Below are 144,179 nucleotides of genomic sequence, written 5' to 3' on the forward strand. Positions count from 1 at the left end.
CAAGTGGTAACAGAACACAGAGGAAACCCAGATCATGTTCTATTCACACTCCAATATAAAGTGTGATTACACCCTGATCTGCGTTTCTTCTGTGTTCTATTACCACTTCGACATGAAATACCATTTCCCTACGTAATGTAAGAGTAAGAAGTATCCTGTAGCCAGGGGCGCCGGAACCGGGGGGGCAAGGGGGGCAGTTGCCCCTCCTGAAATTTTCAAAGGGGGCAAAATACCCTTTTTGCCCCCTCACTTTCAGACTGTAGAAACATCACACAACACTGATTATATGAACTAAATTTTGCTTTTTATAGTAATGTGAGAAATATTATCTATTCCAGATTCATCTTTCTCTTTGAAACAAGAGACCGGGCGCTTTTTCTGCCCCCATGTTAGACAGAAAGAGTTAGGAAAAAGAATTGAAAATTCTCTTTATTTCCATTGGTGTACATTCTCAAAACGCTGTAAATTCTTTTAAAATTTTTGTTTAAGTAATCGTAAGTCTGCAATATGAAACGAGTCGTCGAGCGAGATTTTAAAGTTTGAAAAATATAACAGTTTAAATACGTAACAGGACATTTAGGAACTAAATACATTTTCCATAAAGTTAAATTAATGTTCTTACAAACAATATGCAGAGTGCAGTAAGATTTATAGTGAGAAGGAAAAATGTATAAGGTAGGATTAATAATTCAGAGCATATGAAAAATGCGAACTCTATTGTCGTTCCGTTCGTTTGATCCTTTCACTACCATTATTTTCGGAGTGTAAAACATTAATATATGGCTATTTTAAGTTGTTTTCAAACTTATAAATACATATAAAACACATTTTCCACCGTTTCGTTTTTCGATGTGGGAAGAGTGGGACATTATGTATCCCTCTGATATTTTTACGTGGGACCTATATGTCCCAGTGGTATTGACATGAATGATCATCTTGTATTTTCAATTATGAAATTATATTGTCAGAAAAACAATTGGGTCATATTTATGATTACAAATATTTTACATTTCGGAATCCTTTTCCAAATTACAGTACATGCAACCACTGCTTTATCACTAGTACATTGTTCCTCACTTTCATCTGTTCCATTATCACTTTCATTGTTCAAGTTCACTTCCACTACTGTCTATTGAATAATATTAATAAGAATTCTGTGAACCATTAGCGGGCTTCTCTTTACCAGTGGAACATCGATTCATAGCAATAAAATGTGGTAAATTACAAGGGTTCTCTGAGAATGTATCGTGGGACACACATATCCCAGTGGTAGTGAAAGGGTTCAGGTATGAGTGCAGAAACAGAACCTCTATTTCAGCTCTCCTTTCAGACCAAGTTTGTAAACAAGAATAAGAAAGACAGTCACTACTTATAATAACTAGTAGTGTTAGATATTTAGCTCTCAGTGGTCAAGCAATCAGTGGACATTTGCATAGTACGGGTAATTTGATGTCACTCCTGGATGAAAGAAAAATGGATGTGCCTGTTCTCAACCAATGGATTAATCGACAGGATAACTGGCTTAGTGCTGATTGAAAGAATTTTAAAGATTATGTGACATGCAATATAGAGAGACTTGGTAGCAGAAGTTAAAGTCTCCATTTTATGCAATCATAGCCGATTCCACGACTGATATTTCAAAGAAAGAACAGTTGTATCTGTGTGCGCTGTATTGACTCTGATTCATGAAACCCAACAAAATATTTATGGAAATGATCACCCCACATGGCACAAAATCGGAAACAGAATTCACGATCCAAGATATTCTAACGAAACCTAACCTGAATGCAGAAAATATACGCGAACAGTGTCATGATGGTGCAGCTATCATGTCAGGACGAGTGAGTGGTGTGCAGAAGATAACTTCGACTCAACATCCGAAAGCTGTATACATTCATTGCAGTAATCATGCATTAAAACTTCCATTGCAAGAAGTAGCACGAAAATGCGAACCTTTGTGTGACGGTGACGTATGGCCATAGTGAAAGACGTTTGAAACATCAACCTGGATTCTGCAAAACGATAGACAATATACGCACGCCGACATTGTTCTTGAACCCTGTAAAACTATCAACTAAAGTAATCCTAAACATTTATTACCTGTTTGTTCTACTCGCTGGTGTGTTAGGCGAAAATCTCTAATCAGATTTCAATCTACTACAAACGAATTCAAATCACGTTCGAAAAGAATCATCAATAATACAAGTGGTCCAAACGATGATCAAAAAGTAATTCTAAAAGGACATTTGAAAAGAATGAACAAATTCGGAATGATATTTTTTCTAATAGTCAGTACACGTGCTTTTGTACCTTGCGGACAACTGGCGAAAATGCTTCAAAATTCTGAAGCTTCTGCTTCTGGAGCTAAAAGAGCAGCAACACTCTGAGCAACGAACGGACAGTGCATTTGAATACATCTATAAGGAAGCAAAGGAAAATGCAGACATACTACACTTAAAATTGCCAATTTCATCAAGATCAAAGAGAACACCAATTAGGTAGGAGGAGACTGATAATCCTTCTATAGCAGCTACCCTAGAACCTGTATCAGATCTTCGAAAAATGTACGTCGAAATCATTGACTCTTTGTTGAATGAAGTGCAGTGTCGTTTCAATCAGCCAGGCCTCAAACAACTCATAAAACTCTAGAAGATACTTTCTGGAGGAGCTATGTGCTGGTGAGCCTCTCTCAAGAGAATATTTGAAGCAGGAATTGGGAGTTCACTTGTCGGATTTTAACCTGGATAGATTATGAGCTCAGCTCAGGCTGCTTCCACCCACTTTGATGACGACTGAGTCGCTGATGACGATCAGAATATTAAAAACTATTAGAGCTGAAACCCCAACTGCTCACAGTCTTCTCGACCAAGTTGTTCGTCTAGGGACTTTCGTTCTCATTATGCCAACTTCTTTAGCATTTGCGAAAGATCATTCAGCTATTTGCGTACAGGGGCGTCATTTAGGGGAGGCAGGGAGGGGCATTTGCCCCCCCTGAGTGAGATTTATGTAGATTTTATCAATAGAATAGTAGTGAGTCAGTGAAAAACGTGAAATTTTACATATATCAAGGGGTCTTGCCCCCCAAGCCAAATCTGAAATGATGTTACTGTTTGCGTAGTCTAAAGATATACTGTATTTGAGGACGTCCATGACGCAGGAAAGATTGGCTCATCTGCTGTTGTTGCATATGTGTAGCGACCAGATTTAAACACCATTGCAAGAGAATTCATATCAAAGACAAGCGAAAGAAAAGATACTATTGGTCAATTTTGAAAAGAAATAAATGTAGAATTACGTAAGTGAAAATATTATGCGTATTATAACCAATTATTTAAATTACAAAATAGCACTTAAAATTCAATATAAACTTGAATTATTTCTTATTAATTTTGTCGTACTTTATTAGTGTGAAGTGAAGTGAATTTAATGAGATTAGGAAGAGAGGTGAATGTAATAACAAACTGGATATACTGAAGTAAGTGTAGTAAAAAATACAAATATAACTGGATAATTAGAGTAATTGAATTTTTTATATAAATTTTATGAAGTCTTTAGTGAAAATTCCATTTTTCCATTTCTGGTACGAAGTCAAGTAGGTAGAAAAAATATTTTTTCTTATTTTTTACTTAATCATGTAGCCTGTTTTATAATGTACAAGTTACTTTCTACTACAAGGTGCTACAAAGTTTGTAGTTCTAACTGTAATATTGCAGTGTACTGCAACACCAGAACTGGATTTTTAAAAATATAATTTTAATTTCCTCGTTTCCAAGTGATTTAAGTAGCTTTAAGATTCTTTAATAGTGTCCGTATGACCATGTCCAATACAGTTAAAAATATGTACGAGTACCAGTATATAAAATAGTAAAATTTGTACTTACAAACAGTCATTGTGAGCAGTACAAATTTTACAATTTTATGTGTTTTTAATTTTTATTTCAGTGGTTGAAAATTTCTGCACCAGGCCAAAATCCAGCACAAAACTGACACGGGATTAATTAATCTAAAGATGTAAACTAAGATGCCTCTAATAGATGGAAATTTCACTCTCACGAAACTGTTTACAGCTTCATTATATTATTATTATTATTATTATTATTAACAAATCAAATCAAATTATTGTTATATTACAAACATATATTCGTATTATCTTACCTATGTTACATTCCCGTGTCTATTTTCTAGACAGCAGTTTGCCCCCCAGCTGAAAAATACTTCCGACGCCACTGCCTGTAGCACAAGACATGCGATATGCATTAAATCCCCCACACACACATACATAAAGTACAAGGGCACTAAACATGCAGATATAAAGTACAAGGGCAAATGTGAGGAATGAAAGTAAAAAGACAATAAGGAGCAGAAGGAGCACAAGACATGCGTTAAATCCGCCCCCACACAGTCATAGATAAAGTACAAGGGCACTAAACATGCAGATATAAAGTACAAGGGCAAATGTGAGGAATGAAAGTAAAAAGACAATAAGGAGCAGAAACCATTCATATCGAATCACAATCAAATAGTAGGAGGATATATTCGAGCTACTTCCAAGAGAAACTTATGAAACCGCGTTTGTAGGGGACACTTTTTCTTCAAAAGAAAGGAGGCCACGTGTGCTACGACATTATGACGCATCCCTACCACATACCTAACAGAAATTACCAAATGCATGTTACTCCATCGTCCTCCTTTTTCGGGAACTCATCCAGCTTCATGTATTAGTTATAATTACTCATGCTTCTTCAATAAAATATAATATTTTGCACATCAAAGTACGTCTTCACCACTTCAGCTTCCATTCTTCTCCTATTTTCGATCGGCATTTTTATAAATGTTGCCAGGTTCATGTAAAAATGCCATCGCACGTAGGCGGAACCTCTGCCTACAGCTGCACGACGTTATACGGCCCGCAAGAAAATTCCCGAAAATACAAATTAGCAGTAAGTGAAAGTAAACAAGAAAAAAACAAAAGAACAAACTTCCCGTTGCGTTCAGCTCACAAAAACCTCTACACAATAACGCAAACCTGTACGGGAAAAACCTCAACCTAATACGGAAAGAACGGATTTTTTGCACAAAATCCGCAAAGCAATCACGCTAGACCTGCTACTACTGCATACATCTCTCAAACATTTGCACATCACTAAACGCCTAATGTAAATAAAGGGAGAAGAACAACAAACAGGTATGTTCTTTTTAATTTTCGTATCACTCGCGAAGTAAATGAAAGTGGGTTTGTTACCCCTTTTTTAAGTTCGTACATACGAAATGAATACTCCGTAAAAGTATGAGCGTCCAGCTCCTTCTGGAACTGATGCGGTCTTACGTCTCCTATTTCCATATTTAATTTTAAATATGAGACTTTCCTCAAGAACCGCCACTATATGGTTAATTTTACCCTTATAATGGCTGACAGAGAGATTCATTTTATATGATTAAAAAAAAGAAAGAAAATCTATAGAACAGCACTTTCACTCTTTTAAACCCACAGCTAGCATAACTTTTATTATTTCCAAAATGTTCAATAGATGGCAGCACAATTACGACTGTAACTAAGACTATTTATTTTCGCTAATAACACAGATTATTAGTAACATCTCAACATAAGCATTGAGAAAAATATATTCTGTGCTGTAATAAGTAATACATTTTATGATGGAATCAAATAAATAATTAATACGTATCATTTACTGCAAAGAAAACCCAAAGATATTCTTAACCAATCAGGAGAAAACAAAATATAGCGCAAAGTACAATTGTACGTACGCCATTTTAACCTTGATATTTTCTAAAAAAGAAATTTTTTTAGGGGCCATTAATGGGCATCTTAAGTCCTTGGCTCTAGTTTTTCAAGCCGAATGTGGTGTATGAATGGTATTCCTTGGAAAAAAATAGGAAAGGAAATATTGGTATACTTTTTATGATATGATGAATTTGCTGTTTAGGAAAGTATAAGATAGCATCTAGGGCCTGCAAATAAATGCTATTCAAGTTGTAGCCAGCAGCATAGCGAGCATTGGGGGGAAGGGGATTAAACTTGAAATTGCCAAGTCTTGATTTAAAAAAAAAAGCCTAGTGTTTCGATCCAACCCTGTGGAAAACTGTTACAGCAAACCTATTTTCATATTCGTCCTATTCCATGCCCCGTCTCAGATACGAATACAAGCAGTCCATGTTCTCCTTTCGAGTCCAATTTCACACCTCAACTTGGGATCATTTTTTTTCTTCATTCGCTCAGCCGCGTTACTGTCAGCCGGTGCCTTAAGCATTCAAAACCGGTGAAGTATCATCATTGCGAATGATTTCTCTTTTGGGTTTATTTATTTCATAATTTTGAAGAAGGAAAGGGAAGGGGAAAAGGACGTAAAACCAAAACAAAGGATTGGACAAAAAATAAAGATAAAACGAACAAAACAACAACAACAACAACAACAAAAAACTAAACTTAATAATTGCTTAACTCTACTCTCATTTCTAGTCTTGTGAGATTTTGTGTGTTTTTTGTTTTATTGAGTTTGAGTTTGTTACGTGTGTGTTGTTTTGTGTCGTATGTTTTGTATTTTCGTGTTTACCTATTGGTCATCTTCTTCTTTCTTCTTTTCTTCAGGTTTTCACTCTGTATGTTTCGTTTCTCTGGTTTCTGCCTGCATTTCTCTCCTGTGTGTTCTATTTCACATTTGCACTATTTACACTGGCTTTTCATCTGTATATTTTACCTCTTTTCACTATCCTGCATCAACACTACACTACAATCACTACATATATTGACATTGACTGCTTTTGATGAAATCACTAACCTTCACCAACTAGTACTTACACTATGAAACACACACACTACACTTACTTTTATCTAAATTTTCACATTTTCAAAACTTTTAATTTTCTGATGCTTCTATATAAGCGTTTCCTGTTACTTTTGCTTTGATGCTTTAGTGTTCTCAGTTGCGTATCAATACCAGTTTCCACCCATTCGTGCTGGCTTGAGGTCCAGGGCCCACTCAGAGCACTTAGTGCAGGCCCTGGTCCGTTTTATCCTTCGGCCGGCACGCCCGGGATGGGCCGTCCTATTGGCGAGAGTTGCTCTGTTTTCTCCCTGAGACACTATCCTCGCTTCACCTCTACTCATGCACTCACGCAACATTCACTCTTGCACCGGAGTTCCTTTCCAAACCGAGAGGCTGGAGGTGCAGCACGCATTCTGGTCCTCGGCGAAAGCACGGTAATCCACCAGTGCTTGGATTCCAAGAGTCTTTTCTCCGGTCCGAGGACTTCTTCACACATTCTTCCACTTGCACTCATCCTTCTATTCTTCTTCTTTAAGTTTTTCGTCTTAGTTCGGAGTATTCATTTGTCAAATTTTCCTATTTTTTGCAGTCTTTTTCTACTTCTATTATTTCTTTCAGCGGTTTTTCTCTTATTTGAGTTCTTAGTTCTAAAATTTCTTCTAATAATGGACACCACATGACATGGTGCTCAGGAGTTCCTTCTTCCCCGCATTCACACGTTGGGCTGGGTCTTAACTTGATTCTGTGGAGGTGTTGTTCGTATGGTCCATGGCCTGATAGATAAGGAAACCAATCCATATGTTGGATTTAAGTGATTTATTTTTAGTCTATCGACGATGCTAGGAAAAATTCTATGTAATTGTTGCGCTCCACTGTATTCCTGCCATTCTTTATCCCATAGTTGTATTATGTTGTCGTTAATTTCTTTCTCATCTTTTAGATCCCTGTTAAAAATTTCTCTAATTTTCCTTTTCTCTTCTTTCCTTAAACAGTAATTAGTTGCCCTTTGCAATAACACATAATTCAGTGGTTGGATACCAAGGATTATACAGAGTGCGCTATGCGAAGTCAGATATTCTGATTAATAGGTTTCTTTGTGGTCTATTTATTTGATTTTTGTAGGTCTTATTTCTTAATAGTCTATCAATCCAAACGCTGGATGCGTACACCATGGTAGCTGACAAAATAGTTTCTTGGTATAGTCTTAGTATTTTTAATGGTAACCTGTATCTGTTTCTTGCAATAGTGATCAATTTATTCGCTACACTGTTTCCCCTTTTTACTATATATTTCAAATGTTCATCAAATTTTAGTCTATCGTCTAGCATTATGCCAAGGTATTTTATGCTTTGCACTCGTTCTACTCCTACTCCATTTAGTTTTATAGTCGGATTTCTTTGTAGTTTTGTGCCGAAAATTAGATATTTGGTTTTCTTTGATTATATCCTTAATTTACTCTCCATACTCCATTCTTCAAGTGTTTCTGTTATTTTTAACTTTTTCTTCTAATTCCCTTCGGCTGTTTCCTGATGTTGTTATTACGACGTCATCGGCGAATGCCACTATTTTATCGACTTCTTGTTTTTTGTTTATTTTTTCCAAGCATGGTTGTAATTTTATATCCCATAGTAGGGGTCCTAATATTGATCCTTGCGGACATCCTTTCTCTGTTTTAATTACTATGTCACCCTCTTCATTGGGTATTATTATATTTCTGTTTTCTAGTTAGTTTCTTATCAAATTCAGTAAGTATTCTGGCATTTCCAGTTTTTTTTTCTTTTTCTTTTTTTTTTTTTGCATTTTCAATCAAGGATGGAAACCATAAATTATCAAATGCTCCTTCGATGTCAATGAAGAGCGCTAATACATATTTCTTTTCGTATATCTTTTCTTTGATATCATCTATAAGAGTATTTATGGCGTCTTCTGTTGATTTTCCTACTCTGAATCCAAATTGTAGTTTGTCTTCAGTTACGTTTCTATATTTTTGAATTCTGTTTAATATTACTCTTTCAAAAATTTTTGATATATTCTTTAATAAGCATATAGGTCTATATGAGTTTACTTCTGATGGATACCTTTCTGATCCTTTTGAGAGAATAATTAATTTTGATGCTTTCCACGGCTCTGGAATATCTTGTTTCTTTATTAGTAAATTGAAGAGCTTGGTTAGGTAGGGGACCCATAAATCTTTAGTCTTCTTGTATATTTCGTTTTTGATGCCATCTATACCCGGAGATTTCTTGTTTTTAAGTTTTCTAAAGATCTTTTCTATTTCTTCATTAATGACTTTGTCCGATTCTAGTACAGTTCCTGTATGTTGTTCACCCATTTTGTTTCTTAGTACTGTGTTTCTTTCTGTGTCGTTATTGTTTTCATCTCTGAAAAAAAAATTGTTCGCTAAAACTTTTAGAGTTTCTTCTCTGTTTGAGGTGTATGATCCATCTGTGCCGGTGCTTTGCCATCAGCTGTAGCTCAGAATAATCTCTGAAAATACTCATAGAATAAAGTAACAATTGGGGATGGGACTGATGCACAACACGGTACTTAGTTATGATTGAATTTAAATAAAATTCAAATGTTTTCTTAATTTTGAAAAATAACTAGTAGGGAAAAGGTGTGAGAGAGAGAAAGGTTATGATTAAAAGATAAAGGATGAGCATTAGCCTGATAGGTCCAACGAGGCTGGCGTCGTCCTGCTCATCTGGAATGATGAATATCTTTCTTCGGAGAAGTCTGGGTTAACTGGAGACAGTCAACATCTGGATCTTAATCCTGTTGAACTTCAAGGGGCGTCGATAATGCCTCTTTACGATAATGTTCTTCTACATCTTCATTCTACTAGACTGGAGCTTGATGAGTCTGCGGTGATAAACGAACAGAATGGTACTCTTTGACTTGTGGAGTCGGTGGTCCTCCAATGGTGGGATCTGCTGGTTCCCGATGATCCTGCACCTATCTTGATCGTGTGTCGAATACCCCTTGTAGTTCTGTTCCTCGTAGTTTTGTTCAGCTCAAGAATGATGACCTAAGATTCCAATGAATCGGGAAGTTTCAGGCTGTGCTTGAAGGTATGCGGAAAGGAAAGAAGGAAGCTAGTCGAGTTTTATTTAACAAATATGCATTTACAACAGGTGTCTGAGAATGTACAGTTGTAGTCAAAGTTTTCTTTCAATGAGTTTTCAAAAGTTCATGTTTCTTTATATCAAATACACAGTTACTCCACACCCCCTCCTCGAAACTGAAAATACACGAAAATTTCAATTTTCCGTAGTATAAAAAAATAATAATATTGAAGAGATTCCAGAAAAAAAATGTTTGTTGAAAATAAAAGAGTTCTTTGTATAACATATTGTTTGTTTTGAATTAATTCTCGACTGCAAACTGCTGAGTGTATATTTCTAAGATTGTCCATGTAGTTCATTAGGTGACCTTGTGATATATAACGACATCGTCTCTGGGAAGATGGAAAGTAAGAAAAAGAAAAAGAAACATTAGTGCTTGCATAATATCATTGTGAGTGACACGTGTTTTAAGGTGTTAGTGTGGAATTCCGTTAGTGCTCAGGGAAGGGAAATGAAAGGTAGGAATAATACTAAATTTAATTATCACTAACACAGCTTATCAAAACTTAGATACCGTACGTATAATAAAATTATAATCAAATAAATAAATATTTCATAAATATAGTATAATCTAATGTAGACCTCTCTATATATATATATGTGTGTGTTCCTCTAATGCAGAAAATAACTTCAATATCAAACAGTAGTAATCGCATGACTTGAGGCCATTTTCCGCCCCCTGGACCGTGGCGCCCGCCGCCGCCGCCAAAATTTTGCACCCCGGGCGCCCGGCGCCCATTCTTTTGGGTTACATGTTATGACGTCATAGGGTCACGTGATGTTAGGCCATGCTTTTTTTGGGTTACGTGATGTTAGGCCACGCCTTTATGGGTTACGTGGTGTTAGGCCACGTCTTTATGGGGTAGTTTTACCGAGGGGGGGTTGATTTTGTTTTCTTTTACGGCATAAAATTTTGGAGATCGTTACTTTTTAATGGAATACAGGTGTATGTATAGTTTACTTTGCGGTATATAATTTCAATTTTTGCGCCCCTAGGCCACACCCCGTCAGCCTTTATGGGGTAGGTTGTTGATTTTGTTCCCTTTTACGGTATAAAATTTGGAGAATGTTACCTTATGATGGAGTACAGGTGTATGTATAGCTTATTTTGTGTTACTTGATTTTAACTTTTGCGCCCCTGGAGTGTGACGCCGCTGAAATTTTGCGCCCCGCACCCTTTAGTTTACATAGTTTACGATTTGCCTTTATGGGGTAGTTTCACGTATAAGTTTATTTGTTTCCTTTTATGGTTATAAATTTGAAGAATGTTATTTCCTTTTTACCTTATAGGATGTATATATATATATATATATATATATATATATATATATATATACATATATATATATATATATATATATATATATATATATATATATATATATATATATATATATATAGCTTACCTTATTTTTGTTCCCTTTGATACGCCCCTGCGCACACCTTAGCATTACGTTATGGGGTCACGTGGTGTTAGGCTTTATGTAGACCTACCGAAGGTAGACCCTATACATGACCACATTCCTTAAATTTTGGAAATTGCCAAATCTAAAAAATTTGGTATGGTAGCCTAGGATCATAGTATGTACTTCTACTAGTATTGGGGGTCCACCTCGTTTCCTTTCAGGGGTAAAAAAATGCCAAAAATTCAAATTTCGGACGATTTTGACCTAATTTATCCCCTTTGATGAGGTGTTATTACCCTATATGGATATTATAACAAAATACTTTGGTTTGTGTAATATTTACCTGTACCTTGGGCAGAAAGTACTCATACATATGCACTATACTTAGTAGAATGTTCATTTCATATTAACAAAAGAAGAATGTTTTTAATATATGTAAGTGATTATTATGGGATAGTTGTTGATATGGACATGTTTTATGGTTACCTAGTCAGTGAGTTTGTGCACTTAACAGTTTTAAGAAAAGGATATTATAAGTTATATCAAATAATAAACCAGTTTAACATCGTTTATAGACGTTGTCAGTTTTATTAAAAAGGTGAGATTAATGGTATTTAAAATATCGAAGCTAATATTTTCGTGCTAAAGAATTACTACCACTTCGGATTTTTACCTCAACAAACGAACCAGGTTTACGACTATCTTTTTGATAAGTCGTTATAAAAATTTGGTTTACCTCACCCGGGATTATGTAAATTCAATTCCCGAAGAATAGTAAGATTGAATTTACTTTTATACTACATTTAATGAATACGAACTTAACCATATTGCGAAGTGGTAAAGTAATCATAAGAAAAATGGTCAACGAAACAATGCAGCAGGAATCAAATACTAGTGACAGCGATGAGACTAGTGTAACACCAGGATTGACATCGGAAGATATCTTGTTAGCTTTACAGCGACAAATGATGCAGATGTCTACCGAGATAAAGCAGACCATAGAGCAGAAGTCTGACGAAGCTAACAAGCGATACGAAGAATTAAAGCAGACCATGGAACAGAAGTTCAACGAATCTAACACGACCATGGAACAGAAGATAGAACTGAAGTTTGACGAAGCTAACAAGCAAAATGAAGAATTAAGTAAACGAATGGAACAGAAGTTTGACGAAGCTAACCAGACCATGGAACAGAAGATAGAACTGAAGTTTGACGAAGCTAACAAGCAATATGAAGAATTAAGTAGACGGATAGAACGGATAGAACAGAAATCAGATGAAACGAAACAAACAATTGTCCAGGTGGTGAACGACATATCCTCACAGTTCGAGGAAAAGTTAAAAAGGATATCCGATGAGTGTCAAGAAAAGCACAATCACCAAAATCAAGAAATTAGTGCTGTAAAAAAAGATTTATAAGTAATAGAATCTTCCATTAAACAGCAAAAGATCCAGGTCAGCAACAACTCTAATAACATACGTGTAAATACACAGTTGTTAGCTACTATTCAGGAAGAGATTAGAACGTTACAGGCTAAAGACAACATTTACCGTAATAACCTGGGTAGTGATCGCTTTGAATTTCCCCACTCACCAGAGATGAACTCGCCTTCGCCGGGGTCTGATGAGGATATTATACTAGAAGAAAGTTGTCCGAAGAGTACTGATGAGCAAACATAGATGGTGCCACGACACAGCACGTCACGGATACGGACTATCACTCAACAAGAACAAGGAATGAGAAAAGGAAGGTAAAATTAAGTGTTAAAATGAGTGAAATTCGAGCTATGAGCAAATTCAGTGGTAAGTGTAATGAGAATGCTACTTCTTTCTTAGAGAAATTCCAAGACGAATGCAATATAATGTGTATCGAACGATCACAATATATGAAATTAATACCCCATGTATTACTCCCACCTTGTTCCTTATGGTTTAAAGCAATACGTGATCACATTAGTTCATATGAAGAATTCAAAGCGGCATTGATCGCAAATTATGAAAATGACTTTTTGCTGGCAAATAGAGATGCCACCCTTAGAAATCAACACTTCAATCCTCGATTGCACAAATCTGTTGTGGAGTTTGTTGTAAATGTCTACAACGAATTAAAAGTCGTTAATCCTTTGCAATCGGAATCGAGAATAATAGCATCGATTCGAAATTTGCTTCCATTTAAATTGCAACAGATCTAATTTTCCACACAGTGTATGAGTTTCAGCCATTTATTGATGCTTGTCCAATGCTACGAAACTCAATACCATGCCATGAATCCACAATCAGGAATGGGTAAAAATAAGAATAATTCAGATCATTTGGTGCCTGTTCGGAATTTAGATATCCGAAGTGTGAATAATACGAAACCTAACCTAAGCCGAATATACTCTAGCAATCCGAATGAGCAAAATAGACAAAGTTATGTAGGAACTCCGCCTAACCTAACTAATCATGGTAATTATGATGTCAGATCACTCAACCGCAATAGATATAAAAATAATCGAAGTACTGAGCGAAACTCCAGAAATACAGCGAACTACGTGGATAGACGTAATTGGAGATCAAGAGATGGGACTTCATATCAAAATCAAAATCACGATGAAAGACATGTACAACATCATGTAGAACCTAATCATGATAGCGCAGTACAGTGTACATTATTAGAACCGTATGCAAGTTCGAATGTAACCTGATTACCGTTACTGAAATTAGGTTAAATTCATGTTAGTTGTAGATTCTTGTAAATTTTCATTTTTAAGTTTATGTGTTAATATCAATAATGAAAACGATTCTTAAAAATACTTGAAATGCTTAAATAGAGTTTTAGGCAGATTGGAAAATTAATTTTCAAATGATTTTTATTCTTTCTTGTTAATGTGAAGAATTATAATTCGATTTATAATTAATTAAAAGCAAAGATTATTTATATTAGATTGATTTGTGTTAAAAACTTAATTGTCAAAGATTATGTTAAAAAAGAAGCTCTATTCTATAAAACTAATTATTCAACGACTAACTTGAACGAAATTCTTCTTTATTATAACATCTTAGTGCTACTATGTATACCTTTAAATGCAACATTTAACTTGTTTGTTATCTAATGCGCCCGCAAAGATTAATATTATTTGTAACCCACGTTTGTCCTTTACATTTTTTGAAATCGCACTCTCCGTCGACGATTAATTAAATAAGCGACGATATTTTAATAAGGAAATATATTAATAATATAGTAGATAATAATGAAATAAATATAATTAATGTAATTAAAGATAAATATTGATGAAATGAAAGATTTGTTATGAATGCATTTATATATATATATATATGTATATATGAAATATAATGAATAGATATACAAGGTGCGATTAAAATATGATGGGCATATGTAATGTAAACAACACTAATGTAAACGGACCAGTGGTTCTTGAAGATAAAAGCCAAGCCTACTCATGACTTTTATATTCAGTCCCTTTGTCGAGCGACATTTTTATATAACAAAATACTTTGGTTTGTGTAATATTTACCTGTACCTTGGGCAGAAAGTACTCATACATATGCACTATACTTAGTAGAATGTTCATTTCATATTAACAAAAGAAGAATGTTTTTAATATATGTAAGTGATTATTATGGGATAGTTGTTGATATGGACATGTTTTATGGTTACCTAGTCAGTGAGTTTGTGCACTTAACAGTTTTAAGAAAAGGATATTATAAGTTATATCAAATAATAAACCAGTTTAACATCGTTTATAGACGTTGTCAGTTTTATTAAAAAGGTGAGATTAATGGTATTTAAAATATCGAAGCTAATATTTTCGTGCTAAAGAATTACTACCACTTCGGATTTTTACCTCAACAAACGAACCAGGTTTACGACTATCTTTTTGATAAGTCGTTATAATATATATGCATATACAGGGTCAATTACCTTTCATAAGACATGGGTATATTTGTGCACCCCTTTAAAAATTTGGGAGGAGTTATTTGGCCCACCCCTTAAATTTTGGAAATCGCCCAATTTAAACATTTGGTATAATAGTATAAAACCCTAATATAGATCTTTATAAATTTGGGTGATCTACCTCGTTCCCTTTTTAGGGGTATAAAATTGCCAAATTTTAGTACAACCACGTGTTTGGTTTTTGACCTAATTTATTCCAATGGATGAGATCCTATTACCTTATATGGTTATATGGTCATGTATAGGGATTCATCCCCTATTATAAGACATAGGTACATTCGTGCACCCCTTGAAAAATTTTTTGGGAATGATACCTTGGCCCACCCCTTAAGTTTTAGAAATTGCCAAATTTAAACATTTGGTATCATAGTACTGGACCCTAATATATATTACTATAAATTTGGGTGGTCCACCTCGTTCCCTTTTAGGGGCATTTTGTTCCGCTTTAGGGGTGAACATGGATACAGTGGTCGACCTCCTTCCCTTTTAGGGGGCATTTTGTTCCGCCTTAGGGATGAACATGGATACCTTGGAATCGTCCCGAGTTTGATTCTTGGAAATGTTGAATTTAACGTCCCCGCGAAACGATGAGAAATGATAGGACGAAACATGACTTTACTTGACTGAGGATTGAAGCAGGGACCTCATACATTAGAGACAAGCGCTAAGCGACCGTACACGTGTGTTGATTACTATGCAATGGTCCCGAGTTTGATTCTTGGTGTTAGTTTCAGGAAATGTTAACGTCCCCTTGAAACGATGATGAGAAATGATGAAATGAGAAAACATCATAAACTTACTTGCTTGCGGATTGAAACAGAGACCTCACACATCAGTCATAAGAGCTGAGTCACCATACTCCATTGAGAAGTCCAGTTTGTTGATTACTATGTAATGGTCCCGAGTTCGATTTTTGTGTTAGTTTCAAGAAATGTTGAGTTTAACGTCCCCTTGAAACGATGATGAAAAATGATAGGAGGAAACATGAACTCACTTCGTTGTGGATTGAAGCAGGAACCTCACACGTTAGAGACAAGCGCTGAGTTACCGTACTCCATTCAGTGCGAACAGTTTCGCGTATGAAAAGAAGACGAGCAGATTATGTTACATTACACATTTCAGTGCGAGCAATTTACACTAGGTTTATGTTTCATATAGAAAGATAGAAGATTTGTGTTGTTATCTTTTTACTTCGTGTGCGACTTTGACCTTGAAGAAAACCTTCTGACTCAGTGCAAAGCATTGACGTATACACATAATCTTATTGTTTAGTTGGCTGTATTTAGAGATGAATCAGACATTTAAGGTTGCTGGTTCGAATCTAGTTGTGTTCGCTGTAACTCAGTGCCTGAGCGATACTTACCGAAATTTTCCAGTGTTGCCAACACTATCAGAATGAATCGATTCATTTAGCCGGAGCAGTTTCGTGACGAAAACTGATTTTTGTTTTGCACACAAAATTTTTTCTGAAACAGAATTTTGTTTGTACATAAATTTTTTTTCTGAAACAGAATTTTGTTTGTACATAAAAATGTTTTCTGAAACTGTTTTTGTTTTGTACACAAAAAAATTCTGAAACAGAATTTTGTTTTCGTACACAAAAAATTTTTCTGAAAACATTTTTTTTTCGTACACAAAAATTTTCTGAATCAGTTTTTTTTCGTACACAAAAAATTTTCTGAAACAGAATTTTATTTTGTACACAATTTTTTTTATTTCGTACATGAAAAAAAGTTCTGAAACAAAAATTTAGTTTGATTTTTTCCGTAAAACATTGATTTATTTTACCGGTAAACTGATTCCGAAAAAAGAAATTGAAATCGCAGTACAGGAAAAAGAATTTGATTTTAGGATGTGAAATAAAACACAGAATCATGTTTCTGTACATTTATTTTAGCATGTGAAATAGAATACAGAATTTCTTTTTCTTCAAAGGAAGACGTGTCCGTGACGGGTACAAATTCTGTAAAGAGAAAATGAAACATATGAATATACATGGTAATATTTATTTTTTTCCTGTGAAAGAAGAAAAAACAGATTATTAACATAAACTAACTGATCAAGAGAGTAATGTGAGAAAAAGAAAAGCAAATGTGACGTACATGAATTCCTTCTTTTTTCTCCACTGGTTTCTGCAAGGTGATGTCATCTGAGTTTGTCTCCGCTGTGGCCTCGTTGAAGCATGTCCCGTGATGCGGTTGATTTTTTGCCCCGTCTTTGGGACGTGATGTTGGTGGAATTAGGGAAAGATATGGCTGTTATTCTGTTCTGGCTTTTTTATACCCATAGGACAATGTCTCGTATGTGTCTGGTATTAATCGGCGTTTTTTATAGTTGAAACTGTACTTCTTTTCTTCAGGTTTTGTGACAAGATTATGATCGTGGGTTCTGTAAATTTTGTGCGGCGTGCTAATGGAGATTTTTTCACTCGTTTGATTTATGATCATTTGCTCCAGACTATTGAAATTTAACTTTTGACTTGTAGTATAATTGAGTGTGAATCCACGAATTTTGCATACATAACTGGTTGATTTCGTGTCGGGGTCGTAGATTTCCAAGGCGTATTGTTTTGGGCCACCAGACACGAATTTTTCAATGTATGCTTTTGGTCCAATTGATTCCAGTTCATTTGACATTGAACCAAGAAATACTTCTGGTTCTATTGTGGGCTGTGATGGTCGCTGCGTGAATATCACGGAATCTGTATCGAAATATAGTACTCTTTCTTGTAGCAATTCTAAATATTTGTAGAATTCCAGACGAGCTTGACACGTTGTAAATGCTCCAAGGACAACATTAGCATTGTTATTTTGTACTGGAACATCGTCTTCATACTGCCAATAAAGGTATAACAACGAATCATTAACAGGTAAAATTTGGTTAACTTTTATATCTGGAGCAGTTAATTTCTGATACAGTTCTTTGGGGTCGTTAATGATGGTCGTTTGGCTGAAATTGTCTCTTATAGCGAGTCGTCCCCAGAAGGCATTCAAACAGAGTTTTGCAAGACTACGACGTGCTGAATTTGAAATTATATTTGCTGCATCCAAAGTTATGCCTTCACGTTGTTGTACCACTTGAATATACTGCTGCTTTTCTTCTTCGGTGACGCAATTGGCAGGCCAACCAGAAGCTTCCAGCTTAGATTTCAAAAATGTGTTAATGTATTCGCTGAATAATCCGCCAGTCTTGGTTTCTGGATCATATACGGTGATGTCGTAATCCCAAATTTCGTAAATTTCAATGACTTGATACCCAAGTTCAATGGCTTTTTGAATTTCATAGGACACCCACGTTCCTGTTAGACTTCGTTCACTGTCCGAATGTGTACATTCAGAATCTTGATTTAATGCTGTGGCACAGGCAGCACAAAGTGGAAACAACAACTTCTTATTTGAGCGAAATGGCAGCACTGGATGAAACACATTTCTGCTAGGCAAAATCTTCAACTTGACTAATCCGTTGACATCTTGAATGTCGGGCATTTCTGGATCTCCCTGTAGATATATTCGTGGATGTCCTATTGCATACCGTCCACATTTATTCACATAAGGATACAGGGAAACGATATCCAAGAATTTTATTTCTTCGCCTTCAATTTCATTTGCAACGTGATACAATTTAATGGCATTAACACGGCCACCATAGAAACTGTCTCTTGGATTTAATGGTCTTATTAGTATAAGGATGTGTGCTTAAAGAAGAGGCCAATGCTGGATTGGATTTTAACACTTGACGAAATTCACATTCCCACATTTCATGTACTTTATTAGGGATGCGCTCGAGTCGAGTCGAGTCGAGATTTAAGCCTGTCTCGACTCGTCTCGAGAAAATGTTGTCTCGACTGTTGTCTCGACTCGAAAATATGGTGCTGTCTCGACTCGACAGTGTCTCTCTCGACTCGAGTCGAGACGTCTCGAAATTCGAGTCGAGACAAAATATACGAGTTAAAATATACACACACATCAGCCAGACCGTTATGACTACCTACCTAATTGTTAGTATGTCCAACTTTTGGCACGAATAACAACGGCAACGCGTCTTGGCATGGTCGCAATGTTCCTCCGTGGGTCGCTGGAGAGAGTTGGCACTACATATGCACACACAGGTCATCTAATTTCTGTAAATTCCGGGGAGGGGGTGATGCACCCTCACGTTACGTTCAATCACATGCCAGATGTGATCGATTGGGTTCAGATCCGGAGAGTTTGGGGGCCAGCACATCACTTGGAACTCGCTCCTGTGTTCCTCGAACCACTCCATCACACTCCTGGCCTTGTGACATGGTGCCTTATTTTGTCGAAAAATTCCACTGCCGATGGAAAACATGGCCGTCATGAAGGGGGTGTACGTAGTCTGCAAGCAGCGTGCGACACCTCGGCCGTCATGGTTCTTTGCTCGAGCTCCACTGGACTGGACACATGGATGCTCACCTGAATGTTCCCTAGATGATAATTAAGCCGCAGCCAGTTTGTCTCCGTCCCGCAGTACAGATGTCAAGGAGCTGTTCCCTTTGAACACGACGCATTCACACCCTCACATCGTCATGATGAAGAAGATATCGGGACTCATCAGACAATGCAATGCTCTGCCATTGTGCCAAGGTCTAGTGGTGATGGTCACGTGTTCATTTCAGTTATAGTTGCCCATGTCGTGGTGTTAACATTCGCCATCGTTTGGAGTGTTCGGTGCACTATGTGTTCAGACTAGTGTTGTGAAGGCCTGTGATAAAAACGGAAATTTTGGGTAAAAAACAGTTTTTTTTACTGTTTTCCCGAGCTGGGGAAAAAACGGAAAATTTGGGTATGATCAGAATCATCATTCTTGTTAATCACAGAATCATTTTAGTTAATATGTTAAATCAAACATATATTTCATAGAGATATCTTCATTGTTCTATGTAAAATTCCGAAAATTTTGAAACCATTAGAAAAAATCATTTGTTCGGAAATATTGGCAAAAACAGAAAAATATAGTTTAAAAACTATTTGGTGGCCTGATGCTAGTGATCTTACTTGCTGTAACATGTCTGCAACATATACAGTGGGAAGTGGAAAATCCGAACTAATTGGGACCACAGGTATTCGGATTTTCAAATTGTTCGGATTTTCGAAAATGACCAAGAAAATGTCTTTTAGGCTTACATATACTGTACGGTATGTTCTTCTATCGATATAGTGGTTATTCAGTACATACAGTAATTACAATACCGTACGTAAGGCTACTTACATTTAATGTTTCTGAAGAACTTGCTTGTACTCTAAGTCACACTTAAAACTTATAGGCCTAAGAAAACAAAAAAATAAAAATACATGACAAGCAATTACATATAAATGAACTTTTGTAAAAACACTGACTTCACATAACGTCGATGGACACGCTATTGTTTGTTTATCGCTAGCGTTAAGACAAAATATAAAAACCTTCTAGGGACCGCGTTCGGATTTTTGACGTTAGGATTATCGACGTCCTAGTGTATATACAATGTATTTCGCTAACGGAAAAAAACTTAGAGCAACAGGTTTTAATTCTACTTTACACACATATACCGCACAAGTGAGTAAATTTGAGCAGCGAGAAATATATTAAATGAAACTTCCGTTAGTTATTACAGACTAGCAGAATATCCGTTCTTCGCACGGGGAGAATACGTTTCATTTTTGGACACAAAGGGCACCAAAACTGTTACCAATGAACTTGTGGAGCCCCAAAACTATGACTTTGACATTCATATCGATAATTTTCAATTATCTTTACATGTCACCATCCTCCTTAGAGTACTAATGGGGCTGAATTTGTGGATTTAAACGGCATCTTCTGTTCATCTCAGCGAGTATGGATTCGAGGCCATTTTCGATCATGTATATATATATATATATATATATATATATATATATATATATATATATATATATATATATATATATATATATATACAGAGGCGGATCCAAGGGAGCTATAGCCTCCCCCTTCATACTCAAGTATACACTGCATAAAATGGGCTTCAATCCTGCTTTACACTGGATAAAACTGCAAACTATGGTTTAGCCCCTTCCTTGATCATATCCTGGATCCGCCACTATATATATATATATACTGTATATAATGCTAAAAAAAAATAGGGGTTCAGCTGAAATATCACACAAGACCTTAAGATAGTGTATGAATAAGCTTGTGTTTGACTCATATTATCATACAAGAAGGAATGCTTTAAGATACACTAGAAAAATGGGGCACATACTGGTGTTGGGGCACGGTAAACCTTGTTCACATGGCTCATGACACAAGACGGTTATGTGTGCACCTCTCGAACTGCTCATAAACAGGCAAGGCAACAACACTGATTGTTCCTTAATATGTCATATGATCACTTCGAATAGCCAACAGGGCCTCGCACCTGCGTGGCATGGATTCAATCAGATTATCGATGAGTTCTTGGGGGATGTTGTGCCGCTCATCCAGAAGAGCGACTTCCAGTTCTGGAATGGTTGTTGGATTTACTGGCCTAGCAGCAATTCGTCTGCCAAGCATTATCCAGACATGCTCAATTGGAACAAGATCCGGAGAGCATGCTGGCCACTTCATCCGAGCGATACCCTCAGCATCCAGCATCTCATCCATTAACCGAGCTATGTGAGGACGAGTATTGTCATCCATAAAAAGGAACGAATCACCAATGGCACCAGCATTAGGAAGAACAAGAGTTTTCGTGATCTCATCCCTATATCTGAGAGCCGTCAAATAGCCATTTCGGATGATGTGGAGCTCAGTACGCCCACCAATGCTGATTCCTGCCTACACCATCAGTACACCACCATGATACTGGGATATTTCTCGCACAAACCTGGGATTGTGTCGTGTTCCACACTCTCTCCAGATGAAAACACGTCGCTTATCAGGCTCTACACTGAATCGAGACTCGTCAGAGAACAAAACATTGCCCCATTCATTGCGTCCCCACCCACGAGGTTCCTCCGCCTACGCTCTTCGATCAACACGGTGTCATGCAGTTAATGGGACACACACCATAGGCCTATGTGCGTAGAGACCACCTTCTCGAAGGCGATTGCGGACCGTTTGAGTAGATACTGTTGTTGTTCGAAAGGCTCGCGGCAGCAGAGTTGTATTCTGACGCCGGTTTCGACGGGCTGTTAACAAGAGATAACGATCGTCTCTGGCTTTGGTTGCTAGTGGACGGCCCTGTCCTTGTCTTCTTTGAACACTTCCAGTTGTTTGAAATCGATTCCACAATCGGGAAATCACACTCTGTGCCACTCCTATGGCATGTGCCACCTCCCGCCATGACTGACCAGCTTCCAACCTCATTGAGGGCCGCGGTGGCTCAGTGGTAGAGCGTTCACCTCTGGTGCTTGGGGTCCCGGGTTCGATCCCAGCCCCTGCCAAGTGAACTTTGTGGTGTACAAACACCGTGTGCGTGGGTTTTCTCGGGTTTCACCCGTTTCCTCCCACTTTCTTCATTCCACCCTTTCACTCATCTCTCATCATCACCGTCTCCTTTAGCCTAACCGGCATAACCGTGGGACGCAAAACTTAAAGATTTTTTCCCGGCCCGCATACAATTATAGCTGAATTTGCAAATCATCGCAAATGGAAGTGTCACCATCGATATTAGTGACCGCGAAAACTATGGATTTGACACTAATATCGGTCATTTTGGATTACTTTTACATGTCTCGGTATCCGACCCCCCCCCCCCGGTGACCACCGGCCCGAATAGGGTGAATTTGAAGTTAATGTGATCAGAGTTTCACCATTGATTTCAGCGACCGCGAAAACTGAATTCGACAGTTATATCGGCCATTTTCTACCACTTTTACATGTCCCTGTAATCGCACCCTGAGACCCCCTGGTTCGAATTAAAAAAAAAAGATTCGTCTTGCCCTGGGGCCTGGGCCAGGGTACCCCTGACTAAAATTTGGTAACTCTTGGTCCACTCGTCTGGTCCCCAGGCTGCATACAGACAGACAAACACAAACAAACTATTTATTTTATTTATATTAGACTAGATAGATTCTTGCAAATTATGCCAGATTTTCATATTATCTTTCCGATCAAATTTTAAAGACCCGCTCCTACTTATCTTTATATGCACAGTATATCTATATTTATATCTATCTCCATCTATATATGTATATAACAAACGCAGGAATTACACCCTAAATAATGCTCCTGGAGGACCCCTTTCTCAAAAAAATTGCTGGGGAAACACTTGTACAAACTTCAGTTTTCGTGCCAGACGATTACCGAGACGTGGTGAAAAAAAAACTCCTTTAGCGATCGAATTAAAAAATAGTTCTCCTCAGGTTAGTATTCACTGAGAATATTGTTATAAAATTTAAATTTTATGGGTAAATCAGTAGACTTTGAATACATCCACATCGTATCCACTGAGTTGCGAAATTGTGTACCTCCAGATATGGGCGGTCGAAGAAAATTTTCTAGGGGCCATCTTCAATGTTTGCTATATTAGTCTTGCATTTAATGTGCATGGTTTGTTATATTACGTATACGTGAGCCAAGGAGGTTCATTCTTATCAAACACGGAGATTATGAAGGAGCAGATCTACTGTACAAAATATAATAAAAACATCTCTTTCGGATTTCTATCATCCCGCAGTCCAACCCCGAGACGGAAACATAAGAGATAGGCTTTTTGTTTTTAAACAAGATAACGTGCCTAGCGAATGCTTTACATTGTGAAGATTATATTAGTGAAAATTAAACGAATATAATTTTACAACTTAATATACATATCACTAAATGTTGAGCTCCCCGTTGCTATGTGGTTAGCGTATGCGCCTTTCTTAATCGAGGTTTGATTCATGGTAGGAGCTCATGTGTTTCAAATCCGACGTTAAACTGTACGTTCACGTCTTGTAGAGCTTTGCTCCTGAAAACGACGCTAAACTATAATCTAATTTAATATTACTAAATATTAAAAACTGATGACTTGCCAAGGTGACGTCAATTTGGCAGTCATCAAATCCATTTTATACTTTCACTTAATCCAGTGGATACTAATATAATAATTACAAGATACACGCGCATATAAATACTCAGAAACAAGTACATACACACGTACACATACACAAATATGAACCCTTCAAATCTATTTACATGTGGTGGACTGCGCTGCAGATTTGTTATTTGTACGCATCATTCACTTTGCATTTTCGGGAGGGTTCAGGGTTCTTTCTTCATTTAAAGAGTCGGTTCTCTGTATTGGAAAGAGAATCAGGGGAGGAAGGGGGAATTTATACTTTAAGAATGGTTAACATTTTAAGAAATATATACAAAACATGCCGCTTCCGACGCAGCACTGAAGCATTTCTTTTAGCGGTCATACCCCCTCCCCTCTCAAGTTGTAAAGTGAGAAGGGACTGAAACATCCCAGACACTCAGGGTTCAGTTGACAATAATAAAACTATTGGTAAGTAAACATCTTGTACAGAGTCACGTTTTGCTTATTTTTGAACATTTATGTGAATTCAACAATACAACAGCGGAAATACTAACTGGTTTTATTACTCCAACCATCGCTTCAACTAAGGGATAATTCCCAACGGTCAGTGAGCCATCTAAATTTTCGTTCTCTTTCTGTTCTCCAGAGGAAAGAATGAGATTTTGCCACGATGCTAAAGTCAAGATGTTATATGCTAAATGGGAGTGAATTATGCTAGATCTAGCACCATGATGTTAGATATGGCTTCACTGGCGGGCTTCGATATCTACAGAACTTTCTGCCAAAGCATAAAAAAAAAAAAAACAATAGCACAATAGTTTCGATAACATATGTGTGGTCCTTCGGTAGGCTACACATCTGGTAAGTAGCTCATCCCAAAGAGTAGTTTGGACAAAAGACTTGTAGCCGGCTTGTATAGATAATTGAATTCAAATATTCAAGTATCCATTTACTGAATGCCCATATCGTGTATGCATGCATTTGCATGCATTATTTAATAAGTAAATAAAGTACACACACACAATTAATTATGTCAGTGATAAACGGTGTTTATTAAAAAAAAAACTCTCTCCAAACAATGAAGATTAATCTTAGACTGGAGAAATGGTTATCCTTTTTTTTTCATTATCATTTGGCCATGAAACAAACGTCTGACAGATACACAACCCCTATATACAACTATGTGATGTTGGAATATATAACTCATAGGGTATGATGCTTTACTTTTTCAGAAATTTCAGTACTTCTAGTGAAATGAAATCTTTAGTTTTACGTCCCACGGTTATGGCGGTTAGGCTAAAGGAGACGGTGATGATGAAAAATGAATGAAATGGTGGAATGAAGAAAGTGGAAGGAAACGGGAGAACCCCGACAAAACCCACGAGCATGGTGTTTGTCCACCACAAAGTCCACACGGCGCGATCTGGGATCGAACCAGGGACCCCATGCACCGAAAATGAACGCCCTACCACTGAGTCACCGCGCCCCCACAGTACTTCTTGTGTACCCCTATAAATGTAATAAAGAACTAATGGCCATGTTTTTTTAATATAAAAATATTCAATTAGAACTGGACAATTTACATAAAATTTGGAATCGACAAATGAAAACGGCACGTTTCTAGCACTTGTGGGTTCGAGATCTCATTGTTGAAAGGATTGGAGACAAACATATAAACTTTTCTGTGAGGAGAAAAAAATACGCGTAAATCTAGTTTTTTAATATATAGATAATAATTGGAATGGTTTTATTTTTGAGTGCTATTTTTTAATATTCGCAATATTGAAATTTTGGAACTTAAAGTTTTTGCGTGTTTAAAAAAAAAGAGATATCATTACTAGTAAAATTAACCTAATACAAACATATTTATTTTTTCACTTTTTCCGGAAAATCGAAAAAAACGTTTTTTTTTAAAAAAAAAAAACAGGTTCAAAATTTCCGGAAATTTGAGAACACTAGTTCAGACACACTTGTACTTTGCCTAGCATTAAACTCTGATTTTAGTTCCGACGCAGTTCGCCGCCTGTTCTGTTTTACCAGTCTGCCCAGCCTACGACGTTCGACATCTGTAATGAGGTGGGGCACCCAACCCCTCGACATTTGGACGTCTTTTCCCTTTGGTTTCGCCACTTGCTGAAGACAATCACCATAGCACTTCTCGAACACCTGACAAGTCCTGCAGTTTTCGAAATTCTCGTGCCGAGTGTTTCTGATCGAGCACTTTCTTCAAAATAATATTAAAAATTATAGAAAAATTTTTGAGACATTCGAGTCGAGTCGAGATTTTTACCAGCTGTCTCGACTCGACTCGAGTCTCGACTCGAAAATTCGAGTCGAGAAATGCGTTTGTCTCGACTCGTCTCGAATTTTACAAAGTGTGTCTCGACTCGAGCGCATCCCTATACTTTATATCCCATGGATCGTAATAATTTGATTTTACGCTGTGTTCTCTCGTAGCGATAGTTCATCGTTTCTTCGGAGTTCTCATAAATGGGCTGATCACGGCCTGTAGGGACACATAGAGTACAGCCATGAATTCTGCAACCTTGAAACTCATACAGGTGTTCCTCTTTAGTGTCAGGATCTTTGTAGTAGCCGTCCAGATGAAAACCAGTAACATAAACTTCTTTTCCTCTCGCAGCATGCAGAATTTGATGACCCTCTTTTTCCTCCATGTAGGCAAGCCACTGCAAAGCAATCCGTGACTGATTGTTTCTGTGACGGTATCCTCGTGCAGGAAGAATGCTAATAGTATTGGGTTTTAAGAAATTTCGTCGAAATACTAAATTGCAAGCACTCGCCAAAGTAATAGTCTCCAGAAAAGGATTGACGTGAGTTTCTTGTTCAAAAGTGGTCATGAAAGATATACAAGCCATTCGAAGTACGTTGACGTCCTGGACACAATAGTTCACCAATTCTTCTAAGAAAATAAACGTATCGTCCTGGTGTTCGCTGTACCATGTCATGAATTTTTCTCGTTCATCCACTTTCATTTCATCTGCACCATAATAATGGATGTCCGGTAATTTTCCCACATACGTTTGATTTGCAGCAGTATTAAAAAAGTGTGGAAAATATCCTTTGGTCGCTGGTAAATGAAATGCCTTGGATAATTTACTTAAAGCCATTGGCATGAAATTTAAGAAATCAATAAACGATAAGTGATTCACTTTCATGATTAAAATTTTTTCTCCGTTCAAGATCAAAGTAGGTTTCAAATCATGTTCTTCCACTAAAGATTTAAGAATAAAATGACCATCATATCCCTTAGAGTTATGTGCCAAAGATACAACAAGTTTGATGTTGGGTCGTGGTTGACGTAAATACGCAAGAAAGGCATTGATCGGATCATCTTGAAAAACATGTTCCCGCTGTCCACAAACTTCACACGGATGATGTATATCTTCATCTTGAACACAGTTGTAACATACTTGTTGGGCCACCAGTAAATTGGGCTTATGAATGAATGTGTCTTCATCAAAGAAAGTATCCTGTGTGGCTTCGATATCATAGAAGACAATCATAGCCTTCTTGACATGTAACACTGATGGAACTCCAGGTTTTAATTGAGTCGTATCAGGCTTCATGTAGCATTGGTGAGTAGACGTAACGTGTTTATGGCACACATTACAAAAATAATCTGTACAATCATGTTTTCTTTCCCCTGTATGGACAAACGAATAAATGCGTAGACATTTGGCACACTGTTTTACCATCTTGCATATTGGTTGGCCCTTATGATATGGTACAGTCAGATGATTTATATAGCATGTTTCACCATAAAATTCACGATTGCATTCTGGGCACTGCTTCTCTGTATTGGTCTTACTGCATGGTGGTTTTTGCAAACATTTCTCACACATGGCCGAACAGTTCTTGACGTGTGCAATACGATGATCATATTTTTTGTGGCATGCAGCACAGTAATAGTTGGTAGAAAAAACAGACGTTAATGACGTGATGATATCATAATGAGAATTGATGCACATTAAATTGATTGGAATCTTGTCTTCGCCACCCGGCCCTTCATACAGAATATCTTCTCCTGAAAAGCTGGTGTATACGGTAAGTTTATAATTTGTCAAGTAGCGTTGCAATTGTCGCAATTCTTACACGGATCCCCCATGATCTAAATTCACTGAGGATCGAGACAAAAGTTCATGTACGTCTGGAATAACAACAAACTTGCGCTGTTTGCGATATTGATTGTACAGTTTCTGATTTGTATCTTTATATTTCTTTAGGCCAATAGCAATCACAATTGCATAAGCCAAACATTTCTTGTCGGTGTTTTTCACTCGTAAAATGCCTTTCTTGCACTTTAATAATTCGTCGTTTGATAAAAGACCTCGACGCACCAATCCAAATCCACGGGGCACATCCACATGATGAAAATGTACAATGAACGGTTCGTTCATGAGAAAACTATCGTTACTTTGAAGGATGCGATCAAAGGAAGCCCATAAAGTCTCCAGTGTCAAATTACTTGCACGCCGAAAAGATAAATAAAACGGTTTGTTCTTCTCATCATGAGATAAAATCGATAATCCAACCATCGATAATTCGTCAACATTTTCCAATAAGTAATCTAACATCTGTTGAAAGGAGGCCTGAATTCACTCAACAATATCGGTGTCACTGGTCGGAGTATTAATTTGAATTTCCAGCATTCGTCCTTCAAGATTAAAACGCCGATAATGTCTATTGATTTCTCGCAAGACAGTAAAGCCAGAAGTAGCCATATTCAAATAGGAAAAAGGTAAGGTAAGCAAAAAAGGAATAGGCAAAGAAAACAAATATCTAAAATGAGAAAAAAAAACACGAATTAAAATTGAATTCAGAAAATCGCTAACATGTTTAAATGTATCAAAATGACTACACGATCAATCCTAAAAGAATTATCATATCTCAAACAGTTCTACTGTTAAAAATTTATATTGTCGTCATACTGGAAATCAAACCTGGGACAAATATGTAACTGACCTAACTTTCTGTAGTGATAAAAAGAATGAATAAAATTGTTTTCCAACTCAGCTGAGAGAATCATTGTAGTAAGCATTTTCCCCTGACACTGAACTTTAAAACGTATAACGAACATGAAACGAAAACAAAATCTCATGCGTTTGCTTTTCTCGAGCTAAGGCAAGAAAGACTCGAATTCGTTTCTCGGCGGGAAATCAGATCCCACATTAAACTGTAGGTCCACGTCTCACGTTGTAGGGAACAAATTCGTGCGTAGTTTCTTTGTTTACGTTAATGATAACTTTCAGAAACTGAGCTAAGTGGTTAGCGTTACGCACCTCTGGCCCGGGTTCAACACCCAGTATGCGCTCAGATTCAACATTAAGCTGTATTCCTAGCCCCCCACTACTGAAGGGACGCTAAACCAAAATCAACAAATTTCTCGTGCTTACTTCTAATGTGTGGATGTGGCCCGGGTTCAATACCCAGTATGCGCTCAAATTCAACATTAAGCTGTATTCCTAGCCTCACTACTGAAGGGACGCTAAACCAAAATCAATAAATCATAAAATTTCTCGTGCTTACTTCTAATGTGTGGGATTCCTAATTCGATCCCCGGTCAAGTAAGTGAGGGTTATTCTTAAATTTGCTAAATATTTCATGCTAAAATAAAAACAGTGATAACAATGTTATCCTCATGCAAAAGCACTCCATTGATATTAAGAAACGCGGTTGATACTTACCTCAAATTCAAGGAACGGAGTAAAGTCACACTGTCACTAGAGGTACACCTACGTTCATTCAAGATCTTCGTGGAAGTAGGGTTTGAAAATGAAATTAAGAATTTTATTTAGGTCTGAAACGGGTTCAACTATAAAGTGACAACACTATCAGCCAATCAGAAACGATGAAAATAATAAATGACATCACGGAGAACCAATGAAAACACAGCTTTCATCATGTATCATGAAAAAAACGTGATGTAAGAAACAATCTGATTGGTTGTGACATTATTCACGTTTTTTCTCCTTACACATCAATCGTTACGACATCTAGTATCGCAATTTTGATCATGACATCATACCGTTGACTCATTAGTTTAATACGACATTTCAAATTACCACATCTAAAATGTGATTCATTTTCCTTAAACTTGATTGAAAAATGTAACACTCATCGATATGTTATGAACCTGTCTGACATAAATGTAAAGTTGAGCGTTAAAAGTCCGTCACCTGAGAAAAATGCTGATGTAGTACTCTTCGTAAAAGAACATGCTGCAATTTCACAATAACAAACTTCTATGCTTAACAACGAGCAGAAATGTGTAATGTAACATAATCTGATCATGTTCTTTTTCATACGCAAAACTGCTCGCACTGAAGTTGGCATGGTGGCTCAGCGTTTTTTTTTTTCTGATGTGTGAGGTTTATGATGTTTTCTCATTTCATCATTTCTCATCATCGTTTCAAGTGGGACATTAAATTTTTCTAACACTAGCACCAAGAATCAAACTCGGGACCATTGCATAGTAATCAACACACCTGTACGGTCGTTTAGCGCTTGTCTCTAATGTATGAGGTCCCTGCTTCAATCCTCAGTCAAGTAAGTTCATGTTTCGTCCTATCATTTCTCACCGTTTCGCGGGGACGTTAAATTCAACATTTCCAAGAATCAAACTCGGGACGATTCCAAGGTATCCATGTTCACCCCTAAAGCGGAACAAAATGGATCACAAAGTACCTATCAAATTTAAGGGTATAATTTTAAGTACACCTTCATATAACGTAATAAGGCTCCAAAATCAATCATTAATACTCATCAAAGAAAACGGACTATTACATACAACCTATAAGGTAAAAATAAAGATAACAATCTCCAAAATTTTATACCCATAAAAGAAAAGAAAATCGACCCCTTCGGTAGGTCTACCCATAAAGCCTAACACCACGTGACCCCATAACGTAATGCTAAGGTGTGCGCAGGGGCGTATCAAAGGGAACAAAAATAAGGTAAGCTATATATATATCTATATATATATATATATATATATATATATATATATATATATATATACATCCTATAAGGTAAAAAAGGAAATAACATTCTTCAAATTTATAACCATAAAAGGAAACAAATAAACTTATACGTGAAACTACCCCATAAAGGCGAATCGTAAACTATGTAAACTAAAGGGTGCGGGGCGCAAAATTTCAGCGGCGTCACACTCCAGGGGCGCAAAAGTTAAAATCAAGTAACACAAAATAAGCTATACATACACCTGTACTCCATCATAAGGTAACATTCTCCAAATTTTATACCGTAAAAGGGAACAAAATCAACAACCTACCCCATAAAGGCTGGCGGGGTGTGGCCTAGGGGCGCAAAAATTGAAATTATATACCGCAAAGTAAACTATACATACACCTGTATTCCATTAAAAAGCAACGATCTCCAAAATTTTATGCTTTAAAAGAAAACAAAATCAACCCCCCCTTCGGTAAAACTACCCCATAAAGACGTGGCCTAACATCACGTAACCCAAAAAAAGCATGGCCTAACATCACGTGACCCTATGACGTCATAACATGTAACCCCCAAAAATGGGCGCCGAGCGCCAGGGGCGCAAAATTTGGCGGCGGCGGCGGGCGCCACGGTCCAGGGGGCGGAAAAATGGCCTGAAGTCATGCGATTACTACTCAAACGTGACTAATACGCGAGAAGAAAAAAAAGATGTAATACTATCTAGCTAACCAAAGATAGTAAAGTTAGACTGCACAAGAAGGGTACTGATTTCAGTTTGAGAAAAAAGAGCTTTAAGTTATTTAGGCTTAAAGCGTCCGTAGACTGGAAAAGAATTCTAAAATATGGTTATAGCCCCATATACTGCCTGTAATCAAACTATATGAAGTCAGCACGACAGAACTATTCACCACATATAACCTACAACTCTAACTAACATATAAATTCTTCTTATCTTCATTTTCTTTCTTCTTAAATCTTGTCTTCCTCGGGCATCGAATGCTGGACATCAATCATGGCATCGAATCCTAGACATCTAAAAGGATGGAGCATGGTTCTTGCAATCTTGACTTCAATCTTCTTACATCTTCTTAATATATACATCGAAATATCTATCCATATGCGTGTCGTTGATTTTCTTCATTCTTCACATACTCACATTTCAGAAAAAATAAAAGTAAGAAACTTCTGTAGTGATACGCTGTCCAATCAAACGAAATGGTACAATTCTTGAAGATACTAACGTGTTCCAAATTTCGAAGTATTCCAAGTTTCATAGTGTTCTGAGTTTTCGAAGTGTTCCACCGGTGGATTTGGATGCACTATTCAAAACCAAGATAAACTAAATTCTAAGCGTGGCCAGTGCAAAAAGAAAGTTCATCATCCATCTACAAGGTGTTCCTATCCACAAACCAATCTTCAAGAAAAGTAATCCACATACAAGTTACGTGCGGACAGACGGACTAACAGATTCTTCATCAATGGGAAAATATATGGGGAGTAATCGCTGATAAATGTCCCAATTCTCTCTATCATAAACACAAAATACTACACGGTTTACGTCATCAAGATGTTCCTCTAAAAATATTCTTGTTGTAGCCAAGGCAATTTTGGCAGCTTCTAACTTCGGAAATTTAAATGCTCCAGTCGAAATGTTGGGTAGTACAATTGTGGAGAGATCATTCTCCAACATCACTTTAAAACAATTTTTATATGTCTCTCGTAAAATCTTCTTGTCTGAATTCTGTGGTCCACATGTATTAATCACATAATAAACAGGTAAACGATAACCATTGGCAATCTTCGCTTCTCCTGGCTTCTATGATGATATGGTCAAACATTCTTCTAAAAATTCAGATCCAGCTGCGTTTTGAATGGCTTTATCTGCACCACCTACAGGAGTTAAGGTTTCATTCGTCGGATTTACTAAAGCATCTGCTTTTATGTCCACTTGTTACTTTTATAAATACTAATCTTCTGATTGATGGCAGTATTACAGGCAAATTTCGGTTTTTCTTTTGCAGAATTCTTCCCTATAGTTGCCCACGTTGGTAGATTTTCGGCAATCACAATACTCTTAATATGAAGAGAAGGGATGAAAACTTCTTCTTCCAAACATTGTTTCCTGGGATTGAAAATCTCTTCAGTTGGAGGTTCTTGATGGTCTTCGCGTCTCGTCTTCTTCTTTTTCATCGTATGGTCTTCCGTGGAGACGTTGATAGGCATCTCTTCGTCAGAGTCTTCAAGGTGGTCTTCCTCTTCCGGGTTTTCCTTCTCATAAAACTTCTTCAATCTCTGAACTGCTATGCTGTCTACCTTGTAAGATCCTCGGGCGGTCTTATACTTAACAAAATATGAATTTGGAATTTCTACGCGTTCAATTATGCCTGGACCAATAAACTTTCCGCTAAATGGTTTGGCGTGACCTTTTTTCCTTGTGGTGTCTAAAATCCAAACTTTTTCTTCTTCTTTAAAAGCAGGTTTCGTATGTCTCTTGTCAAAAAATTTTGTCGCCGTTTTATGACGTTTGTAAAGATTTTCTTGCGCTTTGTTTCTAATCTCTTGTAATTGCTGTAAACGAATGGCATTGTCTTCGTATTGACATGGGGTATTTAAAATTGCCTGATGAAGTAACCTAGGTTTGAAGCCAAAAAGACATTCAAATGGTGAAATTTGAGACGATAAGTTCTTGGTGACGTTAAGCGAAAAAACTATAGGTTGTAATAAGTCTATCCATTCTCCTAAATCTTTGTCACATAAAGCTGATTTTAATCGTTGTTCTTGTTGTTACTCATGTGAAGTAACTGTGTATTTGATATAAAGACACATGAACTTTTGAAAACTCATTGAAAGAAAACTTTGACTACAACTGTACATTCTCAGACACCTGTTGCAAATGCATATTTGTTAAATAAAACTCGACTAGCTTCCTTCTTTCCTTTCCGCATACCTTCAAGCACAGCCTGAAACTTCCCGATTCATTGGACTCTTAGGTCATCATTCTTGAGCTGAACAAAACTACGAGGAACAGAACTACAAGGGGTATTCGACACACGATCAAGATAGGTGCAGGATCATCGGAGACAAGCAGATCCCACCATTGGAGGATCACCGACTCCAAGTTTAAAGAATACCATTCTGCCGGTTCATCGCCGCAGATACATTTGTCAGTTACGATTAGTGGAATGGGAATGTAAAAGGACATCCTAGAGACGCATCACGGAGAGAGTTCGACACCCCTAACAGTCCAGCAGGATTGAATTCCAGATGTTGGCTGTTACCAGAAGATCCAGGTTCCTTCACGGCAAACCTTTCATCGTGCCAGATGACCAGGACGGCGCCAGTCTCGATGGATCTATCAGGCTAGTGCTCATCCTTTATCTTTCAATCATACCCTACTTCTCTCTCTCACCTTTTCCCTATTAGTCATTTTCAAAATTAGTAATATTTGAATTTTATTTAAATTCAATCATAATTTAATTGTTAAGTACCGTATTGTGCATCAGTTCCATCCCCAATAGTCACATTATTCTATGAGTATTTTTAAAGATTATTCTGAGCTATAACTGATGACACAACACCGGCAAACATCTAATTTCTTGAATGTATTTAATACTAATGGGTTTATTTTTTGTGTTATGAGTTTGTATGGATCTATTTCAATATTTTTCTTGGGGTAAAGATCCCAACTTCTTTTCTTAGCCTCTAATATCGCTTCCTTATATTTATTCTTTGCGTTTCTATATTTTTCTAACCTTCTTTCCTTTAGTATTGGGTTATAAATTGCTTGATAACTTTTCCGGGCTGACGTTCCAAGTCTTTTTAATCTTTGTAGTTTAAGTGTCCAAAAGTCTTCATATACTCTTCTTTCTTGACTTTCCGGAGTACCCTCTTTTAAAGCTTTTTTTGTTGCTTGTTCAATTTCGTTGATTATTTCGGTCAAGTTATCATCTTCATTTATTTGGGGTAGATTTAATTTGTTCTTGAAAGTAATCCAATTTGTCTTAGCTATATTATTTTTTTTTTTTGTTCTTTTCCATTTTTTTTTCAATTTTCATATCCAATAGTATTCTTTCGTGGTCGCTGAGGGTGAGTTTATCTCCAATCTGCCAATTTTCAATCCTACTTGTTATTTCAAATGTTCCGCATGTCAAATCAATATGAGAACTGCTTCTATTCCCTACAAAAGTTGGTCTGTTTCCTATGTTTGAGATTACAAGTCCATTTTGCATTACAAAATCTTCAATAATTTATCCTCTATCATCTGTTTCCGGGGCATCCTATATGATTGATTTTGCATTTGTATCGGCGAGGATTAATATTTCCGTATTATTCCTCTGCCATATTACCTCTTGAATTTTGTCTATGAAGTCTCGTGTTTCTAAGCTGTATTGCAAATACGCATTTATTGGCCAAAATTTCATGTTTCCACACTTAACTTCAGCTGTTGTTATCCAATTGTTACTATATGGGTTAGTTTAAGTACTTCAATTTCTCTATTCATGAAAACTATAACTGTTCTAGATTCCTGTCCTCCGTACATTATTTTTGAGCTTGCTGGAAAGGTTGTTAATTTCCTTTCTAGTAAATATGGTTCTTGTATTGCTACGATATCAATCTTTTGGATTTCTATTAGTCTTTTAAGTTCCATTGTGGCTATTTTACTTCCTTGTGCGTTATTCTGCATAATTTTCAAATACTTCTGAATTTTATCCATATCTCGTATTATAGGGAGCTAGCTTGTTTACCAGCGGTGTCTGAGGTAGAGGGGGAACATTTTCAACATTTTTTCTGCCTGACTCTTGCGACACTCTCTTACTCTCCTTCTATATGTCAGCGTTGCCAGTCGTAAAAAAAATGTCACATGAATGTCACTCTGAGGAGTTAGTTATTATTTGTTGGGTGTTGTTGTGGTCGCGGTTTTGTTGCTTATTATTCATTTGACAATAGCTTTACAGCGTAAGAGAGAGCAAACTATACACAGCGGAGCAAGAGAAGTAATAAATGAAAGTCATAGTGCAGTGCGACGAAGAAGCGAGGGAGAAAAAACTGAAGCATCTCTTATCACAGTCTAATTTGCCTGTGTCCACGTATACACGTTTCTATATTCTTTGAACATTATTTATGACATTTTTTTTAAATGTATTGAGTATTTATCTTCATTGTTTTCTGTTACATTTTAGTGCCTATTTTGTAAATTTTAAGTGTCTATTTGCCAACCTATTTTCCAGGTTTTTAATGCCTAAACATCTGGTCTCTAGTGATAATGATTAATCGCACTTAAACATAACACGTACCGGTATATTCTTCATTGCACTTCTAAACTGTTAATATTAAATTATGTTTATAATTTATATATTTCAAGTGTTATGTATAAGCTCTGTAATTAGATTGTAAATAAATGTATTATACGAAGACAATGCTATTTTTAGAGCTAACAAAATTTCTTCGAAAGAGTGGAATATTCTTAGATATAATTATTATTAATAAGAATTAATATTTACTATTATTATTATTATTATTATTATTATTATTATTATTATTATTATTTACTATTATTATTGTTATTATATTAATATGCTTTAACGCTCTAAACAAGCTTAGAAGCTTCTAAATGTAGGACCTACATTTTTCTTGCATAAAGCGGGGTTTGAACCATCGCATTCAACTATCCCCAGCGGAATTGACCCTTTTGTTACAATCGAAGACTAAAATGCTAGACCGCTCCGCCACGCGGGTGGTTATGAAATATAGAAGGTGACAAAATGTATTCAAATACGGTAACTGCTTATGGAATTTTTTTTAAAAAAAAATCTTTCGATAGGGATTGCACAGTTTGCATAAACTGTTTGAATTAAGTGAGTATTAGGTGATTTTTTTACAGCGCACTGGCAACCCTGCCCAGGATCATCGAGTGGCCGTTTCTTGATTACGGGGGTGGGGCACCTTTCAACCAACTCTGAATTCCTCAGCCTCGCATTAAAGCCAGTTCCCAGTAATATATATGTAGGCATCCGTTCCTGATTTCGTTGGGTCGAAGTATATTCCACCGTGCGCACGCACCAGTTGTTTGTAATCATTTTCTAGCGTCCAGTATATCCCACGTCTCTCAAAAACCTCATCCACTAGATCAAGTAATTCCCATCCGTTTGCTGGGAGATCATAAATTAGCAGTTCAATTCAATCGGCTTCCTCCAAGGCTGAAAATGTTATAGTTCTTCCTTTTATATGAATATCTCTTACTATCTGCTTTAGTGCAGTCATTAAGATTTGTTTTTCTTCCAATTTTGTTAGCCTATACATATGGTTTATGTTTTCGTATAATTGTATATTATTTACTAAAATTTCTTCATTTCTTCATGGTTTTATTCGAGTATTTTCTGTACTTGAAACTTCCGGATCTTGGGTTTCTTGTATTTGTTCTTGAATTGTTAAAAGATATTTTTCTTCACGTGGACATATGATTCATTAATGTTCGAGGTTTGTTGCATATATTTATATGGCGTGGACTCTATTACATATCGACATATTAAAGAAAGTCCGTACGTAGTCATATATTTCCTTTGTCTCATCTATACCTTTATTCTTCGCACTGGCTTTATACCTGCTGATTGGAAAACTTCAAAAACTTTAATGTTCCTAAACCCACATAAATCTGTTGCCTCTGTCAGCTCGTACCGCCCTATTCAACTAACGTCAATCTTTAGTAAAATACGGGGACGCATCATTGTTAAACGTCTTCATTCGTACCTGGCACTACACAACTTCATTCCACTCAAACAAGCTGGATTCAGACCTTCTTTCAGCATAAATGATCAGTTGCTTCGCCTTTCCAATTCCATCTATAATCACTTCAACACAGGCAATCCATCATGTTTGGTCCTGTTTGATCTCGAAAAGGCATTCGACAAGGTCTGACATCCCGCTCTCATTTATAAACTCAAACAGCTCCGCTTGCCTATTGCTTACATCAGATTCATTTATAATATTCTCTCTTGTCGACTGGCATACGTCTGTATCAACTCCAGTTTTTCATTTACCATTTTCCTATATTCCGGAGTTCCCCAAGGATCGGCTTTTTCGCCGTTATAATATATTCTCTTTGTTTCCGAATTTCTTGCTGTCCCAGCTACAGTTAAACTCTTCCAGTATGGCGATGACACTGCTTTCTTTGCGACAGGAAAAATAATCCACCAACTCAATCTCGGTCTACAGGATTCTATCAATGCATTTGTTGACTGGTGCTCTCACTGGAGACTAAAAATAAACGCTACAAAAACTCAAGCAATTCTCTTTTTTGCTCCGAAGCATTGTTCCCGTGTCCACAGAAATCCAAGACTTTTGCATCTCACAGTGCAAGATGTATTGCTTCACCCTACTCGCAGTGTCAAATATCTTGGGGTCACTTTCGATCAACTTCTAACCTTGACAGCACATCTAAACGATAGCTCCAAGAAAGCTTACTCTCCCCTCAATCTCCTGAAACGTCTTGCTGGAACTACCTGGGGACTCAATGCTCATACAATTCTCAACACATACAAGGTCTTTCTCCGTCCTATTCTCACGTACGGATTTACGGCTTGGATATCTGCTCCGATCCTCTACTATGAGAAATTACGCATCCTGGAACGTCATGCTTTGCGAATCGCTTTCCGTATCAAATTACCAAGTCCCACTCAAGATCTTTATGACAGACTTACGTTTCCACACATCTTGTATCATTTAGAAACACTCCGAACCAAAAGCATCACCCTGCGCCTGCACAACAATCTTCCACTTCTCCAGAAAACTTTTGAAGATCAGGCCCGAAGCATCTTCCCTACTGCTGCTCTTTTCCCTCCGCTCTCATTTCTCTTTACTTTATACCGTTACACTCTACCTCCAGACCACCCTGACACCGCCTATTACGAACCATACTCTACAGACGCTCATCTACCTCATATATGGCCGTCATATGCACAGTAATACCATCTGTTCTAACAGGGCTCCTCTGTTTTCATTGATGCCTAGCGCCGCCCCTAGGCGAGAAGATAACCTGCATTTGTTCAACTAACAGAACCTGTGTTGTAGTGAGTTTCGCACTTCATTTCATCTTCTCATCCCATATTTTACAGTTATGCTTTTCCTTCACTGAAGCTTATGTACTTCCTTTACCTCATGATTATGGTTAAAGGCCATAATGACCATCACAATTAGAACAATAAAGTTTATGTATCAACCCATATCCCAACCACTGCTTCCTGAACAGCACAATGTATTAAACATCTATTCCCCTACAGAGGGCGTAACTCTCTTCGGGTAGTAACTAGCGTCGGCTAGCTGGCCAAAAAATCTAATCCATATTAACATAGAACTACCAGACACAGTCCATGGCAGTGTTGCCACAGTCGTAGTTCTGACGTGGGCTGAAAAATAGTACCAAATTGAAACAAAAAGGGCTGAATTCATTATTTGATATCGGTGTAATTCATAGCACTATAACACGAAACTAAAACAGGTAAAGTTCTAGAACACTCCCCCTCTTCGAAGAGTATGAATCAAGAAAGTGCTCTTCTTAAAAATTATTTTTTAAAAAACATCAAAATAGGAGAACCCCGAACAACCGTGGAAGTAAACGAGTTTTCTCGCACGTAGGAAGTATAACAGAGGCCACAGATTAAAAGGGAAAACCTTCGGTATATATTGTAAGAAAACCAAACGTGCCTCTATTTCAAAGTGACCAATAAACCAAAACGGTATTATGGCAATCTATGTAAAGAAATTTCTCATGCACTTTTCGAATAATAGATTATCCATTAGAGAAATACATGAGAGCCTTGAACTAAATAACAATCTTCCAGTTAATTATTTCATTTCATAGATGCGCTTAAGCAGTCTTAGATTCGAATACCAGTTCATTTCTTCTTGTAGATTGTTATTATTGGGACCTTTGGGTTCGTTCTGTTGAAAACTAAACTTAGGTTCAGTGGCGAAGCCTACTATGAGGCTCTGAGGCCTGGCCTAACCTCTTTACTACCGTATAATTTCTTTGTCTTCGATTTCTTGTAAAATAAAGTCAATACTTTAATATTTTGCTTTTTCCGGTAAAAAAAATAGTAAGTTGGAAACGCTTGGAAACCCTTCCATCTGAGCTTCACCAGCTCCCTAGGCAGGCTTATGGGCTATGCTGCTCATTGATAGTGATGGGCAGTGGGAAAGACAATAAAAAATGGGAATATTCCCGGGCTTTTCCCCTGGCATATACATTCCCGGAAAAGGAATTTATTTCCATTTCTTTACTTTATCTTCTAAATTAAAAGAACCGTATGACTAATTACTTTATTTTTATTTGTTATGATTTACGTATAAGTTTTAAATAATTTGGAGGTTAATAAATTTAAAATACGTTGACTGTATTTTATATAACTAATAATATGATTTTCTAACTTCCATTTACATTTGCACCAAAAAGTAGCAAAGTACTAATTTACAAATGATGAAAAGAAACCATTTTGTAAAGTAATGTAGAAACTATGTAGAAATAGAGATGAAGTAGTACTAATAAACCCCGAACCACCGTTAGTAATAAACGTAGGTCTGTCTCCTCTCTCTGATTCGAATTTCTGAAGAGGTACTCGGACATCTCTTACATGTGAATTAACGCAACAGAATTTCGAGAAATGGGTAAGAAGTAAGATCCTGTGCGGCAATGTTACCTGAAAAATTATAAAGTCAGTATCTTGCAAATGTTATGAACTTAAATATTTATGCGCAAATGTTGATAAAATTGTAGGACATGTGTCCTCTTACAGTTACCAAACTAGTTTGTTTATAACATTTAAAAATTTAAAATGTTTATAATATCAGTAGTAGAGTCAAGTTTAGAAAATCCACTTCTATATAACTTTAAACTGTTTAGCGGTATGTGGATTTACGATACCATTTTTTTCACACACATTTACTTGCATAGAACATATTGTAAATAAATATACATTATTCATTCTCTTTACATATAATGAACTATTAATAAAATAACACAATACCGTTCAGAGTATACATTTTAAAAACTCCCCTTGGGACAACAGTAATAATATACTGTGATATAAAAACACACTTAACTTTGAAATCATAATATAGTAATAGAATGCCATTTTCTTTGTGATTGTACATAAATATCCCGAAAATTCCCACTTTTGGGAATCTTCCCAGGGAACATTCCCGAAAAATATCTTCCCGGGAATTTGCCTACCACTACTCAGGGAGAGAAGCTGTCATTGCTGGGAAAGTGCGAAGGTTCGCCTCTGGGAGTTCAGTTTTAGCGTTGAAGGCATCTTTCAATGCTAAAATGTTATTAAATGATTTCCTTAACACAGAGTAAGAAGTTTCTGTGTAGAGTTATGTATTTCTATTAGCGATAACTTGCTTAATTTAGGTATAAGAACTAATAATCTCAGCAGTTATTCAGAGTAGCTGTTTTTTTTTTTTTAACATGGGCCCTGGTCTATAATAATTTGTAAAATATAAGTATGATACATCAAGCATATGTATAAATTTACCAAACGCTACCGTACAGGATAAAATAATAATGTTTGTATGTAATTTTAGTTGATTTTTCCATTTTATAGAATCAGTGAAGAATTTACGATTTTCTTTCGAAGGGCTTTTCTTGTTTCGGGAGGGGCTTTGCTAACTTTATTCCTGGAAATGTGAAAATTCTGTAATATATATAAAAGAAAAAAACATGATAAAATTTCGGTGAGTGCTTAAGTCCTGAAGCCACCCCCTTAAATATGACACTGCATAGAATACAATATTAAATATCCTGCGTAGATTTAAATAAAGTTTCTCCTGAGCATAACATCTCAATTAAGTTATTATCACGTGGTGCATTAATTAAATAAAGTATTGTACTTACTTTAAAGTAGAAAATGCAAAGAACAAGCACTTATTCAAGAAATTGACTACTAACAGTAAGCATGTACTTTCTTTTTCTCTGTCTCCATTTTCAAATATGCAGGAAATGAAAACAGCATGTAAGGAGGAAATTCACCTAATCAACCCTGCAAACCTCAGACAGAAGAAAATATGAATTCCACTTCAAAAATATTTGTAGTCTAGCTAAATGGGGCCTACCTTACTTGTGGGATTACGCTTCGGCACTGCTTAGGTTATGCTTTTAACTAGAATTCTAGAAGTATAAAAAAAAGAAGCGAAAGGAAGAATGACGAATATCAGTGTGCTGCCTAATGGGAACGCACTGGAGGATAGTATCAAAAAGTGTGGGCGACGGGAGTGAAAGCGTTTAGAAATGAATCGGAGACGCAACGTTTCTGAGTGATAGAGGATGTGTGGAAACGGTGTGCTGTTGTAGAGGTTGCGTATAGGGCTAGGAAGGAAAATGCAAGAAACAAGTCGTAAAGCATGTTGTTTCAGGATTTACAGTCTACTATAAAACGATGTGATGGCAGAGATCAAGGCAAAAAAGCCATAGATAAGAAGATATTACATAAGAAGCCATATGTAATAATGTTTTACATATAATTCTTTATTGAGGAGTGTATAAAGATGCAGACCTCAAGTGATATTGATAAAATTTTGGGACGTGTCGCCTTTTGCCTTAACAAGAGATACAATTAAAGATCAACTATAGTGTTATATTATTTTTTTTAAGTTTATTAAGTCTACTCATAAAAAAGTAATACTTTTTTATATTCATTTTAGATTAACAACAAATAATTTAATTTTTAAGATTCCTTATAATTAGAGAACAAATACATGTTTTTCTTTTTTATTATTACATGGTCTATGTCTTAAATTACCTGTGTGTTGAAGGGGTTCCTACACCTCGATCCAACCAAGTATCCAGTCAAAAGATTTCTGATTTCGTTCTTGTTTTACCGAGCCTTCATATTCAGCCACTGCAGTGGCGCAACTGCTTGTGAAGCATTGCTTTAAATTGCTGCGTTCGTACGAGGTAACTGCAGTTGCTGCCACTAAAACGGTAGCCGTCACCGACCGCTCTCGCGCAACTCTTAGTGTCCGTCACTCGAGGAAAAGCATTGCTTTAAATTGTAGCCTTCGTACGGGAACACTGCAGTGACGGTCACCGCACAAGGTTGCCAGTGTATCTCGATGCCAATGTATGTATATGTTATAAAAAAAAAAAGAAAAAAAGAAAGAAAGAAAGAAAGAAAAGAAAAAAGGTGCTGATCAGACGAAACATGCACACTTGATCTTTACGTGCCTGCCCTAGTCGCGGGTTTACTATCCCTCCCCGATGGGGGAAATTTTTAACACAATAGAGAATAATAATAAAAAACTTATTTTATGCATACCTTTATTTCGTTTTAGTATAAATTTTAATGAATTTTTATTTTACATATATAGTGAAGAAAAACTTTCATTACTATAAATTCTCGATCTTTTCTTGTTTGAAATAGTTACAGAGAATGATGAGTTTTACTATATGGGTTTACAATGAAATAAATTAATTTTGAATTTTCGCCCGTAATAGTTTGAATATTCCAACACTAAGAATTTCATTAAAGGGAATAAAATAATCGGATTGTTGAACTTCATCTAGATTTATATTGTGACAAGGTGTTGAGGAGCACATGCGCAGAGGATTGCGAGGGAAGTGTAGTACACCATAATTACCCGCATCTTCGTTACTGTCTACTGCAAGTAGAACGTAAAAATTCTATTTAGCTTCGACGACCAATGATTAATGCCAATAGACTTGCTAAATCAATTATTATTTGGAGACTGTTACTTCTGTTATTATTATTATTATTATTATTATTATTATTATTATTATTATTAATAATAATAATAATAATAATAATAATAATAATAATAATAATAATAATAATAATAATAATAATAATAATAACTTTTGCACTTTTCTTCGTCTTGCTAATTAAATTTTTATTCAAAGTGCTCCCCTCAAAACGTTGCGCCCCTAGACTCGGGCCTACTGGTAAATCCAACTCTGCCTAGTCGTCTATTGTTTTGTTCTTTGGGTATTAGTCATTTATATTAATCACCAGATTAGCAGCCACCCCTTATGCCAAATGAATCATTTCCGAATACGTTTATAACTATTATTATTATCACGTAACGGGACTTGTATTCTTAGTCCGTCCGTCCGTTACTCCTACGATAACTCTTAGACAAATGCCAAATTGTTATATTCTGTTTTTGCAATAGATATGTGGAGCGATTATGGTATCTCGTCCGAGTTCGTTAATGGAGAGGATTAATCAACCGGACGTGGTAAAAATCAACCATTTCCGGTTTTAACGTTGCCATTATAGAGCTAAAGCCATAATAGATAGCGAGAAGGGGTTTCCTCAAATCGATTAAGTATTCTAAGAATATCTTCTATGTACATCCTTAATACTGTATTAAAACCGGAAGTGGTAGAAATCCAGTACGACTTCCGGTTTCAATATTAATCTATATAAAGAAAACCGATAAGAGAGCAAGTTCGATTCCCTTGGAATCGACTTAGCGTTCTAAGAATAGTTCCCATTTTCTCTTTTAACACTTTATTCAAATCGGTAGTGGCAGAAATCAACCATTTCCGCTTTCAGTGTTGATCGCCATAGAATAAAAACGATAATAGATAGCGAAAAGTGTTTTTGTAATCAATTTAGCATTTCAAATATATGTACTATCTCCTCTCTTAACCTTCTATTTAAACCAGAAATGGCATAAATCAACTACTTCCGGTTTAAACGTTGATTACTATAAGGTAAAAATGGTAATAGGTAGGGAGAAGCGGTTTTCTGTAATCAATTGTGTCCCAAGAATAATATTCCATCTCGACTCTAATCTGTTTACTAAAACCAAAACTGGTGCACATGTACCATTTTTGGTTTCCAGACTAATTTGAAAAAAATATTGGCGCGCTCCTCTTTATTGTCTTAACAGAATTATGTATTATTATTATTATTATTATTATTATTATTATTATTATTATTATTATTATTATTATTATTATTATTATTATTATTATTATTATTATTATTATTATTATTATTAAATCATTAAGGAAAGAAGTAAAGGACGGAAATATGTTGTTGACAAAACCAAATATATATTGATGGGATTCCTTGTGGCTAAGTGCTTAGGCTGCCTTTGCAGGAGTCGGGTTCGATTTCCGATGGCAGGTACTGTGGTTTGTACATCTACGTCCGATGTAGCCTAGTAGCGTAGGTGTTGAAATGAAGTCGAACTCTAAGTAATAAAAATGAAATGAAATCTTTAAGTTTTACGTCCCATGGTTATGCCGGTTAGGCTAAAGGAGACGGTGTTGATGAGAAATGTATGAAATGGTGGAATGAAGAAAGTGGGAGGAAACGGGAAAACCCCTAAAAACCCACGAGCACGGTGTTTGTCCACCACAAAGTCCACACAACGCGAGCTGGGATCGAACTAGGGACCACAAGCACCGGAGTAAGTAATAAAAATATATAAACAAAAATATTGGTAAGTGGAGAGTATTACCTGCGTTTAAGAAAAGAATATAAATTGAGAAATTAATTACAAAGTTTATGTTGACTTTGGAGCTGCAACACCTCAAAAAACAAAACAAAAAAAGTATGGAAATAATATGCATATGTATATAGTTCTAATGACAGGATTGCTCTCATGCAACTCCTCCTCTAAGGCAAATCTCTTAGCAGAAAGAGCAGCAAAGTAAGAAGAAGTGCTTGCTTACTATTAACAGCCATTTCTCAAATTGGAATAACTTGAGACTGTGCAAATGCTTCTACGAACTATATGAACAGGATAGTCGCCAAATGGACACTGAAATCTCTAACCATGAAAGGCTGTATGCGTGTTTCTGCGTGTTCCATGTATTTTTGTGTGTCCTGGCAACACCACTCATAACTTGGGCAATAAAAGGGGGGGGGGGACAGAAAATAACAAGAAGCCTTTGTACCTGCTGTCGGTTGCTTGTCTTTTCACAAGGAGTGGCGCAACTCAGTGACGCCACTCAGTGACCGCGAACGAAGGGGACCTTAGGAGTCGTTGTCAGTGGAGGTTAGAGAGGAAGAGGGGCAGTTGTCGCCACTTTTTTGAAGTGACCTATTAATGTATGTAGTTTTATTTGGAAATATAAAGATTTTGCATGTGTTATGGTTTATGGAAAGAAAGGTGCCATATAATATTTGCCGTTGCATGAGTACGTATTGGTTATTTGTCTTAATGTGGAGTTAAGGAAGTTACAGGAATTCCGTTTTAATTGAAACCGAAATTACTTGTTGGAGTTCAACAATTCCAGCGTACATTCATTTCTTCTTACAAGGGCTCGATATGTTAGTCAGCCGCTTTGCAACTAATTGAGGGAACATTTCGCAAATTAAGTAAAGTCTGTCACAAGTTATTCTTTAATTGCACTAAAATCGACAACTCCTAAAATGTCATTACTCATTAGTATGATTAATATTATCCTTTCTATATATTAGCTTTCCAAATTTGTTCTTAAATAATCTGATCACAATTTTCTAGACAGAATTTTAAGATGTTCATTAGTAAGGAATGAAATCTGTTCTTACAACTTCGTTGTTTAAGAGTACAAAGGGCTAGTACCTAGACCCTACTTGCGTTGCTCATGCCAATTCACTTATTAAAATATGAAATACGATGTACAGTATTTTAATTGAAAAATATAATATCCTATTATTTATACTTCGTCAGTTTTAAAAACAACCAGGAAAACGAACATTAATATACAAATATTCAGATCATGTATTGCCCCTACTTTTAACATCCAATCGCCTCCACTGGTCGTTGTGCTCGATTTTGGTCAGTTTACCTCTACTCCTATATTTTTTATTTTATCAGTGACGACTGTTGAGGGAAGTAATATCAGTTGTCGCTACCAGAGATAGATTTGGATTTGGCGGGGCCCTTAATTACAGAAGATAGTGCGGACCTTTATGTGTCCAGGTGAGGTAGGACCCTATATACAGAAATGAAGAAACATGCGATATTTTAGGAAACTGGCTAGCAGAAGGGTCCCCATTACTTACATCATAGGGGCCTACATAAACGAAGTACTGTTGCTATATTAAGATTCTACTTTATTGTTTTTCTTATATTTCTGAAATGTGTATTCAATATTTTTCCTTTAATTTTTGGGGCCCCCAAGAGGGTGGGCCGTAAGCTATAGCTTCTTTAGCTTATACGTAAATCCGCCGCCACTGGTCACTACAATGTACGAGAGGAAATCTTCATACAGGTTCAGAAAGTTGAATAACTTTATACGATCCAGAACACCAAATAAACTTTTTACACATAGCATGTAACTATTATAATTAATTTATTTTCTTTAAATTTTGTGTATGTGACATTCTTCAAGACCCGCCACCAATTGTTTGTTTCTCCAATTATATTTGCTGAGATAGATTCATTAAGAGATTCATTAAGAAATCATTCTTTACATTACTGACGGACAAATTTAAGTACTTATAAATTGCTCACGAGATGGCAGTATAAAAGTGTAGTTATAAAGGAAAGGTATTCTCGCTTATAACACAAACTATTAACAGCTTCTGAAGAAAGGAGGTTAAGGGAAATATATTTTTAATTGCATTAAATAATGAACTTTAAGATAGCGTGATGTGGGTAATTAATGTACGTCATTTATATCAAAAAAATCCCGGTGATATACTAAAAAGGAAGAAATAAAATAAAATATGGGTTGCTTCAAAACTATTGCCAAAACTGGGTTAGTAGTGCAGAGACACCATTTTCTTAGAACACTTTTTTGAGGAGCCATTAGTGGGCAATTTAAGTCCTCGGCTCTAAATTTCTCGATGGTAGTTTAAGGGAAACTTCCCGCGGTGAACGGAGATGTAGCCACAGACAGAGGATATCCTTTGTCTGTGGATGTAGCAAAGAATTTTTTAAGGAGGGAAAAAGGGAGATTTTCTGTATATGGAATAAAATGTATGGAAATTTAACTTTTCAACAAATTTTGTTACTATGTACTGCGGCAATATGACGAAAGACGGTGGCATTCTTTTCAGAATCACAGTCATAAAGTAACAAAAAGTTTTTGAGCATTCATGAGGGAAATTTTAACTTGAGGACCTAGCATCACTGGTGGTAAGTTGAATTGTTCAGCGAAATTTAATAATCGTAGTGTTGGACTAAGTTTTGTACATGTAGTAAGATAACCCTATGACAATAATGTTGTTTACAGAAGTTTACATAGCCAAATAAATGCTGTAAGGGAAACCAAAGATAGTAACCAGCTCCTATAGCGGAATCGTATTCAACAGCTTTCAGCGTATACAGATGATTTTAGTGTGATAAGAGGTGACTCTTTAAGGTCAATAAAAAGAAATACAGAGGATTTGTTGTAAGCTTGCAGGGAGATAAATTTAGAAGTAAATACAGATAAACCTGATTGTAATGCAGCAAATTATGAATGCATCATAATATCAAATACTACTTTCGACAAAGTGAATACTTTCAAATATCAAAAGTCAATTTTAACAATCCAAAACATACGCACAAATAAATAAATAAATAAATAAATAAATAAAGGTGGTTCAAAAAAATCAACTTATCAATTTTAATCTGGGACAGTCATCCCTTTATTCCTATGACGTCAACAAACTAAACTGCAAAATATTAAGACTCTTCCATGTGTTTAAGTACTCGCTCAAAGTTGATAGTTTTTAATGTACCTAGGTACTATTCGTTACAACGTAATAAAATTATTTCGTTATTATATCACATCTAAAATGTTTTTGTTCATAATTTAATATTTTTTCGTGTAGCCTTCTTAAAGTCTTTGATTTTCTTACGGTGTAGAGCAACAACACGAACCAAATATTGTTTCTGGGTCTCATCTTTCGTTATAGAACTGTTGTAAGCTTGAATAAGGGAAACAGCTCTTTCAGCAGAGTCATTTACAACAGCCATGTTTCCAACACTTGTATACATTTTTTGGTATACTTCATTTGTTATCCAAGACGAAGGATCTTCTTGAAGGAAAGATTTTGCCTGTTCTTCATCATCGTTCAGAAGTACATTGAAGAATATGGTGGAGCGCCTTGTAGCATAGGATTTCAGCTGAGCTGCCGTCGTGAAATTGTTCCTATCTGCTCTTCTCATATCTTTCTTCTTTTCAGGTTTGACTGCCATATTGATGGCTATCGCTTGCTTTGTTGAATCTGACATATGGGGATGAAAAAGTGAAAGAGGAATTAGGTATTCAGACAGATACCATAAATGCCTTTTCATAGACGCAAATGCTGCATTCTTAAATTTTTCGTTATGATATTATTCCAGCTGACGCAAGAAGTTGAGGTCATTGAGCGGTGCTCTCTGCGCCATATTTGCCTCATTCCAGTAGCGTCCATAGATGAGGGCAATGAACAGACTTAATTCCTGAATCCCTTTTATCTCACTCTGAGAAAGAGTAATTTGACTGCGAAAGAGGAAGATCTTTATTGTATATATGGTTTTGGATATCCATCATGCATGGTGCATACCTCCATCACTGCGGAATTTGACAGTTGTTTCTGCTTTTCCTCCAAGGAATAAAAAGCAGAGAAGCATGAGTTCGTTATAATAATCTCTTTGTTGCTTTTTCTCGATTGCCTTCTTGTAGTACTCAACCATCTCACTCCTAAGGTCAGCTGTACCTTCAGGGAAAATACAGTCAGGTTCGCTTTCAAATGTATTATGATTTAATGAACCCCAATTCTGCTGGAATCGTTCGAATAAAAAAATTCAGGCCCACTGCTGGTCCCAAAGCCAGTGCAGGTTTGAATACTGCAGACAAGAAAACTTCTAGCACGTAGTGTCTACAAGCAATCCAGATCAGAGTCCTATCCAAAGCTTTTTCTATCAAAGCACACGCTCCAGACTGCAATACTGTATTTGAGGCAGTTGTGTCGAATACTAGACCTCTAATTTTGTTCTTCAGATACCAATCATCAACAAGCTTTAAGCATGCATTGGGCCTGGACAACTCTGGTTCCAGAAATAACCACGGGAACCCCTAGAACCCTTTCCTCTCCTTTCGAGGGATCTGTAGTAAGAATAGCTAGCCTATCAACTTTCTTAGCTCCTTGGACAATGTTTGGCTCTTTTTCCGTCCCAGTGAAGAATCAAAGGATCATCAGATGAAAAACTAGCCTGTTCTTTGGTGCACATAGCTTATCTTGTTGAGCTCCTTTTGCGGCGGATAGTACTTCGAAAAAGAGCGACTTCGTCGAGTGAGTGACCGAGAGATTGAACCATAGTTGCCATCACCAATGTTGCACTTCTGTCACTGATATTGGCACGGTCGAGAAAGATTGATACATCATGACTGATCACAGTTTTTCGTCGTTTAGAGGGAAGTGACACTTTTTGGCTATTTGATGCCTCACTGTACTTACTGAACACTACATCCTCATCCGACGATTCTGACGTGCCTGATGAGCTCGAACTGAGTTCTAACAGCTCGTTTGTGTTGATGTTTTCTACAATCTGATATTTTACTTTCTCCTGACGTGCTTTTTTTTGCGTCGGAACGCATTTTCCTTTTCTGCTGGTAAGCCATTTTCCTGTCGACCGGCCCGAAACTCGATGAACGTGGATCTTGCACTGTTGCACCAAGAAGCTTTTGTCCTCTTCGTTCTTCATAAGCTGCAGGGCATCTTTCCGTGAAATATCAAAGACATCATCCAGTTCTCCACGAAAAATGTCCTCTTTCATCCTATAAGAAGGATAATCATTCGTTCGATTCTTCTTCAAAGCCCTATATTCCTCATAAAATTTTTTTCGTTTCTTTACGGCATAGCGCTTATCTGTCATCGGCGCATTTGCTTTGAGCCAGAATGGAACCGGAGCCTCCATTGCAAGTTCGGCACTTCGGTATTGAACAAGCTTCTCTTCCATGTGATGGTACATGGATTTTCTGAGCACCTGAAGTTTCGTTGGTAGACCAGCTCCTGCAATTGTTGGCTCTGGTTTTCCCAAAAGCCAGACATCACTGGAAGATCTTGTCGATGGTTTCTTTAAAGACATTGCAGAACTAATAATTACAAAAACATAATGCAGGTATTAGTTAAATGAAAATATTTTTTAACTGTTAAACCGCAGACAATAACGTCGTCTCTTCGAGATGAAAATATTTTTTTGCTAGCCGAAGGCTTGCTCCCTTGCGATGGTTACGCCCTCTATCCGGGGTGAAAGATGCAGAGACTGGAGAAGGAAGGATATTGGAGGTGGTCTATGGGAAGTAAGGTTAAGCGGGAAAAATCATTTACTTTATCTTTAGATCATAATAACAGTTTATGACTTTTATTACATTTTATTCAAGTGCAACGGACATTATGAACTTTGTTCATAATCATGAGGACAGGATAAAATACAGTATGACAGTGAAGTGCATGAATTGCATATCACAGGACAACACAAGGAAATGTTAGTTAGACAAATGCAGATTATCTTCTGGTCCAGGGGCTGCTCTGGACAGTGATGTAGACAAGTAGAGCCCTGTTAGCACAATAGATTACAATGCAGCGTATGTAGGTGATAGATGAAGTGGAAGATTATCAGAAGAATAAGCTGAAGCGACAAAATGATCTGGATGGTCTGGTGGAATGGTTTTGAGATATAAAGAGAAGAGTAGGGATAGAGGGCAAGTAGATAATTTATATTCTAAATCATAGTGGTGGTCGGCTTCCATTGTATCTAGAAGTAATGGATGACGTTGCTGCAACCGGTTAGTAATGAACTTTACTCGTAACTGTTCAAGATGACAGAGAATGGTAGGAAAAGTGATACGGTCATAAAGCTCCTGCGTCGGACTGGGAAGCTTGATTCTATAAGCCAAACGAAATGCATGTCTTTCAAGAATTTGTAATTTCTGATAGAAAAATGGTAGTGCAGCAATCCAAGCGGGATGGCTATATGTTAGAACTGGGCGTAAGAATACCTTATATGTATTAAGGATTGTCGTGGGTTGCAATCCCCAGGTGGTACCAACTAGACGTTTAGTAAATTGAGATGAACATACGCTTTGGGAATGATCGCTTGAAGATGTGGCCGCCAAGTTAAGTGATGATCGATGATGATACCAAGATAGGTGACCTATTTTGTAGGTGATATTCGTGTGCCGTAAACCTTGAGATTGAGTAGATTGTTTTTTTCTGAACTCGAGAACGTTTTCGAGGTGGTATGAAGACGATAGCTTGAGTCTTAGTCGAATTTATATGAAGGCGCCACTTAGTGCACCACCGGAGAAAAGTATATTGCTAGGCGGAGAGCAGAATTGATTTGTTGAATAGTTCTGGCCGTACAAAGAAAGGCAGTGTTATCTGCATATTGAAAAATGTGAACATTGGGAGGAAAGGTTGGCATATCAGCTACAAACAGAAGGTAGAAGAGAGGCGAGAAAGTGGTGCCTTGCGGTACACCAGAATGTATAAAAATCGGATGAGATGAGGTGTTATTGATAGTAACATAAGACATGCGGTTCGAAAGAAAATGGAAGATGAAGCGAAGGTAGGAGAGTGGTAGCCTAAAACGGTAAAGTTTGAACATGAGAGCTAAATACCACACTTTATCAAAAGCCTTCTCTAGGTCAAAAAGAATGAGGCATGAAGGCCGAGTCGTGTTATAATGATTCGTGATGAGATTGAGAAGTCTGAGCAATTGATCATTGATACTAAAATTAGGTCTGCAACCAGCTTGGTGTACAGGCAAGAGCTTATGTTGAGGAAGATGGTGATGCAGTCTGATGACAATGTTGCGCTCAAGAATTTGCTAAATACTTAGGTTAATTGCATCGGACGGTAAGAAGCAATAGAATCTGGAGGTTTGTTGGGCTTAAGAAACATAATAATGGAAGAAGTCTTCCAGTCACAAGGGATGTAGCCGGTGCGGAGAATAAAAGGCTAGATATATGAAAGAAGCAGAAGAAGACAATAAGTAGCCTCTTTGATATGACGATAAGTTATGCGGTCATGCCAGGAGCTGTGTTGCGCTTGCGATTTACGACGGTGACGATATCAGATGTAGAAATTGGAGCTGTGAGAGTATTGTCGTCTGGAAGAATGTGTGGTGCACTGGGTTGTAAATATGGAGATGATAAATTCAGGCGATCAGTAGGGTAGTCTTTGAACAAAATCAGATAAAAACGGGGTGAAGGTGGTCTGCAGGTGGTCTGCAAAGGCGTTTGCTTTTTCCTTATCTGTGTGTAATGGTTGGTTATTAACTAACAGCGATTTGGTGTGTGAGTAAGCTTCCCAGTTAACATATGAGATCGCTTTCAATACTTGGTGGGGTGTGAAGTTGCGGCTAAGTTGTTACACGTCTTCACCCAGTTGCGAAGCTTATGTGCCTTGACGTAGTTACACACAGTGCGCTGGAGTTGGCGATGATGACGAAGAGCTTCTAGATATTCGCGAAAGAATTCGCGAGAACGATGGACGAGAGGCAGGTAGTGTGGTGGTATACGTGGTTGGTACCTGCAGATTTAAGTTCTGGGTATATGAAGATCAGAAGCGTGATGGATGGAGTGAGTAATTTCAGAGACCCGTGCATAGAGGTGATATTCGGTAGTAGGAGGCTCGATGGTAACCAAATCTTCAGCAATAGTAGTGCGATAGTCATTTCACTTTGCTTTATCAAATCGTGGAACACGACGAGGTTCAGGTAACAAACAAAGAGTAGGAGCCTGTGGTTGATCGATATGAAGTTTTATGAGAAGGTGATCACTACCTATGGAATCGAGCACTTCGAGAGTGCAGTGCTGGAAGAGATTGCCAGAAGAAATAACTACGTCAGGTGTGGTATTCGTGATGGGTCTGGTTGCTTAAGGCATATCAAAAATATGACCGGTGATATGAGTAATAATGATGTCAAGGAAGTTTTTTCTGATTATCCGGACGACTGTGAATATTGATGTCAGCCATGATGATATAGTATTTAAAGTTTTTGGAGATGTGGAGAAAGAATGAGCGTGAGTTGGTGTGTTCTTGGCGTACATATATGGAAGCTATGGTAACGTAAAGGGAGTGGAAGTACAACGTACTAATGAGATACTCTGGAACATTAATCAATGTGGGATGATATTGGCGGTGACTAATCGAAGTATGGAAGCCAATAGCCATTCCCCCATTTGATCGGCGTGCTGCGATGGTAGAATCAGAACGGAGTAGTATAAACCGAAATATCCTGAACGTCATAGACGGAGTAAGGAGAGTTTCGTTCAGAAGGAAGGCCTGAATAGTTTCTTCTAGAAGTAGCTTTTCGAAGAGAGTGTGCTGGGAATTAAGTGATAGAATATTAAGAAACGGTAATGAAATACCCATGATGAAGGTGCAGCAGTAGTTTTGGAAGTGGCCGAGGAGACATGTAATTCCTCAACAGGGGTGGCGTGAGAGTAAACATGGGGTCCAGAGTAAGTAGCTTGGAAAGAATATTTAAAGATAATGCGGGCTGCATGATTGACCACCTAGAAAATATGCTGACGTAGAAAGGGGTGAAGGTTTTGCAAAGCGATGTTAAAGAATGAAAGGAGTGGCTGTACGGAAATTGCTTCATAGGTTGTGGTGCTACATTTTGTTTAACTTCTGGTAGGATGGGTCGCAGAGGAACAGTGAGCACCGGATTCAAAGGTTTGGACGTTGGCCTTGTTTTGCAACGATAACTATATGTGGCGTGTTGTTCCGGGCACGTAGAGCATTGAGGTGGCTTTGTTAGGTTAGTGCAAGCTTTCGTTTCGTGGTTTCCGCTGCAGTACCCACACATGCTGGGCTGGGTGCATTTTGATGTTGGATGCGAGTTATATGCTTGGCAGCGCTCACACCTCAATGGTAAAGGTGGCGGCGACTTTGATGACTCAACTCGATGTTTCTTTTTATAGATAAAGACACCATGAGCGAGAAGATCATCAATAGTGGTTTCTGGATTGGCTAAGACTCGTACCATATAGGTAGCTCCTTGGTCGTTTTTAATACGAAGGCACTTTAGAATAAAGTGTCCCTCAAGAGTGAGCTCTTCCATGACTTCGTCTTCTGTTAGAGATGGGTCAACCCTTCTAATGACAACCGAGAGAACCGGTGTTTTACGTGGTGGCGTTGCTTGTCGAAATGCCTTAGGTTCGAGTCGCTTCATACTTGCGTGCTCGCCAAAGATTTCAAAACTGCACTTATTGCGCACAGTAGTTAAGAAGGTAGAATCATAAGATTTGAAAATGATTCCGTTGCGAGTGCGAACTATCTGTGCTACAGAAGCGCGTGGCAGCTATTCTACAAGCTGTTGGAAAGCCAGTTTTGCATTTTCAAACCTGGTGTCAATATTGGTGAGTAGAAATGAATACAGACACGGTTTGGCGGTATTCTGAACAGATGGAAATTCTTTGTCGTCGTCTAGATTCATTGAACTGACAGGTTGTTCAGAACCACTTACAGTATGATGTTTAGATGGTGGTTGATGAGAAGTGCTGTTACATTTATCCGGAGCACGAGAGTGGGATCTACCAGTATTCTTGCCTCGAGATGTAGTTTTTTTTTTTTGTCTGCGGTCGGCCTCCTTACATACCGAGGTAGGTTCGATAGACGGACCCGGAGGTAACGGCGGTAGTCCCGGATGGCCACCTGATGCCATCCCTTGAGATGTTAAACGACTCTGAGAATGAAGATGAAATGAGATGATAATAGATGAGATGAAGAGCGAAAAGGTACAAAAGACGTCCTCGATCGGGTAAAACCTTCTGAATCCTCACCATAACACTTCGCCCTAAATTCAGATCTGCCTCCACAGAACAGTAATAATCTGAATGTAGACTTGGCACCTAGATGCCTCACTGGAAAAGGCAAGGACGGATGAGTATATGATGAAAATAAAAGTTAAATTTACTATATAAGTAAATATTCCATGGAATCAATTGCGAATTATTGTATTCTTTTGCAAAAAAATACCACTATTTCACAGAGAAAAAACAGACAAATAAATTCTTGGCACAAGGTAGATATGCTATTTTAGTTCCATCACTTTTTAAATAAGTAATGGCCTCAACACAAAATACTAGCCAAAACTAGTTAAATGAACGTTACCCACACCCAGCGGACACCCATGTATCCAGATGCATTGAGCGCAACGTGAGGAATCGTTGTTTCAATTTATAATCACATTCAGATCTTTTTTCCTTCCACGAATATATTCGTGATTTTAAGTTAAGCGGTTAAATATTGTGAGAGATTGAGCTACCTCTAAATATAGTCTTACATTGGTGATTTTTTCCTCATGAATGCATGTGACTGGTAGGAATAAAATAACAAGTGACCCATTAGTGAATTCAAACTTTTAGTTTTTTCATATGTTTTTGGACCATCCTAATGTGGACTGAAACCAGGGAATTCATATTAATATTCAGTTGAAAAATCTTTCGCTATCCCGAGGAATTTTAAGCTTATAATATATAAAATGATAATAAATGTCTTTTGCGCTGTATAGTTACGAAACATTCTCGCTTACTCTGGGAGAAGAATACAGGCTGAGTTGTAAATAAAATCCTGAAACGAATATTCGAACCCATGAAGAACGGGAATAGGAAATTGCGGAACCTTCGTAATTTATACCTTTTCCCAAACATTTTAGGGTCATCAACTTTGAAGGTGATGTAGCCAGAATGAAAGAAAGTAGGCATGTTTTTGGAATCGAAATTTGGAGCTCACGAAAAAAAAAAAAGTTTATGGAATCTTTACTAAAGGCATTTTCTCTAAAACTGCATTTCTTCGCGATTTGTATTTGAAGCTTTAGCGTTCTAGAACTTTCAATGTCTCCTCGTTGGTGATTCGATTTGGATAATTTTTGGAATCTCCGCACTGAAGAAAAAAATATTCTCCTTAAATTACTGAAAACTTTATTCCCAGTTGATGTCTCGTGGTAACGGACTACGGTCATTGGTCAATTTCCTAGTAAAGCGTCATGCTTTCTTTGGACAACAAATAACAAAATGACTCTGTGAGCCAAGCAGGCTTTAAGGTTTTCGTCTCCTCAGTGCTTTACGTGGTGTCACGTCAGAAGGGTCCGGACAAAAAGGGAGGGGAAAGACAAGAACGAATCAAAACGGCGCCTATCATGAGCGCCCCGCATCAAAAGGGCCCCGAGTCAATAGCGCACGATGTTAAAGAAGTCTGAGAAATATAAAAAATGCTCATTAGTTGAAAAATGTTTTGTGGACAGTATCTAATTTACTTGCGTTGAAAGAGCATAAATGTGGGGAAAATTTAGGGTTAGTAAAAACTATTACGAAAGACCAGTAATAACAATACGCCTGGACGAAAAAAGAGTAAATATTGCAAGTAGTTATTGATGGGAGATATACATTGAATGGGAGGGTCGGGAGGGCTTACTGTTAGAGCGTTTACCTCTGGTGCATGGGGTCCTGGTTCGATCCCAGCTCGCGGCAAGTGAACATTGTGGTGGGCAAACACCGTATATGTGAGTTCTCTTGGGGTTCCGTTTTCTCCCACTTTCTTCATTCCACCATTCATTCATTTCTCGTTACTACCGTCTCTTCTAGCTTAGCCGGCATAAATGTGGGACGTAAAACTTAGAGATTTCCTTTCACTTTTTGTATTGAATGGGGTTCGACCTCATGGCAAATACCTTGGATTCAGCGATATTTGCTATAGTAGTAGGTACAGCACTTCGCCCGCCTCGTCAGAAAAAAAAACTTCCCGCCTTTTTAGGCACACCTCTAGTTACGTGGTACCATGGCAACACCTCCTTAACAGCGCCCTCGCTACGCCCCCTCCTCTCCCCAGCAGAGCCCCCATAAACCCTCCCCTTTCCCCTCCCCTTCTGAGCTCAACCGTCTACGTAGTGATGAGCACAAGAGTCTTGGTCTTGCAGTTTTTGCAAAAGTCTTGCATGCAAGACCAAGACCAAGACCAAGGGGTGCAAGACCAAGACCATACATGCAAGACCAATATCAATACCAAGACTCTTGCGCAAGAGACTTGCACTAGTACCGGCACTACTTGATTTTTTTATATAATGTAAAAAAAAAAAAAAAGATGGATTTCTTGGCTTCAGTAAAAACGCTGCTGCAGTGAATGTGTTTCCAGTAGTTTATGCAATCCGTGTGAGTCGATCAGCACCTTGTAGCTAATAGCAACAGTATGTCGTTTTCTGAATATTACTCGTTTTCAAGCCACACAGGTGTCATCTCGCATCATGTGAACTTTTTTCATGGAAAAACACCGTGTGCGTGGGTTTTCTCGGTATTTTTTCGTGTCCTCCTACTTTCTTCCTTCCACCATTTCAGTCACATCTCATCATCACTGTCTCCCTTAGCCTTGGTGGACAATAGTGGGACGTTAAACTAGATACTTCATTACATTTTCTTGTAAAATTTCTTGCAGTTAATTTTGAGAGGATTTTTATCTATTTCAAGCAAAATTTTAAGGAAAAGAGAAGAAACGTTCACCTCGAAATTAGCGTGGTTTGTCTTACATATAAAAAACAACTTTATAGAAGTGTAGTAATATGATTTTTGGAAGCAAACCAGAGTGTCGAACTTGTGTGTATTTTCAAAACCGTCGCTGTATTTGCAGATTATCCACATTACACTAGTCAACAAATTTTAACTTTTTTTTTGTCACAGAGAGAAAACACCTTATCTTAAAGGAACTTTGGCCGCTGAATTCGAATCTGCAATCCGTTTTTCTCTATCACGCACAGTTTTCCCATTACAGAGCGATTTTCGGGAAATTTCCCCCAAAATTCCCTTTTTCTTCATTTTTGTACCTCTAGCTCGGGTACCCTTAGGCATATAAACATACAAATTATATTTTAGGTTAGCTTGATTTATACTTAGTAAACCCTGTAGGTTTCATTTGAGTTGCATCATTCTTCATTGAGAAATAAATATATTTCTATAAATATATGCTATGTGTACTGTCCATTTTACCATATACAATAGGTGCAAAAAAATCACATGTAACTTCCACGGGAATTACAATATAAGCAAGGTTTATACTTCATTGGATTTGTAATGAAACATACTTTACAATGATGTATACACCATGTCCGCCATTTTTATAAGAGGGAAATTCTAGAGGGATTTTTCGGGAAAATCCCTAAAAAAGTAGATTTTTTGTCTCATGTCACTGTTCATATAGTGATACAGAAGCGGGAATTGCGCCAGAATATAGATTTATATCAATTCAATAAATCAATAGCTCACTAGTAAACAAGGTTTTTGCCACATGAAAGAAAACATCTGATCCTAAAGGAACTTTGGTCGCTGAATTCGAAAGTGCAATCCGTTTTTCTCCATCACCCACAGATTTTTTGCGTGACAAGGGGAGGGGGCTGAGAAATTCCCTCAAAATATATCTTTTTTTCCAAATTTTCGCACACTGGCCCTTGAAATATAAATACAAAAATGACACCATATAAAACTTTGATTTATACTTAAGAAACCTCGCAAGTTTCAGAACAATCGCATTATTATTTGTAGAGAAATAAATATAGCTGCATGTATGTTGTTTGTACTATTTATTTTAAGACGTGATGTTGCGTTCTTTGCACCGAAAGAAAAAAACACAATTTCATTTACCCATACAGGTACAAATACGAAAAATGAGAGTATACGATATGGAGTAAGAGGTCTGTGGTTTTCTACCACCTGGCATGTGATTACATTGATACAGCTGTACAACAACACGTGTTTAGCTGATGCAATAAAGCTACGCAAAATCGGACTCTACTGATAAATTGTCAGGTCCATGGCAAATAGATAAGGAAGTGTTGTATAACTGCATGCATATTGTAGGTTTAGTTTTAATTTGGATTTACCTGTGACAAGTGGTCGTAAGTGCGTGTGCGTGTTTGTTTTCTTTCTCTGCTATGAAGAGATCGCGTGATAAACTCACCGAACACTTTCTGTTACGTGTGTGGAAAATATACTGTGAAACGTCAGCGCCGTGCATTAACAGAAACGTTCAAACAAGCTTACTTTAGCTATTTTAGGTGTCATGTGGGTGATCAAGACAAAGTGTGGGCTCCCCATGTGTGTTGTGTAACATGCTATTCTACTCTTATTAAGTGGAAAAGTGGAGATAAAACTCGTGCTATGCCTTTTGCGGTGCCAATGGTCTGGCGAGTACCAACCAGTCATGCTGAAGACTGTTATTTCTGTCTAACAAAAATTTGGGGTCATTCTAAACGAACAAAATCCAATATTGAGTACCCAAATGTTCCATCCGCTCTAAAACCCATACCACATGGACCTGAACTCACAATCCCTGATCCATACGCACAGTCAGAAGAATTTTCTCCAGCAGAAGAGCAAGTAGATGAGTTGCCCGAACCATCAACTTCCTTTGATCCAAACTATAGCCCAACCAAAAACACACCTCTTCTTGTTAACCAGTCCAGACTGAATGACTTAGTGAGGGATCTAAATCTGAGTAAGCAACAAGCTGAGTTGCTCGGATCGAGACTTCAAGAATGGAATTTACTGGCTCCTACACCAGAATTTCAATTTTCAGAAACCGACATGAACAATTTTCAGGTTACTAAATAATGCAAAATTCCCTCTGTGCATGTACAAATATAGATGGTTTAATGGATGCACTAGGTTTTCAACACATCCCTGAAGAATGGAGGTTGTTTATCGACTCCTCTAAAACAAGCCTTAAGGCTGTTTTGCTACATAATGGGAATACTAAACCATCAATTCCAATGGCATATTCCGTAGAGATGAAGGAAACTTATGAAAGTTTGTCTGTGTTGTTAGCTGTGATACATTATAACAAGTACTGTTGGCAAATTTGTGGTAATTTAAAGGTCATTGCTATATTACTGGCGCTTCAGGGAGGATTTACAAAATACTGTTGTTTTCTTTGCTTGTGGGACAGTAGGGCAACTGAATCACACTACATTCGAAAAGAATGGTCCCCAAGAGAAACATATATGCCAGGGAAACACAATGTTAAGTATTCTCCCTTAGTTAACTCAGAAAAAATTCTGCTGCCGCCTTTACATATAAAATTAGGCTTAATGAAAAACTTTGTTAAGGCCATGGACAAGAATGGAGAAGGTTTTGCGTACCTTAGAAGTCAGTTTCCAAAACTTAGTGACGCAAAAGTATAAGAGCGGATATTCGTCGGGCCCCAAATTCGGAAACTATTAAAGGACAACATCTTTGAGACAAAGTTAAATAATGATGAACTATCCGCCTGAAGAGCTTTCAGTAAAGTGATGTATGGATTTTTGGGAAATCATAAGGCAGAAAATTACCGTCAATTGGTTCAAGAGCTTTTGGATAGCTATCAAAGGTTAGGAAGTAGAATTTCCTTGAAAATCCACTTTCTTCATTCCCACTTGGAATTTTTCCCCGACAATTTAGGAACTGTAAGTGACGAACAAGGGGAACGATTCCATCAGGACATTCAAAAAATGGAGCAACGTTATCAAGGTAAATGGGAACCTCATATGATGGGCGACTACTGCTGGTTTTTAGTTAGAGAAAGTGACTGGCATTACAAAAGGAAGAATTAATTGTAAGTACAAATGTTTTATTTTCATACTTTGTAAAGCAGTTGTGCATTTGATCCATTGTGAGTTATTGATATTTGGTTTTGTAGGTCAATATTAATTTTTTGTTTACTATCTTGAATAACGTATAAAAGGCGTGGAAACTAAGAATTTTGTTGTATAATTTTGGAGGTAAAGATCAGTTGTTCAATAGGATAAATCTGGCGCAATTCCCGTTTCTGTATCACTATATGAACACTGACATGAGACAAAAATCTACTTTTTTAGGGAATTTCGCGAAAAATCCCTCTAGAATTTCCCTCTTATAAAAATGGCGGACATGGTGTATACATCATTGTAAAGTATGTTTCATTACAAATCCAATGAAGTATAAACCTTGCTTATATTGTAATTCCCGTGGAAGTTACATGTGATTTTTCTGCACCTATTGTATATGGTAAAATGGACAGTACACATAGCAAATATTTATAGAAATATATTTATTTCTCAATGAAGAATGATGCGACGCAGATGAAACTTACAGGGTTTACTAAGTATAAATCAAGCTAACCTAAAATATAATTTGTATGTTTATATGCCTAAGGGTACCCGAGCTAGAGGTACAAAAATGAAGAAAAAGGGAAATTTTGGAGAAAATTTCCCGAAAATCGCTCTGTAATGGGAAAACTGTGCGTGATAGAGAAAAACGGATTTCAGATTCCAATTCAGCGGCCAAAGTTCCTTAAAGATCAGCATTCTTCTTTCATATGGCAAAAACCTTGTTGACTAGTGTTATTTAAAGTGGAAGCTACTGTTTTCCTTAATCATACACAGTGTATACATATGGAATTAAAACTTTCCTTTTTAAATGATTAAATGTTAATAATCATTTTAGTAACACAAGATTTAATTTATATTATTATTATTATTATTATTGAGAAAATGTTCGACAAATGTTCGACAAATGATTTAATTATTGAGACGAATTTCCGAGACCGACTATCTATATGCACAAGAGATTTGGCATACGTTTGTCAAAATTTAGGGGACTACCATGATCTGTACTTAAAATGTGATGTACTTCTCACAGCAGATGTATTGGAAAATTTTCGAAAGACGTGTTTAAATGCTTTTAGTATTGACCCAATTAATTGTTTTACTGCGCCTGGTTTGGCATGGCAAGCCATGTCATATAAAACAAAAGTTGAACTTGAACTCTTATCAGATATTAATATGTATATGTTTGTAGAAAAATCGATTCATGGAGGCATCACACAAGCTGTATTAAGGTATGCCATAGCTAATAATCCCTACGTACATGATTTTGAAGCGGAAAAAGAAAAATCCTACTTACTGTATATTGACATGTACAACCTATACGGACTATCAATGATTGATTATTTACCATATGGTGGTTTTCGGTGGGAAGACAAAATTTACGATTGGCAAGACAAGAATAAAATTATTAATTGGCCCACTGATAGTGTATGGTTTTTTTTCTAGAAGTGGACTTAGAATATCCAAATTATTTACACGAATATCCTTCTGATTTTCCGTGTGCTTCCACGAATGAAATTCCACCGAATGGTAAATACTCAAAATTACTATTAACACTTGAATCGAAATCGAATTATATCTTGCATTATAGAGTATTACAATTTTATCTAAAGCAAGGTTTGATATTGGTAAAAGTACATAAAATATTATGGTTTCGTCAATCTAGATGGCTTGCATCTTATATAGAAGAAAATACTAAGCGTCGTGCAAATTCTACAATTGAATTTGAAAAAGATTTTTATAAATTACTAAAGAATTCCGTATACGGAAAGACAATGGAGAATGTAAGAAAACGCATTGATATAAAATTAATTAATAATGAAAAAAGTGTAAAAAAATTAGCAGCGCAAGATCAGTTTCAAAATTGAGTAAAATTAGGAGACAATCTTGCATTATTCCATATGCTAAAAAAATCTGTAACTCTAAATAAACCGATCTACGTAGGAGCCACAGTTTTAGAATTATCAAAATTAGGAATGTATGGATTTCATTATAATGTAATGAAACCTCGATATGGAGATAAGATTAGTATTACTTACATGGGTACTGACTCTTTCATTTACTACATTAAAACCGACGATATTTATAAAGATATAAAAGACATAATTGAGTATTTTGATACCTCGAATTTTTCTCAACCTAATCCGTATGATATTCCATGGAAAAATAAAAAAGCTTTAGGTAAAATGAAAGATGAATTAGGTGGACTTCCCATTATTGAATATGTTGGTTTACGAGCAAAAACTTATGCAATAAAAACTGTTCAAAAAAAAGAATTGAAAAAATGTAAAGGGATCAAGTAAAATATAGTTAAAGAACAAATTACGTTTGACGATTATAAATCATGTCTATTTCAAAACGAAACGATTCATAAAACTCAATTTGAATTTAAAATAAACATTACAATTTAACAACAAATCAGGTAACAAAATTAGCCTTAGATCCGCATGACGATAAAAAAAATTTTAAATTGTAACATACACACTGTACCTTGGGGGTATCATAATCAAGATTTAACATGTAGGATTTGTATATTGTAAATATGATATTTTAGTTTTTGTATATATTAGTGTAATAGCATTGGTAAACAAAAATTAGCCACAATGAGTTCGAGAACAAATAGTTGCAGAATTACATAAAGGTGCAAGACGAAACTATCCTCGAATACCCGTTATAACGAAAGGAATTCATGATCTATGGCAGGCTGATTTAGTTGAAATGAATAGTGGAAAATTGAAAGGTGTAGCAAACATTAATCGAAATTTCAAATATTGATAACTGTGATAGACACATTCTCTAAATATGCTTGGGCTATTCCTGTGAAAAATGAAATTGGGAAAGAAATTACACAAGGATTTATAACAGTACTGAGAAAAGCAAACAAAAGCTCAAAATTTTTACAAATTGACAGGGGTCGAAGATTTTATAATTCAGAGCTTCAGAGGGCGATGAACCAAAATAACATTAAACATTATTCCACGTACAGTGATGTGAAAGCAAGTATTATTGAAAGATTTAATAGGACATTACGTATTTTAATGTGGAGACAATTTACACTGCAGGGAAATTATAAATGGATTGGCATTCTGCCGGAATTACTAAATAAATATAATAATACTATTCATTCCACTACTAAAATGAAACCTCTCGACGCTATTAAAGGAGAAAATGAAAAACATCTATTGACAAACATCTATTGCAAAAAGTTTTTTGTCCTAAAAATAAACCTATTGAGGGAAGATTTTACGGACCGAATTACAATTAACGAAATTTCTAAAAACATATTTAATTGAAAAAGTTTTGCGAAAGAAAAATAATAAGGCCTATGTTAAATGGTTAGGTTTGTCAAAAAGTGAAAATTGTTGGTTTGGTTTAAAGCATACTCTATTGTAAAAAAGAAAAGTCAACAATTTATAGGTGAAGCATGTCATCACGAGTATTTCTTGTAGATTTTATAACTTCAAAAGGTGAATTTTATATTTTAAATTGTAGCAACACTGTAAATTTTCGTTGCTTAGTTAAATTGTCATCATCATCACGAGGTCTATCAGTATCACAAGTAAAAATATATTAAATCAAATTTGTTCTTCAAACGCAGTGTTTTTATGTAAAGGAGAAAATAAAGCAAAATGGTTAAAAACGTTATTTAAAATAAATGTGATATATCTGTAATAGAGAGAAAGAAATATGGAGTGGAAAATTCCTTTTACATGCATGGTAGCATGGCCTACAGGCTGTGGAAAATATTTTGTTAAAACATTTCTTGACCATTATAGTAAGTTATCTAGAAATATTGTATGGTGTTATGGTGAATGACAGCCGTTGTATGATACTCTTTCAGGCTGCACGTTTAAAGAAGGTTTACCTCAAAATAATGAATTTCAAGCACACGAGGGTCCACATCTTGTAATTATTGATGATTTAATGCTTGAGTGTGACCATCGGATTGTAGATATTTTTACTAAGGGTAGGCATCATAGAAATATAAGTGTAATATTTATAACACAGATATTTCGTTAAATTGTCATTATATTGTTTGTTTTAAAAATCCTAGAGACCAAGCTCAAATTAATTATCTGGCACGACAATTGTATCCAGGTAATACAAAATTTATTCAAGAAGCATATCAAGATGCAACTCGAATTGCACATGGTTATTTACTTTTTGATTTAAAACAAAATACTCCTGATGAGCAGCGAGTTCGAACAAATATCTTTCCAACAGATTCTTTTAATTATGTTTATGTGCCTGTAAAAAAATAATTGCAATATGGTTTATATTCTAACAACTATTTGTGCTATAATAGCCGTAAAAATGATTAGTAAGGAAAATGCACATTTGTTAAAACTTTTAGCAAAGTCAAAACCGAAAGCACGTAAGGCAATTTTACAAAATGCAGATCCTGATTTAATTCGCTCTATTTGCGAATGTTTTTATAACGTATCACAGGGAAATGTTCCATTAAATTAAACAGAGATAAATAAATTTAAAAAAAAATATAAAAAGGAACTGAGATATTTGGTGAAAAAGGTCCGCCATTAAAAGAAAAGAAAAAACGAATAATACAAAAAGGTGGTTTTCTTACTGCATTGCTTGCACCTATTTTAGGAGGTATATTATCAAGTTTAATTAAGTAATTATGCAAAACACACAAAAACTTATTTTAATCTCACCGGAAAAATTACATCATTATCAAACGATATCTTATCTTGATGATGAAACGAAAGAAATTTTAAATAATAAAAGTTTAAATGCAGAAGAAAAATGGGTACGCTATAGAGAGGTCTTACAAAAATATTTAAATATAATTGAAAAACCGGCAGCAACAACAACTACTACTACTACTACTGATAAAGAGGAGGAGAAAAAGAAGAAGAAGACAACGAGGAGGAGGATGAAATAATATTTTCTCTCCCCGAAATTAGTAAACGTAAAGCAAGACCTTTATTACGTAAATTGAAGCAAAATCCTAATATTCAATGGCATGATAATGCAAATGTGAATATTAATAATAAATTAATTCCAGGTGCAAATATAGTGGATTTGGTATTCGATTTTATTAGATGTCGTAAGAAAAATATTTCAGTTGCCGGTTGGAAACCTTTTGCTACATTAATAACAAAAGCCAATATACCCTTAGTGTACATCGGTAATCCTCAACGAATAGAATATATTAGAAAACTCACACAAGTAGAAGGTGGGGAAGTGAACAATGATAATGATGAGAACGAAAAGGATGATCCTCCACCACGTAAACGTAAAGCTATCAATAAATGGCGTACTTATAAGCAATAATACTAATATTCTATTCTAATCTATTGATATATTTGAGTATATAGAAAGAAATATGAACGACCCGTGTTTTCGTTATTACAGCAACCAAGCAAGAGGTGGTTACAAAGTATATAAAGGTACAGCATATCAAGAAGGTTATGGCATTGGTAGTTTTCTAGGAGGTTTATTCCGCACTGTATTTCCTTTATTAAAACACGGTTAGTGGTGTGATAAATAAACTGTGCTATGATGGGAAGAGATGAGAAATATCATGATGAATGAGTTGTCGTTGGAGAAATGTAAATTCCTTCTCTAAGGGCTTGAAAGCTTTCACTTTTTTATTTTCTAAGAAAGCCGACTTTTAAGATGAGGAAACTTAGAGAGTATATTTTTTTTTAACCATTAGTTAAAACGAAACTTGAGCTGCTTTGATTGAAAGAAAAAGGCATGAGCCCGGTTAACTTTCTTGTTGTTGTTGTTGTATCCGAATACAATTATGCGGAAGCCCGAAGGGTACCGACCTTTATGTCGCGAATAGGTTTAAGTAGTTGAAAATAGGGTATTTGGAAGTGAATACTATGGATTTGTGAAAATCACGCTTTTGGTAAGAAGTGACTATGTAATCCGAGATCTTAAAAGTAATACAGTTCCGTTTTCTAATATATTAAAATGGTAGGTTGTCCTCTTAAGAAAATATTTCATGCTTTCTGCTTGCGATATAATTCTTTGGATTTTTTTATAAGGACCATTTCTAATATCCTATAGGGATAGTGCCATGGGCAATCAAACACCAGTCTTCGTTATTCAGAAACTGGCAGTGTGCTATTGAAGTTCTGATATGTCGATCATTCAACGATTGAATACTAGAGATGGCCAGAACCGGTTCCTGGTGAAACCGGTTTGCGGGTCTGAACGGATCCGGTTCTAGAAGATCCGAATCCCAAACCGGTTTTTCGGATCCAGGTCTGTAACCAGATTTTGGGATCCAGGTTTGGAACGAGTTCTTCGGATTCAGGTCTGGAACCGCTTCCCAAGATCCGGTTCTGGAACCGGGTTTTCGGATCCAGGTCTGGAACCGGTTCTGGAAACTGGATCTTCGAGGACCGGTTCTTCGTGGAACCGGTTCCGCCGGAACCGGACTTTTGTGGCCATCCCTATTGAATAGTACGCTTGTATTATCTTATCTTTGGAATGTTTTTTTAACACATAAACGTATATTTTTTTCGTTGTAAATAAGTTTTTCTTATACTTTTCGAATAATAGATTATCCATTATAGAAATACATGAAAGCCTTGAACTAAATAGCAAACTTTCAATTAATTATTTCATTTTATAGATGCCCTTAAGCAGTCTTAGATTCGAATACCAGTTAATTTCTTCTTCTAAATTGTTATTTTTGGGACCTTGGATTCGTTCTGTTGAAAACTAAACTTAGATTCAGTGGTGAAGCCTAATATGAGGCTCTGAGACCAGGCCTAAGGTGCTGTCTACCGTATATCTTCTTTATGTTTGATTTCTTATAAAATAAAATCAATACTTTAACATTTTGTTTTTTTCGGTAAAAAATATAGTAGGTTGGAAACACTTGGAAACCCTTCCCTCTGAGCCTCACCAACTCGCTAATCACGGTTATGTGCTATGCTGCTCAGGGAGCGAAGCTATGATTGTTGGGGATTGCACACATTGTTGGGAAAGTGCGAAGGTTCACCTCTGGGAACTCAGTTTAGTGTTGAAGGCATCTTTCAATGATAATATGTTATAAAATAATTTTCTAAACAGAGTAAGAAGTTTCTGTGTAGATTTATGTATTTCTATGAGTTATAACTTGTCTAATTTAGATATAAGAACTTATAGTCTCAGGAGTTATTCAGAGTATTTTTTTTTTTTTTTGCTACGTTGGACCTGGTCTATAATAGTTTGTAAAATATCAGTATGATACATTACGCATACATACAAATTGAATAAACACTACCGTACGCGATACAATAATAATGTTTATGTGTAATTTTAGTTGTTTCCATTTTATAGGATCACTGGAGAATTTACAATTTTCTTTTGAGGGGATTTGCTTGATTCGGGAGGGGCTTTGTTAACTTTATTCCTGGAAATATGAGAATTCTGTAACATATATGAAACAATAAAAAAAATGCGATAAAATTACGGTGAGTGCTTAAGTCCTGAAGACATCCCTTTAAATATGCTACTGCATAGAATACAATATTAAATATCTTGCGTTGATTCAAATAAAGTTCCTTCTGAGTTATAACATCTCTAATGAAGTTATTATCATGTGATGCATTAATTAAATAATGTATTGTACTTACTTTAAAGTGGGAGATGCAAATAACAAACGCTAATTAAAGAAATTTCACAGCTAACAGTAAGTATGTACTTTCCTTTTCTATGTCTCCATTTTCAAATATGCAGGAAATGAAAACAGTACGTGAGGAGGAAATTCACCTAATCCCCTCTGCAAATCCCAGACAGAAAAACTATGATTTGCACTTCAAAATACTAGTAGTCTAGCTAAATGGGGAATACCTTAGGTCTACTTGTGGGATTACGCTTCGTCTCTGCTTAGGTTATACTTGTTTAATTTAAGTACAATTTAGGTTAACTACAATCCTAGTGGTATGAAAAGAAGCAAAAGGAAGAATGATGAATTTTAGCGTAGTATCTAATAAAAACGCACTGGTAGATAGTATCAAACGTGTGAGACGGGAGTGAAAGCGTTTAGAGAAGAATCGAAGACACAACATTTCTAAGTAATAGAGGATATGTGGAAGGGTGTGCTGTTGTAGAGGTCGTGTATACTGCTAGGAAGGAAAATGCAAAAAAAAAAAAAAGTCGTAGAGAATGTTGTTCCAGGATTTGCAGTCCACTATAAAACGATATGATGGCAGAGATCCAGGGAAGGAAGCCGTAGATTACAAGATATTACATAGGAAGCCGTATGTAATAATTAGATTCCGGAATTTTATGTAATATCAACCCTCTAAATATGTACATAAAAGTGTAACAAAAATCGCTTAAAATGTAAAAAATATATAATATTATATAAGAATATGTAATATTACATATATTACATATTTATGAAAACATAATATTAACACGCGTATGAGTATCGAATATTTAAACGAATTATGAAAATAAAATGGAAAATCTACTATATTTATCCTGCTTAATGCAAGTCCCCCAATGAAGTGAAATGCTTGAACAGCTGAGACAGCCATACTTCATTGACGGGACTGATTACAGGAAAATAAAATCAGACGCGAATGAAGGAAGATGTGAATCGGCTAGAGAGAAACAGGAAAGCCCCCAAAAAAGAAATGCATATGGCATTTGTACGTCAGAAATCTCATGTGGTGTGGTGTGGTCCCGTTTCAAATCTAGATCCTTTTACACTAAATGCGCATCCGTCACCACGGCCTAATCTTGAAATGAATTATACGCAATATAAAAAATTAAATACTAAAAGCAACTTATGACGAAATGTATTGTTTTATATATATTTATTTCATGCAGGGAAAAGCAGTCCTATATCTTTTAAACAATACCAGCTGAACTAGGAGTGAAGAATATTTTCACTAATGAACATTTTTAATTTGAATTAAATTACTTGCCTGCAGTTCAACTGTGTGTTGTTGCGCAATGGGTTACAAGGTACATTTCCAAATGATCAGAAGTAAAGTTTTGTCGGCGATCGGATAAAATATTCTTGTATGCAGAGAATGATCTCTCCACATCACATGAGGTAACAGGAGCGTATTTCAACAGGGGGATGTAGTTGGGGGAAATATCTTCAGGTGGTTCTTGTGTCACCACTGAGAACCTCACACACTGCCAATAGGCTGTCTTAACCCGGGTTTCTTTTCAGCACCTTGGTCTTTCAACATGCCAGATGTAGCATGTGTTAACGCTTTCCTGGTGTATGACTCACATGTACATCTCTTTCCCAACAATTCATCCAAGAGAAGAAATTTCCTTTAAAAAAAAGCTGACAAAAGAATTAATGTTACTCCACACGCAAGAAGAATATAAAAATGCTCATATTCCAGAAACAACAAGAACTGCAGTGGAACACTGACGACTCAATTCCAATGAAGACAGATTCGGAACTATTCCAGGAAAACGAAAGAGATGGTATAAGTATCCAGCAAATAGAGATTGAAAAAGTAAAATGGTGCGTGTCGACTGCAAACGAAGTGTATGTGGTGAGCACAGTGTAGTTTTGTGCAGTGAATGCAAGCACTAATAGCGTAGCTTCAAAAGTAAATATATACTAGAGATATCCGGAGATATCAGAACAAAAATTAAACAAGTTTTATTGAATAAGTTAAGTTATTCAGAGTAACTTTTTTTTTTGCTGCGTTAAACCTGGTCTATAATAGTTTGTAAAATATAAGTATGATACATTACGCATATATATACAAATTGACTAAAAACTACCGTACGGGATAAAATAATAATGTTTATGTGTAATTTTAGTTGAGTTTTCCATTTTATAGAATCAATGGGGTATTTACAATTTTCTTTCGAGAGGCTTTGCTTGTTTAGGGAGGGACTTTGTTAGCTTTATTCCTGGAAATATGAGAATTCTGTAACACATACAAAACAATAAAAAAATGTGATAAAATTTCGGTGAGTGCTTAAGTCCTGAAGCCACCCCTTTAAATATGCCACTGCATAGAATACAATATTAAATATCTTGCGTTGATTCAAGTAAAGTTCCGTCTGAGTATTAACATCTCTAATGAAGTTATTATCATGTGATGCATTAATTAAATAAAGTGTTGCATTTACTTTAAAGTGGGAGATGCAAGTAACAAACGCTAATTAAAGAAATTTGACAGCTAACAGTAAGTATGTACTTTCCTTTTCTATGTCTCCATTTTCAAATATGCAGGAAATGAAAACAGTACGTGAGGAGGAAATTCACCTCATCCCCTCTGCAAATCCCAGACAGAAAAACTATGATTTGCACTTCAAAATACTAGTAGTCTAGCTAAATGGGGAATACCTTAGGCCTACTTGTGGGATTACGCTTCGTCTCTGCTTAGGTTATACTTGTTTAATTTAAGTACAATTTAGGTTAACCAAAATCCTAGTGGTATGAAAAGAAGCAAAAGGAAGAATGACGAATTTTAGCGTAGTATCTAATAAAAACGCACTGGTAGATAGTATTAAGGATGCATTCGAGTCGAGTCGAGTCGAGATTTAAGCCTGTCGCGACTCGTCTCGAGAAAATGTTGTCTCGACTCGTGTCTCGACTCGAAAATATGTTTCTGTCTCGACTCGAGTCTCGACTCGACAGTCTCTGTCTCGACTCGAGTCTCGACTCGACAGTCTCTGTCTCGACTCGACTCGAATTCGAGTCGAGACGTCTCGAAATTCGTGTCGAGACGTCTCGAAATTCGTGTCGAGACAAAATGTACAAGTTAAAATATACGAACACATCAGCCAGACCATCATGACTACCTACCTAATTGTCAGTATGTCGACTTTTGGCATGGATAAAAACGGCGACATGTCTTGGCATACACGCAATGATCCTTGATAGGTCGCTGGAGAGAGCTGGCACCACATGTGCTCACTCAGGTCACCTAATTCCCGTAAATTCCGGGAAGGGGGGCGATGTGCTTTGACGTCACGTTCAATCACATCCCACAAGGGACATCACTCAAATGTCCGGCTCCAATTTCAATGAAACTTTTTTTGCTGATAGAAGGCATGTATGCATCATTACTTGTGATGACAAATTTTTGCCATGGTGCATGTTTTCTATTTTTTTTTAATAACTTTTAAGAGTTGTGATGTGGTTATTAGAGATTACTACAGAAGTCCCTTACTACCCTTTGTAAACGGAGCGTTAATGAAGAAAAGTGAAGAAAAACCATGTGGATACATATAAGTCCTGGGGGAAGTCGTATGGTAGATATGACCTTGATGGCAGCCATCTTGAAATCCACCATTTTGAATTAAGGTCAAGTTTTCAAAATGGGAATAGGGTAATATGATACATAATTTCGGGCTAGAATTTAATTAGAAAAATAATGGTGAGGTTAGTTTTAAGATACACCCATTTGGGGGAAAGTTACAGGCATATTAATTGTTTTTACTTACTGTGTGCGTAAGTCCCTTCTTACTTTCGTCTCAAGACCTGTAAATCAATCGCAACGGCAGAGCCCGGTTTCGCACTAATGTTTAGAAATCTTTAAACTCACTTGAGGCAATATTTGTGGATTATTGTATTGTATTTTGCCTTTAATTAAATTTGAACCCACTTCATGATCTTGTGTAAAGTATCACTAAAAGAGAATTTCTGTTTTTATGGAGAACGTATAAGCATGGCAATTATAAAAGGTGAGTAAGGTGCGTATGTATTTATAAGAAAGTCTTTTGTGGTTCCGCCAACCTATTCTTTAGTTATTTTTTTTTCAAAATACTCATATCTCATAAATAAAAGAGCTATTATAAAATCTCTTACCACTATTCTTTAATACTTATAAAATTTTATTTATTGTAAAAGCACTGGCGAGATATTTCTTAACGCCCACTAAAAATATGGTGGAGCTCCTTCGTGGCTAACGGTTAGCATACTTGCCTTTGGCGTGGGAAACTTGGGCTTGATTCCTGGTGGGAGTTCATGTGGTTCGGATTCCACGTTAATCAGTAGGTCCACGTCTCACATAGCCTCGCTGCTGAACGGGACGTTAAACTCAGAATCAATTCAACTCAAAATTATGGTTTTGACTTTATTATGATGTCATTAGTTTAAACGCCCAACTGCCCAGTAATTATAAACATTGACTACATTATAAAATTGTAATTTGTGACGACTAAAGTATCAGAAATTAAAGATTATTCTTTGGGTTTTGGAACATTTCGAAAAACGTCAAAAACTGGTACTGCACCGATACAACACACCTTTTGGATTTGTCATAACATGTCTTACATAGCTTTGGTTCGATTCTCAACACGGACTGCAACTACACGTTAAATTGTGCATCCGAAAGGCACTCTTTGTTAAACCTTGCTTATCACCGCTCATCTTAATAATATATATAACTTCACCGCGAAGCAAACGTTGCAGTTCTCTCTTTCATCCTAACACAAAACAAAACTAACCACAGCTGTGACACGAAGGAGCTATTTCGAAAAGAAACAAGCTGTGCTTCATAGAGATGTGTACCAAATGATAGAAGTATAAAGTATTGTTTTCTTTCCTGTTTATTGATATCAGTTGGTGTTCTTAATGAGTTTACTCATTAGTTTAGAAAGAGTATATATAGAATTTGGACATATGTTGTACGTATTCTCCTGAGAAATTGATGAGACCAGAAAAGTTATAAGGACAGATGGAATAGGTTTAAGCGCATCTACGTGACTTTATCAAATATTTATTCTCCGTAATGGTACCACGCGGAAAACTTGGTATAGGCCTACTTTTATCTTTGCCTCCCTCTGTTAGCTGTTTCGTATCATATATATAGGATGGTTTTGATATTTCTTCTGATCATTAAAACAACAATGGTACCTGTGTGCGTGCAGAAATGCAAAAGCACAAGGTAACTTTCTATTTGTTTTGGAAACAACAAACCCATTTCACGTGTGCGAGAGAAATTGAGCACAGCGAGATCGGGTGTTTACTCACGGTCAGTTCGCAGCAGGAGTCCATGGTAAAAGATTTGGCTATCTCGAAAACACTCGCAAAACCTTACAAATACAAAAGACTGCGCTTCAAAGAAAGTTTAGACACAGATGTTTTCATTTTCTTTTACCATCTTTCTTCAGCAAAAGAGTCGGTCCATGTATTCGAAAAAGGGAAGGGAGAAAGGGTCAATTTATATTTTATGTGGGGGTAACGTTGTAAGTAGTATAAACAATACATACCGCTTCCGACTCTGTACTGAAGCACTTCCATTAGCGGTATATCACTAGATCTATCCTGACCCTCATCCCACCTCAAGTTGTAAAGTAGAAAGTGACAGAAGTATTCAACATGACTGCGCACTTGAGTTTCAGTTCACAATACGAAAACCAGTGAGCAAGTAAAGTCTTTTGTAGGATCGTGTTTTACTTCTTGAATTTATTTTAGAACATTTCTTTGAATTCAACAACAGAACGCAGTAGAAATACGGACTAGTTTTTACTCCAACCATTACTTTCGCTCCAACCCAGGGATGCCACATTTATGATTTCGTACTAGATTTAGCGATTTTACTATTGAACTAGTGATCTAGTACGTACTTGGGGTAAATAGGCACATTCTAGTGATTTTTTTGCATTTTTTTCTGATGCAGACGAATGAGAAGGAAATGGTTCTTAAAATAAAAGGAAGAAGTATATTGCATTTCAAAACAAATGTAGAAACCTTAAATTATTTTTTCTTTTCCCTCTGACTGAATGAAACCCCTGCTGTGTAACGACCTTAAATAAACAACGGCTATCTTTGGTCCGCTACCTCCTTTTGTTAGCCGACATGAGATGGGTTACTTTTTTTTCTGGAAGAAAGTAAAGAAATAATTATCCAGTACATTTACGTTTTGTCAGGCACACAGGCGCAGTCTGTACTTGTTTCCTAACGAATTTTAGCAACATAACATAAATGAAATATATGTACCAGAAAATAGAGGCAGTACAAACGGAAATTTTCATCTGTGACACATTTGATGAGAAATATAGGTAAATGTCACGTGCAAGCAATCTAAACATGTCCTATCCTGTAATTCTATTCGTATGTTTATGTAGGTGAGACTGAGAAATCAAGAAACAATAATAACTGGTTTTTGTCACCGTCCTACAGCTTATTTTTTGCAATTTAAGAGAAACATTGAGAAAATAGATTTATTCTGAACTTTATTAACCAACCCTCGAATAAACCCAAATGTTCTAGAAACTCGTTGTCATCGCTTTGGAATGCTTGTTCATCTGTGTTAGTAGACTTCCGTCAGATTTCGTAACCATATATGGGCATCCGTTGCAGAGACAGTGATTTCCTTTGTGAACGCTCTCAGTCCCGAGAGCAACGGGAAAGTCGCAGAAATACTATACTCCTTGTCATTGCTTAACGCTGATTTGACTAGTTAAAATGCCCGCACTTCTGCAGCCAAAGAGCGCGAACTTAGTAGTATACGTCATCATCTGAGCGCTCTAACACCGAGAACATATACGCAATAGCTAACTGAACAAGAGGGGCAGTCGCCGTGGACCAGCTCAAGAGGAACGTGTTGACGTTCGCTCGCCCGAATTACATTTATCTAAAAGCAGCATTCAGGCTGCCTAGTTTTCTATATACGAAGTGATAGTTAATATTTTTCATAGTGATTTTTCTATAAGTGCACTTGTTTGACAATACAGCGATAACGAACTTTTGGAGCAAAACCTACATTTGTAGATCCTATGGGGAACCATCACTGAAGAAGCAGTAAATTAATTTTGGGACCTTAACGCCAAAACCAGTACACATCATCGAACACAGGACAGCGGAGGAGTGACATCGACAGGCTAGCCGAAGAGACACGTGAGTTAATTACCCTTTAATGCCACCTCTTCGTCTATTATTAAAACAAAGCCACTAGCGTAAAAACTGTGTTAGATTGTTCATGGTGAATATATTGTAAATACAAACGTATGTAATATTTGTGCTTTTATAGTAACATTATACTTGTTTTATCAAAAAGTAATTTTATCATTCGCATAGTTAATATCAAATCCTATTGTACTCGTAGCCTAACAAATTTATTTAAGTTGTCTACACTTTCGTTTATTGCGTTTCCGGCTACCGCATAACGAAACTGTAGGCATGGGTGAGTGATCGTATACGTCGTAAAGTAGCTGGAAAATAAGAGAAGAAAGGGGGGCAGTATGAGACTGAGAAATTAATCCGAACCACGACGCAAAATAACGATTACACCCGAAATGGCTCAACCGTGACAAGACATACTTTAATCTTCGGATAGAACTGCATTTAATTATTTCAGAGTTCATTTATTAAAATACGAAAATAGTAAACATTTGAACCATGTAGTCACAGATAGCTACTCAGTACAGAATCATGCGTAGATTGTTTTAACTCGTGAAAAGAAAAGAGCAAGAGGAAAGAAAATAAAAAGTAGTGTTTGAAAACAGAAAGTAAATTCAATTACCACAGAAATATTAGTAGCATAATTTGTTTTGTGCGAGATTAAAACGTTTTGTCCATTCGCGAACTTTTATTCCGCTAACTTTTCACAGTACGGAAGCACAGAACAGCTGACTACACATACACATACACATACACAGTTGTAGTCACATATGCACCTTTCATGAGTAAAGAATGAAAAAACGTATCTTGTGTAAGATATTTGGTTATGTTTATGTCATTTGCTAGTGAAACATCTCATTTAGTGGAAATTTAAAGTAAGTGTTGTGTAATTGAAATTATACGGGTTTAGAAAAGTGTTTGTTTACATTGTTACTTACTTCAAGTGTTTGTTTTTGCATGTTTTGTATTGTGATTTAGTTACTTGTAATTTAGTAAACATGAATTTTAGTATTTTAGAACAATTTCAAACATGGTCAAAGGACCAGTTAGCACAGATTAGATCAAACTTAGAAAACAATACTTAGAAAGCGGAAATTAATGTCAAACACTTAGAATATTCCAGAGTTTAGTTTCGAGTTCTTGTTAAAAAAAAAATCATGAGGCCCATTAACGTAACTATAGACGGAAATTTTTTCGATATATATTTAGATAAGAATGAAGAAACCAATTATATCACTTGGCGTAGAGTTAATCAATTCGAATGTTTTGGTTCACCAGACAGAAATAAAAATTCGAATATTCCGAAAGAAGTTATTTTCACCGTACAAAGGCGGCCGTTTACATTTGGCGTTACGGCAGAAGTGCGCACAGATGACAGACGACGAATTATAGTCATAGGTAGACGTATAATGCAAGAGTTGCAATTTATTTTAGAAAAGTATCAGAAAACAGGAGACTCAAGGTATGATGAATACTTGCATGAACAAATTGTAAGAGAACTCGGAAGTGAACCCGGTAAGCGTAGGAGACACAAAGCTAAAAATAAGAAATCAGCTGATACATCCGAAGTAGATTCAGGCAAACAGCTGTTGTGCAGGTCGGCATCACCTACTCGTTACATAGCGTTAAGTAAATTGAAAACCTGGAATAAACACGCGTTTCGTGATTTTGAATATGTAGATTTTGAAAAATGCGTGGAATTAAAATCATCGTCGAAAGTTGAACCACAGTATGCACGCATCGTTACAGTAGACAATTTATGTCAGGAAACACACAAAATTTTACCTTCTGTTGAAATTCAATTACCACCGTTGAGTATCAAGCAGCCAAATAGTTGTGAAATTAGGCCAATTGAATTTGAATGTTTAGAAAGTCAAAATGATTTAGTGGAAAATCAGGTAGAGCAGGCACGAGCTAACGTTACCCTCGTAGAAAATGAATGTATAGAACGATGTCAGATTTCTACACCTGTAGTTATTGAACCACCACCATTAGTTTTACATCAGTCTAGTGTAAGTGAGATCAAAGTAGACTTTCAAGAAGTAAACATAGTCGACATCAATCAGGAACCGTTTGAAATGGTAACACCATTAATTAGCTATGAAACGAAGGAAATTTCCGTCAATAACATCCGTTCTGAATGTGTTAGTTGCGAATTACCACCTTTAATAGTACATCAGGCTAGTGTTAGCGCAGTTCCAAGTGTAGCACACGAAGTGCAAGGCTCATTAGAAATCGAAAAAACCCTTGAGTACGTACAAGCGCAGGTTACGGAGGAAAATTTTGAGTTATTTGATAATCATGTCGTATTTGAAGAAATTTGTTTGTTTTCACCGGAAATAGTGGTTAGGAAAAACAATGTTAGTGAGACTATTGACTATGATTTTGGTAAACAACTTTGCGCAGTGGCGGATGAATTGTTTTGTAAGTTCGAACAAGAACTCAATGTGTCGTGTAAAATGCTTGAACGAAAGTCGATGACAAATACGTGTAGAGCAAAACAAGAGAATGTTAGTGTCCAGAGAAAAGAAATAGGCAATACAGAGACCGTAATTAAACACGGCTTGATGCGAGTATCCGTAGACAGACAGGTTTTAAATGTAGTTGCAGTGCCGGCGAGAGATGCCGATGAATTGTACGAAATGAATGGTAGCGCAGTGGTAGCGCGTACCCCTCCTCTCGGAGAAGCCAGGGAAGGCTTGAGAGTAGAGTTGTTATTTTTGTGCGAGATTGAGAATTTAATGTTGTTACATTTATATCGCGAGCAAGTTGTTTTGCGCGATTTTACAACTACATATGCGTCTGTAGTACCGTGCATGTCGTTTAGTATGAGTTACGTCTTTATATTGCGATTCGACTCTGTCCGTATCGACTTTGAGCATAGTGGCATAGGTCGACGACTTCAAGTAAAGAGTTTAAGATGTAAGCCCGCAAAGAGAGTTGTGTTTTATGTAGTCAATAGCTGTTGTGTGATTAATTGGTCAGGACTATTACCCGTAACCAGACACGAATGTAGGCCGAAAAATAAGCATACACTAGCGAAGAGATTAAGATGTAAGAATAAGGCACAAAGGAAAGATAAGGTAGTTCGAAATGGTCAACCGATTTTCCCTAGCATACTAGTTCGAAACAGAAAGGTGTCACGACGTATAGCTAATAAGATTAAGGTTCATAGGCGTAAAAGTAGCGATAGACAAGCGATTAATGAGCGCAGTAAATTTGATTTTTCCGCGTATGCAAATTTTAAAATAAGCGTCCAGCCACCGCGAATGTGTAAAAAACTCAGTTGTGCAAGTAGTCGGAAGGCGAAACAGCTGATCGCTTTTGGTGATAATAATAATTGTCAACCTGATCTTAGAATGTACGCACAATGCAAGGGAACAAATGCCAAACATATGCTAGACAGCGAGTTGCGAATAAATGAAAAGCGCGCTAGTAAGTGTAATCCGAAACAAAGTAAATGCAATCGCAGACAAACTAGATATCAATCAAAGTTAAAATGCAGGCGAGATTATTTTGGACCAAACGTGCAAATTCTGAAAACATCGACTCAGAGGAATTTTAAGAAACGCAAACGCGAAGAGCAATCTATACAAGGCATCGTGATGCATCGCAAATCCAACCGTCGTAAACGAAGACGCGTCATTGCGTGGAAGTTTGGTAAACACGTTGTACAAAGGGAAAAAGCTCCGCGAATCAGAAAAACTAACTGGAAAAGTACTCGTAAGCGTATGAAAGTGCAGGCGTACAAGTGTAATCGACATCAGTGGAAAATTAAAATTCTAGTGCGACCTAAGCGTGAACTTTGCCCGAATTTGGACTGAATCCCGGAAGAGACAAAAAATCAAATACGGAATATGACTTTTAGGTTTTTATAGAGAATGAAAATAAAGACTATTACTCTTTTACTTCAATTATTCCCCACCGAATCTCGAAAGTTAGGAATTTCTTTTTCAGTTTCAAGTGTGTGCACACTGTCACCGACGCGCCCAGCCAGAGGAACCACCAGTATCCATTCATAATCAGGTACGTTTATTTAAATACCATGTTTTATTCTTTCTTTGCAGCTTTTGGAGATGAGAGATGAATGTGAAAAGCAGAGGAAGGACAGTATTGGAAAATTTTAAATAGGTAATTAACTTAGATCGCGATTCCGGACTTTGAAAATTTTAAAATGGCCCCACCACTTTTGAAAATTATGGTTATCCCGTTTTGGATATGGAATTTCTGTATCAAATTTTTGTTAGGATGTTTATGTTTTGTATGTTTTATTTCTTTTCAGGTACTTCCAGTCCTGGGAACCAAATGTCATTAATAAAATTTTACTATTTTATTTTCTTTGAGTTTTTATTCATTTACCTTCTATGATTATATGAACATTTAGCTGTCCCCATACCATTAGGCATTTAGAGAAATGTTAGGCAATTAGAGATACTTAAAATTCAATTAGAGAAATACTAATGAATGTTACAATTAATTATGAAATTTGAATTAAAAAAAAAGTGTGGCTTTCAGTTAACGAATTTTTCCATCTGACTTTGTCATGAAGTATGTACAAAAGTATAATGAGTTTTGTAATATAAGACTGGCTAGGCGTCAGAACATTGAAAATTAAATAATACTTAGTATGATTTCGTAAATACTTGAAAATAATGTTGAATTTAATAATTTGCTTATGAATCCATTCACGTATAATGTTCGTTATGTAAAGTCAGTGAGTATTTGTTACGATACTAATGAAGTTTTGAACTTAATTGAATTTAATCACGAAAATTGTCCTACAAGTTAAGAAGAGGTAAAAGGTCGAAAATTATAATTCAACCCCTAGAGGCGTCACTACTTTCTTTCAAAATTACAGTGACGAAATCGGAGTAGCGTCTGATTGGGCCTCAGCTAGTGTGTGAATTTGGCCTTTAGACACACACACTTCTAAATTCACTTTCGGCTTGTGACATTCTCAATCTATTTATTTAAGAACAAAAATATCTAGTTTGACGCTTAAAATTTTATATTTTATCAGACATTTATTTTTCATTGACGTAAGAGACACAATAAATTGCGTTTATTTGGGTTTTGGCAAATAATTTTCCTCTTCTTTCCTTCTTGTAGTGCGCTTTTCGAGAAATATTACGTATAGTTATAATAATGTTTCTCGAAAACTGAACTACCAATGATAACCGACACAATTTGGTATCGATATGTAAAGTGTTTGTTTTAATTAGGTAGCGATTACCTATAATAAAATTGGTTTATAAAAATGAAAAATATGTATAGATATAGTGATCGCGAAATATTATGGAAATTGAATAATCAAAAGTATTACCAACCTTGAAATTCATTAATGTCGGTAATTTTGAACGAAAGTTGATAAGTGTCGTTTTAATTTTGAGAACAAATTTATTCTCGGAAATGAAAAAGTGAATAATATTTTGTATCGTAAAGAATTCAATGTTGAAGTATTCTCGTTATTTGTTTAAGTTTGTTTAAGAAACTTGTTTCAGTTTAGTGAAACGATTTGGCAGTTAGTTTTGTTTAATTTGGAATGCTTTGCAATGTTTTGAAAAAAAAAAAAAAAAGACGTATAGTGGCAGTAAGTAACTGAGATATGCAAGACAAGAGGCCAGTTGTAATTTAAGAACTATAATTGGGCAAGAACGGATTAAAAAGGGCTAATAAGTAGTTCCCATGTTGCGGGTTAATGCCGGTGTCAAAGGCTAATTGAAGAGCGACACCGATGCTGCGTTTCAGGATACTAGCGATAATATTCGCATAGAGGGCGATAATTTCGTATAAGGCCTATAGAGAGGCAGACGCTTATACTGAGGACCACATATATATTGCGAAGTGTGCACGATGCAAAGGGCAATGAAAGGCCGCATCTGTGTTTTTCGAGGTTGATTTTTCCCTCGTCGTTGTTAAGTTCCCAGCTAAGGATGCTGGAGGAGGCAAGAAGCCTATATTTTTGTGTGTTTATATTACTAGATGACAATGGTCCACAAGGTTGATATGTATATCCCTTTATGTGCGGTGTTGTGAATGCTCAGGAAATATTTCTAAGAAACGCCCATGCTTTGAGGTGAATTGATCCCTCTTATGTTGTGTAAATTTTCTTTTTAAAGACAACCGCAATATGAATTATTCTAGCTCAGTTCTGCAGGTGCCCATAACCCAGTTAATTGCCATTAAACGTCTATCGCGAAATTGTTGTTGATAAATTGTTATAACCAAGTTGAAATAAATAAATAACCTTAAGATATTAAGTTGGGATTTTAAAGGTAATGTTTTTTAGAATTAAATTTATGTTATGAGAATACATCAACTTTATTACGCAACAGCAGGTGCTAAACTGTATTAACGTTTAATGAATCAGTTATAAAACATTATGGAAATTTGATAATTGAATTTATCATCAGATTTGAATTCATTAACATTATCGGTTTGACCTTAGACAAAATTTGATAAATATTGTTTTAAATTTTAAAATGAGTGTATTTCCGAAATTGAGGGAACGTGAATAATAGTTATTAAAGTAATATTAATTGAATAACGAATGTGACATTCTGATTGTAAGTGATATGGTCACCACCCGATATGGCTAAATGTATTGACTCATTCCCGATTTTGACTTAATACCGGATATAACGATATTACTGATGTTGATACGTGCACTTTGCCAGTAGGCCGCACATTTAGAATCGGCCAGCGCTCTTTTAGTGGAAGAACACTTTGTAAACCTACTAATTTTGTAGGTATGAGCGGGCCTAAAACAATTAATAGTTATTGAATGGTTGATGATATTGAGATGCAGGGCTGTAGTATCGAACTTCCCCCCCCCAGGGTATTCTTCTTGTCCTTTTCATATTTTTTTTTCTCTCAATACCTTCTATAGGTCTAGATACTGGCAGCCCAATTGGGGTTGGAAAATTTTACCCGATTATGACATAGCTACGATGCGTAAAGCATCTAGCTGGGAGGGATTAGGATTTCATGCAGAAGCGATTTTATCCAAATCGTCGGGAAGGTTGGCGATCCCGCATACTTCGAGCTGTAAGAGGAAAATAGTAAGTCAGCGCTCATTGATCTTCGGGATCAACTCATTAACCTATTTTTGTTTAATTTATGACTTACGACCTGCTTTGTCAATCAATGGCACGCAGGATGGTGCTTCGAAAGGCCTAACCGCCGTTTAACTTATGTATATATATTAAAATGTTTTAAAGTTTACTAGTTAGGTTATGTAATGTAAATATATAGATTGATATTTTAATTATTTTGCATATTATGATATAATCCGTAAAATGTTAGTATATAGGTGAATTTTGTTTAGTTTTGAACTTCACTAGTTTATAAATAGATTTTGCATATTTAATGAGAAACTGTAATCAGAATTTGAATTTTATTCACATATTGTATTACTTTTATATATATTATGTTCGCATATTCCAATTATTATTTTGGAAAACAGACATTTAAAAATGAAGAAGTAGTTTTAATGTGGAAAACATATTTTAAAAAAAAGTTTACTTTTGTAGTTTTTACAAGTTTATCTATTGCTCAACGACTCACACAAAGGAGAGAATACCTAATTATATTTTGCTTGCTTTAAATAATTCATACAGGTAGAAAATTTTTAATTTAATTCACTTTATTAGAGTTTTATTCACGTCAATTTGAGAAAAGTATCAGTTGGAACTTTCGCTACATAGTTCATTTGAAAAGTGTGATTGTGATTAACGAATTACTTTGTTGTTTATCTGATTATTTTCATGTTCAAGAGTTTGAAAGGAGAGAACATCGTTTCGAATCAACACTTGTCAATAAACTCACACAACTATAACAAATTTTAGATTGAATTTGAATTTGAGAGTTGAGAATTTGAAAAATAACAGTAATAATAATAATAATGGAAAGAATTTGGTTTGTTGCACAATTTAACAGTAATTGATAGATCCTATTGTTTATAGTATGATGAGGCAATCAGGTTTAAATCTGTTAGGCACGTTGATATTGATAATGGTCATCGAGCGAACAAAATGATTGTGTGCAAGGTATTTTGAGCTGTATACGTTTGAGTTCAACTGAACGGCAATTGAGCATTACAAATAAGTTAGGGCTATTTTGAGATGCCAAAGGCGATGAGACTATATAGAGCGGCATTCTTATTTGAATTTATTGTTACGGCATACGTGTACTTTACCGTGAAACCAAAGGCCATTAGAGGGCGGTTCACGTTCAGAGATGAATACTCCTTGAATACCTAGCTAGGGAATGCTAGAAGAGTAGAGAGAGTTTATTCTAAGTGTTTAATGCGTTTAGAGGTGGATTGTATATCCCTCTTGTTATATGTGTTTGCGTTTAATGCCCGTAAAATGGAGTTGTATTTTGCCTTTGCCAATGAGATGTTTGTTGAAAATGAGATTCGGAAATGATTGCATCAGCTAAAAGTCGTATGTTCGCTAATATTATACAAGTTCCGTGCACTAGTATTGATGTCTACATACTACTTGCAACTAATAAATAAATGAAGAAATAAAATAAAAGTTTACATTTGTTGTTAGCAATACTGGCAATTAAAAAAAAAAAAAGAAAGAAAGAAAAAGTGAGTTGATATGTAAATCCAAATTTATTTGAAACAATTTGATGAATCTCTTGTTTGTCGTTTGAGCAATACGATTATTGAAACTTGATAGTATATCTGATTTAGATTCCTTTAGTATTTTGATGTTTAATAAGTTGAAATATAATATTCCGAATAATTAGTGTGTAATTTACTTCATGACTATTTTATGAACTTTTGTTTTGAAAACTCTTCTGGATTATTAATATTTTGCATTTATGAATATATATATTAGTTAATATAGTTATTTTGATGTTATTTTAGAAAATTTAAGTATCAATTTTGTTGTAAGAAGGTGCATATACACACATTACACTACACAAACTACATGTTAGGAATTTCGATATTATCGTTCATTACGTTGTTAGGCTACACTTCCGAAATTGGTATACACATTTTACTATTGTTTAGTAGTTAAGTATTTTCTATATTAATGTTCATTTGTACATTTATTTGGTTTAACATGTTTAAGTACATCATGTGTTTTGCAAAAGATAATTGAAAAGTGAATTAAAATATTTTTTATCATGGTGAGAAACCAGTATTTGATAAATAAATAAATAAATAAATAAATAAAAGAGACTATAAACTGAAAAAATGAACAATCTATTAATGGTGGCATAAAGGTGGCTTTGTTTAAACAAAGGTGGCTTAATTAAAATTTAAAAGTGGCTTAATTCGGACTTAAAAGGTGGCTTTAGAGAACATAATAGGTGGCTTTAGCAAAGGTGGCTTGTCGTCATACAGGGTGAACAACCTCACAGTTAATAAGTGAAGTGCTATATATATACAGTGCAGTCCCAATACGTCGAATTTTCATAGTGAGTCCCTAATCATCTTCGATTCATATACAGTGTTCCCCCAATATAGTGATTCTCTAATAACACTTCAGTACACTAGTGGAGTGAATTATATACAGTGTAGACCCGATATACTGAATCTTTATAGTGAACTCTCGGTGACGGTTGATTTATGTACAGGACGTTCCCAAAATACAATGACCATTAAGTGACATTCCAGTATGGACTATTGACCCCTCAACGGCCAGGGTTCTCTTCACAAATTGAAGCAATTTGCTCGGACACTGCTCGGGCCCCAATAGGATGTCACCGTCCTACAGCTTATTTTTTGCAATTTAAGAGAAACATTGAGAAAATAGATTTATTCTGAACTTTATTAACCAACCCTCGAATAAACCCAAATGTTCTAGAAACTCGTTGTCATCGCTTTGGAATGCTTGTTCATCTGTGTTAGTAGACTTCCGTCAGATTTCGTAACCATATATGGGCATCCGTTGCAGAGACAGTGATTTCCTTTGTGAACGCTCTCAGTCCCGAGAGCAACGGGAAAGTCGCAGAAATACTATACTCCTTGTCATTGCTTAACGCTGATTTGACTAGTTAAAATGCCCGCACTTCTGCAGCCAAAGAGCGCGAACTTAGTAGTATACGTCATCATCTGAGCGCTCTAACACCGAGAACATATACGCAATAGCTAACTGAACAAGAGGGGCAGTCGCCGTGGACCAGCTCAAGAGGAACGTGTTGACGTTCGCTCGCCCGAATTACATTTACCTAAAAGCAGCATTCAGGCTGCCTAGTTTTCTATATACGAAGTGATAGTTAATATTTTTCATAGTGATTTTTCTATAAGTGCACTTGTTTGACAATACAGCGATAACGAACTTTTGGAGCAAAACCTACATTTGTAGATCCTATGGGGAACCATCACTGAAGAAGCAGTAAATTAATTTTGGGACCTTAACGCCAAAACCAGTACACATCATCGAACACAGGACAGCGGAGGAGTGACATCGACAGGCTAGCCGAAGAGACACGTGAGTTAATTACCCTTTAATGCCACCTCTTCGTCTATTATTAAAACAAAGCCACTAGCGTAAAAACTGTGTTAGATTGTTCATGGTGAATATATTGTAAATACAAACGTATGTAATATTTGTGCTTTTATAGTAACATTATACTTGTTTTATCAAAAAGTAATTTTATCATTCGCATAGTTAATATCAAATCCTATTGTACTCGTAGCCTAACAAATTTATTTACGTTGTCTACACTTTCGTTTATTGCGTTTCCGGCTACCGCATAACGAAACTGTAGGCATGGGTAAGTGATCGTATACGTCGTAAAGTAGCTGGAAAATAAGAGAAGAAAGGGGGGCAGTATGAGACTGAGAAATTAATCCGAACCACGACGCAAAATAACGATTACATTTTCTTCCAGGGGAAAAATCTAAATGTGAAGGGGTGTTACACTGGGACTTTAATTGCGTCCTTTGTACAAGATTAACAAGTAATAGGAATTTTTTAAATTTATTTTAGTTCTTGGGGAGAGGAAGATGGAAGCGAACCCTCGTAAGGACCTCTGCAAGGAAACATGAATACTATCCGCCACTGTTTGTTACATTACACAAAATGGTTATATATATATATACAGTATTGAGTTTTAGTCAGGGTTTTCATTCTGCTGGAGAGGGGGGGATAGTAATACCTGACGAACATTTTCTATTCTCAGAGTGTTGCAATGATAGCACTTCCTCCATTATAACTTGGCCAAGCTAGTTGCATTATATGTAAGGATTAAGTTAGCCTAAAAAGCTTAAATTTCTATGGCTGTTTTACTCTGTACCCATGTTTCTCATTTTCGGTCTACGGGACTCTGTGTCCGGAAATTTACGATGGCTTCCAAGTCGGAAAATAAGTGTATCAAAGGCATATATATTATATCTATGGTTATATGAGGCATGGATCTACAGTTTAAAGTGGGATACCGGTAACAACTTCATGAGCTTCCACCGTAAATCGAACCAGAATCTCCCGCGATCAAGGTGTATGTGTTAATCATACAGCCACGAGGAAATTCACATAAGCACACACACATATATATTGTTGAGTTGATTTTGACTTTACCGTCTCTTTCAGCAGCGAGGATATATGAAATGTAGAAATACAGATTAACGTGGAATCCGAACTACATGAGCTCGCGCCGGGAATTGAACCCGAGTCTTCCACGGCAAAGACGCGTACACTAGCCGCGGAGTTCACACACACACAGAATCAGAGTCCTCACACACCAAGGGTGAGAGCTGTGCCACTGAGTCACAGCGGCCACGGGGCTAGGTCGAGTCCACTTTACGTTCATAGTTTCTTAGTACATAAATGTTACGATTATGAAATAGATTTTCCTTAATGAGCTGCATAAAAACAAAAGCTTTCGAAATGCATTAAACAATTAGCTCGATTTGAGTGTGAACTTAAGTTATATCAGAGTGTAAATACGGATACGCACCAAAGTTCGAAAACTTAATACACTATTTCTCCTATATAGTCAGCATGTATCAAGCAATCGTTCAGCTTTCATGTGAGAGAATGGAAATCGAAGGCCCCTGAACAACTATGTTACTAATGTGCGGAATGTATTTATCTTACAGTGAACTGCTTTGATGCCAAGTGGCCTAACTCCAAAATTGAAATTTTCCAGGAGTGAAAGTTGAAGTTCAATATCTCATGAACAATCCATATTTCTTTTATGTTGGGAACCAAGACCATAACTACTGTATGTAGTTCATTGTTTTATAACTTAGTGTTTACAAAAATCCTTTTAAAAAATACCTATTCATAGAAGTGAATGGTACTTATCTGTACTAGTTCTTGGCATCCAAGCAGTCCATTTATTGTAATACTAGCTTAATATACCCATTCTTCGCATGGGGGCTGTATTTGGAAGTCAACACCTGTGGAAGTATCACCATTCATTTCAGTGACCGCGAAAACTATGGATTTGACACTAGTATCAATCAATATGGGCTATTTATACATGTCTCGGTATTCCTCACCCGCTGACACCCGGCCCGCATACAGTAGTAGCTGAATTTGCAAGTCATCGCTGATGGAAGTGTCACCATTGATCTCAGCGACCGTGAAAACTATGGATTTGACACTAATGTCGATCAATTTGGATTACTTTTACTACATGTCTCGCTAAACGCCCCCCTGAGACCCCCTGGTTCCAATTTTGACAAAAACGCTTCGCCTTAGACTGGGACCTGGACCAAGGTATCCGTGACCAAAATTTGGTAACTCTCGGTCAACTTGTCGGTCCTAGTAAACGTCCCCCCCGAGACCCCCCTGGTTCGAAATTTAAACAAACGCTTCGTCTTGATCTGGGGCCTGGACTAAGGTACCCGTGACCAAATTTTGGGAACTCTCGGTCCACTCGTCTGGTCCCCAGGTCGCACACAGACAGACAGACAAACACACAAACAAACTCTTTATTTTATTTATATTAGATAAGATATACTATGTAAAATAGTCTCGTATCATAATATGTGATTTCCAACAAATGTTACATTATATATTATCCGTAGCTCGTGATATGCTGCAAGATACTAAAGCCTCAGAATAGTTGGGCAAGCGAATAATCCAGAAGTTACGTAACCCTATTGCGTTCATGGGAACGAAAACACAATAATTATAACTATGCTAAATTACTATAGACTACCAACTGCTCATTCAGAGAATTTAAGAAGTTCACTTTATCGCAATAGTTTTATACAAACTAGATTTAGACTACGGATAATAGTTTTATACAAACTAGATAATCAATTATTATTATTATTATCATTATATTTGTAGTACAACCAAATACAACATTAACTATTAGTTCTAATTAACTGAATTGAGCTGAAAATTAAATCTTGATTTTTAAAGATTAACTATTAATTTTATGCGTTCTGTACCTTTCTGAAGGAATAAAAACTGGAATTGGTTTCAAGGTTGTTTCTGAGTGAATACTTTCTTCAAAATAATATTAAAAATTATAGAAAAATTTTCGAGACATTCGAGTCGAGTCGAGATTTTTAAGAGCCGTCTCGACTCGACTCGTGTCTCGACTCGAAAATTCGAGTCGAGAAATACGTTTGTCTCGACTCGTCTCGAATTTTACAAAGTATGTCTCGACTCGAATCTCGACTCGAATTCGAGTCGAGTCGAGTCGAGATTCGAGACATGTCTCGACTCGAGCGCATCCCTAGATAGTATCAAACGTGTGAGACGGGAGTGAAAGCGTTTAGAGAAGAATCGAAGACACAACATTTCTAAGTAATAGAGGATATGTGGAAGGGGTGTGCTGTTGTAGAGGTCGTGTATACGGCTAGGAAGGAAAATGCAAGAAAAAAAAAGTCGAAGAGAATGTTGTTCCAGGATTTGCAGTCCACTATAAAACGATATGATGGCAGAGATCCAGGGAAGGAAGCCGTAGATTACAAGATATTACATAGGAAGCCGTATGTAATAATTAGATTCCAGAATTTTATGTAATATCAACCCTCTAAATATGTACATAAATATGTAACAAAAATCGCTTAAAATGTAAAAAATATATAATATTATATAAGAATATGTAATATTACATATATTACATATTTATGAAAACATAATATTAACACGCGTATGAGTATCGAATATTTAAACGAATTATGAAAATAAAATGGAAAATCTACTATATTTATCCTGCTTAATGCAAGTCCCCCAATGAAGTGAAATGCTTGAACAGCTGAGACAGCCATACTTCATTGACGGGACTGATTACAGGAAAATAAAATCAGACGCGAATGAAGGAAGATGTGAATCGGCTAGAGAGAAACAGGAAAGCCCCCAAAAAAGAAATGCATATGGCATTTGTACGTCAGAAATCTCATGTGGTGTGGTGTGGTCCCGTTTCAAATCTAGATCCTTTTACACTAAATGCGCATCCGTCACCACGGCCTAATCTTGAAATGAATTATACGCAATATAAAAAATTAAATACTAAAAGCAACTTATGACGAAATGTATTGTTTTATATATATTTATTTCATGCAGGGAAAAGCAGTCCTATATCTTAAACAATACCAGCTGAACTAGGAGTGAAGAATATTTTCACTAATGAACATTTTTAATTTGAATTAAATTACTTGCCTGCAGTTCAACTGTGTGTTGTTGCGCAATTGGTTACAAGGTACATTTCCAAATGATCAGAAGTAAAGTTTTGTCGGCGATCGGATAAAATATTCTTGTATGCAGAGAATGATCTCTCCACATCACATGAGGTAACAGGAGCGTATTTCAACAGGGGGATGTAGTTGGGGGAAATATCTTCAGGTGGTTCTTGTGTCATCACTGAGAACCTCACACACTGCCAATAGGCTGTCTTAACCCGGGTTTCTTTTCAGCACCTTGGTTTTTCAACATGCCAGATGTAGCATGTGTTAACGCTTTCCTGGTGTATAACTCACATGTACATCTCTTTCCCAAGAATTCATCCAAGAGAAGAAATTTCCTTTAAAAAAAGCTGACAAAAGAATTAATGTTACTCTACACGCAAGAAGAATATAAAAATGCTCATATTCCAGAAACAACAAGAACTGCAGTGGAACACTGACGACTCAATTCCAATGAAGACAGATTCGGAACTATTCCAGGAAAACGAAAGAGATGGTATAAGTGTCCAGCAAATAGAGATTGAAAAAGTAAAATGGTGCGTGTCGACTGCAAACGAAGTGTATGTGGTGAGCACAGTGTAGTTTTGTGCAGTGAATGCAAGCACTAATAGCGTAGCTTCAAAAGTAAATATATACTAGAGATATCTGGAGATATCAGAACAAAAATTAAACAAGTTTTATTGAATAAGTTAAGTAAAGGAGCTGCAAAATAATTTACGGGTAGACTTTAGTGAGTATGTTAACACAAAAATACTCTGTGTTATAGTTATTAGAAAACTTTCAACCAAAATTTTATATATATGGAAAGAAGCAAAACAAAAAAAAAAAAAAAAAAAAAAAGAACTGTCATTTGACTTTTAGCTATGTTAAACTTTGTTGTGGTTCTGAAATATAATAAGAATTATAGACTACACTCATATTTCTCACGTGTCTCCATCATGTATCTAAGGCGGGAAAATGAGCAAAAACGGGATTTTTTGGGTCTAAATATCCTTTTTTCAACTTTTAGCCCCCCTGGACCTCCCTGTTTTAACACAGAGATCTGAAAAAAATCTGGTAAATACTACTCGGTGGGCTGAATGTTTATGCACAATTCCATTTTTCCAGGTGCGAAAGTAAGCCCGTCAAAAAAAATATACCGACAATGTCCCGTATTCCCGTATACAGAGGGAAATTTTTAAACATTCTCTGAGACATCCCTAATTACCCTAGGGTCTTGTTTCGCCCATCATTCTTTCAGAACGGAACTGCCTTTCAGGCGGTACCATTCACTTGCCCCCATCTTGTATCAAAGGCGGGAAAATCCCGTGAAAGGGATTTTTTGGTAAAAATTCCCTTTTTCAACGTTTAGCCCCTTTGTATCCCCCTGTTTTAGCGCAGAAGTCTGATCAAAAAATCTGGAAAATACTACTCGGTGGACTGAATGTTTGTGCACAATTTCAATCTTCTAGGTGCAAAAATAAGCCAGCACAAAAATAGTACCGGAAATGTCCAAAATTCTCATATACAGAAGTATATTTTGATATAAATTCCCTGACACTTCTCTAATTACCCTAGGGCCATGTGTCGCACATCATCCTCTTCAGAATAGAACTGCCTTTCAGACGGTACCATTCACTTGTCTCCATCATATATCTAAGGCGGGAAAATGAGGAAAAACGGGATTTTTTGGTAAAAATATCCCTTTTTTCAACTTTTTGACTCTCTGGATCCCCCCCTGTTTTAACGCAGAAATCTGAAAAAAATATGGTAAATACTACTCGGTGGACTGCATGTTTGTGCAAAATTTCAATCTTCTACGTGCAAAAATAAGGTCGCCAAAAATACTTTACATACTCCCCCCCAAAAGGTATTACACGAAAATATAAATTTTAGACTTATGACGTCATCACCTCCTATGTCTCGACACAGGAAGGTGTGAAACCATACGTAATGTCTTCTACAATGCCTCTGGACTTGAAAAACAAAAACAAAAACAAAAAAAACCGGACGAAAAAGCTCAAATAGGAGAGTTATAACGCAATGTACCATGAAACACCCGTATGGTACAAATTGTACCATGGGATCCCCAAAGGGATAAGGATGCAGGCCTGAAGTGATATGCATAAAATTTTGGGAGGTGTCGCCTTCTGCCGTAAAGAGACCAACTAGTTTTTTACATTATTTTTTTTATTTATGATTTATTAAGTATACTCATAAAAAGAAAATACTTTTTGTATTCGCTTTAGATTAACAACCAATAAATTTAATTTTTAAGATTCCTTATAATTAGAGAACAAATACATGTTTTTCTCTTCTTTCTCTTATATTACGACATGGTTTATGTTTTAAATTACCTGTGTGTTGAAGGAGAGCCAACATTTCGATCCAAATAACTATTCATCCGAAAGATTTCTTATTTCATTCTTGTTTTAGGAGCCTGTGTAAAGGACAGCGATTAGATGGGCAAAAGGGGGAAGTTGCCCCACTTTTAGAAGTGCCCTTGAATGCATATAGTTTCATTTGGAAATGTAAAGTTTTTGTATGTGTTACTGGATCGAAGGAAAAATGCTGGGATATAATATTTGTCATTGCGTGAGTACGTAGGCTATTGGTTATTTGCCTTCCCGTCGAGTTAAGAAAGCTACACGAATAGCATTTTAATTGCCACGGAAAATGGCCAGAAAAAAACTATTGGAGTTCCAAAATTCCAGCATACATTCATTTCTTCTTACAAGGGCTCGATATGTTAGTCAGTCGCTTTGAAACTAATTGAGGTAACCTTTCGCAAAATAAGTAAAGTCTTTCACAAGTTATTCTTTAATTCTTAGCGTGAAAGGGTTCCTTTGTCACTGTACAACTCTGCTACCATCTAGTGACTGTCTGGAAAATACCAAAAGCTGTATTATTACTCAGTGTAATAAAAGCAAACACTCTACGTCCGAGAAGTTGGCTTCCCCCATCGAAGCACTAATGATTTTTTCTAGTGCAATCGTTAGAGCTTCGTCAGTGCTTCTTAGAACACCAACTCCCAACATTAGTGCTTCAATAGGTTGGACGCTAGAAACAAAAAACTTTGGGGGCGGCCAACTTCACCTTAGGCCACCCCCAGAAAGCACTAACGATTAAACCTAGTGCAATCGTTAGTGCATCGTCAGTGCTTCCAGAAAACACTAATAGTTTCGTTAGTGCTTCAATATTAGTGTAGATATGGCCAATTACATGTTACAAAAAGCCCATAAGGAATACATGGGGAATTTTTAATTGGCACAAATTCCCGCCAAATTCAAAAGCGCTAATTATATCTTCTAGTGCAGTCTTTAGTGCTTCGTTAGTGGTTATTAGAACACTAAGTCCCAACATTAGTGCGTCAATAGTTTGGACGCTAGAAGCAAAAAACTTTGGGGACGGACAACATCACGTTAGCTCCCTCCAGAAAGCACTAACGATTAAACCTAGTGCAATCGTTAGTGTATCGTTAGTGCTTCCTGAAAACACTAATAGTTTCGTTAGTGCTTCAATATTAGTGTGGATATGGCCAATTACATGTCACGAAAAGCCCGTAAGGTATACATAGGGAATCTTTCATTCGGTCAAATTCCCGCCAAATTCAAAAGCGCTAATAATATCTTTTAGTGCAATCGTTAGTGCTTTACCAGTGTGTCTTAGAACACCAACTTCCAACATTAGTGCTGCAATAGTTTGGACGCTAGATGCAAAAAAAAAAAAACTTTTTGGGTGTAACTTCACGTTAGCCCCCGAGGAAACACTAACAATTAAACCTGGTGCAATCGTTAGTGCATCGTTATTGCTTCCAGAAAACACTAATGGTTTCGTTTTGCTTTGCTATTAGTGTAGATATGCCCACTTATATGTCACAAACAAAGGTGTCCAAACTCATGAGGACGGCGCTCACGAGTTCGAAACTTACGCTCACTCGACCTCAACTTCACGAAGTTAGCGTGAGATAAGGCTGGTGATATGAGCGTGAGTTTGAGTGAGGTCTAGGTGAGACTGGTGAGGTGAGCGTGAGGTTGAGTAAGCGTGAAGTCAGACTGGTGATGTGAGCATGAGGTTGAGTGAGCGTGAAGTCAGACTCGTGATGTGAACGTGAGGTTGAGTAAGCGTGAGGTCAGACTGGTGATGTGAGCGTGAGGTCAGACTGGTGATGTGAGCGTGAGGTCAGACTGGTGATGTGAACGTGAGATTGAGTGAGCGTGAGGTCAGGCTGGTTATTTGAGCGTAAGGTCAGACTGGTGATGTGAGCGTGAGGTCTAAAAGCTCTCCCACACAGAATCGAACCCGGAACCTCTTATACCAAAGCCAGTAGACCAGCAGGGAGGACACTCAGGTTATGCTCTTTACACTTTTTCATGCTATCTAAAGTATAAGCTAATATTCAATTCACGTTGCCGATTTCGGTTCTCTAACGAGAATTGTTATATTGCAAATTAATTTGGATGTAGAGAGCCGCGGTCGTTCAGTGATAGAGCGTTCAACTCTGATGCATGGGGTTCTTGGTTCAATCACAACTCGCGCCAAGTATACTTTGTGGTGGATAAAAACCGTGTGCGTGAGTTTTCTCGGGGATACTCCCGTTTCCTCCACATTCTTTATTCCACCACTTTCTTCATTTCCCATCATCACTGTCACCCTTAGCTTAGCCGGCGTAAACGTCACGTAAAACTTAAAGATTTCATTTCATTTAATTTGGATGTAAAATCTTGAGTTAATTAGCATATAAGGACTTTGCACTACTATGTTGTTAGGAGATGAAAGTTGCTATTGATTTCTATTTTTCGCTTATTTCATCTTCATTGCCCATTACTTTTGCATAAAATTTTAAAGAAATATTAGATACTAAATTCTTTCTCCCAAGAACACTCAAAGAAAAAATATACGTAACTAAACAAAGTTGCGGAAAAATATGTTACAGTATAAGAGCAATTTTTCTTTTTAACACAGTTGTACCTGGAAGATTGAAAATAGTTAACATCAGCATCGACGAAATTCTGCCAAAGTTCTGGAAGGCGATGGATTCCTTCGCGGTTAAACTTGGTGGTCCGTGAATCGAAGAAGGTATCAAGTGCATTTTGCCCCTGTATTAAAGATTTGAACTGGCTTCCTCTAGGGTGATTATCCAAGGAACAGTCCTACTAGGCTAATTATAATGTATTTCGGATCAGTACGTTTAATGAACACTACCGAATTTGCAACCGAACCACGGGAAAAGAAACGGTGTGTGTTAAACTTTTGGCATGATCCTACATGTGTCTCGGAACTCTACAGTGTCACTGGAAATTATTTAATTTGACCAAGTGTAGTATTTATTTTGAAAGTGACTTAATGAATTTTTCAAGCATTCTCTATATATTCCAATAGTTCTGAAAAAATATTAAAAACAAAAACTCTATTTCCATATTACTGATGGACTTCTGGAAACGGAACTTTATAATGTTAAGTTCTTTTACTACATCGAATATTTTTATCTCTGGTCCCTTTCCTTTCTCTTCTTCTGTCTCCTTTCCTCTCTCTATCCCACTTCTGTACCTCTAACAGATATCTACTCGTTTTAATTTTTCATTAACAAGTGTTTAAGTTTCTCCCTACAATAATTGGGAATCTCGTTTCGTCTCACATCTATTCTTTCACTTTATTGATACTAATATATGTATATTTTGAAATTAGAATTATGCTCATGTTGTTGATTTTATTACGGGAGAAGAGAAACGAGAAGAGAGAGGGGTGGTATTTTACAAGACACGACTATATGATAAGAAGGGGTATATTGGATGGTCTAGCTGCACGGTGTTAGCTGTCACACTATTTTTTTCGTGTGTATAAGTTCAATAATTCACCATGAATACAATCAATCAGAAGTGTTTTAGTAATGAAGAAATAACATGAAATTTGAAATCTCGTTTAACAAACTGTTGAGATTTGAGAGTCGATAAACTTTACACTTTCGAGTACCGATTACCTTGAAACATCCAGTAGCCCCAAATATTCCGATATAGGGAGCTTATATTTAAAAGAATGACATTCTCAACAAAATGCAGAAGTCTGAGAGAAAGGAACGAATGAAATCTTTCATTTCTAGTTCTATTAGTCTTGTAGCTCTGAGTCTGTGGCAAAAGTACTGAGAGAAATAAGGACAATGAATTATGAATATTTTGTGGAACATTCCAGTCTAATATCACAGGAGTTTCATCTTCCGGTTTGTTTAGTTCTGTAAAAATATAGAGTATATTGCTATATTATGTAAAGTGCCTGTAACGTCGCTGATTTGTGATGAAAATCAGAAACAGAAGTGAAAGGTAAATTACAGTAATGGTATTCTATTAATAGCTTGTTATTAAGTGGGAAGTATAACTAATTTTATTTTAACAAATATTTTCATTAAAATCCTTTGGTATACGGGGTCCCGGGTTCGATTCCGTGTGGGAGAGCTTTCAAAATTTAACTGTCCTCGATGTTTGTATGCGTGTCCCATTCGTTCTAGGTTACTGGACAACCACGTTAAACAAGTAAAAAGTGAGTAAATGTAAGTAGAAACGTACTAATGAGTAGATAAGCAAGTTAATGAGGCACGTTCGGTGCAACAGTTAACTTTAGAAAAAAGTGGATTACGAGACAGGTTAATAAATTACATGTCTTCTACGCGGCAGTTCGAGACAACCGTAATCCTTTCAGTTTTTTTTTCTTTCTAAACAAATCCATCTTTCTAAAAGTTAGTGCACACTATATAGGTAACAATTTAAATTATGATAGCCTATACGATGACCTTTAAAAGAAAAAGTGCAATCACTCATTAATTATTACGAAATAAGTTATCGATAGGTTCAGTGCTTGATCGTGCCGACTGTGAATGTTATGAAATATGAATTGTTTTTTTTTTATTTTATGATTATCAAGGATGCGAACACGTATGGTCACAACTTGCGTTTCCAGAAGCCCCAAGTTCATACGCGATAAAATAGCATTTCTGCATTACGCACCCTTTTCAACAACTTGCAATAGGTTTCTTTATCATGCGAGAAATTCTCCACGAAATGTTTTCTCTATTGGATACTGTATTTCTGAAGATGCTTCCACTATCAGATATGTAGCTCCATTTAACCTAGAATTTCATACGCCAAAAGAGTTGAAAACTTTATCATTCTTTTAACTTTACTTGAGTTGAGTTGATTTTGAGTTCAACGTCTCTTTCAGCAGCGAGGCTATATAAGACGTGGACCTAAAGATTAACGTGAGATCCGAATCGCATGAGGTCCCACTGGAAATCGAACTTGGCTCTCCCACAGCTTACCTTTACTTCAATTTGGAGCCAAACGCTCTCAAGCGGATTTAAGAGGGTACACTTACTACCCCTCAGTTTTTCAATGAATGCAATTTTTTTACTAATTAACTAATTTTTTTTTAGAAAGGTGCAATCAATACGTTTGTTTATTTAATACGTAGTCATTGTTGAACAAAGTTCTCATTTTTAAATCTGGCAATAAGATCGCACCTCTTCTGTCTCTAGACCCAGTCATATTACTTTTATAAATGCCAAATTACGATTTTTATCAAGTAAGATAAGCTGTTCTACTAACTCTGGTAAATAATAATAATAATATAAATAATAATAATATAAATAATAATAAAGCATCTGAATAATTAAGATATTTTTCACACTTCTTTGAAACTTCTGTGTTCTTCTCTGAATCTGGATATGTTGTTTTATAATGTATAATGCAGAAAGGCTTCAAACAGCAATCTGGCAAAAGTTATTTGTGTAAAATACACAAACGTCTTATCAGTTTTTCTACAAAGAACTAAATAACTGACCTTGTTTCTGTTTGCCTTTATCACAATGTTACGATTTACAAGGCACAGACAAAAGTAGAGAGCCACTTGATATTTCGCCTAAAGGCAGCTTTGCTGCTAAACTGAATACTGGCATTCTTTCAATATATTGCATAGCTATCAATAAGTCACACTCACAGGTTCTTTCCAAACGTTTTGGTATAACAGGTTAATCAAACTACGTTGTTGTAGGTAAGGGATGAGACTCTGAAAGACCGATAAGTGTTGGATCTCAGAGCCGTAGCTAGAAATTTCGTTGCCCGGGACGAAGTAGAATTCGGCGTCCCCCGACACTCACCTTACCAAGCTTCGACTTTCCCTTTCTGTGCTTTTATTTTTAACCTATAAGAGAAAGATCTTTTTGTTGTTATGCTACGCTAATTATTTTACCAACCTGCTTGGACAGACGATTGCAACAGCCAAAAGCAATCGTTATGTATTCCTTAACAAATAAGAGACTCTCTCACGAGGCTTATTTTAGACCTGCTGTTAAACTTGGCAAAACTACCTTGTATACAAATCCATTTGAAAAGTAATTATGAAAAAAGCATTGAGTCGATTCTCGTACGTCAGAGGGACAACGTTGCACATGAAGTTGGTTGACGCGGGAGGTAGCGTTGGAAAGGTCCGGGTCCAATGAGGGCAGTAGTAATGTCAGAAATCAGACCCAGGTAACGAAACTCAAGGAATGGGGTCCTGACGTTATGGGCACGTGTCACTTCTATTAACCTATTAAACATGAAGCTGTTGGACGGAGTTGGTGGCATTTCAAAGGCTTTGATTAGTTGAGAATAATTGTGGTGTCAGAAATCGATCCCTTGAACATTAAGAAACGGGGTCTCGAAATTTTAGACGCGGGTCCCTTCTATTCGCCTTTTAAACCTGGGGTTGTTGGACACGGATGGTAACATTGGAAACATCCCAGTAGTTCGAGCACAGGGTAATGTGTGAAATCGGTTCCTGGATTCAAGGCTCCAGAAATGAGGTCCCGAATTGGTTCAATCTCAATACCTGGTTTCGCAAGATAGAATAATATTTATAGCTGTATTAGTGTGTTTATCTCGTGTAATCAAATACTGAGATTGAACCACGGCAAAGATTTACATCACAACCCATAATGTTTGTGACCCGGTTCTGATTTCTGACATCACTGCAATGCTTAAGGGACGAAGACTCTCTAAAATGTTTAAGACGGGTCAATGATAATAGAAGAATTATTGGAATGAAATGTAAGAGGAAGCGGGAGTACCCTGAGAAAACCCTCGGATACTACCTTGTCCACAACAAACTTACTAGGCCGGGGATTCAAACAGTAAGGACCCCAAGCACCAGAGGAAGCGCTCTACCATTGAGTCACTGCGCCCCACAAAAAAATAAGAAAATTGGAATTTACTAGGAAACATTTTAAGAAGCAATATCTTTCAAAGGTAAAGACCACTGCCCGATGATCATCTTTTAATAACTCCATGAGCAGAATAGACTGATATGTTTCTCTCTTATGTGATCTTTTTAAAACCATATATGTTATTCGGATATTGTCCTTTATTCGTCATCCGGATGTAATGAGTTATCCGAATGTTCTATTATCCGGATATTATCCGTTATCTTAATTTTATAAATTATCCGTATAAATCCATTATCCGGATATTATTCGCCATCCGGATATATCCGTTGTGCGGATATTATCCACCATTCGGATATTATCCGTTATGTGAATGTTATCCGTCATCCACTATCCAGATATTATCCGTTATCAATCATTCGGATATTATACATTATCCATCATCCGGATAGTATCCATTATCCGGATATTATCCATCAGCCGGATATTATCCGTTATTCGTCATCTGGATATTATCCGTTATCCGTAATCCGTTTTGTTATCTGTCATACGGATGTTGCAAATCCTGATAAGTTTCTATCCAATATCCGAGTAAAAAATTGTCCGGATGTGGCCATCCCTAATCAGCATCGTCAGGAGCATACACGAACTAAATGCCTTCAAAGTGGTACACAAGAGCAGGGGCGATCAGGGCGATATCCCACAGAAAGTTAATCTTTCTTATTTTATATATAACTAAAATCCATTCCAGAGTTTGGAGCTCTTAAAAATAGCTCTAAGTAGGAGTATTACAAACCACCGAGCCCTCAGAAGTCCATCGTAGATCCGCCTCTGGAGAAAAGTATGCGTGAATAAACAGTTATTATTGACATTCAGTTTGCACATCTCAACAAATAAACAATATTTTCATTAACTTCCATCTACTACTGCATTCTACTGAACTGTAACGACTTTTTATGTTAAAAAATAATTATTCATTTTTCAATAATTGTAAAGGTTTAAGTTCAGTAATTGACCATGATTAGAGTCAACAAGAAGTGTTTTTGTAACGAAGAAATAACAACATGAACTGTGAAATATCTTTTCACAAACTGTCGAGGGTTGAAAGTCGACAAACTTTACTCTTTCGTTTACCGCTTACTTCGAAACCGCGGTAGCCAGAATTAGCCCAGGATAGGAGACTTATGTTAAGAAAATGAAAATCTCAGAAAAATGCAGAAGTCTGTTAGTCTGAGAGAAAAAAGGAATGAAATCTAATTTCTAGTTGTTAGTCTTGTAGCTCTTACTTCGTACCAAAGTACTGATAGAAATATGGCCAATGAACTATGACTATTTTGTAGAGCATTCCACTTTAATATCACAGGAAATTTATCTTCCGGCTTGCTTGGTTCTCAAAAGTTATAGAATGTATTGGTATACTATGTAAAGTATGTGTACTGTCGATCATTTGTGATAAAAATCAGAAACAGAAGTAAAAGGTAAATTACAGTAATAGTTTTCTGTTGAGAGTTTTGTATTCAAGGGGAAACGGAAAACCTACTTTTATCTTTACATTTTTTTCTTAAAATTTCTATTCGGGTTCATACCCCTCCCCCTCAACATTTAATACGCAAATGGAGAACTTATTTAGAAATTGATTGTTGATTCCAGTTTATTTCAATAATCACTTCTCGTACCTGGGCCTGTTATGTCGATACATCGCTACCGTCCATATCTATATTATCATATATCAAAATTCGATATAGCAAATATATGGACATGAATATATCATTCTAAATTTTCGATATCGTTATTCGGGGCGGGGGCGGCGAGGTATAAGGGGCTCCTAAGAATTGCGATAGATGAAGAAATTGAACTTACTTTTTACAATATTGTTTTCTAATCATAATATCTTTATTACCACAAATTGCAATGTAAATACATCCACTTGCAAATTTGCAATATTATATAATATAATTTCTTAGACGCCAGAACTTTTCTGTTCCCTGAAAAAAAGAAACAACAAATCACGTGCAAAACCAAGAGCTTCGAACTATGACCTAGAATTTACCATAAGAAAGTTTTTTATTTCTTTCTCTTGGAGATTTCCACCCCTTTTGGCTTTAGGGACCGGTCCTTTGACAAAACGTGCACACATCATCGCTATATGAATTCATGCTCTTAGGCAGATTAAGAGATTTTGAAAAGGAAACTTCTTTCTGATAATAATAATAATAATAATAATAATAATAATAATAATAATAATAATAATAATAATAATAATAATAAAATTTATTATTATTATTATTATTATTATTATTATTATTATTATTATTATTATTATTATTATTATTATTACTATAACAATGGTGTTTACAACTAGGGTCCCATCTCTTTATCATGCATGGAAGGGCAGCAAGTCTGCTCGCTACTGGTGTCCCCTATTCTGTGTTCGTCTCTTTTTCGTTTCGTTTAGCTATTTGTTTCTGTTCTGTTACGCTTTTATATGAAACCTTTATAGTATATAACTTTTTCTTTTTGTGAGTTTCTTTTTTTGGGTGGGGTTGGGGGAAAGAGAGAAATGCTTTCTTCTTATATCTGTTTCTTACCATTCATCTTGTTTGAACTGCTTAAATAAGTCATGTTTTAACTTTTGATGTCACCCAACTCCGTCACAATAATAAAATTGTCATTCTTAACAATCTGTTTTATTCTCTTATTTGCAGTTTGTCACACTGATATATTTGTGACAAACTTGAGGTTTAGTCCAACGCCTTTCGAATTTGCAGCCAACTCAACCGCCGAACTTTATGGGTTGCCTGCTATTGCAGGAAAAGGAGAATTGCAGGTGGTAATGCACTTTTGAAGTCGTTTATACATATCACCGTTAAGTTGATGCATTTATAATTATTGAAGTATGCCTTCTTTGTTTTTATTTGGTTTATGTATATCGAATAATTAGTAGAACACTGTATGGTATTAAATTTCGTATATTGCTTGTAACCCTGTTAACAATTTGTATTTAACATAGTAGATGTCTGCTAGGGTAAACGGAGTGACAAGAGGAATCTCTTTATTACAATTGTTCAAGAATTTATGTGCAAAAGTTTAATCAATAACAGTTACTTCACATTAACTAAATACTCCGCATTAATTAACTGTAAAGACAGTTACCTTGTTTTAATTACAGTCTTCTTAGCATTTTCATCTTCGTATACAACTTTGAATCATGAAGCCTAAAGTTCACAAATAAATAAGACTATTGTAGAAGAGCAATTAACGTTATTTTCCAAAACCCGTAAACACCATTTTACATACTCAACAAACAGAATAAAAGATATTAAAATTAGCAAAGGATTGTATTAATTTTTATCGTATCGTAAAACACTGCAGAAGAAAAATAATAAAAATGACTGTTTATATACGTATGAACCAAGGGAAAAGGATTACATTTTCATACGAAAAAAATTAGAAACATAATGATATTCATCTCCCAAAACTGAACTAATCGAGAAACACAAACAAAACTATTACTGTTTTCTACAAGTCCTGACAGTGCACTATCGATTGCACTAGATTTTGTCGTTATTGTTTTCTGGGGAACTAACGTAAAGTTAGTTCTCATTTTATTTTTTTTTTTTCTCCCAGCATCGAAACTATTGAAGCATTAATGTTTGGATTTGGTGGTCTAAGAAGTATTAACGATTGCACTAGAAGAGATCATTAGGGCTTTTGAATTCGGCGGAAGTTTAACTCAACGAAAAATTCCCAATGCTTTTCTTACGTGAATTTCTTCACTAATAATGAAGCACTAAAAAAACTGTTAGTGTTTTCTAGAAACTCAAACAATGTACTATCAATTGCACTAGGTTTTATTCTTAGTTCTTCCTGGGTGGCTAACATCTCGTTTGTCCTTCCAAGTTTTTTGCTTCTAGTGTCCAAACTATTGCAGCTCTAATGTAAAGAGTTACTGCTCTAGGAAGCACTAACGATTGTATAAAAGATATCATTAGCGCTTTTGAATTTTTCGGGAATTTGACCAATGAAATATTCCCAATGTATTTATGGGAGTTTCGTAACCAGAGGTGACCACTTTGACCTAACCTCACTCAAACTCACGCTCACGAACTCATTTCGACCTGAGCTCACAAACTCATTTCGACCTCACGCTCACACAACCTCACGTTCACATCACCAGTCTGACCTCACGCTCAAATAACCAGCCTGACCTCACGCTCACTCAACCTCACGTTCACATCATGAGTCTGACTTTACGCTCACTCAATCTCACACTCACATCACCAGTCTGACCTCACGCTCACCTCACCAGTCTCACCTAAGCTCACGCAAACTCACGCTCACATCACCAGCCTTATCTCACGCTAACTTCGTGAAGTTGAGGTGGAGTGAGCGTAAGTTTCGAACTCGTGAGCGCCGTCCTCATGAGTTTGGACACCTTTGTTTGTGACATATAAGTGGGCATATCTACACTAATAGCAAAGCAAAACGAAACCATTAGTGTTTTCTGGAAGCAATAACGATGCACTAACGATTGCACCAGGTTTAATTGTTAGCATTTCCTCGGTGGCTAACGTGAAGTTACACCCATAAAGTTTTTTGCTTCTAGCGTCCAAATTATTGCAGCAATAATGTTGGGAGTTGGTGTTCTAAGACACACTGATAAAGCACTAACGATTGCACTAAAATATATCATTAGCGCTTTTGAGTTTGGCGGGAATTTGACCGAATGAAAGATTCCCTATTATACGGTACCTTACGGGCTTTTCGTGACATGTAATTGGCCATATCTACACTAATATTGAAGCACTAACGAAACTATTAGTGTTTTCTGGAAGCAACAACGATGCACTAACAATTACACTAGGTTTAATCGTTAGTGCTTTCTGGGGAAGGGTAACGTGAAGTTGGCCGCCCCGAAAGTTTTTGGTTCTAGCGACCAAACTATTAAAGCACTAATGTTGGGAATTGGTGTTCTAAAAAGCACTAACGAATCACTAAAGACTGCACTAGAAGATATAATTAGCGCTTTTGAATTTGGCGGGAATTTGATCCAATTAAGAATTCACCATGTATTCCTTATGGGCTTTCCGTAACATGTAATTGTCATATCTACACTAATATTAAAGTACTAACGAAACTATTAATGTTTTTGGAAGCACTAACGATGCACTAACGATTGCACTAGGTTTAATCGTTAGTGCTTTTTGGGGGGTGGCTAACGTGAAGTTGGCCGTCCCCAAAGTTTTTTGCTTCTAGCGTCCAAACTGTTGAAGCACTAATGTTAGGAGTTGGTGTTCTAAGAAGCACTAACGAAACACTAACGATTGCACTAAAAGATATAATTAGCGCTTTTGAATTTGGCGGGAATTTGACCCAATGAAGAATTCCCCATGTATTCCTTATGGGCTTTTCGTAACATGTAATTGGTCATATCTACACTAATATTGAAAGACTAACGAAAATATTAGTGTTTTCTGGAAGCACTAACGATGCACTAACGATTGCACTAGGTTTAATCTTTAGTGCTTTCTGGGGGTGGCCTAACGTGAAGTTGGCCGCCCCAAAGTTTTTTGCTTCTAGCGTCCAAACTATTGAACCACTAATGTTGGGAGTTGGTGTTCTAAGAAGCACTAACGAAGCACTAACGATTGCAGTAGAAGATATCATTAGTGCCTCGATGGGGGAAGCCAACTTCTCGGACGTAGAGTGTTTGCTTTTATTACACTCCACAATAGTACAGCTTTTGGTATTTTCCACACAGTCACTAGGTGGTAGCAGAGTTGTACAGTGACGGAGGAAGCCTCTCACTCTAAAAAAGCTGACTATTACCAGCTTGGGAAGAAAGAAGTTAAGGAAAATATATATTAAAATAAAGAAAAAAACGAACTTTAAGATAGCTTGAAGTAGGTAATCAAAACTATGTCAATTCTCTCAAAGAAACGTTAATGATTGAAAAGAAAATTGGATAAAAATCGTAGTAGGAGGGACTCGGAATTGGAACCCGGATGTTAGTGTAAACCGGCCAAGTCGTGCGCGTTTTCATTTCCTTTAAAATCGTGTTTTTCGTACGGAAAAATAAACTTTTGGTAAAAAATAAACTTTTCCCTACTAACATAAACATTACAGGAACCATTTGTTAACTCTAGTTCAGTGCTATGGTAGTGCAGTGGAGTGCATAGTTAATATTCAGTAGGTCGTGTGTGCATGTCGTATGCTGCATGCAACAAGAGACAAAGCACTCCCCACACCCACGCCACGCACTGACGCTCAAATCGTAGTGATTAAAGAGCGCGGACGAAAACGAAAGCGCCTTCCCCTGCCTGGCTGAACCAGCTCTAGCTCTCTCATATACAAGCGGATTCTACCGTATAGTTGTGTATAGTGCGCTACGAGCACCCGGCAGGGTGCGTTCGAACAAAATGGATGCTTGAGCATTAAAAGATAGTGATCCCCATATGCATAAAGACTGACTATCTTAACTCAGGAATACAAGGCGAAAAGAAACATTCTGCCAGTCCGAGCAGGTCTAGTACGCTCGTGACCAGTGTTAGAACAACAGGAACCAACAAATTACTACCGACGATACCAATAGAGTATTGTTCAAGTTCCTTATCACTTAGACCCGTCACTACGCGGTCTTATTCTGAACCAATATACATTCTACCAGTGCATATAATGTCCACGCCACCCAACAAGTGCAGGAAAGCCCCCCCGGGCCAGACAAAGGAAATTAAAAAGAAGTTCAAGGGACTGCGATACACAGCACTCGGCACCGGCCCCCGCCAGCGAGTACCCCTCCCCGCTAGCAAGCTAGACAAGTGCAGCCAAGAAGTGCTAGAAGACAGCCTCCAGAACACGGAGCTGTATGCTCCAGTTGATCCCACCGCACAAAAAGTTCCCATAGCATCCCCCCCTGAAGAGTCCTCTTCTGCTCGCGACCCCAGTTCCAGCTCCCCAGTGGACCTCTCGACACTGAACATCGATGACGTGGTGGTGGTGGTGGACATGGACGACGCCACAGGCCAGGGCTCAGATCCCCCCCCTGGATTTCAATATCCCAGAAAGACGGCGCGACCTCCAACAGATGGCCCCATCTCCTCCCTAATGCAGTTTCGAAACATGTTTTCTCCCCTGAGTGTCAATGCCCAGGGTGATGAAAATGCAGCCTCCACGTCGACAGCGCCCCCACCGGTAGCAGCAGCCAAGAAGATCCCCCCGATCTACATCTATAACATCACCAACAGGTTTGCCTTCGTGAAATCCATAGTCAAGACCCTATCTGCCCCTCCAAAACTGGAGCAGCGTCGCGACTATGTCAAGTTTCAATGCACTACCCCGCGCGACTTCGAGAAGTTGGACGCCTTTTGCTCCAGCCAAGGCTACTCCTATTCCACGGAACTTCCCAAAGCATCCCGCCCAATGAAAAGTGGTCATACGCAAGCTTCCCATAGACGCTGAACCTAAGGACATTTACGAAGATCTAGTGGACCAAGAATTCCCGGTTATCTCGGTGACCCAGCTTCAAGGCAGACCTGACAGCACCGGGCAGCGTCCTCGCTTCCCGCTCTTTCTGGTACACCTCACTAAATCGAAGGAAGCGGAAAAAATCTATGACCTCCGCTATATCCTGTGCTATAGGGTGGAAGTTGAGCCCTACAAAGGCGCTGACATCTTACAGTGCTTCCGCTGCCAGCGTCTCGGTCACTCCCAACTGACGTGCCGAGCGGACGCCCGGTGCGTAAAATGCAGCGGCCAGCACCATACGTCTGAATGCCCCAAGAAGACCCGTGAATCGCCAGCGTCGTGTGTCAATTGCGGCGGCAATCACCCCGCCAACTACCAAGGATGTGAATATATCAAAACGGCTAAGAGCAGAAGAGCAGCCAACCAACAAGAGTCCAACACCTCCACCGAACAACCTGCTGCAGCACCCAACACGAAAGATCAAACTGATTCCAGCCCTTCAACGGCCCCCAAAGTCAAGTCCACCCCCGCCAACAAGACCACCCCCCAACCATCTAAAACAGCCCCGCAGCAACCACATAAGAACAGTGACAGTAAAACTAGTGATAGTGCCACCAGTGACAGTGCTAAGCTTCCGAAAAACACTCCGCCAGTGCGACCCACGGATGCCACCGCCAAGCACTCCCGCACTCGCCAACAGACCACGCCTCCACCTGCAGAAACCAATCCAGCCAACGAACCCTCGCTAGCAGCCTCTATCAAAGAACTTCTAGATCTCTTCAAGGAACTGAATCTCACATCCATTATCGAGAAGCTGAAGAAAGGTTTAAGAAAGATAGTTGCAGCCACAGATCCAATCACCAAAATGACTACTGTCCTGGAAGTAGCCGCAGACCTTTTGGATGATGGGACGCAATAAATTTGCTATTACCCGCAATCTGATAGTGGCGTGCTGGAACGCTGCCGGCATAGCCGACCAACGTGATGAACTACAGGATTTCCTCACCAGAGAAAGAATAGACGTGGCCCTCATCAGCGAAACTCACCTAAAGCCCGACAAGCAATTTACTGTCAGGAACTACACAACATATCGCTCAGACCGACAAGGACCCATGGGTGGTACGGCCATTCTCATAAAGTCGCACATTGCCCACGACCCTCTCCCCACGCCGGCACTAACCTCACTTGAAACAATAGGAGTCACGGTCCACTCCCCGGACGGCCCACTGCAGCTGATCTCCGCCTACAAACCTCATAATGGGCCTCTTCACCCGCCAGACCTCACTCTTCTCAGGAGGCTGGGACACCGAGTGCTGGTTGGTGGAGACTTAAACAGCAAACACCCCCACTGGAACTCAAGAACCTCTAACCGAAATGGCCGCATTCTCTATCAGGCTCTCCGTGGCGTCGACTTTCTGCCTTCCGCGCCCACGGAACCCACGCACTTTCCCCGGAATGGCGGTCAGCCCGATATCTTGGACATGGTGCTTAGCGCAAACATCGCCTTGACGGACGGCCCCATTGCCATTCCGGAACTCAGCTCAGACCATATCCCCATCAAGCTAACAGTGGCCCTCCGCACACATGTTCCTGCAAGGCAACTACCCACACTGCGACAGACCAACTGGCAGCAATATACGGACCTTCTGGCAGCGTTGGTGGACCCTCGTCTCCCTTTACGCACCCCCGAAGACATCAACGCAGCAGTAGCATCCTTAACTTCCAACATCCTCACTGCGATGGATGTGACCACCACCACCAGCAACAATCCATCTCACCAGCAGCAACCAGACCCGGCAGAGGCCCGCACATCGGCACTTATCCACCTCAAACGAACAGCACGAAAACTTTGGCAGCGAACACGACACCCAGAATACAAGCGTGTATGGAACTCCCTTTCCATACGAATAAAGAAGAGGTTGCTACGCAGGCGTCTGCAGAAGTGGAATAACACCCTACAGGAGATGGACACACCTTCACGCGACTTCTGGCGACTAGTCAGAACACTTGCCCGACCAACTGGCCCACCACGTGCGCAAACTTTCAGAGGTCCACAAGGATTGGTGTACAAACCGGAGGAGCAAGCCCTCCTCTTTGCGGACTACCTGGAAGGTGTTTTTCAACCGAATGATATACAACCTGACGCCGAGACGCTGGTGGAAGTTCAGCACTCCATCCACACTGCCAATCACCTTCAACTGTTGAACCACCCCCCACTGGTACGCCCAAGAGAAGTGGAAGAAATTGTAAAGCATCTCCCGACCCACCGTGCCGCTGGACCGGATCGCATCCCACCCCAAGCGCTCAAACATGCACCAAGAAAAGTCATAGTGCTCCTTTGCCGTTTGATCAACGCCATCTTCAACACAGGCCACTTCCCTCCAGCCTGGAAAGACGCAAGAGTCATACTCATCCCCAAGACGCTGGGGAACAGGTCAGAACTCAAAAACCACCGCCCGATCAGTTTGTTATCTCACCTCAGCAAACTTGTGGAACGAGTCATCCAACGGCGCCTGCAACAGCATATCACAGCCCAGGCCATCCTCCCGCCGCATCAATTTGGTTTTCGACCAGGACACGGCACGACAGTCCAACTAGTGCGAGTGGCAGATGACATCACTTTCAGATTTAACGAACGGGGGCACACTTTAGGACTTTTCTTGGACATAGAAAAGGCCTTTGACAAAGTGTGGCACGAAGGTCTCATTCATAAACTCATGCAAGCGAGTTTCCCAACCTACCTCGTGAAACTGTTACACAACTACCTGCAAAACAGGAGTTTTCATGTACACCATGCAGGCCATACCACCACGTCAAGAAGTATTCGAGCAGGAGTTCCGCAGGGTTCCTGCCTCTCCCCCATTCTCTACAACGTATATACCAGCGACATCCCTCAGACCGCCAACACCACCACTGCCACATATGCCGATGACACCGCACTGTTTGCCAGCCATCTGAATCACCGGTATGCAGAAGTCTATTTGCAGCGACACATTCACATGTTGGAAAACTGGACACGGAATTGGCGCATCAAGATAAATCCCAACAAGACCACCCTGGTGGACTTTACAAAAAACAGGAAGCAGAGACCCATCCACCTCTCCCTACAAGGAACCAACCTCCCACTCAGTCCCCATGCAAAATACCTCGGTGTCATCCTCGACAAGAAACTTTCCTTCATCCCCCACCTCTCCACGACGGCGAAGAAGGCGACACAACGCTTCCGAGCCCTCCTTCCGCTCTTTCTGAGCCCCCAAATCACTCATGAAACCAAGCTTCACGTCTACAAGATGTGCATCAGATCGGTACTGCTGTACGCTCACCAAGCCTGGGGCCACGTACCACACACACATCTCCGCCAGCTGCAAGTGGTTCAAAACAAAACTGCGAGAGCAATCACAGGACACTCGTGGGACACCAGGGTGGCTCAACTTCATGAAGATCTCAACTTGGCGACGCTGAATGAGGTCAGACAACAACAATCAGCTTCCTTCTGGCGCCAGGTCAGAAGTTCTGCATACCCACACATTGAGAACATCGCCACCAAAGAACCAAGAAGACATTTGTACAGGATGCCTCGCCCCTGAACACCCCAGATGACCAGCACGGAGCCAGCGACAGTTGCGGCCCCGAAGAACAGTTACGCCACTCAAAACAAGCCACGCCGCAACAACCATGGAAGGCAAGGGCTAAAGCCCGTCACTTCACTACTCAACAACAGCCACGACAAGGACTGACTGACTGACTGACTGACTCGGAATTATGTTGAATTTCTGTTGTGGATAGAAGTTTTTTTGAGGGGCCGTCAATGGACAATTTTAAGTCCTTGGCTCTAATTTTTCCGAAGTAAAAGATGTGTAAGTTCGTTTTTGTACTAATATTTAATAATCCCAGTGTTGTATTGTAACACAACAATGCTGTATGATCATAATGCTGTTTACAGGAATTTACATAGCGAAATGAAGACTAACAGGGTAGATTCGCGAAGTGTCCCATCGGGATTCTTGTAAAACTGGTTTAAATATGAAGTTCTCCATGGATCAATGTGTATTGTATTAATTTTAGCGTCCCATATGAGTAATTTGCATATTTATGAGCCTTCACCTACCCGGAATTCACATACGCTACTATAACGTTCGGTCACAAAATTGGTTTTATTTAATTTAGATGTAACTAAACATGAATGTGGGCATGTGCAAAACAAATTGGATCAAGTACTGCTTGTCTGATACTTACAAGCCAATCAGCCCGGACTTAGGCAATTGAAAGAAAAATTTCAAAGGCATCATACCATTAGTGAAAACAATCAACTGTTAAATATAGGACACTACATTTTGTATGGAAATCCGTGTAATTGTGAGAATTATTACAGGTATGTATGTTAATTGTTTTCATCTATGTACAACTGTGAGCAAAATAAATGACGCGTCTCTTTATTTTGAACTTTTTTGAAAATACCTCCGTTTTCTTTATATGTTCGAAATTTCGGAAGGTTTCCCCAGCAGGAAACGTTAATAACAAACCCGTTTTTAATATTTGTGTTAGATATTAGCTTAAAATAAATAAATTAGAAGCAAAAAACATTAAATCGACCGAAATTACGAGAATTACCAACTCTGCTAAAGTGGGAAATTTTGAACAACGCGAGGGAATTCTGCAGTTCAACACAAAGCAGCGACATCTATGTCATTGAGAGAAATGTGGATTAAATCTACAAACGAAAATTTTAACGAAATAATTCTAATATGTCTTATTACATGCATTATCTGCGAACTCCAAATATATGAATCTATACTAGGAATGGCCAAAATTTTCCGGAATCCGGATTCCGGAAATTTTGTTTTCCGGAATCGGAAAATTTACTTTCCGGAATTCGGAAAAATTCCGGATTTCGGAAAAATTCCGGAATTCAGAAAAATTCCGGATTTCGGAAAAATTCCGGAATTCAGAAAAAAATCCGGATTTCGGAAAAAATCCGGAATTCAGAAAAAATCCGGAATTCAGAAAAAATCCGGAATTCAGAAAAAATCCGGATTTCGGAAAAATTCCGACATTCGGAAAAAATCTGGAATTTAGAAAAAATCGGAATTTTTCCGATTTTACTTTCCGGATTCCGGAAAGTAAAAATTCTGGAATTGGCCATCCTTAGCTAGTAGCTGTTAAAAGAGAAACACAATAATGAATAGGCTATATATACTGTATTAATTTTTTGTAGTTGGATATGTCTTTATCATTTACGTAGACAATTGCTACTGCAGTTATTTACTACTTTATGAGAAAGGTCTTATTTTCACACACAAAAAAGTCGCCGGTATGTCTCAAACATTATCGCGTTCCCACCTGCAGCTGCTCCGAAGCACTGCAAACTACTTTTTAACCAGGCGAAAGGCAGTGAAGGAAAAGAAATCTCAACAAATATTCTAATAACATTCGCTTATTGTCAATATACCTACAGTGAGCGCAGAAAGTGTTCGTACACCGTGCATACTTTATATTGAAAACAGCTAGCATGAGAACGGGAGGTGGAAAATATATATATAACCAGAATTAAGACTACACATTCATACATTTTATTTCTATATACAAGAGAAAGGCCAAAGAAACACAATCACTGTTTTGTTCAGAAGAAAAGAGAGAATTCCTTTTTTGTAAACGCAAAAAGTCACCGTACACTTATGCTTGAATTAATGCTTATAAAGTATATTACGTTATTTAATATTTTGTGGGATTACCCTGTGCGCGAATGATTGTCTGTAGTCTTCGTGGCATTGATTTCACCAGTAGTAGTTCGTAGTTCTGTAGCTTCGGGACTGATTATGTCCCATTCTTCTTGAATAGCTTTTCTTAGGCCTTCTTTAGTAGACAAGCTGTGCCTTCTGATTCTTGTCTCCAGAACAGATCATAGATGTTCTATGGGGTTCATGTCTGGGGATTGGGGAGGTGTGCGAAGCTGTTTTAAAGTATTATAGAGATCAGGGGCGGATCCAGAGGGGGGCGATCGGGGCGATCGCCCCCCCCCACAAGAGGAAACTCTTATTTTATATATAAATAAACCCATCCATAACAAGTTTGGAGCTCTTAAAAGTAGCAGTATTACCGCCGACCGCCCCCCCCCAAAAGTCCGTCCTGGATCCGCCCCTGGCAAACCTTGCAGACAGGCCTCGTTCAACAGTACAAACAATAATTGCGATGTATAATGTTTCTATCACTGTGCGAAACCATAAAAAAAATTTTAATAATAATAATAATAATAATAATAATAATAATAAAAAGAACTGGAAGACCAAGAGTATTGAGTGAACAAGTTAAACGTTACATTATTAGGGAAAGAAAAAAGGTTCCAAAAAGTAGTGCTGTGCAATTGGCAACGGATCTGGAAACACGCGGTGTTAAAGTATCAGCCAGTACAGTGAGGAATATTTGCAGGGTATCATGGTCAGATAGCCAGGAAAATGTTCTGGGTGAACAAGACAAATCGTATAAAGAGACTAAAGTTTGAAAAAGAGTATAAAGATAAGGGATCAGGCTTCTTTCTGGAATAGGGTCATATTTTCGGACGAAAGTAAATTTAATTTTATCGAGTCCAATGGGAGGCGTATGGTATGGCGCAAGGTGAATACAAAGATGAATCCTCAAAATCTCGTCCCTAAAGTAAGACACGGAGGAGGGTCCGTGCTCGTCTGGGGTTGTATGAGTGCCTCAGGAGTGGGTCGTCTCCATCTTATCGATGGAGTGATGATCCACAAAGTGTATATTAACATATTAAAGGAATATCTCCATACTAGTGCGCAGAAGATGGTTCTTGAAAACAATTTATTGTTCAGCAAGACAACGACTCCAAATATACAGCGGAAAATACTCGATTGTGGCTACTCTATACAGGGGCGGATCCAGGACGGACTTCTGGGGAAGAGGCGGTCGGCAGTAATACTGCTACTTTTAAGAGCTCCAAACTTGTTATGGATGGGTTTATTTATATATAAAATAAGAAAGTTTCCTCTTGTGGGGGGGGGGCGATGGCCCCGATCGCCCCCCTCTGGATCTGCCCCTGAGGTTTGCTATCTTTCTCAAAGACTTACCCTGCTTATGCACTTTAATAGTTACTTTTCTTGTCTCCTCATTTGTTTCTGTTCGGTTGCTTCCCATTTCGACAGCCCACCGTGCAGTTTTTTCACTCCTATTCACAACTAAACTCATTCTGTTACTCGTCATGCTATACAGAGGTGTATACTCAGGTGAATACTAGTGAACCCCAGTTGTGGTATCTTTGTTTCGTATTCGTACGTCAGGTGTACGATCACTTTTTGCGTCTACTCTATACATTTTCTACGGAATTTATTTACTTTCTGACCATTAAACTTGTCTTTGTGGTTCTTTATTGATATATTCATAAAGCTTCGTTTTCATTATTCATATTGTGTGTGTTATTACACTTCTTAAATTTTCTGTTTCTTTTTCGCAGGCATTCTCGTTTCAATAGCATAGGTGTACGAACACTTTCTGCGCTCACTGTATGTACAGTAAATACAAATTTATAATTTTTGACTTTACGAAGTATACAATGTAATTGTTCAATAATTAACATAAGCAGGCATTCATTAATTTATATTAATATAATAGTTAACAAAACTAATAAGCGGGTGATTGATGACTCAGTGGTAGAGTTTTCATCTATGGTATTCTAACCCAGGACATGTGGGTTTTCGATGGCTAATTTTGTGTTCGAAAATTTTCCCGGTGGTACTCTTGGTTCCCTTTCTTATATTTGTTCCATCATCACTCATTAACGAATTTAGTTTATCAAAACTCTATAGCCATATATTCATTCTGTCCGTCAGTGAAACAAACAGTCTCAAGAACTATCTGATGGATTACCAATCAATTTTGGCCGTGATGTACAGAGTCAATAGTTAAGAATCGAGTTCCCTGATGAATGTAATATTCAAACCGGAAGCGGTACAAAACAACCATTTCCGGTTTTAACGTTAATCATTATCTAGTAAATATGGTAATAGATAGCGAGAAGTGGTTTCCAGTAATCGACATATATAACATTCATGTAGATAGAATGTTACCCAGTTTGTGCATCTGCTGAAAATAATGAGCTTATGTATTTAGAGAGCATTTTCCGCTTTAGAAAATGTGTGCTTGGTAAAGAATGTAGAGAATTAGCTGAGTCAGGCACGTAGCTAGAATATGGTAATAGGAACGGGGGGGTCTGTCACGAAATACTGTGGTTATTTACCAGGGGCTCAATCATTCTAAACTATTTTATTGGCAACATATATTGGTTCGTTTAGCCAAGATTTCTAATGGGGGCATGATATGAAATACTGTGGTTACACACCAGAGGCTCGATCAATCTAAATATTTTACTGACAACAAACCCATATTGATTGGTTAGGACAATAAAATGAGGATATATTAGTAAGTATTTTAATAAGAAGCTATGAAGAAATCTCGAGTAAAAGAATATAAAAAAAGTATTGAAAAAGATATCGTCTTTCGAGGTCATTCGAACGGTGTCGAGAATTTTGCATCTGGGAAATTTGCGCCCTACCTCAAGAACAGGGAAAATTGCGCCTGCGCCTGCGATGTACCTCCACCGGGAAGTTTGAGCCCTGCGAAATAAAAGAACCTATTGGAGCTTACGCATTTCCTCGGAGGGGCTGACATTACAGCATAAACAATCCTCCCCCCACAACCATGCCATTTGTGATTTATTTTCATTGTGGCTATATAAGGGGAGAATAAACTTCAATATAAGCCAAAAGAACACAACGGATCAACGCAATCACTGCTTCTTCCAGAGATGATTTTGGGGGAACACTGGCCTCCCCAGAGCTCTCAGAGTGCCCCCTCGGAGGAGACCAAAATAATACGTCTATAATATAATAATAAATAGAATAGTACCAGCAGTGACCCCCCTCCGGAATACGAAATGTGCCCCCCGGAACATTTTTCCTGAAAGAACGACTGAACGCAATTGCGTGTTTGAAGTGTAATTCCAGCAAGTAAACACATTGTACATAGTTTTCTTGATAATATTACTGAACTGATTTTACATTCACTTTACATTTTCTTTTCTATATTTTGTGTCCTGAAAAGCCAAACAACTCGCAAGGATTGTGAACAGAGATATCTGGGTAGAGCCAAACAGCCTTTTGTAGATTAAATTATACTCTTTGATTATATTAATAAATAATTATATATCAGTCATTTATACGTTTATTGTAAATTTTGTAGTATAATGAAAAATTGTATTTGTATGGATTGCCCTTTAGTGAACTAAAATTGTATTTTTTTCATTTGTTCGGAATATTATAACGGATGGAGTAACTCACTGAGACGATGAGAGGCAAGCCTAGTTCAAGTGCGAGTGGAAGTTACTTTACACAATACAATAATAAGTTGAATTGTAGGGCGCTAACATCCCAGAGCAAATATATAACCGGCGCATTTTCCCCTCTTTTTGGGGTAGGGCGCAAACATCCCAGTGCAAATATATTGCGAGCGCATTTTTTCCTATTTTTGTGGTAGGGCGCAAATTTCCCGGGCGCAAAATTCTCGCATTCAAGGAAAATATAATGTCCGTGAAGTTGAAAAGCCACTTATGTCAGACTCCAATTTCGACTTTAAACGTCGCTAGTGCTACGTTAGTGTTCGATAGTGACTCAAATCGTTAGTACTCCAACTGCATGCCAACACGCCCACTTCTAAGAATCATCTCAGAAATGAGGTTAACCGTTAGAGCAAGTAAGTGCTCATTGGTGCCATTAACATTAACGTTAAAGCCTCCATCGTACGGCCCTTTGAATAATAATAACACCACGTTTTTTGCTAGTCTCGATGCGTCCCTATATTCTCGCGAACATTCTGACGTGCCCAAGTTAGTTACTTTTTTTGGGGGGGGGACTATTGTTTATCTGTTATTGTTTATTGTTTATTGCTAGTCTGCAGAGTAGTCCTTGCATTCATATGCCATTGTCCTTGATAATCATTGCGTATTTACAAGCAATTTCTTATTACTGTTAGAAGATATCAAAAAACAACAGATAAAATCTACTACTTAACGGTTCATATTTTTCTTTTAGAGTACATAAACGATTAATAATAATAATAATGATAATAATAATAATAATAATAATAATAATAATAATAATAATAATAATAATAATAATAATAATAATAATAATAATAATAAGACTATTCCAGCATAAAAGTTATCAATTGCATCACACTGGCAACAAGCGACGCATATTTTAACTTCATAAAATATCGTTTCTCACGATTTTCTGGAAAACTACGTATGATAACATCTTCATTAAACAAATAGAGAAATAAAGAAGCTAAAAACAAATAGCTCAGTTGGTTTAAGCAAGAATACTGTATACTGCAGATAGCTGGTTCGAATACCATAGGGAGCAGTTGTCATTTTTGTTACTATGGTTATTTTTATTTATTGTTTTTTTATGTGGGAAAGAATCAAATTATAACATATGTGTAAAACTCATGACGATACCAAAAAAGAAAGAAAATGTTTTTGTCTCACTTGTATAAGTGTCCCTAATTTTTGCTTGCAAACAGTTACGTAACTATTTCCCCTGTGCTCACTACTCACTACATGCTCACTGGTGCATAACGAATGTTTTCCAGTAAATGTAAATTCTAATTTGGAGAATTTTATAAAGTTTCACAATGTTTGTCAATAGATAGTCTTCTATCTACTTTTTTGAACACCCTGATAACAGATTTCCCTATTAAATGTTTAATTTTCCTTATATATATTTAATTACGGAAAAGTTTTACAATGTATTTGTTTTAAATTGGAATTGTTTTGAATTTACCACATGAGGTAAGTAGCCCGAAGGAGGAGAACTCTAGTAACTGATATTCTACGTAAAAGCAACCAATTGTAGAATGACGATGATTCTTACCTTTAACACATAATCCTTACGTTACAGAGTCAGATAGAGAAAAATCCTGTTTTTTCCTTCCCTATGACCACTCATCTTAAAGCTCTACATGTAATGATTCGTGTCACATAATTTCGGCTCCCCAAAGACATTCATATGTAATAATAATAATAATAATAATAATAATAATAATAATAATAATAATAATAATAATAATAATAATTATTATTATTATTATTATTATTATTATTATTCCTGAATATGCCACCCTTACATAATGTAGTAACCTTACACATCTTAGATTAAAGTGCTTTCTTTAGTAATAATTTGAGCAACCACGTAACAAAATTTAAAATGTAGGAGGGGCACTACGTCTTATTTTGCCCCTCTCTTTTCAGCACCCTCCCAAAAGAAAGTATTTAATTTCTGACAAGAAGGGCAGACAAAATGGATAAGAAATATATTTATAGCACCCTTTCCTCCGTGAATGGAATATCACGTAGTATTTTTTATTCTACCGAAGATGAGCCTAGGCGGTTATGGTTAGGTAACAAAAGAAATACGTAATATATTTGTAGCGCCCCTTGGCTTCTTTATTTGTTCGAGGGCGCCCTACACAACCAAGGGTGACAAAAAGAATAGAAAAAGTGTCTAGAGATTACAAAACACTTTATATTTTGTCAGAAGCATGGCAGTGTATACACAGCATTGCTTTCGTTAACAAGTGTTTCACCCTTGAGTCGCTTATAAAATTAGGCAGAATGAACTTTTGCCGATCGTTGCTCTAGAGGGATTTGTCCAGGATGGTTTGGTGTCGAGCTAATAACGATGAGTATGTTTATTTATATCACCGTTAAAGAAATAGCAAACTTTCTGAAAGGAACTTGCTTAGGAAACATCAGATCCTCCTTATAGTTAGCCAGAGCCCATTCTGAAATATTGCATCTGGTGTTCTGGGTGAAAGTTCTGTGGGACTATTAGAAAAATATATTTTCCCGTTTCCACGCTGATGACAGAATTTCTGAAACAGTTATTGAATTACGTTCGAAGCATAGGCGTAAATAGCGCCCCTACAACTCTGTGGCGTGGGAACCGCACAAGCTGCAAAGCCAAAAAATATATAGAAAGTACGCAGGGATGGACCAGGCCAAATTTTCACCCGGGCAAAGTGACTTTTTGGCGACCACCCCCTAGTACTAGCATATATTTTACATTTTATCATAGTGTTTTTAATAGTTTAAACCATTTTTCAAAAAGACATTCATTACCTAGGAAATCTTCACAAAGAATATGGTCTTGTATATACAATATGAACACCGCCCCCACCCCCGCTTGGTCTAGTGCCTAGCACGCCTGCCTTCTGTGGTCCCGGGTCCAATTCCCGGTGCATTACTGTTGAACGATAAACGTGGTTCGGATTTCACTATAATCAGTATCCACATCTCCTTTGGCCATTAAGACATAACCGTGGAACGCTAAACTCAAGCAAAGAAACAAACAATACTTACTCCCCCTCCACTCTTTATTCTACATGCCATCTCTCCATTTGTCGACACAGTCTCTTTAGTACTATGAAACTCTCTTCTTCCATGGTGAAATGGAAAAAGGTTATGTAATTGCCGCTTCTTTACAACAATATAAACCAAAAAAGCCAGTAGAAAACACATTATAAAATTTACTTTTTGAGGCTCGTTTTGCCGCTCCTCTGACTGGCGCCTCGGGCAGTCGCCCGGATGGCCCGGCCCTTGGTCCGCTCCTGAAAGTACGGACTAAGGGCTGCGGACGAGAGGTTAACCTTCATGTTATGTCACTGGTTTGACATGTTTGAAATGTTCAGTAACTGATCGGTTAGCGAAATAATTTCGACGGTTACTGATATTTAAAGTTTAGCTAAGACAAAGTTACCTAACCAAATACATTTGATATCGCGATGTCACAATTTGATTTTCCCTCACATAAAAAAAAGAGAAAAACAATAGTAATGAAAACCCTTACTCGTATTACGCTCGAACCAACAACATAATTCGTACAGACTAGTTGCTCTGACCAACTGAGTTTCGATTTCTTACGCGGAAAAGTCTGTTACATTACGAGGCATGCTTTTCATTATGGTCGTGCTGTTAATTTATTCTTTCGATAGATAATTTTCACTGTTTGCTTTATCTATAGAAATAAATTATAGATTCATATATTAAGAGTCTTCGGGTAATGTGTGTAATAATTTCCAGACAAATATACTTGCTTAAATGTATTGTATGCTATGATTTGCCCTGATTGTTTGTTCTTATTGTGGTTGGAAAACAAATACTTCAAACCTGTTCGAAGTAATACGAACACGGCTTAAGGACAGGGACTGAACTGAGTTATCACTCGATTGACCTTGAGGGCAAAAAACACCAAAGGGTAGCTATAAACGAAAGTTCAGCATACATTTCTGTGGAGTTCTGTTCAGTATCACGGTTCTCTGGCAATCACTTTGTTCTTAGGAGTAATATTTTACAAACCTAACCTTTCGATAGAACGCAATGGAAGAGAACCGTGATACTGAATTCTTGCCCTTGTTAAGGTTGGATACCACCATGTGCAATAAAAATGTCGCGTCTCCTTGAAATGATACTTTATCGAAAATAACTCGTTTTCATTTATATATTCGAAGTTTCTGAGGGTTTCAAAATGAGGAAACGTTACTGATAAACAAGGACGCATTTAGGGGTGGGTTCAGGGGGTCCGGACCCCCCTCTGAAATCCCAAATTTTCTGTAAATTTAACCTAATTTTTGGGGTAATTTTTTAAAATTTTATAATTTATCCTAATATTGAAGTCGTACCCCCCAGATAGCTTTGGACCCCTCCCGAAATGAATTCCTGCATACGTGCCTGCTGACAAATATATTTTCAATATATTCGTTAAATAATAAAGTAAAATAACTAAATTAGGAGCAAACAACTTCAACACAGTCTAACTTTTGTCCAATGCCAATATTATTAGAAGGGATATTAATAGCAAAAACTTCTAGTCAATGCTGAACCTTGGAACCTCATCCCGAACACAAGCATATTTTCGAAACACACAAAGGTCTAGCCAGACGGCATTGTAAACGAGTTACGTTTGGCAACATCGCACGGAAACAAATGAATGCTGAATTGCATTCTAACCGGTTCCTACTACTATTACTACTACTACTTTTACTACTAATTTTGCTATGGATCTGTATAGTACAAGGGCAAACTGATGTTAATGAAAGAAGTTTAATGAAAATTTTAAAAAATAATCGTTAAACCATTTTTTGAATTTATTTTAAATATTTTTTAACGAAAGAAGTGTTATAATTTTTTTGAAAATAATAAAAATAAGTCTCCTTAGGCAGGGTTTGAACCCACGACAAAAGGAATTTTTCTTACTAGCATGTTGCGCTAGCTCACTCAGCTACGAGCCCCAACAGCACCTGCCATTTACTTTGTGCTATATTTAGGTCATATCTCGTGATGTCACCAACAAGATCACGATATAGACGTCATTATTTTTCCTACATTGCAGAGCTCCCCGAGATTTGATCATTGTCTACTCGGACTGAAATTGTCATTTGGAACAAACACTTTAGTATGAAGCGAAAAATTCCTTTAAAATAGACGAAAAGTTTTAAGAATTTTAATATTTTTGCCTTTTCCCATAAGGGGAAAATGAAATGAAATCTTCGAGTTCCATGTCCCACGATTATGCTGGTTAGGTTAAAGGAGACGGTGGTGATGAGTAATGAATGAAATTGTGAAATGAAGAAAGTGGGAGGAAACGTGAGAACCCCGAGGAAACCCACGCACACGGGGTTTGTTTACCACAAAGTTAACTTGGCGGGGGCTTTCCCATAAGGGGGTCAAAGCCTCTACACCGAAGAGCACCCGAGATTTGATCGTTGACCACTCGGACTGAAATTCTCATTTGGAACCAAAACTTTAATATGAAGTCAAAAATTAAACTTATACATCAATTTGAACTGACTGGGTTCCGGTTAACCACACTATTATGTTTAGTTTAGTTAAGTGGTAATTTGTGACAGCTTCACATCATCAAAAGAATCTTTCACTTCACCCCTTCCTCCAAGGAGTCCGTGCTGGATCAGCCATTAGAATCAATAGACACTTCTCCTATTCTTTTTGTCACCCTTGGTTGGGTACGAGCTCCCTCGAACAAATAAAGAAGCGGTAATATTACAATCAAGAGGCGCTATATATTAGGTATTTCCTAAGTTACCTACCCCTAACCGCACAGGACCATCTTCGGTAGAATAAAAAATGCTACGTGATATTCCAATCATGAAGGGGGAGAGAATGCTATAAATATATTTCTTATTCATTTTGTCTGCCCTGCTTATCAGAAATTACTTAATGTTGTCCCTGTTTGTCAGTAACGTTGTCCTTGTCTGTGGGGCAAAAAAAAGTCGTACCTCCTCCCACATGGTTGCTCAAATTATTACTAAAGAAAGCATTTTAATCTAAGATGTCTAAGGTTACTACATTAGGTAAGGATAGCATACAGAGGTATTCAGGATTATTATATTATTATTATTATTATTATTATTATGATTATTATTATTATATTAATGTCTTTGGAGCACCGAAATTGTGTAAGATGAACCATGGTTTAGTAGAGGTTTAAGATGGGTGGTGGTAGGGGCGAAAAAACAGGATTTTTCTCTATCTGACTCTCTAAAGTAAAGATTATGTGCTGAAGGTAAGAATCATCCTCACTCTACAATAGGTTGCTTTTATGTAGAATACCAGCTACTTCAGTTCTCCTCCTTCGGGCTACTTACCTCATGTGGTAAATTCAAAACAATTTCTCGCTTCTGGTGCTAGGGGTCCCGGGTTCGATCCCAGCCTCCGCCAAGTGAACTTTGTGGTGGACAAACACGGTGTGCGTGGGTTTTCTCGGGGTTCTCCCGTTTCATCCCACTTTCTTCATTCCACCTTTTCATTCATTACTCATCATCACCGTCTCCTTTAGCCTAACCGGCATAACCATGGGACGTAAAACTCAAAGATTTCATTTCATTTTCTCAATACAATTTCAATTCAAAACAAATACATTGTAAAACTTTTCCGTAATTAAATATATATAAGGAAAATTAAACCTTTAATAGGAAAATCTGTTATCAAAATGTCCAAACAAGTAGATAGAAGACTATCTAATGACAAACATTGTGAAACTTTATAAAATTCTCCAAATTAGAATTAACGTTTACTGGAAAACATTCGTTATACACCAGCGAGCATATTGTGAGCAGTCAGCACAGGGAAAATAATTACGAAATTGTTTGCAAACAAAAATTAGGGACACTAATACAAGTGAGACAACGACATTTTTTTCTTTTTTGGTATCGTCATGAGTTTTGCACATATGTTACAATTTGATTCTTTCCCACATAAAAAAAACAATAAATGAAATAACCATACTAATGAAAATTACAGTTGCACTTCTATGATGATTCGAACCAGCTACCTCCGGTATACAGACTTCTTGCTTTAACTAACTGAGCTATTTGTTCTCTTACATAAACTAAACCTTTTCTACAGTAAAAAGATTTTTCATTACGATTGTGCTACAAATTCGTCCTTTTCCATAGGTAATTTCAACTATTTGCTCTATCTATACGTTAATAGTTGGCATAGATTCATATATTTGGAGTTTGGAGATAATGCACGTAATAAGACATATTAGAAATGTTTCGTTAAAAGTTTCGTTTGTAGATTTAATCCACATTTCTCTCAATGACATAGATGTCGCTGCTTTGTGTTGAACTGCAGAATTCCCTTGCTTTCTTGAAAATTTCCCACTTTAGGAGAGTTGGTAATTCTTGTAATTTCGGTCGATTTAATGTTTTTTGCTTCTAATTTATTTATTTTAAGCTAATATCTAACACAAATATTAAAAACGGGTTTGTTATTAACGTTTCCTGCTGGGGAAACCTTCCGAAATTTCGAACATATAAAGAAAACGGAGATATTTTCAAAAAACTTCAAAATAAAGAGACGCGTCGTTTATTTTGCTCATAGTAGTGCATTAGTCTCTTATTTCTTATTTTTGTTGATAGGTTTTGTAATAATCACTAAACCCCTTACATTGTTAGGCCTAGGGCTATATTTTCCATTCCTAAAACCACAAAATTGTTACAAAAAAGCTATACCTCTTGTTATTTAATGTTACCAAGTAAATGCAAATTAATAATATAAAAAAGTTACAAAAGCTTGATAGTTGTAAGCAATGGTTCAATTGGGGAAAAACAAAGGCATAATTAAAGTACAAGAAAATAATATTATGATAAAACCAAAACTACAAAGTACACCAGTTTTATTTTGACGCATGATTAATATTTACTAAGATGATTATTTGAAAAAAAAAATTGAAGTGTGACAGTTATCACTTCAAACTAAGAATGTCCAAAATTTTTCGGAATCGGAAATCTCAATTTTCGGAATTCGCCAAAATTCCAGAATGCCCAAAAATCCGGAATTAAGAAAAATTCTGAAAGTTCTCCGAAATCGGATTTTTTCGTTTTCCGGAATTTATCGAAATCGGACATTTTGCGAATTCCCGACATTTTCAGAATTCTGAAGTTTTCCAGATTTTACTTTCCGGAATATGGACAGTAAAAATTGCAGAATTGGCCATCCCTACTTCAGAGGAACTTAGTGATCAGTCAACAACACTAAAACTGTACATTTCTGAACATTTAAAATACGAATAATAATAATAATAATAATAATAATAACAAAATACCAGAAACACTTTTCATTTTTTAGCCATATCATATGTGTGCTAAAATGATTCTATAAAAAACCGCTTCAAAAGATTCATAGTTGTAACTTATGACCAATGACACCATTTGTAATGAAACCCCCTAAAACTTGATTTATATGTCCATTAATAATCGACAGTGTAGCCTTTTGCAAGATTTTTCTAGCATCTGCTGAAAGAGCGAACATTAGGCTATCATTTCACACTTGGATGAGCCCAATAACTTGAAAATAAGGAAGTTATGGTAATTTTGGTTTCATGATGATGTTTGGAAAATGAAATTGCCACCAAATTCACATTTTTCAAAAACTTCTCCCCGGCCCATTTCTCATCCAGAAAATCGGGAAAAAATAATTTAGCACAATTTCATTGGTATTTATGTATGAAAAAATAATGAACAGATCCAAGACATTGAAGCACGGTCATATTTTAAAATTAGGTGACTTGATATGGAATGACCCAGTTGTGAAAGGAGTAGCTCAGGAGAGGAAAGTTATTTTTTTTACATTTTTATAACATTTTTAAATTAAAATAATATGAAAATAATACTCTAAAAAGTGATGTACTTACTTTTGTGCAGATAAGTAGTAGTAGTAGTAGGAACGGGTTAGAAGTCCCGCAGGGCTCGCTTTGTTCCTCTTGTACACCATGTTATAGGACTTGTTTTGTTCCCCTTGTACTCCATGATATAAATTTTGTGATCAATTTAAAACAACTGGCTAAGATAGCGCGTAAAACAGCTGGCTAGAATAGCGAGCGAAAAAAACGTACTTCCGGGAGTATTACTCTCCCGAGCGGGTCGTGTTGTGAAGACATCAAGCAGTCACCCACAAGAGTTTTGATGTTTTGCATGTCACTGTCACTAATTTCATTTACAAGAGAAGATTTAAATGCCCTTAACTGCAAATGGTTATTCATAAGTTTTTGTACTGTCGAATACGGAACACCCAATTCCTGTGACTGCTTACGAATGGACATCTTCAGAGAACGTTGCATAGACACTGCAGCCTCCACCAAATTTCTAATCATGTTGGCGGTCACCAGGGCCGTAGACAAGGCGGGAAACCAGGTAATTTCCCGGTGGGCCCTTGGAGGTGAATTTCTTACTGAGCACTCCGCCTCGTATCGTAAGTAGCAGTATATGAACAGAAAGGAACACGTCACGCACTCCTCGCATACGGGAGTAAGGGAACAAAGAACGATAACACGTCGAGTACCGGCAATACAGTCACCTTATCCCAAACAAGCATTGCCAGCATTGCCAGATGTTGCGAAAACACCCCTGCTTTATACTTTTGTTAATATTGAGGTATTGTGCTAAATTGAAATCTCAAATGATACCAAAAGTAGAAATTAAATAATAATTTACATTTTACAGCACCGTTTTTTTCCGTATAGAAAATATACAGGGCCGGATTAAGACCATTGGAGGCCTTGGAGCGGGAAATATAAAGTGAAATTATACAGCAGTAATTAGAATATTTTTACGTTTATGGTATATTGTACATAAAAAATTATTGAAGACAGTTACTATGTGTTCTTTATGTATTTACACATATCAAAATCCTGCCTTCATATGTATGTTATTAGTAGCGGCTTCAATGGTTGCTTTATTGAAATTAATGTCCCATTTCAACAACAAAGCTATATGGGACGTGATTCGATTTTTAAAGTGGAAGGTAAACCATTAATAAGGTTTGTATCTGACGTAAATAATACCATTCGCAATGAAACGTGGTTCCACATATGTTAGTTATTCCACCGGGGAAACTAGTAACGACTTGAAACAGATAAGTCTCACAATCGTTAAGAAATTGAACTCTATCTCAAATTCTATACAGATTCTTATACTACGTAGTTGCTCACGAGATATTATATTAAAAAGATAATATTCTTACTAGATTCAAGAAGTACGATATGTTCAACGTGGTATGTACGATAATCTCTGATGAAATGGTTGGCAACACTGGATTATTTTAACTTAAAAACACATAGCCATACTTTTATTTTGTGTTTCCGCATTTAATGAAATATTAATTTCTTCCTCGACAAAATCTTATTTACTTAAGGCATTTATAGCTGTATTTGAGACATATACTGTAATACTTTTTGTCAAGTTGGGAACCGGGGCGTATGTTCGATTGCTCTTATCAGGAATGATTCCTAACTCTAAAATGCTGGGACGGATTAAAACCCTGAGAATTCCTAAGCACTTAGAACATTTTGGTGCTTTACATACACACACACATATATATCTATATCTATATATATATATATATATAAAAGACAAAAAGTAAAGACCAACGTGGGAGCAGAAATCCGTAATTTCGGAATAGAATGCCGTAAACATGAAGATATGAACTTTAAAGGACCATAGCTCCAATACTTTGGGACCTACCGTAGTCGGGTCAACACTTCAGTTAGCAAATGTCCCATTCAAATATCCATGTTTCAGAATGTTGTAGTACTTCCGCAACAATTTTTATCGAGGTGGTTGGTCAGTACTTCAAACTATATACCCGTAGCCATACTTCCTCTATAAAAATTGTAGTGTGAGTACAGCAGGATTCTGAAACATGCATGTCTGGAGGTCAGGAGGTCTGGAGGTGTGTGGCCTCTGAGTCCTGTTGTATCTCTATGTAATTCTCTTTCCTTCGACGTGGGTTTTGCTTGTAAAACCGGTTCAGCTGCACAAGTTGCAACATCTCATCATACCCCTATGAAATATGGCAATTTCGGGGATGGGGAATTTCTGTCGTGCACCTTTTCCATTGATGCCCTAAGCACTGCTCATTTTTCTTAATTTTTAATCCAGTCCTTATAAATGGGTTTTGCATAATCTAAGCTGGGTTTCAAATAACTTTAAATTGAATGAACATATATAATGGAATTTTGGCACAGTAAATGTTCGGGAGAAAAGAACCTTGACAAGAGTAAACTTTAAGGTAAATTTAAATGACTTCGAAATGTGTCCAAGAAATCTCTAGAAATTTTGGAATCATTGTAAACACTATAGAGTCTATTCAGAGCGTATTATCGCCAATGTTGTAATTAATGCTGTGCTCCCAATTCATTATGCATTTTTTTGTTCAACTTATATCAACTTATATTACACCATCTTCTTATGAATATAAAATGACCACATAATGGCTAACAAAGCATATTCCTATCACATAATGGCATTTTAAACGTTGTGAGTTATTTGAGAAAATTGATTGCTCTAGTTATGATTCATAGATTTCAAAGTACACGAGAACAAGTAATGGTATATGACGAAAGTATTTCCAAAATGGACCATTCTAAATTCAACTACAAAAAAGTGTACACTGATTCAAAAGTTGTTGGAATATTTTTTTCAGTAGTTCTCTAAAGAATATTCCAAACGGAGTGGTTTCCAAACGAATATCACACACTTCTCATATCAAAATATTTTTAGCATAAAAACCGTAGAATATCATTGTGAATTAAATATAATATGCATCAAACAACCAGGGCAGCACGGGAGAGTTCGGTGAAAATCACTAAATTAAAATTCACCTACCAGTAGCCGTCGTGGGCTTATGGGTAGCATAACTGAATTCTCACACTGAAGATCACGGTTTAGAGCCACTCCATTTTTTATTCGTTTATTTCTTTCGACAACGTTTTTGAGTCATTGTATACTTCTGTCCACAAAGAGCTACACTGTCTACCAGAGACCATCTCCATAAGTTAAAAATTAATCCTTATGTCCATTATGTGTGCTTATAAAGGAAATCTATATTTCCTTGAAATTTAATAATAATAATAATAACTGTCAATTCGAGTTCCGATAACTAAAGCCCGGCAGGAGAGACTTGCAGGATTGACAGAATTGTCTTGTTTCTAACAAAACGCACCAACTGATCCAATATTTCCAACCAAAACACAAAATTATACTCTTAAGCAGGGATAAACCATACATATGCAAGTGAAACACAAAACTTCAATTTTTCAATAATTTATTAAAATCAACTTGATGGTGGTGTATATGTGCTGTTACGTTAGAACAACGCAAATACACTCTTAAAACAAGAATATATAATTAATAGAACCGACGACAAAAATTTGCAAAAGCATTAATAGTGCTGAAAGTTAAATTATCTAGAATTCGGCATTTCTGAATCATTTATGATTAGCAACCTAACAAATTTCAATTGAATAGTTCTGAATTCTCAGCAATCTAGATTAAATTCACATATCCAAATTTCTTCAATTAAATATTTAACAGTCAAATCCAAGAATAAAGCTAGTCGATTCAAATTACTGAATTCAAATATGAAGTTAATCAGCAATTAAGTCAAATTCCTCTCATTCAAATTTAGATTAGCGCGCTTTTACTTATGTCAAAAATTCAGTGAACAACCAGCAAACAATATAAACTCTAATTTATCTGTCTACAAAGGTTTGATTGATTCCATCAAATGCAACCATTTCATTAAAATTTTGTCTCATATTTCAAATAATACTGCTCTAATTAATACTTTCAAAATCATGATTCATAGACTGCTGGAGAGTAGAAAAATTCAGTGTAATTATCAATTCGCAAAAAACAATTCTATACGATATCAAAATATATAAATCGTCACCAGCTGAAAAGGAAATAATTTGTAAATATTGGATTTCTTAAGTAATCCGGAATTAGCCAATTAACGCAGTTAACCGTTCGTTTAATTTATCCATTCGATTAAAAATCAAAATTATGTCCGTGGTAGTTGAAGGAACAGGAATTAAGTCGGGAGAAAATCAATTCGACCATGGAGCCAAGTACCACAACCACACAAGACACACAAGTAAACGTGACACACATACTACTAATTTCTAGAGCAAATTTTCACTCACCTAATAATTTTGCTCAATTTCTTTAGATTACCTTGAGCTATCGGCTGCCACAAGCTCCCTCCATTCTCTCACGTCTGTACCTCCTGAACTATATCAAATGACAATTTGGGTGTATAATGCCAGCCCATAATATTTCGGTTGTTTGTCCAATATATATATATATATATATATATATATATATATATATATATATACAGAGACTGACTTTAATATTCGGCCACTAAAGTGACTTGATGATCTTATTGCTGTATCTCCAGTTTACAAGACAATACGATTGGGGGAAGGAACGTCGTATGTATAACTCATTTCTCGTCTTCGTGTTAGAAAGTGTGAATGGGCATTGGCTTTGCAGTATAACACTTCCAATGGGGCGAAAAAGTTGTAACACAATGTTTGAGCAGCGCCAGCTGGTCATTTTTCGTCATAAAAGGGGTATCCCAATATGCATATTGCCCGTCTCTTGAATAAACCACGAAGTACAGTCGGTGATATCTTGCGACGTTATAAGAACGAAGACAGGATAAAATCCGTGAAGCAAAAGGGTTGCCCTAGCAAGCTAAATAAACGAGACGCACGTGCGTGTGTGAGAAAAGTTAAGAAAAACCGATAATTAAGTGCACCGAAGATTGCAGCGGAATTGTTGCAAGGATGTGGAAAGGATATACACCCAGAGATTGTTCGGAAAGTACTGAGAAACGAAGGATACCACGGAAAGGTAGCTAGAAAGAAACCATTTGTCAACAAAGTGAGCAGAAAGAAACGGTTTCAGTTCGCTAAAATCTACGTGCAAATGGAACCAGGATGATTGAAAGATGTTATTGTTGCTGAGGAAAGCAAATTCAACAATTTTAAGTCAGATAGCAGGGTTCTAGTGTGGCGAAAGGCTAATGAAGAACTAAGGAAACTGAATAAGGAACTAAGGAACAGTCTAATACGGTGGTGGTAACATATGATTTGGGGGTGCATATCTTCTGTCGGTGTGGATGAACTCAGGTTTATAAATACTAAAATAACAAGAGAACAATACCTCAGCATTCTAAAAGAGACTTTACACAAGAGTGCTCACAAATTTGGAATCCACGAGACTTTTAAATTTTATCACGACAACGATCCAAAACATAAGGCGCATGTTGTACGTGAGTGAGCTCTGTACAACTGCTTCAAAGTTATCGAAACTCCACCCCAAAATCCGGACCTCAATCCCATTGAAAATTTGTGGGATGAACTCGATACTAGAGTTCGGAAAGTGGTGGTAACATCAAAGGAGGAACTTGAGAGAAGGTTAACAGAAGAATGGGCCAATATTGCTCCTGAATATACCGCAAAAATAACTGGAAATATGCAAAATCACTTGAAGGGGGTGATACGCAATAAAGGGTATCCAACTAGGTATTAAAACATTTTTCTTGTATCGAAGAAGGCGACAAGAAAGTTCCACATTATGTGGTGGCCGAATATTAAAGTGATTATAACTTTTGTGTTTGAGAAGAAGTATTCTGATTTTTGTACGTTAGAGTTAAAATTTTATGGTTTAATTTTTGTAAAAAAAAGTGCAGAAAATATAGAGGTTTCACATAGCATAAACAATATTATCACTCAACTTTACTGTAGATCATAATATAAGATAAAACGCCAATACAATGTGGTGGCCGAATATTAAAGTGAGTCTCTGTATATATATATATATATATATATATATATATATATATATATATATATATATATATATATATATATAAGACAAAAATATCATCTACCACACAGTGCAGCGTGAATCCAAGAATTTCTACGTAAATTCTAACTGGTACAGATTAAAATATCGACCAGCAGTGAAGGAAAATTACTAATCAAAATGGTGAGAAAACGACATCTGTTACACAATGTAATTTCAAGCAAATTTATTACGGGCCATCAAAAATTATAAGAACTTAGCCTTAATTTTCACTGCCAATACCGAAAGGAACTCGGCACAAAACTTTAGGAAAAATATTAACCGCTTTGCTTCAAACTTAAAGTGGACTCCGACTGAACTACCAGGCTCGCAGTTCCGGCCCCAAAGCAAGAAAATGCCCGAGCAGCAAAAAATTCACTAAATATATCACACACAAATAAAATTGCGAATAAAACTTCACATAATCTATTGCACTTATTAATCTTCCACTTATAATCACTGGCATTAACAATCAAATAGTCACGTCCTTTCCAATTCATTCCACTACGAAACAGGCACATCGAGCTACGTACGAAACTGAAGCGATCAAAACAATCCAGATCATTCCTGTTTAGAAACAAAGCTACAAGTCAGCGAGCACAAGGTGCTGCGTTGTCTCATAACTTCACTCATGCGGTTACCACGCCCACTCCCAACAACTTCTTTTTTTCTTTCTCCAGCAGTTACAACCATTTGAGCAAGTGTATCGTTCTAGATTTTAACTCTTGCTTTTCTTTTCTTTTCTTTTTTTTATAAATTTAAAGGGAGAAACAAAATAGATTTAAATTAACCATTTCTTTTAACAATATAGCCTGAATAAATCATTTAAAGTACATAATTATTCTCAATATTTTTCTCTTCTTTTTCCAATTCTAAACGAGTCCATTTTTCGAGAGGCCTCATTCCCGGAGAAAGATGGCTCGTTACAGTCTTAGTGTTTTTCGCCAGCAAATCAAAGAATTAGAAAATGGTAGTACTTTAATAATATTTTAACATCGTTTTGTTCAATTAACCAGTGTTAATTCTCCGAAATGTGATACTGTTGTTTTCCGAACAAGATCGTACCCATTCTTTTAAGTCACCGATGATTGGTAAGGAGAAAATACTGCTGGAAGGTGCAGGTGAAACAGGATCTAAAGAACTAACGTAGACTTTTTTCGGGATCCACTATGTTTCATGTATTTGAAGTTGGTTTCATTATTAATTATTCAAGTCATAATTGCTGACAGAAAGATTGATTATATTTGTTTTTTTTTAAGTCCATAAACCACAATTTCCTTTCATTTAAACGCAAGGATACTACTTTTATTACTTGCAAAATTTACACTAGATGGGAGCAGCTTTGTAAACTCAATAAAGCCAAATGATTCTAGCTAATAACACAAACTATTATTGCTATCTTAACTTCTGTATTGAGAAAGATATATTTCCTACAGTAGTTAATAATAAATCCTGGGCTTCCTCTCGATTGAGGACGCTTTTGAACCTAATTTCATCGTCACTTTCATCTTCTTCGTGAGAGCTTTTTCCGCCCACAAAACTACAACATTACCGTGACATACTTTCACCAGCTTGACGTACCATACGTCACAAGCTGTATTTTGCTCTAAGCCTAGCCTAACTGGGAAGTGTTAACGTGCCACCGAGGATATTGTGTAGCATACGCACAATTGAGATTAGCACGCATACACTCTCATTGGGATTGACAGTGCTTTTCAGTGCTGGAGGGTGGATTCCATTATCATCTCACATCACTTGAACATCTGTGTTTGATCGTTGTTCTTATCTTCTCATTCTGCTTATATCTAACACATTGTACTGGCTTCGGCCCTACCTCAGTCTTCGAGATCCGTGGGTGTGTCCCCTCTGAACTCGATGAAGTGCTAGGGGGCCAAACCCAAAACGGGTCCCAATCCTCAAAAGCGATCAGGTGATTCGCTTCAGTCACAAAGTAAGAAGAAAGAAACTCGAACACGATCTCCTTGCAGTCAAGCATCCGATAGTGACATAGATGATCACAATATGGACATTGCTTCAAACCAACCTCCACCACTTTTCAATTTTCTTCTGACCAATGCTGACACCAAATACTCCAATCCAAAACATATCCTAATTCAACTGATGAAATACTATCCAAGAGCCGATGTATCAGAAATAGTCTTCAGTCGAAACGGAATCATCATCAAATCTCCAGACCAAAACTTCGCTACTACAATCCGAAACAAAGCAGGCTTTCACATTTTTGGCGACAAAGCCAACATTCAAGCTCTCTCATCAACCAGAAAAAAGCAACCACCACCACCTAGACGTCAGCCCATGTTCTCAGCAGTAATAAAAGGCGTTCCACCGGCCTATTCTGACGAAGAAATCCTTGACGAATTACGACTCGAATGTTACGAAATACATAAATGAATTCGTATCAAGTGTCAGTCAGGCCCCACCTATCTTGTTCGAGTCCTCACAGCATCCAAAGAAACAATAGACGATCTGCTTCAAAATGGAGCCTATAACTATCGCAGACGACACAGAGTAGAACCATCCCGCACTTCACCACCACTTCCTATCCGCTGTGAACGCTGTCAAACATATGCTTCTCACTTGACTAAAAACTGTCCAAACTCACCTCGCTGTGGACACTGCAATGAGGACCATACCACTATCAACTGTCCTAACCTCAAAAAACCACCTCTATGCAACACCTGCCATCAACAGCACCCAAAATATAGCTACAAATGTCATCAAAAACCTGCCCCACCAACTGATAAACCTGAACTATCCGTTCCAATCCGCACGACCGATTCCGCTACACCACCCGTTAATTCCTTACGAGAACCCATTACAGCAGAAGACTTGCTCCGCTTCACGACGCTTATTCTTCAGAATATTCACCCTTTCTTCCGCATTCCTCATTTTCAATTACAACGTCATGACTGTCCTAGACCCTATCAACGAGCGAATGGTGGCACAGCAATTGGAACCTATCATACTATTCCTGTGCGGCCTCATACTTTCCCAAAACCACATGATCTCCCAGAATATTCCATAGTCACATTGTATCTTCGCACAAAAATCATTACTCTCTGCACCATATATGTCAGACCAGGCCACCCTATTCCCTACGAATTTTTTCAATACATCGACAATACGTTCAGACATTATATAATCATGGCAGACATCAATATTCATAGTCGTCCACAGACAGAAAAACAACATTTTCACAACTATGTTTCTAATATTCTAGCCATCGACTACCATCATCTACCATCACCATCACGCCCAATAAGTAATACTTCACCCGACATAGTTATCAGTACTCCTTCTCTGACTATTCACAATCTCCGAGTTCTACCACCTTTCGGCAGCGATCATGCTCCGATACTCCTTGATCTTATTATCACTGCACATCCCAAAACACAACCCCCGCCAATTCACTTCTTTGACTACACTCGTTCAAAATGGGCTAATTTTCAAACCGATCTCACAACTTCATTACAAAATTTACAGGAGCCCACTAGTGAAGAAGAACTCTATAACCTTGTGGACAAAATCACAACATCCCTTGAAACAGCCACCCAAAACAACATCCCTCTTCGTACACGTCATCCGCACAAACCTCCAATACCTCCACAATATCGATCTATCGTTGCTGCTTCTAGACGCTCTTTCCGTGACTTCCAACGTACACGTAATCCTATATCATTAGAACATCATCGTCGATGGAATCGTATGCTCCACAATTACCTAGATGCCTATAGACGAAAACGTTGGATCTCAGTCTGCAACACACTATCCACTACCTCGCACCCTACCAAATTCTGGCAAAAATTCCATCAGTTAACTGGCAAAAACCGTCATACTTCATACCCTATCATCTCCCATAACCACTCTCTTCAAACTGATTCTGACAAAGCAAATGCTTTCGCCTCTTTCTTTCAAGATATTTTTACCCCAACCGCCGAACCTCTTCATCCAACTCTCACCCGTCGTGTTGCACATCTTGCAAATCCGCACGCTCCTCAACTCCAACCCAATCTTCATCACCAACTTACCGCTTCTCCTCTTAACGATCTCATAACTCCTGACGATATCTCTTCCGCCATCCGATCAAAACGAAACACGGCCCCCGGCCTTGATTACATTACCTATAAACTCATCAAATCATCTCCTCCAATCCTCTTTTCACTTCTCGCAACCATCTACAACTTCATTCTTCGCACCGGATTTTACCCTCCCTAATGGAAAATCTCAAAAACTCTCCTTTTCATCAAACCAAACAAACCTCCTACTGCACTCTCATCATACCGACCAATACAATTAACATCAGTCCTTAGCAAAATCTTTGAACGGCTTCTAGTCAGCCGTCTGCATACTCATCTTTCCGACCATAATCTCATCCCTCTACATCAAGCCGGCTTTCGCCCACATATTAGTATCTCTGACCAGCTTCTGCGCCTCACCACTGCTATAACAAATCATTATAATACCTCAAAACCATCTTGTCTGTTACTTTTCGATCTGGAGAAGGCTTTCGACAAAGTTTGGCATGCCGGCCTCATCGCAAAACTTCACTCTTTCAATCTTCCTATCTCCTACATCCGATGTATATTTTCTTTCCTTTCCAATCGTATGACTTATATTAATATCAACCAATCCCTTTCCTATCCGATCTTTCTTCACTGTGGCGTCCCTCAGGGATCTGTCCTTTCACCTCTTCTATATATTTTATATGTCGCCGACATGCCCCCTCTCCCACCAAATATCTCAGTATACCAATATGCAGATGATACCGCTTTTCTTGCCACATCTATTACTGTTCAAAACATCAACACAACACTTCAGCAGGCAATTGACGCCTTTACATCCTGGTGTTCAAAATGGCGCCTCACCATCAATTCTCTCAAAACACAAGCTCTTATTTTTCTCCCACCTCGTTGCCGCTCACGTATCCATCGCAATCCTTCACTTCTTCACATTCATGTAAATGGCACTTTCATCCGCCCATCATCACAAGTTACCTACCTTGGGATTATATTTGATTCTAAACTCAGTTGGAAACCCCACCTACAAAAGATTCGATCACAGGCAACGAACCGCTTAAACCTCCTCCGACGGCTAGTGGGCACAACCTGGGGGTTACATACCGACACCGTCATTACGACCTATAAAGTATTCCTCCGACCTGCTCTCACACATGGCCATATCTGCTGGATCTCTGCCCCTGATGAACTATATAATAGACTCGCCATCTCTGAACGACATGCTCTCCGACTTGCTTATCGTATCAAACTACCAGCACCGACTGCCGACCTCTATCGCCGAATCAACTTTCCAACCATACTTCCGCACTTAGAAACACTTCGCACTAAATATATTACAAAAGTCATTGCAGAAGGAAATCCGATATTTCTAGACACCTTTCAACAGGACATAATACATGATACGCCCCCACGTCACCAATCCACTCCTCTACAACATCTTCTCTCTCTATACCATACCACTTTAGACGACGATGACCCTCAAAAGGCCGACTTTGCCATCTATCATCCACCTCATCTTAGTCCATGCATTTATCCATCTCTGCACTAGTGTTCCATCAATGTTGCTAGCAGCGGGCTTCATCTGTCTACATCAGCCCTGTGACGCCCCAGGGCAGAAGATAACCATTCACTCGTCCATACTAACATATACCCTCGTGTTTGTGACGTCAACCTGCACTTCACCTCATCTCTCATAAAAAATAAATAAATAAATAAATAAATAAATAAATAAAAAATAAAAATAAAAAAAATTAAATAATAATAATAATAAAAAAGATGCCCACAAATAAGAATGAAGTAAAATAACATAATGCTCCAAATCCTCAATGCCCCCCAATAAATAAAGAAAATTCCCCATACCTATAATCCTCGTCCCGAAGAAAGGGCGTAACCCTTTGATCGGCTTAACCTTGAAAAAAAATTACCGTGACATCATACTTCTAACCTAACTCCTCTTGTAGTTGGTTACTGTACTAAGCAGTGAACAAGTATTGCAGACGTACTTGGGAGGAAAGTAGAGATACTCTACATAGGAGACTGACAGAAGATTCTCATCTTCTGGAGGGTTATACTTAGATTTTTGAAGGTCATTGTGGTATTCATATCCTGACCAACTCCTGTTGATCTCCGTGGATCGTACCACACATCCGAACTTGCTGTTCTTTACTCGTATAAACCCTAACTTATGCGGTGCATATTCTTTATCGCACCATGCATAAGCTACCGGGATTAGTTCAAGGACCTACACCTAAACCAGTGGCGGATGCCAAACGATATCCCCGAAGTAATCGGCGTAGCCGACAGCTCTCGGAGGGTAGTTTAGAGTCTGTTGAGAAAAGATCCCGGTCTCGTTCTCCTACCTTTGTCAAACGTCCAGAAGATCCAGAACCGATGCAGACTACCGCATCCAATCCTACTACGTCCACTGTTGCTATGCAACAGTCATATGCAGCCACACTTGCACGACCGAAACTTTACTCATTTCTTCTAACCAATTTCGATCCTAAATACAGTAATACTCGTCACATATTTAATCAAATCATTAAATACCTACCACGAGCCAGTATTCACCAAATTGTTTTCACCAGGGGTGGTGTTATTATTAAGTCTGAAGATGAAAATTTCGGTACAACACTTCGTAATAAGGCGAGTTATGAAATTTTCGGTAAAGCTGCCCAGTTATCTAAACTGCCGGATAGAGTCAAACAAAATCCTCCACCTCCTAGAACTCCTATGATGTCAGTAGTTATTCGAGGTGTCTTACCGGAAATAACTGATGAGGAAGTGCTTGAAGAATTAAAAGCTGAGGGAATTGAAGTTTCAAAATGTATCCGAATTAGAAACAATAACGGCGCAACCTATATGGTACGAGTTTTGACCACTTCTCAATCAGCCATTGATATTCTGTTGCAAGAGGGCGCATTTATATACAAAAAGCGTCACAGAGTAGAACCAGTGACGACGCCAGAGGGGGGGCAAGGGGGGCGAGCGCCCCCCTAGTAGCTACTTCTGCCCCCCTGACTGCCACCTAGACTGCCCCCCCAGACTCCTACAATCTTTAAACATTTTACATGTAGTATTTTATATCAGTATCATAACCAATCTCATTTTCAAATTGTAGTCTACTTTCCATGCATTTACTATGTGACAGATTAGTCCTCAAGCTTTCTTCTTTGAGCGTCTGGATATGCACGCATATTTCTGTTTTCTAATTTAGCACCTTTTGAGGTAAATTTTAGTTATATTTCTTTCTTATGATTTTTAATTATTGTGCCCAGCGAACAATACTAGATTTCGTTGATTTGTTTTCTTCTTATTGGATAAACTTAGATTAGAAACAAAAGATAGGTAAAACCAGTTACGTAACTTGTTTGTATTTGTCCAGGTTTTAAGTTTTCAGTTTCATATTTTGTTTTATTTAAAGGTTCTATTCTTCTTTTTTCTGAGACATTCTTCTCGGCTTTCAATATTCAGAGAGAAAGAGCACATTCTTCTGTGCTTATAACAGCTTAGTTTGCAACTACCAGGGCTTAATTTTTTGAAGGGGATAAAAAGAGTGGTGTTTTCCCTTCCTGCAAATGATAATAATAAATTTATGGAATTAAATTGATTCCCAATAAAACGTATTGTCAGAGTGCTGATCATTAGTTAGTAATTGGTTTATACTAGTGCTCCCTTACTTATTTTGTTTCAAAGTACAGACGTGACGTCTACCATATTGACTAGGAAGTGTTGAAAAATTCGTAGCCCAATCCAGAAGGAGTGCACGTAGAATGGTGAAATTTTACTTCTTCTACACTTCCCCCGAGAGTCAATATACTATCTTGTACAGTGCTCCAGTTTTTGCAGAAAAGTTAAAAAATCTGAAAATTTCCTCGCACCACTGTTCGTAGCACTACCTCTATCAAATCTAAAATGGCGTCCTTTCAAGTGTTATTTAAGTTTGGGAAATATGTACACGTAATAGTTAGACGGAGCTAAATCTGCGGAAAAGAATGATGATCTAGACACTGAAATCCTAGATTATGCAATGTCAGTTATGTTCGCAGGGGCTTGATGGACAGGTGTATTCTCCTGAAGGAACAGAATTCCCTTCTTTTCATTTTCCACGGCGTTGAACTTTGAATTTTTCTTCCAGTTTTGTAAGTAATGTAGAGATTCTGGATTAAATATCTGACCCTTGCGGAGGTAGTCTATGAGTACCACTCCATACTTATCAGAGAAGAATATTGCAAACCGTTTCTCAACTTACTTCTGTGTCTTGTACTTCTTGGGGCGAGGGAGAAATGAGTGCTACTACTCCATTGACTGTTGTTTCGTTTCAGGATCATAGTGGCACAACAATATTTCGTCCATGGTTACTATTCGTGAGCGAAATTGATCAGCATTACGGTCAAATTGGAAGACTTCTTTTAATGCCGTCACTCTTTTTTTCTCCTGATAGATTTTTTTGGGAACCCAATATGCCGAGAACTTGCACATACCCAAGCCATTCTGAATTATGCTACCGACGCGTTCAAAAGAAATGCTCACCATCTCTGACACAAGTTTTGCTGAGAAGGTAAGAAGTGAGAAAGCGGGGTGCAGCCAGACCTCAGACTATAATAAGTATATCGCGAGTTTACTATACAATTTAAAAACTATATAAATAGTAGCTTAAATTATTTTTGTCACTCAGAAACTGGGGTGGCCTAGGCCCTCCGGCCCCGGGCTATATCCACCACTTGCTGAAATGGTGCAATTTTCAAGAATAATGTCACAAATTGCATCCATGATTTCGGGAAGAGTCATTGCTTTTAATCACCCTGGATGTAAAGCATAATTTGTTGAGAAATCGCCACGTTTATACTAACCCACTTACTTCTTCACCACTCTATATAACGGTGGAGAGTCCCGTGGTGTTTCACTGATTTCCTAATTAATTTACTTCGGTGACTTTCCTTGATGTAACGAAAATGTTATAACAGTTAGGATCTGGATGTTTGTGAAATTATCTGTTTGGGCACACATAATCACTTCAGAGGCCTGAGAAACAATAAGAATTTCATTATTAATATGAAAATTTGTATTTGTACATACAGAGATATGTTTTTCTAAACTAATTTCACTTTTCTACCTAGTACCTACACTCCTTCTGGATTGGACTACATTTTCAGCAGCTCCTCGTAAATTCTCTCTCTCTCTCTCTCTCTCTCTCTATATATATATATATATATATATATATATATATATATATATATATATATATATATAGAGAGAGAGAGAGAGAGAGAAGATATATACATAGCATATAGTACTAGACGAATGTTTTACTTGTATAGCATACGCAAAAGTAATTCAGTTTATGTTTAGGCTTCAAAAATTTCATTGAAAAATATTTCATGTGCAGACGTTACTTATTTGTTAGTTACAAATTTTACTTGAGATAAGTTTAATTCATAATCATATAAGTCTAATATGAAAACAGCAACGAAATACACAATGTAATGTAAAATAAGTCAAACGTAATAAATATGTCATTTTTGGTATGGCAAATAGCCGCCCCCCCCCCGAAAATGTATCTGCCCCTCCTTTGCCCCCCTAAGAACTTAAAGCTGGCGTCGTCACTGAGTAGAACCATCTCGTACCAATCACCCTCTGCCAATTCGGTGTGAACGGTGTCAAGTTTATAATCGACATATTACTGCAAAATGTCCAAATGTTGCGAAATGCGGATATTGTACTGGCACTCACGAAGCCAAAGATTGTCCAAATACGGGAAAGGCCCCGCACTGTTCTACTTGTTCCAGTGGCACGCATCCGACATATAGCTATAAATGTAAAGCTAAACCAGCAGCAAATCCAGAACACCCTGAGATGACTCTCCCACTACGGACTACAGACTCAACAGTACCAGTGTCACAATCCATTACAACTCCATTAATTGTTGAAAACTTTCTCCGTTACATTACGCTTATCCTTCAAAATATATTTCCTTTCCAACTCCAACTTATTCTGGATCACGTTATTGCAGCAGCCTCAGCTATCTTTCAAGTTAATCTGTATGCTACATATTCTGGGCCCTATGTTCATTTCCACATTGTACCGAGAGACACCGCAGTCTAATTTCATAATGTTTTATACAATTATGGCTCTTGCACTTCTTTTCATGAACATTCGCTCCCTACCGTCACATCGCATACTGTTTGAGCAATTACTACTTGAGGAGAATATAGACATCTTTCTTCTGAATGAAACAGCGCTCAAACCAACTACATATATTCGTTTTCCTCGATATTACTTTCTTCGCTGTGATTACCCAGACCACAACGCAAGAGCTCAAGGCGGAGCTGCAATCGGAATACGTAATAAAATCACTCATAGAAACCACTCTATTGCACTGCATTATCAATTACCAGAGCACCTAGTGACAACAGTTTACCTTCCAAATCTTGCACTAACAGTGGCTACAATCTACGTTCGTCCCGGCAACGTCATTCCTCTTGCATTTTTCACTTACTTATTTCATCAATTTAGACATCTCATAATATTAGCCGACATTAATATTCATAGTCGCTCTGTACAAGATAAAGAACAGTTTCACGATCATATATCACTTAATTTGCATGGACATGTTTATCAACTACCTAAACATACGCGACCAAGCAGTCAGACGACCCCTGACGTTGTTATTAGTACTGTTTCAATTGTCGATAAATGCATCATACAGATTCTGGATTGTAATGGCAGCGACCACCTTCCAATAAAAGTGATTGTTAACCATAAAAGACAACAATCAGAACCAGTTTTAAGAACTATCAAGCTGTACGACAAAGCGAACTGGGATCAATATCGCTCTGATATAGATGTCGCTCTTGCTCCTTTAGAACCACCTACTACTGAATCAGAGCTTGAAGGTACCGTACAAAGCATTGTAGAGGCTATAAGAAATAGCGCTGACCAACATATACCTCAGTATCGAGGTAAAACATATCAGCCAATGTTACCTCCTCAATATTTGGCCCTCGTACGCAAATCTCGCTATTACTTTCGAGAATACGAAAAAACACGAAACCCGGAATACCTAACGCAAGCTCGTAGGTGGCAAAGGGCGGTGCATAATTATATTGTTGCTCACAAGCGGATTACCTGGAGCAAAACCTGTAATCAACTGAACACAGAGTCACATCCAACGAAATATTGGAAAAAATTTCACCTTCTAACTGGGAAAAAAGTAAGTTCATCTTATCCCGTTATACAGAATGATCAACCTTATATACGGACATTGAGAAAGCAGAAGCTTTCGCCGGTCATCTCCAATCTGTCTTTACACCTCCTACCTGTATTCACCGCAGCAGTCCCAAAGTTTCCGAAGGAACAATAAACCAGCTATTACAGCCTTCCATCCATCACAAGTTAGACAGCAATAATCCTTTAACTCAGGAAATCACTTCTGGTGATATTCTATCCGTCATTAAACGGAAACGTAGCACTGCCCCCGGCTTTGACCAAATATCGTACAGACTTCTGAAAGAATGTTCGGCCAACTTTTTCATTTTTCTGGCTACAATATATACATTTATACTTCGAACAGGTTACTATCCTTCCGATTGGAAGGTATCCAAAGTCTGTATGTTTTTGAAACCGAACAAACCAGCACATTCTGTGCAATCATATCGTCCCATCCAACTAACGTCCACACTTGGGAAAGTCTTTGAAAAAATACTGGTCTTACGTCTACACCCCTATATCATTGATCATCAACTTTTACCACTTCATCAGGCTGGATTTAGACCCTATTACAGTATAAATGATCAGTTACTTCGCCTAACTACCATCATAACCAACCACTACAATAAATCTCTTCCGTCTTGTCTCATACTGATGGACCTTGAAAAGGCATTCGATCGGATTTGGCACTACGGATTATTTTATAAATTGTTTAAATTGAGTCTTCCTCTCTCATACCTCAGAGTTATTTATTCGTTCATACTTAACCGTATTGCCTATGTCAGCGTCAATAACTCTCTATCCCATCC

The sequence above is a fragment of the Thermobia domestica genome, chromosome 4 (genome assembly GCF_964235325.1).
Source record: "Thermobia domestica chromosome 4, izTheDome1.hap1.1, whole genome shotgun sequence".
NCBI classification, from domain to species: Eukaryota; Metazoa; Arthropoda; class Insecta; order Zygentoma; family Lepismatidae; genus Thermobia; species Thermobia domestica.